Source organism: Leptinotarsa decemlineata, unplaced genomic scaffold (assembly GCF_025532065.1).
Source record: "Leptinotarsa decemlineata unplaced genomic scaffold, Ldec_3_MD MMD2_tig00000008_RagTag_RagTag, whole genome shotgun sequence".
NCBI classification, from domain to species: Eukaryota; Metazoa; Arthropoda; class Insecta; order Coleoptera; family Chrysomelidae; genus Leptinotarsa; species Leptinotarsa decemlineata.
This window is the reverse complement of record NW_027412537.1, coordinates 13,995,294-14,139,472: the sequence shown is the minus strand read 5'-3', so window position 1 is coordinate 14,139,472 and position 144,179 is coordinate 13,995,294. Positions and strand designations below refer to the sequence as shown.

The window sequence follows — 144,179 nt, the reverse complement described above, 5'->3', positions numbered from 1 at the left end:
AATTTCGAACTCTTCATTAAAGATATGATTTTCTTCTAGTAGATGATTTGAAAATGTTGAATTTGTTTTCTTATTTACATAGTTCGTATGATGTTCCTGGATTCGATTCCTAAATGTTCTGCCAGTTTGACCAATATATACCTCGGGGCACGTTCCACACTTTAATTTATTTACTCCTCATTTCTCGAATTTGGATGTCTTGTCTTTATTATTTTTAACTAACTTTCCCAACGTATTAATTGTTCTAGAAGTCCAACTTTTTGCAAACACATTTAGCACTGCACATTTAGCACTGCACCAACTGCGGTTTTTAACCTAGTGAGGTGGATAGTATTATGTAACCAAACGACCTATTTTAGTTTTTTCTTTTTTTGTATTTATTTTATTATACATTATATAACACACCTTATATCAGTCTGTAGCCACGACACAAGCCTAGCTTAGGTGGCTACAGATTGTGTAATATATGGCTATATGATAAGACATTTGAATTGTAAATCGTAATTGAATTGAATTGTAAATCGCACGGAAAACAAATCATGTAACTGAATAATTGATTGACATGAAATTGAATAAATTACTTACTGATTACTCACTTACCCCTTCTTACAGTTGCAAAAAATTGTGATTAGCATTTTATCCGTCTTTTGGGTCTAGCTGGTAACCAAGCCACACTTAAACTTGGTAATATACCAGTAAAAGATGTTGATGAGCAGCCGCTGAGGTTGGAGGAAGACAAGCTAATGTTTTTTGTTTCGAGTATTTTTAACGAAACATGCATATTGAAACTTATCTAAGCACGTAGTTTTTTTAGGAGCTCCATACTTAGAGAGAAGAAAGTGAATTCAGTTTTCAAATTGATTGCTTTCTCTTTTTGTTTGGAAGTTTCACTGTTTTTTTCGTATAAAGATGGAGAAGTATAATACCCAAACCGTTCTCTCTCAAAACTTAATCTATCCTAAAACATTTCTCGCTCAATAATGCAGTGTTATTTGAATGTTTTCTGGTGTTCAAGCTTCTTCAGCTATAACTGTGTCATCTTTGTATAAATCTCCGTCAGTCAATAAAAAACTGAAAAATAATCCTGTATGTATCATATAAATATGAATTTTCCGATATTCAACTTTTTCAAGAGGTCTTTCAATTATCTGGGCTTGCATGATATCGGTTTTAAATGCAACAATTCTGCCGCTACAGTAATTCTTGATTAAATCACGCATTAACCAACAATAAACTTATTAAATCAACCGAAAAACTTTTACCGGAAACTAACAAAATCTCGCATGTTTTCAAACATCTGTCCATCCTGATCGAGGCCCAAAAAACGCGTAAAAAGTGAAATGCAGAATTTAATACATGGTAATACTGGTGTGTAAAAAACTCCAACACGGTTCATCACCTCTGTGCAATAGGACAGTTCATTTATAACGTGGGGTCAGAAAGGTATGTCATTCGGAATAAGCTACAGGTAAATGTTTTCTAGGGATGAATGAGGGTGACATATTGGAAGGTGATTTTGAATATTTTGTATACATCCAGCGTACCAGATGTGCGTTCTGAATCGCTAAAATCAATAAGTTCCATTGGCATTTCTTGTTATTATTGAAATTGGTTAAAAAACATTGAAAGTTCCCAATTTGAAATATATGACGTTGAAATAATTCAATAGTGACAATTCATTAATATTTAAATATTGATAACACCATTCATCGAAAAGTTTAGGAGCTTTTTTGTAGAATCATGTCAGGAATTTGACAGTACCTACAAATGCAGTATAAAATTCTCTCCAGTTCAGAATGGAACAGCTTCATCATAAATTATGAGTATTTTATGAAACTTTCAGTAGTAGGTACTTGTTGTCCGCAAGGGTCTATACTGAGCCCATTAGTTTTTATCTTATATACTGCAGATATGAAATAGAAAACTGTAAAATCCAAACTTTTGCAGATGATATACAGCGATATCTGCAGTTTTCCTACTGCAGAAGAAATCATGAATAATGAATTGAATAAAATCAAGATATCATCAGAAAAACTCAACTTGAAAAATCCAAAGTGTAATATTTCGGTAGTAAAAATGATATGAAACATAATATGAAATCTTGGTTTAGTATTAGATACATACATACTTTTTTATCAGCACATGAAAAATCTTATTGGTAAATCTTTCGCATCTCTGAAACTTATTTATAGTAATCGTCATATTCTCAACTTCAAAATGAAGTGAACGTTGTGTGAATCACTTATCCTGAGTCACTTTGACTATTGTGATTTACTTTATGAACCATGGATAGAATAAAAAAAGTGCAAAATAGCTGTGCAAGACTGATTTTTGGTATCAGAAAATATGAACATATTCCACATGAAATTGTTGAATGCAACTGGCTCAATATGTAAAACAGAAGGCAGCTCCACATGGGTACCTTTACTCACAAACTTTTAAATGATCCTAACCCTCCAGCATCGAGCTATATATTCATTCCTCGATTCAAAATACATTGAAATATCAGGGAGAAATCTACCTTAACCATGCCTTAGCACAAAACTACATTTTTTCAAAGGTGTTTTGCCAACCAAATATACAATACTTTGTTTATTATTTTTATTATTATTATATTCCAGTGGGAAACAGGAACCCCAATTCTTTCCTTTGTGCAGGTGGAAAATAATTAAAAGGTAATAAGTGACATATAATTACAAATATTGAAGATGAAGATTGAAGATGAATAAATTAAGAGAGAATTGATAAACTTACAACCGATAATTGATAGATAATTGAATGCATAGTTACTAGAAATGATTATGAAACGTAGCAGATACATAATCTACATAAATATTGCTTGGGATATTGATAATAACATACCATTATATACATATAAGGTGTTCCGATATTTGACAATTGATAACGGACATCTGTCAAATTAGTTGTCATTCATCAAAATGGTATTCTGGGGCTCGCAAGTACTCGGCCTTTCGCAGACCATAATTTGGCGAATTTTGCGTCGCAATTTGGGCCTGAAGCCGTACGAAATTAAACTGACCCAGGAACTGAAATTAAACGACCATGGACAATGCCATCGATCATTTTTGAGCCAGAGTCACGGAAAATTGGACGTTTAGTAATAATAATAATAATAGGTCTTTATTCCCATAATGATACAATAAATAAACGGGAAAGGCTGAAGATCAGTTGGTTGCACCAAAAGATGCAACCTCTGTTTTTCATCTTAGGCCAAAAAAAAAGAACTATATATACATGTATACACAATACATATACACATATATGTACCCATATACACACATACACATATGTAATGCAAAAAAACGAAAAAAAAATCGGCAGAAAAAATAACAGAAAAAAATATTCAAAACTATTTACGAATTGTTGAATATATAATTGACACAATAGTATATTAGACATAATTACAAACGGTTAGAAAAAAGAAGGTAGTAATGTTACGAACCACCATTCTTATTGACAATGGGTGTAATTAGATTTCGTTTCAATGCTCTTTTGAATTTTTTCAAAGACATCAGTTTAAATTCATCAGAGATTGAGTTGTACACTCGTGCGATCTGGTATGAAAAAGATTTTTTGAATAATTCTGTACGGTGTATGAGGGTGTTAGTCTTCCCCTGTAACGAATGTTGATATTGTGGACATCTGAACGGTATGGCAATTTCTTGTATAAATATTTGGGAGCTTTTTCAGTGATAATTTCATGATATAGACAAGCAGCATGTAATGATTTTACCATATTGAGCCAGTTGGTATCTTTGAGTTTATGAGATATATGTTGGCCACGTTTGATGCCGTGTATTAGACGTAGACAATTGTTTTGACCAACCTAAATTCTAGGTTTATCTTCATAATCAATGCTCGGCCCATAGACTGTGCTTCCAAAATTAAATCTGGATAATACAAGAGATTCACAGAGTATGGTTTTTACTTTTTTGTTGAGACATTGTCTGTTGGTATAAATTTGTTTGATGTTCATATAGGCAATACTGATGCATTTATTGATGTGATGTTTGAATTTCAAGTTTGAATCAAGGATGATACCTAAATTTTTTGCATGTTCAGTCGGTGCAACCACATCCTTGTCTACAGTTAATTGAAAGCCATTCAGTTCTCTCTTAGCCCTCTCTCTCTCCTCCTCTCTTAGTGTGCGCTTCACACAGAGAAGTCGTGGCGGACATTTGAACGATGTTATATTCCACATATAATGGCATCAATAGGTCTTTTTTACGAATAAAAAAAAACTGGTGAAACTAAAGAATCTAGGATTGGTCACTGCTAAAGAAATTGAAATCCAATTTCCTCATGTATACATAAGCTGTTCAAAAGCCTTTTGCTGATGGCATCAGAAGTTACTAACATAGTTACTATGAATGTCTTATACCAGAACTAATGAGAGATTTTATAAGGAAGAGGAGCCAGAAGCAAAAGATGGTATGATAGCATCCGTATCTTTTCCAAAATCAAATGGGTGCCAAAAGCCAACAGATAATACATTAAAGAAGTATCTGTTTTAGAAGTGAGAACGGTGAAACAAGAAGACCGAAAGAGTTCCAAAGTCCAACTCTAATCAAACGAAGGAAAGGGCTGAATCTTGTTATACACTGTGTCCGTGAAGTATGGAATAAATTCATTTTTAGCTAAACAGGTCATTTTAAGAAATAATCCTGAAACACGTCGATTTTTGATGTTAATTTACTGTATCTTAAAATAATAATCTAATATACAGGGTGAATTACGTTCGAGTAATGACGTCACCGTCATTTTTTTAAATGGAACACCCCCATTTTGTCTCAATTTTCGGATTACTCTAGCTGAGCTGATTCCAAAACTGTATCACATGTTGATTCCAATTGGTACAGGGTGGACAAAAATACAGTAGTTGTGTGTATGCTAATAAAGTAACGCGTAACATTCTTTATTGGGTAAATTAACAATATTATCAAAAATACTTATTGTCTAGCGGACAGAATATGCTGGAATACATAACTTTATATTAAATGTTCGAACTGCAGCCCTTGCTGTATTTGACAGTAACCCAAACGGTGTACAAATTCTTGTTGAACCTTGTGTATGGTTTCTTGCGTAATATTGTTTATTTCTGTTCGAATTTTCACTTGTACATCTTCCATATTTGCTGGTTTCGTTTTATAAATAACATTCTTCAGATGGCCCCACAGAAAATAATCCAAATGATTTAAACCTGGTGACCTCGTTGGCCATTCAGTGGGTCCACGTCTACCAATCCACCTGTTCGGAAAAATTTCATCTACGTACCTTGTAACATCTACAGCATAATGTGGAGGTGCACCATCCTGTTGAAACCATTAACTTTCATCAAAACCTCCAGGATTACGTCTGCTGGGAAATAAATTACGTGAAGTAGGTACGAGATACCCCTTTAAAAACTCAAGGTACTTTTCCCGTTTAAATTACCTTCGATAAAGTAGGGTCCAATGATTCGATTTCGTACAATTCCAGCCCATACATTTACCTTTTGAGGGTATTGTGTATGATGCTCACGCATCCAGTGGGGGTTTTCTTTTGCCCAGTATCTACAATTCTGACGGTTAACCTCACCATTTAACGTGAAAGTGGACTCATCAGAAAAAATAATGTTTTGTATCAAGAGAGGGTCTATCATCTATCTCAAGAGAGGGTCCATCATTTCTTCGCAAAATTGGAGTCGACTATCGGGATCATCTTCGTTTAATTCTTGCACAAGTTTGATTTTATAAGGATGCCATTTTTCAAGCTTCAATAGTTTGTGTACCGTTGTTTTGCCAACACCGATTTCGCAACTAACTTTACTAACAGAAGTGTGCGCATCTTCTTCAAAACTCAGTAAAACATCTAATGCTGCATCAGCATTTGCATTTCGTTTCTAGCTTACTGACTGTTGAACGCGTTATAGGTCTTTCTGGATATTTATCATTAAACAAATTGCACACTTCCATCTGAGTTCGCGATCTGTCTCCATACCCAATCATCATAAGTATTTCAATTCTTTGTTTTACAGTTAACTCCATTTCTACTTCCAATTAAATCTAAGCAATCATTCGAATATTCACGAATACCAAAAATATTGTAGTACTAAACTGTCAGTAAACATCAATAAATTACTAAACAAATAATGATATTTCACAAAAAACTAGACGACTATGTTTTGTATAAATGTAGATAAGAAATAATTTCTTTCATATTCTGTCTGCTAGACCACAAGTACCAAACATGTTTGGAAACAGCTCATTTTTATTACTCTAAACATGTAGCAGACTAAGGGGTGTTACATTTAAACCAATTGCCGCTAGACAATAAGTATTTTTGGTAATATTGTTAATTTACCTAATAAAGAATGTTACATGTTACTTTATTAACACACACACAACTACTGTATTTTTGTCCACCCTGTACCAATTGGAATCAACATGTGATACAGTTTTGGAATCAGCTCAGCTAGAGTAATCCGAAAATTGAGACAAAATGGGGGTGTTCCATTTAAAAAAATGACGGTGACGTCATTACTCGAACGTAATTCACCCTGTATATTAGATTATTATTTTAAAATACGGTAAATTAACATCAAAAATCGACGTGTTTCAGGATTATTTCTTAAAATGACCTGTTTAGCTAAAAATGAATTTGTTCCATACTTTACGGACACTGTATGATTGTTGAGGAATCTGATTCTTCAGCAGTCAGTGATAATGCCAATACTACAACAGATCTGGAAACACCACAATATTCAAAAATGGAGAATTCTTGAACAAATATAGATGTAAAACAACTCTTTCTTAAAGATAATACCGGCTTACCAAGTTCTGCACGTTTTCAAACTTACAGATTAGTATATAAGTTGAAAATGTCCTTATAGGACGAAACTGCAGTAACGTTAGTTACAAATAAAAGATGTAAAAAACAGACAGTTTCAATTCTCTTTTCTTCATAATGATTTCCTACCACGGAGTAACGGCTACATCCATCAATTTGAATAGTAAGGCATTTATTTTGAAATTACGTGTTTTTCATTTTGTATTCAAATACTTTTTCATTAAACTATGTTTTCACATCTCTAAGCATATACTGCCTGACTAACCTGAGCTGTTAGTGTATGTTTTTTCAATAATGTCCTAATTATTTGGTATTTACTGAGTAAGTTTGTCTTCTTCATCCATTACCAGTTAATTATAACATTTCAACCCTTAAGGCAAAATAAGACTGCCATTCAATCATATTTAAACTAGCCATGTTAATTAGATCGAACAAAGTATTCCATGTTATTTATTCATGGAGGCGCAGTCAAGTATATGTTAGTTTGATCTGCATGAAATGAGAACTGAAGCTTCTATTTTCATCTCATGTTACTGATCTCTCCAACCAGACTGAATACGGTCCTCTTTCGTCTAGCACGTTCACAATAAAAAGAGTTCCTGCTCCCTCCTGACTGCCAATAGCAATTATTTGCTCCCTTTGAATAATTAAATTTCCAGCGTTCTCGATTCACGACCATCTGTCCAAATCTTCGACGGTCCTTTCGCTCTATGAAAATATAGAATTACAAAAATAGTTTCCCCTATGATTTTCTGAGTGCAGGTCGGTAACCTGTGGAAGCATTGCGTGTTGAAAATCGTCTAGCTCAAAGTCAATCAGATATTTTGACAAGGAAAATGAAGCTCTTGACTTTATTTTTCTCTTCTGAAGAAAAAAAAACCAAATATATCAATGATACTCATTATAAAGTTTTGTAGATCATGTATATAATTAAGTTTACTTAAGATTCAAACTGGTACATAGGAGGTCAAATGATTCAAATTGTTATACAGGTATTTTCATGATGAGCATTAATTAGCCGTTTCTGACAAACTATTCAACGGATCAACCTGAAAATTTCACAGTATGCATAAATCAATATGACCTACACGCCTAAAATATTTCAGACGAAGCGGCGTTGTCGCTTCTACTATAAAGTAGCGGCTTCTTTGATTTTTCAAATGAAACACCCCATATATAATATCATATTATGATTCATTATCACTTTGTCAACGAATTCATATACTATTTCCCTATACCTATCTATTATTGTTTAGAAGATATAAATTAATTTCGATATTTTTTTTACCAAACATGAACTTTTATAAATGTTGATAATCTTGAACTCTCTTGCACTAAAACGATCAAATTTGAAATGATATACTTTTTCACACCATCAGAAAGTAGAGATTTCAACGAACAAAAAAGCACACTGACTTTTTGAAAAGAGCTGATATTTTGACGCGAGAATTTTCGATTGAATATTAGGGTGCTTTTTTGATATTAGGTTAAAAAAGGTGAAAAAAAAATAAACATTTCAAACTGAATAAATAACAGTGGAAATGTTGAATTTTCACCAAATTTCGTATAAATTTTTTTTAAAGAAAAATAAAAAACCAAAAACTTGGTTAATTGAACGCATTTCTGTGGGAATTTCAACGTTGTTATGTTGGATATACAAAATTACCAAAAATTACGTCATTCTCTTCTTAACGTGAACAGCCTATATATTTATACTTTATGAGAATTCCTATGACATGAATGCAATTAAAATTGAATAATTAAACTTTTTAACTGAGTAAAATTTGATGAAATTCTACATAATGCTTAAAAAATAATTTTCGAATTCGAGTTTTTTTCGATTTTTTGCGTTTTCTGAGAACATTTACTATGGTAATGTATATTTTTTACACCATCAGGAAGTAGAGATTCCAACGAACAAAAAGCACACTTTTTGAAAAAAGCTGATATTTTGACGCGAGAATTTTCGATTGAAAATTGGGGTGCTTTTTTGATATTGAGTCAGTGTATTTGGGACATAAAAAGATAAGTTTTCACCAAATTTCCTAGAAAAAATTGTTTGAAAAAGATAAATAAAAAACCAAAAACTTGGTTATTTGAATTTTTCACATAAATTTTGAGGTTATGTGAGAAATTGTGGATACAAAAATTGTAGATCTATTCATTACCTACAACTTTGCTATTTTACTGTTTTCCATAGGACTTGTAGTTTTGCCGGAAATCGAAATTTTACCCTCAAAAACTCACCCTGTCCCACTTACCGAACTCAGATCACGCGTAATTTATTTTTCCTTTCATATTTATCATTTTCCCCTCCTTTTCTGATGGGTTTCATCCTAGTATTATTTGTTTTTTATTTTTTACCATTTTTGAAGGCTTCGGCCCTGGTCTAGTATTATATAAAGCACAATTAAGTGGAATATGAACACGTCCGAGAAAGCTATCGTTTAGTGAAAAACGTGTTGGGTTTTGATGAACTCTATAAAATTCCAACTCCCTTTTTTGATAGACAAAATTATCAAATCCAACAAGTTACTTCCTCCCTTACCGGAAAGCTCAAAAATTTCCAATAAATAATCAAATTATAATTTGATAGCACATGTATGATAATTTTAATTTTTTGAAATGCATATTTTTCATTGTTTTCATAAACATTTCTGGGTAAGTACTGAAAGGGAAAGGGGTTAGCCATCTTTAAATAATTGAATATTGCTGCACCTAAACCAACAACACACATTACAACAGATATATGACCCAGACACGTGACCCAGCGTATGTCGATTCCTAGGACACGTGTCACTTGAGCCAATTGGATAATCATTTAGCCGATATATTCACTATCTTAATTCATAATATATATATATATATATATATATATATATATATATATATATATATATATATATATATATATATATATATATATATATATATATATATATATATATATATATATATATATATATATATATATATATATATATATATATATATATATATTAGAGAAGACAAAACAAACAAACTAAAGGTGAGAGTCTCGCAAAAAATATATATTTCAAATTCCAATCCGAGATTCAGCGCAACTGCTACAAATAATACAATATAATACAATTTATTCACCAAATATACAAATAGAGTTTGAATACAACTGTTGCTAACAGTAAATGGTGGTAAATAAATACGAAGCGCCCAAAAGAAGGTTTTCCTTGTGCATGGGCGAAAGCCTTTTAAGTTCTTGAGCAGGTTGTAGAATTATAGTTTATAGAATATACAATATATACATAGATATTACAAGAAGATTGATAGGTATTAGAAAAAAAACATAGATGTTAATGTTATTTAATATTTGTTGTTATTGTTACATAATTAGTAATGAAAAAGTGTAAAAATAATAATTTCCAAAAGAAACATTTAATTCCCCATATTATTCCTTGTGAGGTCCAGGAATATACAATTAGGTCGACTTTTTTTTCTTAAAAACTAAGCAAAATACGAAAAAAATTCAAGAGACAAAAAAGGCGTATTTCTAATTGCTTGATCCAAAGAAATAATAAAAATTGCACAAAAGTCAGTGGCGTACATTTTTAAGTCAAAAATATTCGTTCAAAAGCCTCTCAAGAAGCCACTGGAGTTAATGAAAAGGATATTTAAGATATTCACGAATAACTTCTATTTTATTTTTATTTTAACACCCTTTAACTTGAGAACGAAGGATTTGGGGACCCATGTTTATATGAATATTTCGTTTTAAAATTACCTAAAAAATCATCTGTTAAATTTATGGTACATACTTAATTAACAGCCTGTATACTTGTATGGTGTATTAAATAATAAACCAAGAACACTTAAACATATCTAGCACGGATACAGTTGTTGAATCTACAGAAATTTGTTTAACTCCTCCTACGCAAAAAGTCGATATAAAAACCAAGGAAATGATTTTAAACGTGTATGAATATGAGACTCAAAAAAATTTAATATTACCCAAAGATGAATTGTAAACAAAGTGGAAAATAAAACTCAAAATTACTAGAGAGAGGCAATAGGGGATCATTTCAATAGAAAAGAAGAGACAATGAACATCAATGAAGTCTGATTACCAGGCGCGCCCAGCGGAGGAGACAAGGGGAATAATGACTTCACCAATAAAAAACCTAAAAAAATAATCATGTGTTTTTACATTGATGAATATTTTATCAAAGTGCCATTATTAGCAGACTGCATTCTCACGTTTTGTTGGTATTTTGAATTGACATGGTTTACATAAATATTCGCTGTCGAAAACTATAATTTGTTTTATTTTTTCGTACGAAAAAAAATTGTTTATTATGAAAACCGTTTGAACAACAACCATCAAAACTGTGTATATTTACAGTAGTCCATATATATGTTTAACGACAGCACTCTACTTGTAATAAATTGATAATATTTACCGCAGTACAAGACAAAACGTCAGGCATAAAAACCTGCAGACCTCGGTCAAAAACCCAGTACATAGCTATCACAGGGTTATCTCCGGCCGCAAAAGTTTACGTTCTTTGATAAATTTCAAATAGTTTTTTAAAAAATCTTATGAAAAGTGAACGTATTGAGTATAACGTGAAGACGTTCTCATCAAAAAGGTGCTGCAGGATTTTCCGAGGTTTTCCTTGCAATTGTAAAGCTATTGGCGCCACCTGCTCAGTTTCATTCACATTTTTGCCATATTTATGTTGTTTTCACAATGTTTATTCCTGAAGACGCAAGTTGGTAGGTGAAACGCGTGTCAAAAAATGTGAAGCCGTTCTGTTGTTTGTGAAGAGTGATTGTTTCGGATTTGAAACTATATATTTTGAAGATCATCTACCTGATTAATTAGATATTTTCCCAAGACAATATATTCTTTCTCAAACTAAAATATATGCCCTCATAATAAATGAAAATATCTACAATTGAAGCCCCTTTGGCCCTTTTGCATACACCCTGCAAGCCGTATTAGTCAGCGGGTCGGTAGACAAATAGTTGAGGTCCAAATCCGTCATAATCCTCGAATATAAGGGTGGATTCGCGATTGTACGGACCCACTGAATTTCTAAATTACGTAATAGATTTACATTACATTAATGGTGTGGTGAATCCAAATGGCATATTTCTATTCAGCTCAGATTTCTGTGAAATCGGGAAAATCCGCTGTAAATTAACACAAGATGACAGCGTGCAATAAATTGCAATGAGTATTTGGAAAACGGCTGCCAAAATAAATGAAGATTGCAATTTATGAGGCAGTGAAAACTATTTTTATGAAGCACACTATAAGAGTATTACTGAAGTTTTGTGTGAAACATAATTTCTCAGAATCAAATTGATACTGATCATTTTATTTATCTACACAATGAGTGAAACGTATAGAAATGAAATTATATTGTCATCAGTATATAATTTTTTAATAAATTGATGGATGTAGCCGTTACTACGTGGTAGGAGATCATAATGAAAAGAGAAATGAAAATTTTTATGTTTTTCACCACTTTCATTTGTAACTAACGTAGTTTATTGTATAAGTTTGAGAATGTCCATATAAGACGAAACTGCAGTAACGTTAGTTAAAAATAAAAGTGGTAAAAAACATAGAAATTTTCATTTGTCTTTTCAATATATTTTTTTCTGTGATTATTTCCTTAAAACTTTCAAATGCTTATTATTGATGGTAGGATCATGTGTGCTCCACGCTAAGAAAAAAACAGTGAACGAACATAACTATACATCAATACTTCGTCACCAGTTATGACCATTTTAAGCAGATTCAGCAATTCCTGAGCGATGCTTATGCAACGGTTTTTTGGACGAATTTCAGCAATTTTGGAACGAACTTTGCTGCCATACGCTTCATGCCCGAAATTTCCGAAACAGTTACAGGGTTATTCACTATAAATTACCCACCCCTTATTATCGTTATTATTGCCTACAGAAAAAAAGTTAAATGTAAAAGTTGTGTGCTTATGACTAAATTTTGATAAAATGCTGTCAAAAATACAGAGGCGTGCAGATTTCAGGGGATACAAATTTTTTAATATTTTTTTCAAATAGGACACCCAGTATATTATTGAATTTTTGGAATGGTCTTTTTTTCCTGATTTCAAAAATATACCATATGTTACCCCTATCTTATACCGTTTTCGAGTTATTAGACGTCGATTAATGGTGAATTCTTGCACGACGTAACTTAGTCTTAACATAATTTAATCATAAACTTAAGATGAAACTATAATTTTTTATGGTAATGTTCATGCACGCGACTTAAGGGCTTAAGAGTGATTTAAGAAAGTCATAAGTTGGCCAACTTTCAATTTTTCGTGCAAATCAGGTTCTGCGACTTCTGCGCATCTTCATTAAATATATTAACGAAGACGAAAAATAAAATTATTATTAGATAGAGGAAGATGGTAAAAAGAACCGCCTTCGTCATAAATTGCCAACTGGAAACGTCGATTTTATTCGAATTATGCTATGAATATCACGAACTCATTAAATAACTCATCGTACAGTTCAGAATTAGGATACACTACCGAATTAAATGCTCGAACGACGAGTGCCGAGATAATAAATACACTTGTGTCTATCTTTATGTTAAGATGTGCATGAACACCCAACAAGTATTTTTAAGGCAGAATTAAGTTCAGTCTAAAGTTAAGACTAACTTACGTCGTGCTTGAATTCACCAAAACCCACTTGGATTAGTTGTTACTGTAAATACCTATCCTATGAAAGTTAATAATTTTCAAGTGAGCTATGGAAATGACAACTATAGTATGTATGTTTAGTGACATTTCTTTAACAGAATAATCAAAATGGTTTACAGTGAGGAAGAAAAAGTTCAAATATATACTTGTTATAGTCTGGTTCACATGTACTCGATTTAGCTCTTTTTGGTGACATTTTGACAAATTGTCAACAAGCCCTCCTTCATCCTCCTCATCCAGAATCTTCATCGGTAATTCATTCACATCTGGTGGTTCTATATAGATGTTTTGAACATCGAGATCATCTCAATCCATTTGCAATGCTTCTTCCAGAGTTAACCCATCTCTAACAACAAAAAGAAACATCATATAAACATGCAGCCTGTGAAGCCTAGCATTGTCATATGGCAATTCTGAGCCTAGGAATCATATAAATATTTAATTAGCGAACTATTTTCGTTAAAAGTGCTATTTGTATGGAATACCCATCATCATTTATTTGGATTTGCATGCTGCTATAGACCATAACAGGAGATTTTGTTGTACTTACATGAGGTTTATATCCATTTTGCTGTCAGCAAATTTATCACTCTAGCTAGAATATTCGATTACACTAAGCAAAAAAGCATGCCAGAGTCATCTACTTCTATTTGGGAATAACGTATGTTTTTTTTCAAAAAAACAGTTTAGATGTCAGAAAGATAAGCATTGCAATATGGCAACGCTAGTCTCTTATGGGTTAAGCTGTTTCAAAGTTCGCCTGACTTTAGTCCGTTCATAATTTGTCGATAGCACAAAATGAGGGCCCAAGTCATAAAACGGTCGTAAAACTCGTAAAATCATAGGCGGAGGTTCCTGAGGTGTTTATTCATTAAATATAAAGCTTCAGTTTATATTCGAAACTTGCCTTGAAAGGGTGAAGTTGTTACGAACGAAAATAATTTTTGGTTTAGTACATTTTTTAATCGCATTTAATTTACGGCTCGTTGGTGTTTCGGCGTCTACGGCAGTAATTAACGTCTCTAATATTTATTTTGCGAATTTTGTGCAGTGCGTGAGTAACTTTTTTTCATATTCCTACAAACATATACGTACCTTTCGTTCCTGCTTGTTTTGTTTGATTGCTTGCGATGGCTTCGTCATCATCATCAACATCATCAAGTTTTACACCGGTACTGTTGCGTACAGTCAGTAAGTCTGTCTATTCACCAAGAGAGAAGACTATTGTTTTGACCGTTCACGATGCTCTGGTTTCTCAGAATCCCACAAACACTGTTCAGAACATAATCAAGAGTTGTGCCAACATGACGGGTGTAGGGGAGTCAACAATATATAGGTTCCTATCAGAAAGAAAAAAAAAGGTATAGCTAACCCAAATACAAACGAATACTTAAAGAGGGGGAGAAAACCTATTGAAATTGATGAATTTGCCAAAAATGGTATTCGAAGGAAAATTCACGAATTTTTTTACAAAAAAGAAATACCCAACTTAAACAAAATTTTACAAGAAGTTAGAGACGACCCGGATTTGCCTCATGTCGGACGAACCAAATTGTGGCAAGTTTTAAAAGAATTAAATTTCCGGTGGGAGAAATCAGACCGAAAATCACTTTTGATTGACCGGGAAGAGATAATATGTTGGAGAAGAAAGTATCTAAGATCTATACGAAAATTTCGAGCTGAAGGAAGGCCAATTTACTATCAGGACGAAACGTGGGTAAACGCAGGTCATACTCTCACAAAAATTTGGACAGATAAAAATATATCAAGCTCCAGGCAAGCCTTTATGGAAGGTTGGTCTACTGGTATTTCCCCACCCTCTGGTAAAGGCAGTAGATTAATAGTTTCTCACATTGGCAGTGAAAAAGGATTTGCTAAGCATGGTTTGTTGGAATTTGAATCCAAAAGCACAAAAGACTATCACGAGGAGATGACAGCTGATGTTTTCGAAGAGTATTTTGAGCAGATGATTGAACATATACCACCAAACTCAATTATAGTATTAGATAATGCACCTTATCATTCACGACTAGTTGAAAGACTTCCAACGACTGCGTGGAAGAAACAGGATATCATTGACTGGCTGCGGAATAAGTCCCTGCCTTACGAAGATGGAATGGTTAAAGCAGAACTTTTAAAAATTGCCCGGCAACACAAATCTAAGTTCAAGAAATACGTAGTTGACAAAATGGCGGAAAGACGAAACATCACAGTCCTTAGACTTCCACCCTACCACTGCGAATTAAATCCAATTGAACTCATTTGGGCACAAATGAAAAGCTATGTGGCTAGAAAAAATACGTCATAAAAAATACAAGCTGTACGTGAATTGTTATATGAGTCTTTACAACATATTACAGAACAAAATTGGCGAGATGCAGTAAGACATGCAATAGAAGAAGAACAAAAAATGTGGGATCTTGACAATATAATTGATGCGACTGTAGAGACACAACCGCTAATTATTAACCTGCAAGACGACTCGGATTCCGAAGATGATCCTGTTTATTTTGAATTTGAATAGTTTTGTAAGTAATCGTAGTTTATATCATTTAAAAATAGGTATTAATTAAATAAATGTATCTTTTACAAATTGCAAGTAACTTATTATTTTTGAATAAAATAAAGAAATTTTTTTAAAATAAAAATACAGTTTACAGTATCTACAGTTTAAGAATATTAATATATTTATTTATTTAAAGTAACTAATGTTTTAATCATATACTCTACGACACTGGTCACTCATTTCCACTCAAAATACCTACATAATCGGATTAAAAGTTTTATAGCTGTATTGTATTTCTTCAGATACAAGGTGGGTTAGTCGAAAACATCTTTAACTGCCAGTTTTAGTTTGGTTTTTGTTATTATATCATATTAGCTGTCCTCTCTGTATTTCAGTTCTCTAATGAGGGTCAAACTTGCAGTGAGCTATCAACAAATTATGAACGGACTATAGAATATTCAATTACACTAAGTAAAAAAGCATGCCAGAGTCATCTACTTCTATTTGGGAATAACGTATGTTTTTTTTCAAAAAAACAGTATAGATGTCAGAAAGATAAGCATTGCAATAGGGCAACGCTAGTCTCTTATGGGTTAAGCTGTTTCAAAGTTCGCTTGACTAGACGTAATCGAAAAGCAATTTCCGGCATTGTGGATTCTAGTGGAGAAAATAGTGAGTGATACCTCTCCCAGAAAATCGATTGTGGAGTGGGACGCAAATTGTTCAGCTACCGAATAATAAATCAAAACTCATTCTCAAAAATTTCAGTTTAAAAAATAATTGAGAGCACATTTTTGATCTTCAACTTAAAGTTCAATATTTTTTGATATTATCGTCTATCTTCGTGTGTTTTATTACTACATGTACTATGTACTTTGAAGCTATTACAATGTAAACCCACTTTACTACCTAAATAAAAGTTAGGCAAACAGTTACTGGAGTACCCGTCGCTAATGTACCAGCAAAATACACACCATTGTAAATTATTTATGCTAAGTAGTCTGATGGATAGAGGCTATTAATCACGACGCGTATCTACATAAAAATAATAGTTCGCAACGCCCTAAAGGGTTTCTTTTTATGCACCCCTTCGGCATTATTCACGGTTTAACCGAACAGAATCCGGTAGTGTATCTCGCGGATATTGTGATGTATGAATGTTAATAATATTTCCAGGCTTTAACGCTCGTTACATCTCTAAGCTTTTAATACTTTAAAGTACATAAACAAAAATTTGACTAGTTGTTCTTGCCGCTGGAATTTTAAGGTATATTATGGGTCTTAGGCACGTAGAATGTATCTGTGATAATGTTTTTTTAACTTTTGGGGAAGCAGTTGTTATCTCTTCATTTCTCCTATTGTATTAATGATCTATTCCCTCAAAATTAGTTTTATTTTTATTACAAATCAATATTATACTTTGAAAGTATAGTTGCCGTGCATCTAGCGCTTTACTCCCTTTATTATAAAATATCTAAAGGATAGGCGTGATTTTTATTATGGATTATTATCAAGATCCACTTTTGGGTGACTTCTAGGTTTTTGAGGAAGTTGTTGGTTACTCCACCCCATGTTAAAATGTCTTATATGTGGTCTAACAAGAGAGTTGTGTAGTATTTCTGATTGCTTCATCAAAGACCTGTTTTAAAAACTTGAACAAGGAAATAAGAGATCTTATTTTTTTATAATATGTTCAATGTGGTGATTATATTTCAGTTCGCCATCTATGAATATGCCAGAGTATTTTATTTTTTCTCTGGATTTTATTTCTATTTTCATATCACAGGTATTAATTTTCAAAGTTCGTACACCGGCAGATTTTTGGAATACTGTGCAAATGATACAAAGAAAATCTTATCTGAATTTGTCGTGTGAGTTTTACTGGCAAATGATTTGATAATATTCGGGAAGTCGTTTTCGACGATGATCACCAAAACTTACTATGTCACCAGATATATCAAGATTGAAAAGATCTTTCAGGTATATATTTGAAATCAGTGGACCAAGTACTGTCCCTTGTGGCACCCCGTATGTTTGTTTTGTAGGTAGTTTTCGAAAATTTCATATGCGGTTCCACAAAATCCAATTTTTTCTACGCATTTCAAGAGTTTCTCGTGACAGACAGTGTTGAATGCCTTAGCTAGGTCGACGAAAGGAAAGGAATGTCTAGTTTGGTTACAACAACAGTCTTCCTTATCATTTATTAGATCAATTGACATTTCTGTTAGTTCTTACTATCGACACGCACTGACTAACCCAATAATTGTTGCTACTTGAAAATAAAGCATATTAAGTTGATACTTTCATGTCCTACAATCTCACTATTTTGTTAAAATTACCTTTAGCATTATATATGTTTCATTATTTGCTTCCCTAATGAATTAAATAACCGTCAGTCGTTATTTCGCTGCTGTGATAATGTTTAACTGCAGCCTATCCAAAATTTTACCAGAATGACATTAATGAAATATTTTCCTTTTCTCCACGAAGTTGTTACAAAGATAATTACCACGAGTTCCTGGAAAATAATCATAAATCCGGTCATTCAGGCTAATGAAAGCGAATGTTTTACTTCCCTTTCGTTAATAAATGTATACGTACGGGTACAAAAAAACTCTTAATCACGGTGGTTGCGCTCAGCCCCCAATAACTTTACCACCTGTGTCGTTCCAGTAAAAGCTCCGGCAAGTTTTATATCTGATGCAACAGACAATGCCTTTAATCTTTTAATCTTGAAACATTACCGATGGACCGTGAAATAATACTACGTAATCGTTTTGTAACGATCGTCATGAGCCAAACACCCTCTTTGTGCCAAAATAATCACGAATGACGATCTCAGAACTGGAATCGTATAATAATTTTTAATGTGTTGAGGTGGGGATGCGCCAATTCAAATGGGATAAATGAGAAAATTTGAATTGATTTTATACTTGGTGAATGTCCAAATTTTTTTCATACAAATTTATTACCTGGAAACATGTTATTTCAAAAGCTCTTGGTAGAATGAAATGTGCCAAGTCACTTGAACACTTTCCCTGAAAGTATCTATAGAAGAGAGAGGAATCCCAAACATTTCTTCGAATCTTTCGGTTCATAATGATTTTTTCAATTTGATCCAAGGGCCACTTTCTGCCCTCAACTATATTTCTAGACTAGGATATTCGCAAAGTGCGTGACCTGAGCAAACTTACGCTTTTTTTGCATTTCAATTATTATTGTGTATTGTGACACTTAACGACATCTAGTGGCGAGTAGTGGTACTATGTACTATCTTTTTCAGCTACTCGCTAGGTGGCATTAGGCGTAATTAAATATTTCGAATTACCACGTTGCTTCGAGAAAGTTCTGGTTCTAGCTAGTGTATTCCGATCACCTCGAGATGGCAGTAATAATTGCATATAAAAAGGCTAGCGGCGCAACTGCGAGTTAGTCTGCGTAGGAAAGGCGAAGCAAGCGAAACTGTCTATTGTGAAATAAAGTAACACCCGTCAATAAAAGTATTTTGATTTGACTTATTGTTTTTTTGTGTGACTTGTTAGTATGGAAAAGAAGCGAAAAATCGACAGTGAATGCAGAACGTTCCAAGAAAAATGGAACTTTCAGTATTTTATGATTGAGTCCAGTAATAAAGCGCTATGTTTAATTTGTAATGAAACCATAGCTGTTCTCAAAGACTATAACATTAAACGACACTATGAATCGAAACATCTTCAAAGTTACTCCAAGTATACAGGAAGTTTGCGGAAGGAAAAATTTGAAGCTTTGTAACGCGGACTCAAATCGCAGCAATCTTTGTTTACCAAAGCGAATACTGAACAAGAGTCTGCAACTCGCGCCTGCTTTCGTGTGGCTCCTGAAATCGGAAAACGTGGCACACCATTCACCGATGGAGAAATGATAAAAGAATGATTGATTGCAGTAGCCGAAGAAATATGCCCCGAAAAGGTAAATTTATTTCAAAGTGTCAGTTTGTCAGCAAATACCGTGGCTCGGAGGGTGCAAGACATCGCAGAAAATATATCATCTCAACTGTCTGACAAAAGTGGACATCATGAGTGATTTTCTCCAGCATTGGATGAGTCAACGGATGTATCAGATACTGCTCAGGTGTTGACTTTTATTCGCGGAGTAGATAAAAGCTATGAAGGGTATGAAGAACTTCTTGATATTGATGGTATTCACGGCACGACAACTGGGGTAGATATTTTTAAGGGAGTTGAAAATGCCATTAATGAAAAGAACATTCGATGGAGAACTTTGAAATCTATAACAACTGATTGCACTTGTGTCAAAGGCTGTAGAAAATGATGGTGGTTCAAAACCATTAGTCTTACATTGTATCATTCATCAACAGTCCTTGTGCGGAAAATGTTTGGATATGTCTGAAGTTCTAAAACCAGTCATATGAGTTGTTAAATTCATCAGATCCACTGGGCTGAATCACCGACAATTCAGCGAGTTTATTCAACAGATTGGAGAAAATTATTTACCATATCATACTGCCGTACGCTGGCTTAGTTGCGGAAAAGTCCTTAAGCGCTTTTTTGAACTTTGAGCAAAAATCGAAATTTTTTTAAATGAGAAGCAGCGCCCTTTTGCCGATTTAAAAAATAGAGAATGGATGTGGATGTTAGCCTTCTATGTCGATTTGACAAATCATATGAACGAACTGAATTTGAGATTGCAAGGAGAAAATCAGCTTCTCCCTGATTTATACACCAATATCAAATCCTTCAGGCAGAAAATGATACTATTTCAATCGCAATTACGTAAAAAATGTTTCACACATTTTGAAACATGTGAAATATTCAGCCACACTACAGAGACTGAATTTCTCGTCAATTTTGCAATCGAAACTTTGAGTGCTTTGAAGATAAATTTTGATACTCGTTTTTCAGATTTTGATGTCATTGCGAATGGAATTAAGCTTTTTCAAAATCCTTTTGATTCTGACATTGAAACCCTGGCTCCGGAATTCCAAATAGAAATTATTGATTTACGGTGCAGTGATATGCTTAAGAACAAATATCAAAATTCATCTTTGTTGGAATTTTATAAGTCTTCCACTGGAACAATTTGATAATTTGCATAAATTTGCTCGTGGGTTGTTTTCTGTTTTTGGTACTACTTACTTGTGTGAGAAAACGTTTTCCAAAATGAAGTACACAAAGAATGTTTACAGATCTCAATTAACCGATGAGCATCTTGAATCTCTTTTGATAATTGGTACAAGTAAAATTGATCCACAACTACAAAGTATTGTCGGTGGAAAATCACAATTATTTAAATCTCATTAGTGTTTTTGTTTTACTGTGATTCATTTCAATTATTTGTTAGTTATTAATATGCTTAAACTTAGATACTTAAATTAAGTTTTCTTTGTCATCATTTCTGTCGTTAAGTTTTACCTTGCAAGTAAATAAAACCGAGTAATTATCATTCTGTTTTTTCTTCTTCAACTTATCACAGCAATAGTAACAACAATTAGGTAATCATTGGCTGTCGCGGGCCAGATTGATGACAGTAAATCATTGGCCCGCGGGCCGTAGTTTGGAGACCCCTGTTCCAGACTATCGAAGTTGCAAATGATGTTCGCGTCTCCAATCACGTGGATGGTTCTCCTCTGGATGGAATCCAGCAGTTTCATGGTATGTTTGGGGGCGGAACTCCATACACGAGAACAATACTCCAAAGAAGGTCTGATCTGAGCTTTATGAAGCTTAAAAAAATGCTGAGGTGTCTACAGTTTTCTGGTTCGGAACAATGTTCCAAGCTTTTGAGAAGCAGCATTTGCAATTCCAGCGACATGATTGTGCCAAGACATATTGGTGTTCCTTTTAACCCCCAACAAACTTATCGAAGCAGAAATTCTGCTATTTTGACTATTTTGTACCTTCTTTTATGAATAATGCTATGAATAATTTTGTGAATATATGTTAGACATTGTAGTGTCTGTTGCATCAATAAATTACTACTACTACTATAACTACCAGGCACCTTTTGTGATGGTTCAGTCTGTTCCAGGATCCTCAAATCCTCATCCTGGATTCAATTCAAATCAATTCAAAATATACTTTATTGTATGAAGAATGAATTATTATTGACTAAGCCTTGTGCGAAATATAAATTACATATAAATGAAATCACAAAAGTATCACAAAAGTAAAATCACTAAAATTAAGTGATAACATGAACTGAAAAGTGACATGTAAATAACAATAACCTAATACAAATGTTCAGGATATAAAAATAAGGATTAAAATAAATCAATTTAAACTAAATTGAATCACATCAATGAAATATCGTAGATATTACAGTTAGTCATACTTAATCAAAATTATCGTCGTAGAATTCTGCTAAGCTATAATAAGGTCTTACAGAAAGCAAGTCGTTCAACTCTTTCCTAAGAGCGCTAATTTATGGTTCTTATAGCTTGAGGAAGGTGATTGAAAATTTTGAGACATAGTCATTATTATAAATTAAGAATAAAAGTGGGCCCAGTACCGAACCTTGTGGGACGCCGCAGGTAATTTTTACCTTCATTTGAGTATGAAGTGGTTTTGACCATCAGCTAAGTATGACTCAAACCACTTAAGACTTATTCCACTTATACCGTATCTACTGAGCTTCCGTAAAAGAATGTTATGATTCACGCAATCAAATGCTTTGGCTGTTACTGTTAGTAGACCAACTCGTGGCTCATTTTCGAGGTTAAATTTCCGGAACCAAATTTCGCAAACCAAAGTTTGCGTTCTTTAACATCATCCTTGCCATAGGCCTGGTTACGTTTTCGGGTTTTTTCGCAGCGCTTTGGTTCAATTTGAATTCATAGAGAAAAATTGGCAAAAAATCGATTAACGACATAAAGCTGAAAGGAGCTAAAAAATTAATTTTGGAAAAAAAACAGCATCAATGTACAGAGTACGAAATTTATGTCATGGAAGAGTTAAATCTACTCATGTCATGATGACTGTACGCAAAGAGATCTTTGTAAAGAATTTATTTTGAACGTCATTCCTTGCTTGTTTGCTTCAGATATTTTCCACAATTTTCATCTTTATCCTGGTATTGAATTCGCAATGGGACATGAGTTAAACAACAAATAAGACTATGGATCTACAAAGTAATTTTTGAGTTGAGTCGTTCACGAAATATTCACGTAAACTGAGCCGTAATAAACATAAAATGGAATTTGATCTGTTCTCATATCCTTTTGGAGAATTGTAATTCATGATTTTCTGTGAAATGAAGTTGGCCTCAACTTAGCTTGAAAAATTCACGTTGATTGCTTGAGAGTATTGAAATAAATAGATTTTTTTCTCGAAAAGAGTTACCTGAATCGTCTTCTTGTGAAACGGAATTAAAATTACCGCAACTGAAGCAATCATTCTCGAGAATATGACTTTTTAGTGAAAATTGGGATGTATTGCAACTCAGTAGAGAAGTTAATGAAAATTTGAACAGTTAACACACGTGAGAAACAAAATCTGTTTCATTGATATTTGCCAGTGATTTTACCATGAAATTTCAACGATGATACTCGTCAAGTATTGATCAAGCTTGCTCTGACAAAATTAGATAGGAAATTGCAGAAATAATTGGTCGATTGAGCAGATTTAATTAAGAACATATCTGTATTTGCATAGGTGTATTTAATAAATGTCAAAATGCGATACAACAAACAATTCTCATATTTGCTGAATACACGTGTATTTGTTTAAAATACACGAGAGCCAAATATTAATAATATGTCCCACGTCTGTCGTATTTGTTCTATTTGAAACAATTATTGACAAATCACTTATAATATTCACTTGTGTCTAGATAAGAAAGATAATCCGTTCACCTGTTTTCATTATTTAATATATTTTTCTTAATGACATAAGCCCGTTTTATTAACAGCTCGATATCCCTGTAATAACAGAGGATTTGCTCAATTTTCTCTATTATAGGAATAATCCCCCGGATTATTCAAAATTGCAATTTGAGTTGTAATTACAGGTCGAATTTTCCTAACTACGATTGAGAAATCATTATCGTTTTGTTATCCTTACGTGATAGGGATTACAAAAGATTTGCTTAGTTCTGCCCCCAGAAGAGTTCTTTGGAGAATTCTGTGGGAATCTGCAAAGGCTTCAGTCAGGTTGGGTTTTGTTTTTGTACTATTTTGAATGTACATACTTTATGTCTCATCAGATTCAATTGTTAGTTACATATTATTCATAATAATCACTATTGTATTTTTTGAAATTGTTTAATTTATATGTGATGGAAATCATTTGAGTATTGAGTCATAATAGCGAAATTATACAAATTCCATTCCATTATTACAACGCGTAACTGATTTTTTTATGTATCCAAACAAGTCAGTAATCTTAAAAATGATAATAATAATAATAATTTCTTTATTTTCACAAATTAGTTTGCACATCAACATTGTGATAATGCAAATAAAAAAGCGAAAAACGTCAGTAAATTCAAGTAGAGAAATTATATAAGAAAATGTATATACATATGAAATGACTAGAATAATTAAATATCTCTGGGTATAGGACATCCACGTCACAAACAATTACTAAAAATAATATAAAGTATAAATATAAAATATATTAAAGTTCCTAATTCTACGTTTGTATAAATAAAAAAGGTGTATATCAAATAAACCGTACACCTTACATGGAAATAATGTTACGGTTGAAACTCCTCACAACAGTGTAGCAGTTTTTTCACAATACGAGTTGCCTAACTTTTTCTCTTGAAACTATGTACATTTCCTGAAATTTTAATGTCGTCGGGAAGTTTGTTATACAGTTGGTATCCCTGTTAGAGATCAGTTCGATGTTGACTGGGTAGAAGTAAGTGGCCATTTCGTGTCAAATGGATATGTGAGGGTCTGTTGGGCCAATTTTTTTTTATTACGGTATACATATGTACATGCCTCAAGTATGTATATTCCTGCAACTGTTGATATTTTTAAATCTCCCCTAAATCCTAACTAAGCAATGATCCTTACTGCATACTTCTGTATCATGAACACTCGATCCACAGAGGAGCTTGTGCCCCAGTTCAGTATCCCATACCTGAGGTGGGAATTAAAATTCGCATAATAAAGCGTAAGTAGAATCTCTTAACTGCAGTGAGTGGAGAGATACCTGAGAGAATAACAGCAATTTCTGAGCTTTTCACACAAATTATCTACTTGTGGCTTCCATTGCAAGTTGTTATCAAAGGTAACTTCTAACAATTTAGTTGTTGTTGTGGGATCCAAATATAATTCGGTAACATGGTATAGACTCACCTCATGGTGTTGTCGTGGTACCATGAATTTCAACATACTGGTTTTTGTTTTATTCATTATCAAGTTGTTTTTTTCACACCAAGTGAAAACTCTACTAAAAGTGCTTTCAGCTATATTTAGAACAGTGTTTAGGTCATCTTCAATAACCAGTATATTCGTGTCATCAGCGTAACATATACAGTGAGTGGCAAAATTTCCATTTAGATACACTAATAGATCGTTTGCAAATACTACATACAGAAAAGGTCCCGAAATGGATCCCTGAGGCACACCACCAGCAATGTGTTTTTCAGAACTATTTTTCACTATTTGTCTCCTATTTTTAAGATAGGAGGTCAATAAATTGAGTTGCAGTCCTCTCACCCCATATCTCGAGAGTTTTTCCAGCAAGAGGCTGTGATTAACACAATCAAACGCACGTGAACAATCAATGAACAATCCTAGCACATTTTTTTTGTCCAAGACCGTATCATTCAAAATATTCATTCTGGGAGAGAACCATAAATGTAATTTGATCACGGTGAGGATTTAAACATCATCACTGTAAAATTACAAGTTTTGGTTTCATATCAATCTCAGTCTCCTCGCATAAATCTGTAGAAATAAAACGAAATGGAAGAGTCTATAAATCCGAAATCCTTCCCACAGACGTGGGAATTCCGCAGGGGAGCATTGCCGGCCCTCTTCTGTTCGTTATTTATTTGAATCTAAACCTGAACCAACGTCAGTTCAAAACTATCTTCGCAGATGACACAAGTCTGTTATCACTTGGTGAAACATTCTCAGAGATGATGGTAAATAGTACAGATATATTCAATAAAACTAAGGACTGGTTCAATAAAAATCAACTTGTACTAAATGAATCGAAGACATATATGATTTTGTTTAGAATAAACCAAGACAACATTGATTATCCAGTTAGGATGGACCTTCAAAACTCTTCTTTTGAACTGTCCGACAACACCAAATTTTTAGGAATCCACATAGACGAGAACATGAATTGGACTTCTCATATTGATAACCTCGCAAACAAACTAAGTGGAATGTCGTACGGAATTAGAGTTACATCAAAATATCTCCACAACGAGGCTCGATACGAAATTATTTTTTGGGGTAGCAATCGAAATATCGAAAAAATCTTCATAGTTCAAAAAAGAGTAATAAGAGGAATCAACAACTCAAATTATAACCAAACTTGCAGAACAGTATTCAAATCCACCAATATAATGACAATTTACGCGATTTATATCTATGAATGCCTAATGTTCATTTATAAAAATTCACACGTCTTCACTGAAAATATACCTGCTCATAAGTATCCCACTAGAACAAATGAATAAATGTATCCCCTTCATAGACTAACAGTAACTGAAAAAAGCGCCCACTATATGTCAATCATGCTTTTCAACCATCTTCCTAACAGATTGAAACTCACTAAGAAAATTGGAGCTTTCAAAAGAGAACTAAAAAAACTTCTCATAGACTTAGAGCCCTATGATTTGAACGCATATGTCACTGGAACATTCATTTAAAAATATTTATAACAAAAAAATCTGTACCTTCTTGTTTGACGCCATTTCATTCTATGTTACCGACCTTTTGCAATAAAAGTTTGTAATGTACTCTTAAATGAAGCTGTTCATTATTATTATTATCAAACTCCAAAAATTGAACGATTACTACTGTTTAACCACTTACCAGCCCGAATTGAAGAAATTATAGTGCTTAACAAATTCAAAAAAGCAGTCAAAATGCTACTTGTTGATAGGGCCTATTATTCAGTTCAGGAGTATCTTGACGATTCACTTGAATCTTAACTTTTATTTCTATGTCTTGTTATTTCCAGCTGAATATCTCAGTGTATTTCACATTTTCAGCTTATGTTTATTGTATTTTGTTTGAATTGTGTATGTTTTTTTATGTAGATTTTTTTATCTTACATATTGTTTATGACTTTGTCTACAAGATGTAGTTCTTCAGACAATAAAGTATATTTGATTGATTGATTAACTACCTTTTTTGGATATTTTTACCTTCCACATTTTGACAAATTAAAGTTGACCTGCTACACGCTTCATGGCCAACATTTCCATAAAATTGCAAGACATTAGCCATCCGATGTGCCGATATCCTCAGCAACTTTTCTTATAGTAATTCTGCATAACAATTTTTATCACTTTCTCAACATTTTCATCGGTTGTTGATGTGCCGGGGCATGCAAAGCGAGAATCGTAATTCAAATCTTGTCGTCCTCCTGTGAAAAACTTGTACAGAGTGGACCAAATTGGACACTTCCAAAGGAAAACTTCTGTTTTCAACCTATTTACATGAAAACTGATGGCTGTGATCGGGTGTAAAATTTTATGACAAAGTTAATGGTGAAATATTTCACAGGAAAAAGTTACAGCAAGTTTTCGAAAATGCGCATTTTTCGAAGAATTTGCTGTAACTCAGAAACGATGATACATATCGATATACAGTTTTCACCATTGAGTTTGTCATAAAATTTTACTCTCAGACACAGCCATCAGTTTTCATCCATGTAGTTTGAAACCAGGAGATTCCCTTTAAAAGTGTCCAATTTGGCTCACTCTGTACAAACAAATCATTTGCACTCCTTCACATGAAATGATTCATAAACAGTCTTGTAAATATCACCTTTATGCAGATGACTTTTAAATATATTTATCTTTCAAATCTTCAGATATAGGTCAAGCAGTAACCGATATAAATATTGATCTAAATACGATTTCAAAAGTGTCCACTGACCGTATGTTGAAAATCAATCCAAACAAATCAGTAGCTATTATTTTTGGAAGTGATTTCGGAAGAAGTAAAAAACTAGATACAGCTTGACTCTGAGACTCTGAGATACAATTTAGACCGTATTAAAAAAATTTGGGGTTGATTTTAGATCATAAACTAAGATTTCATGAACATGTAACCTACAAACTTAAAATTGCTTATTCATCATTGAAACTCATATATCCCCATAGACAATATTTGGATGTACCTAGATGTCAAGAAATTGCTATGTGATTCATTAGTTTTATCTCCTTTCAACCACTGTGACGCTGTTTATCATTCATGTTTAGACAAGAACGACAAGTGTCGCATACAAAAAGTTCAAAACTCTTGCATACAGTTAATATTTGGTATTAGAAGAAGGTCCAGAATTTCGCACAAATCAGCAGATTTGAAGTGGTTGAAAATGTTTAATCATAGACGTTTTCATGCAACATGCATATTCTTCAAAATAATCAAATATAGGAATCCTCCCTACTTATATGAACATTTGTCTTATAGAACAGATGTCCATAACCTGAATTTGCGTAAAAAGACAGTGCTTAACATTCCTGTACATAAAAAGGAAATATTTAAGTGATCTTTTTCCTATAATATCCCCTCCACAATAAATTATCTCCATAAATGGAAAAACAATTGTTTTAACATGTCAGAAACTGTTTTAAAAAGTACGTTTAGCATCTGTTCAGCATTCAGAATAACTAGATCCGCGGCGAGAATCCTGAAAAAGGTTTTAGCTATTCATATATCTCTATATGTATATATTACCTCCTCTGTTCTTTTTTTCTTTCTTCTTTTCTTCTCTTCAAGCCACAATAGCATTTTCAGCATTGGTGGAAGAACAGATGCGAATGCAAATTCGCGATATGAACCAACAGCCATTTGCACATCAAATACAAAGTGTATTTATTTTTCTATCTTCTGTATTTTTTTTTGTTGTTATTTTATAACTTTGATGGGCAATAAATTTATTATTTGCCTAAAAAGTCATAAAATTCATCTCATCTGTTTCTACTGTCCATTGAGTATATCTTCTCCTTCTTGAACAACGCACGTACCGCCATCTACTTGACGAATCAGGAATCATCCCGAGCCTCACGAGTAGAAAACTATTCGCCGTCCAATGCGAGCTCGTTTATTGATTTTTGAATTCCTGTCTCCGGCACAATTATATGGTTAGTGTATATACAAAGAATATATTACTATGTGGTTGTGAAAGATGAACTGAAAAATGCCTTCGCTTGCAGAAAGTGGACTTCAGCCGAATGAAGAAAAACCACACACCCTGTTTGTTGCCCCCGGGGTTAACTTCTCATGGCCAGGTCTAGACAGAAATACTTCATATATCATACCATCAGGTAAATATTTTTCTTCAAAGTTGAATATTGCTTGATTTTGAATACAGGGTGATGAGGTACCACAACTGACAAGGACGTTTGATATTGAGACTTTTCATAATACAGCGTAATAGTCAGCAGTTTTTTGAGTGAAACAAATATCACATTTTTTAATAATCAAACCCTGAGTTGAAAAAACAATTCATTTTTGGGAACAATCGATGCAAATATCGAATGAAAATGTTGTCCAATAGAGAAAACGAATCTATACGAATTCTTAAAAACTAAGATTTTTTTCTGTGAATGAAATTTTAGTTAGAACCTCCTTAGGAAACCGTGACTATTTCTCCAAAAAAATTCCATTACATTACATATTTTTCGCAAATATACATCCAGCTCCACCTCTTATGGCATCATTATAAAATTCACCAATGACCATAATCTCAAGCCTAATAAACCTAATCAAATAACGAATAGGAGATATATAGAATACCAAAATTCCTTCATTTTTCTACATAAGGATCAGTTCCCTTGAAAATTCTGATACGCTACTGAATATCGAATACATCAAAAGAGTGCAAACCCCAAAAGCAAATTTCTCGTTTTAGCTGCGTCTACTTGTCCGTAATATACATATTGATATCTGGTTTTTAGTGAAAATTATTTTTCACCATAAAATTCATCAAATGGAGTTGGAAACCAAGGGGTTACAGTAGACATTTCAATTGACACTGCCATCTATGTTAGGACCAAGAAATTGAATCTGGAATTTTGAAATTGAGAAGCATTTGTCAGTGTCAACGGTTAGATTAATACTCGTTTTTGATACCTTTTTTTTGAAACCTCATATACTATATTTCAGATAACCACAAGTAAATATCCACTATGGTTTTGTTAGATTTGTATTGGATTGAAAACTGAGGGTCATATCATTCATAGAATTGGCCCCAGGAAGGAACCCTGTGCCATATCGGCAAAACCGTCAAATAATGGAGACAAAAATTATTGCCATCGGTATTGATGAGGCTTCAAAATAGTCATTTTGTGAAATTTTTTTAAGACATCATAGACGGCGATTTGTTTCAATCACGGCACCTCAATGTTCATGGCTCAATTTCAAATTATCACGGAAGACCCCATAACAAAATGACAAATTTACTAAGCATAATAATGGTTTGATGAGTTTGTGAAAAACCTTCTTTAAAGGAAAATGTGGGATCCCATCAGTACTGTTGAACTTAATATTTCGAAAAATTTTCATTAAGATACCCATGAGTTATTGGACATTCTCTCCCATTGGTCGTATGACACTGTTGGGGAACTATTGGTTCCACTTAGAACAGTCCAAGACTAAGACTTTGAACTCAGTTTCAATTACATTCGCAATTTCCCAGTTTTCCATTCAAATTGTATACTGGTTTTTGTCTTCTAGGAACATGGTGGCCTTGGTGTGACTATTGGAAAGATCCTCAGCATATTCTGTACCAACTGGCGAACTTTTGCTTTGTCCTTGCTTATTCTTCAACATGCTCGAAGAGAGGAGTTCTTTTTATGCACTGCTGGTTGATATTTGGTAATTCAGTTGCTTGCTGTTATTCGGAATGATACCGCTGGTGTTTTCCAGGTCTCTTATTGTTCTCCACGTGGGCATGGAACATCATTTGCGCACCCGACGTCTTCACGTGGAATTTTGCATTCATGTTGATGAACATGGCTCAGGTTTTCCACATACTGTATCAACTTAGACCTGTTAAGTTCGATCCTGAGCTAGAAGAGGCATATCACACGCTTTTCGAACCTTTTAAAGTTAGTGACACATACGTAAATCATTCATTGAGACAAAAATGCAATAATCTACATACAGTGCAAAGTTTCAAGCCAAAGTTTCACAATTATTGCTTCACCCTGTACAATTATTATTTATACCATTGGATAGCATTGTTATAGTATTTTCAATGATGTATCAGAAGTAGGGGTTTGTAATTTAAACTTTTTGAGTTTTGGTGGTTGGGGCCTAGGGGGTTGATGGGGGTGAGTTCTCTTTTATGTCACTTTAGTTCCCCCTCACTATCCTAGAACAGGTTTCAAGAATTTTTCGATATCAGCTTTCTTTCGTGAGATATAGCCCATTGTAAGTTTTAAAATTGACACACTGTATGTATGTATATGAAATAGATAACTTCCAAATACGTTTTGATATAGATATGTCTCCCAAATTTGAATGGATATCTTTTGACAGGTGTGTTTTCCAGATTTCCAGGTTACAATTCAAAAGAATGGTCAGCTCAGATTTCGCCCAGATAATGTCACTACATGCTGGTGAGGCTTATGCTGTTCAAAATTTAACGAGAACGGATAGACTAGGACTTCTTTTATCAGGAAAGGTAGGATACTCACAAATGCGAAATAAAAAGTTGCTAACTTGTTAGTTCAGATGCAAAAATGACTTTCAAAAAAGTACTAATTAGGCGATTATGGTATTACAATGGCTAACTCAAACCAGGTGATTCTTTTTTCTAGTCTATATAAAAAATTAAAATTGGAGATGGTTTCTCGGAGACGAAACGTCAGACTCAAAATCGGTGAACGCCATTTTGTATAGCTTGAAACGTTGCAATGAGAAAGTGTTTTTCTATCTTCAATATATCCTTAAATAACCCCAGAAAAAACAGTGTCATAACCTTCAAATACTTCTTCTTGTCGTTCTTCTTCTTGGTCTTCTTCTTCTTCTTGGTCTTCTTCTTCTTCTTGGTCTTCTTCTTCTTCTTGATGTTCATCCTGGGTGTAGGTAACCTGCGTCAAGAGTGATGTCGCATGTTTCCTCGTTGGTATCAAATGAATCCTCCACTATTGGTGATTCAGCATTAGAACATGACTGGCCTTGACAATGTGTACATGCCAGAGAACACAACAGTTCAACTTTTTTACAGCCACATTTAGTGCTGCATCCCTTTTTACAGTTGCAAAAAATTGTATTCAGCAGTTTTTCCGACGCAGGTGGGAGTAAAGTTTAAATAGGTTCTTATGCATTGTCGACCAACTTCCAACCACAGTCTTTTGGGTCTAGCTGATAATATACCCGGAAAAGCTGTTGATGAGCAGCAACTGAGGTTGGAGGAAGACAAGCTAATTGCTTTTTAGTGTTTTTTACGAAACATGCATATCGATACTTATCTAAGCAGGTGGTTTTTTTTCGGAGCATTGTACAAAGAAAGAAGAAACTGAAACCCGTTGGTGATAATTTCTTGTTGAGTCGAATCACTTTTTTTGAAAACTTCATCACATTGAACTAAATCTTGTTTTTCAAACATTCTAAAGACTATTGCTTTACCCCTCCTGTAAATAGCAGACGTCGTATCACAGCCAGTTATTGCGTGTAAAAATAGTACATGATTTTGACTCTTTGCAAAAGTAGATAAACTTTTTGACGAATATATTTCGATTTGACTTTGAGCTTTTCCTGGCTTTAGAAAGAAAACAGTTTTTTCAGGTGGAGTTTGAGCAGTAAGAAGTAAGAGTGAGTCTACATCTTCACCAAGGCTCAAGCTAGCGTACAAATCAAGGGACTGGATTTCATTCTACCTGATATTCTTATATTTATACCTATGTATACCAATAGAAAAATATTTTTACTCAAATTACAACTTCAGAGATGTAATTATATACGTGGCATACTTATGCATATAATGACGATTACAACTTTTTGACTCGGCGTATCTCAGAAACGGTGGCTCTAAGAAAAAAAAGTATTGACACACTTTTTGTAGAGAATTTCATGATCTACAATTTTTACCTGAAATTATATTACGATAAAACTCACCGTTGAAAATCGCGAAAAACCTATTTTTTTCGAGATTTTTGACCTTTGACCTCGAATAAATTTTTTCCAGGCATCGCAATCATTCGGAATTTCAAAATATCACTTTTAGCTATGTTTTGCAGTACGCATTTGTAGCTTGTTGTAAATTTATGTACCTTCACTCTTATTTTTTAGTCTAATTTGACCGGACTACAACTATCTGCTCTTAATATTTCTTTCTCCAGCCTGGTGGTCTAAATACTACCCGTTAGTATCATCTAACCACACCGGTAGGTAATACTAACAGTAAATAGGCCACTCGGTTATAAAAAATTAACATAGTAGTAAAATTTAGTCATAATGATCTCCTGATGGTTTTACAATATATTTTTCCACTTGAAAATTTCGAATAACATGAATTAAACAGTCTACAAAATTCATCCACCTCATTGAGCAATCATTACCATTCATGACAAATGACAGCTACAGATGAATGATGAGATTTTAGTATACAAATTTGCAATGACCTTCATCAACAACTCCATCAAGATATAGATCTTTGATTAAGTGTTTGTTCGAAAATGGAAGAATGGAATGTGCTTTGTAATCAAGATACTTGCAGATTAACATGTAGATAACGTGGCTAATTTCCTCCATCATGCAAGTTAGGGTTAGAGCTCCCATCAAGCCAAATATTAAATGTAGGACGTTCAACGAAAAACGTGAGAGTTTATTTGCGAACTATCCCAGAAATGTGAGGACTGCGTTAATTAGACGACTTAGAACTGTCCATAAAGCGCCAATTTTCACGTGATATAGTAATTAAAATATTATCAAACTAGAGTATTGAAGAAGAAAGTAATACAAATCATGAAATTTCAGTGGCAAACTAGTAATTACATAAATCATTGGTTGAGATCGATTATTTCAAAATGTTGTACGGTCTCCTGTGAACTCATTTCGATACAGTTTTGACATTGTTTAAATATATCTATAAATTTTCTTTCTCAGTATTTCCTCAATATATTGAAGGAAAACATCAATTATTTCATCATTTCTTGAAATTAAATAACAAAAACTTGAAATTTTTTAGTGTTGATATAATAATAATAATAATGGGTCTTTATTCCCAGAATGATACAATAAAAAAATTTGAAATATGGCTCCAAGATGTAAGTGATGAATCATTTTGGCTAGATACAAGAAAAAGTAAAATATTTGATGTTTCTTTTGAATAAATCTTATTTCAAAATATCCCTGTTATCAGTCATACAAATAGTATAGTATTCTACTCGCCAAAAATGGTCATTACTCGCTCGCCTTCTTTTCACGTCGACAAACTTCATTCTAACGGGTAATGGTCATATTTCTTGAATGATATAGTTCGATTATATTTGTAAGTTTATTTCCCTATCGGGTAAGATTATAATCAGAAATTAATTTTTCCAGGTGAACGTCTTATCTGATAATCAGTTTTTGCATCCTATTTTACCTTGTGAATTTCTAGATTCACCGGAATTTGAATCTAGTAGAAATACTATAGATGATAAATTCAAGGTGAGTAATCAAACATCAAAGGCAATCATAAATATGATTTTTGAATCAAGTATGTGTTATAACATTTTTCACTTTACTAAAGCAATTAGCAATGCACCTAGTTGAAGACTACTACGTGGACTGTGCAAATATATGGTAAATATTCGAATTTGGCGGGCTCTATAATTTCGATTAGCGATTTTTCTATGTTGGTACTGCTGTCTCGAATATATGGAAGATCACTTTGACTTTCTTTTTGAAGATGATCACTTGGTGATCGAAACACGTGTCGAGGTGTTAAAAAAACGGTTTGGTGTTTGGAAAAAACTCCAGTAATATCAATTCATTGTTCCTAATTTTTCATAATTCTTCATTATGATATTGAGTGAAATTTTGAGACAGTTGGCTGCCCTGAAGACCCATTTACATCACAAAACTAGTTGCGAACGAGTTGGCCATTCGCAATCGGCCATTACTATTGGTTGATTCGATCGCTTCAATGGTCCTAATTTTTATATAATTGTGTATAAATATACAGCGTGTCCGCAAAGTATGGAATAAATTCGATATTTCCAAAAACAAAGGTCGGTTCACAAAAAACTGAAACACATCGATTTTCAATTTTAATATTCTACATTTTACAACAAAATTTCATTATACAGGGTGATTCATATTAATGTAATGACGTCATTGGTAATTTTTTTTTAAAGCAACACCCTGTGTTTGGTGTCAGTTTTAGATAATCTGTAAGGAGCTGATTCTGAAAATGTATGATACTGGGGGTCTAACGGACAGAATTTGAAAGATGATGGCTAGAAAATAAATTTTATACAATGGGTAAGTCTTCCAGTAATAAATACATGACTTTATTTTAAATGTTCGAACTGTAGTCCTTGCTGTAGTTGACAGTAACCGTGCTAACAATATTAGGCGGCTGTTTTTTTTTGTTATTGTGAAATGTCATTATTTCGATTGACGTTCAGTAACTGTTGAATAGGACAGACGTTGTTGTATTAATTCGTGAATTTTCTGTAGTATTGCTTCGAATTAATTTGAAGTAGTAATGCATTTAATTGTAAAGCAAAGAATTGAAATACCTATGATGATTGGTTATGGAGACAGATCGCAAACTCAGATGGAAGTGTGTAACTTATTTAATAAAAAATATTCAGAAAGACGCATAACGCAGTCAGCGTTAAGTAAGATTGAAAAGAAATTTCATAAAACTGGTACAATTGAAATTGCTCGCAAATCAGGTCGTCCCTCTATAAATGATGATACAAAACTAGATGTTCTACTTGCTTTTGAAGAAGATGTGCACACTTCTATTCGTAAGGTTAGTAGTGATTTCGATGTCAGTAAAACAACTGTACATATACAAAGTATTAAAATTGGAAAAATGGCATCCCTTTAAAATCGAACTTCTACAGGAATTAAACGAGGATGATCCAGATAGAAGAATATAATTTCGTGAAACCTTGATGAATAAGTGTCACCGAGACCGTCTCCTCGTAAAAAATATATTTTTTTCTGATGAAGCCACTTTTACATTAAATGGTGGTCTCAACCGTCAGAATTGTAGGTACTGGGCCAAAGAAAACCCTCACTGAATATGTGAGCACCCTCAAAAGGTAAATGTATGGACTGATATTGTAAGAAACAGAATCATCGGACCCTACTTTTTTTACGGTACTTTAGACGGGCCAACATACCCTCAGTTTTTAAGAGGAAATCTTGTACCAAATAGAATTGTTATATACCATGAAGAATACAAAATCTTATCTGAACAACAACATGGCTTTAGAAAAGCTAGATCGGTTGAAACAGCTATTGCTAGTAAATTTGAGTTCATTTACAATAACATTGATAAGGGAAAGTATGTAGTCTCAATCTTATTTGATCTGGCGAAAGCCTTTGATTCAGTAAGAAATGAAATTATGATCAGTAGATTGTACAACATTGGTATCAGAGGATTCTTACTTGAATGGATTGAGTCATTCTTATCTGACAGAAAAATGGTTGTGACTCTGAATAACACTGCATCACATATTCAAGATATTATGCTTGGTGTACCACAAGGTTCAATATTAGGACCGCTGCTGTTTTCAATCTATATATATGATCTCCCGAAATATATCAAACATGGTTACACGTAATGTTCGCAGATGACACTACCATATCCGTGTCTGGTAACACAATAGATGAGTTAGAATTCAATATAAACTCAGTCATGGACGTTATGATTTCTTGGTGTGACAGAAACCAGCTGAAACTGAATGCAAATAAAATAATTCACTTGGGTTCTCCTTGAGAACGATATTGAATCTCAAAAACGTCCAACTATCTGATACAGCCAAACTCCTAGGTATTTACTTAGATAAAACCTTGTCTTGGGACACATTGTCTTACACACATTGATCATGTGTGTAAAAAATTGAACCAGGCAATATTTGCCATACGCCAGCTCAAAGAGTTGCTTGACTTAAATGGTATCAAGATGGTCTATTATTCTTTGGCCTATTCTCACATTGCTCAAAATATACTAATGTGGGGGCGCAAGACGTGTATTCATTCTACAAAAAAGAATTATATTTGACATTACACCGAGATCTAGCTGTAGAGCTTTATTTTCAAAATATAAAATATTTACTTTACCCTGTATCTATATTTATAAAGCTCTGCTCCATGTGAGATACAACATGGTTCAATTCAATCACGAGTCAGTCACTCATAATTATGCAACACGAACTAAGCACTTGACCATCCCAAAACACAAAACTTCAACATGCAAGGAATCTCTTAGGTATAACGGTATCATACTTACTCGTGTTAGGAATCACACGTTAAAAGGTAAGACCTCGTTAATCCTTAGCTCGCACAAGTTTCGACTTCTGAGGGTTGTCGTTCGTAGGGGTACGACGGCTGGTTAACGGAAAAATAGATTTTAAACAGAAACAGAATTCATTGCCACAGGATGTCAAGAACCTACACTTAGTAAGTTTCAAGAACCATATCAAAGAATTATTGACGAACGGGGGTTATTATAGCTTAGATGAGTTCTTGTAAAGGGATGTCTTGATATAACTTGTTCTCACTGCTTCTCTTTCCTATTTTTATGTTGAACCTTTTATTTGTATATGATTATATTATGTGGTTTTATAATATTTTGTCTCTGATTTTAAAATTTGCCTCAGTATGTCACTTGTAGTGTTTTGTATTGTGCCTGCTCCTGCTCCTCTACATTATGCTGCTGATGTTCGGAGGTATCTCGACCAAATGTTTACGAACCAATGGATTGGTAGACGTGGATATATTGAATGGCTAGCGAGGTCGCCAGACTCAAATCCGTTGGATAACTTTATGTGGCCCATCTGAAAAATATTGTTTATAAAAGGAAACCAGCAAATATTCAAGAATTAAATAGGAGAATTCGAACAGAAATAAACAATATTTCTCAAGAAACCATAAAAGAGGTTCAACAAGAATTTATTCAACGTTTAAATACAGCAAGGACTACTGTTCGAACATTTGAAATGAAGTCATTTACTTATTACTTGAATATTCATTAGAAAAAAAATTTAAAATAATTAATTAATTTCTACTTTTATTAGATGTCAATAAAATTTATCGTCATCACATTAATATGGAGCAGCCTGTATAATGAAATGTAAAATGTAGAATATTGAAATTAAAGATTGACGTGTTTCAGGTTTTTGTGAAACGACCTTTGGTTTTGATAATATCGAATTTATTTGCGCACACACTGTATATACATAACATGTAATAGTTCTAGTCATAATTGCTCAGTTACAATTTAGTTTATTTCTGTTTGTTCTGTTGGTTGCATAATATGCTAGGCTTGCTACAAACTAGATGTTCGTTCAATGATTGAAAAAATGTCTCTGAACTGAAAATGAACGGAAATTTTTGAAGTTGAATGTCTTAACAGAAATGCATCTCATACAGTTTCAACGTTTCAAAATTTTGTATCTCAACTCCTCAACAAATTTCAGGTATCGATAGTGGCAGCAAGCACATGCAGATACCTGTACTGGCAGAGGAATTCTTTGGAATATCTTTTCGTTAAAGACACCTACATCGCCACAGTACTCACAACGATCATAGCGAGAGATATAGCGACAAAGTTGTACGCTATGAATAACAAGATCGTCACGGCCAAAGGGTCTCATCTGGATATCAGACTGCCCAGTATAACTTCATCTTTGACATTTGGCGGGGAGTACAAGTCTCCTATAAGGTGTAAAAAAGCGAATGGCGGTAAGTTTCTGTAAATTTTTCAGTCACAAAGAGCAATCTCACCATTGTGTACATACAGTACAGAAAAAACTTAAAACACTGAATAAGATTATCATATACATAGGCAATTTTTCATTGATCTCAACACTATCTATGGAAATGATTATGATTTTTAAAAAGAGAATAGGTTCAGAACTCATTGTTTGGTAATTGGACGTTGTAATGTTTTTTTATTTCGGAAAAAGCGCTTCAGTCTCTTAGGCTTATTAGTGGCGGATCTATAATACTATGCGGGTTTTTTATATCACGTGTAGCAAATTAATATGTTTTGATAAAGTCGCAAGAACAGGTATGTGACAATATCTTAAAGCTCTGGTTGTACTATGATTTGAATGCCCAATGATATTACTATGACTACAAGAGCTAGGTATGTTATAAAGACGATTGGTGATCATAGATCTTGGTGTATTTTTTGTTTCAAATATATTTCATACATCAACTTTTCCTGCTCCTGAAATGTAAGGTACAGAGCTGGTTGTTTTGGGTCCTGGTTTTCAGTTTCTAGTCTAGCCTCTCATTTCAATCAATCAATCAATATGCTATTGTCGGAAGATTAGTATCTTATTGACAAAGTCGTGTAAAAAATGTCAAATGAATGTCATAAAATATAAAAAATACAAACATAGCAATTTCACAAATAAAACATACATGATATCAAAAATATAGACATAACAATTTCACAAATCAAACATTAAGAAGACAGATGAGGTTAGGTGAACATTATAGGTTATTATGGTATACTTCATGGATCGAATAATAAGCTTCTTTAATTAAAAGATCCCTAACTGTACTTCGGAACTTTTTGATATCTGTGCTGTTTTTTATAATAGTGGGAAGGTGATTATATACTTTAATCTGTCTGTCTTCACTCAGAATGCTGAGTGAAGGTGAATTTTGGAATAGGTATGTAAAGCATATGGTTCTGTCTGGTGTTGTGACAATTTGTTTCGAGAGTGTACATGCTAGTTTTATTTTTATGAATTGAGCATACTGTTTCCATTATGTATAAATAGGTGACAGTTAATATTTTGTGGCTGATGAATAAAGGCTTGCAGTGATCTCTCGGCTTAGACTTTGTAAGGTATCTCAAAGACCTCTTCTATAGCTTGAATATCATATTCTGTAACTGTAAACTACAATGGCCCCAGAAAGCTATTCCATAGTGAATATGATATCACTCTATTAGCATAACATCCACTAGATACTTTTTTACTCAGATGGGATACATAATATTTAAAATTTAATTTATTGTCTATGTGAATGCCTAGGAATTTAGTGTGCTGTTTGTTTTCTATATCTAGTCTAGTCTCTAAATTCAATCTCTTGTCTAAATTTTACTGTCATTTGTGGTCATTGTTTATTCAACAAAAGTTCAAATCATATGCAACATATATCCGGAATTTTTCAGTTAGGAAAAACTCCGATTCCCATTCCAAACCCACTTTGAGTCACTAATTTTGATAACTTCAATATGTTTTTACTTTCAGGCGTTGGTTTATGTTCAGACTCGTTCTCCAACGAATCCATCAGACACAAATTCAGAGAAAACGGAAACGCCTCCCAAAATTGTTATTTGGGAGAAATGGAACCGCTAACGGAATTACCTTCAACAGACGATTTGACATCAAATGACGTGGAAAGTTGGCTGGAAACGAGTTCCAAATACCACAGCTGTGAAATTGTGGACATGGATTGACTATCCATGAGTGTGAGTACCAGATGAAAAATTAAATATGTGTATCAATTGAAATATGAAACTGGGGTGGAGCGGTCACTCATTACTCCGATTATCCAGTGAATCCCACTCTCCCCCACTTGCAATTTTTAGTCCAGTTGTTTTAGTCTTTCAATAACTTCAGTTTGTGCAACTTATTTTTTTCTCGATACTTCATATATGAATTGTTGAATATAGAATGTTGTAATTTATATTAAATATATTGGACAATGAGCACTATTTTCGGTAGCCAGGCGTTTCGACGTGGGTGCTTTGTTCACTCACTCAAATTGACTGCAATGTTGGTCGGTGGTTCAAGCCGATTTTCACTTGCTATCGTCCAACCCGATTTTCACTTGCTATCGTCCAACTCGTGTTAGTAATCACACGTTAGAAGGTAAGACCTCGTTAATCCTTAGCTCCCACAAGTTTCGACTTCTGACGGTTGTCGTTCGTGGGGGACGAGAGCTGGTTAACGGAAAAACAGATGTTAAACAGATTTTTTTATAATTGCATTATGTTTCCAAGATGCATACAATTTTAAAAATAGCTAACTTGCCAAATTCTCGATAAAATCCAAAAATGATTATTCAGCCTACTTTGACGGTGCATTGATGAAAAAAATTCGAACTAAAACAAAATTTTGATGTAAATACAAAAGAAACGGCGACATTCACGTTTTTCATGAATTCAACCGCCTTTGGGCAGAAATCAAAAGAGCCATTAGAAAAGCTTATTAAAAATTCATTCGCGTTGCTACGTGGTGTCGAAAGAATAATCTATCTCTCAACATATCCAAATGTAATACAATGTCTTACTCACTGAAAACGAACTTGAATTTTCACAACTACGTCATAAACAATCAAGTTCTGGAGCGTCCTGACACACTCACTGATCTAGGTTGTTTTTCACTCCTTTTTTATATTTGAGAATTATGTATGTCTTTTTATCTATATTTGGTGAATAAACATTATTACTATTATTATTATTATAAGATAGTCTTATTCCAAATTGAGTCATTCCTGCCAAAAATTATTGTGAATAACTTCTGGCGGGAATCACAGATTTTGAATGAGATTGGTCACAACAAAACACACCTATAACGCCGATGACACGGCTCTCCTCTCGTCTTCCATGGGTCGATCGTCTATATGCAACGTGCATTGGGCGACCTCGAGCGCTGGTACCTCGAGTGGAAGATCCGAGTGCACCCGGAAAAAACTCAGGCAATAAGCATGGGAAGAACGATATCTTCTCCGGCTATGAAAGTGAGAATCTCTGGAAGGGAGATTGACTGGCAGACGCGGGTCAAGTACCTCGGTCTTCTTATAGACCGTTGGCTCACCTGGAACCCGCACCTGTTAAGCGTGAAGGCAAAGATCCAGGATCGTGTGGCAAGCCTGTACCCTTTGATTAATAGAAAATCCAAGCTAAGCCTAAAAAATAAAATCACGATCTATAACACGATGTTCAAGTCTGTCATCATGTACGCTTCAGGTGTTTGGGGACAAACGGCTCCGATTAACATCTCCATCTTGGAGACCTTACAAAATGAAATTCTACGGATGATTGTGAATGCTCCGTGGTTCGTGCGGAATGAAGCCATCCTCAGAGATTTGAAGCTGCCTTCCATTCAGCAGTCCATTCAGTCGAGGAATCGGCGAGTTTTAGGTTGCGCTGTAACTCAGACATTCATACCGCGAAGGGCGGTATGGATAGCTGAGGACTTTCATGCCACCATCACAAATCAGTCATGACCCATTCGTCCCTCTGACGAAAATCAGCCCAAAGGGTAAGGGAGCAAGGCTCCAGCCTGACTTAAACGACGATGACCATCGACACACCTATAGTCATAATTGGCATAAATAATGGACAGAGTAGTGGATCTAGAGTTACTTCGTGTTGCATCTCAAACGCTACAGATTTCAAATCTGAACAGAATCCGAGTAAAGAGCATAATTGGGAGATTTCGCTTGTTGTTACTCTGATCCTGAAGATTTTGAGAAAATTTATTACGCCACACAGTTTCTACACACATGTCTTTCAAATTATTGGAGCCAACTGGATTCACCTGATTTCTTATTTCTTTTCTCTTTTTCTCTGTGACTAGTTTTCATTACCTTCACTTTGTATCGGTAAAGGATCAAACCAAACTCTAATATTTTCGTCCTTTTTTCAGGAAGATCTGTGACTCCACAAAAAAACTACTGTGCTAAACAAAAACATCTTTTTTTGATACTCTGTATATAACTATTATTTGTTTCATTTTCTCCTATATTATTATAGTATTTCAAATGATATATTATTACATTTTATTCCTTGTTGTTATCGAATAAACCTAATAAACATCTGCAATGTTTCAAGTAATTTTCTTTCACATCCTCAGTCACATTCCAATTCTCAACTATTCTGTGGCAATAAAGCTGTGGATTGTACACTTTTATGATAAATCAATATCAATTTTCCTCTGTGTCAACAATATATTAGAAATCTCGTCATATGTAGGAAACATCAATGTTTTTATTGGCTGACATGAGGATACAACGTATAGTTGGAAAAGTGTGTTTGTTCTTAGCAAGAAGCACAAATATATTCGGGAATTGAGTGGTTGAAACTTGAGATTTGTTGACTGAAATCTCATTATTTTTCATAAGAGTGTTATTAATGTAAATATGCTTACGTAACACTTCTTTTATAGTTCATAGAAAACTAGGTCAGTAGTCCAGTAGTCTTTCGCGAGTTTTTAATTTGTATACATAGTAATAGTTATACAATTTTCACAGTATGAATTTTATTTTGAAGATAAACAATCTTACGGAACATTATCTGCATGTAATTCCAACGGTAAGGCAGCGCATACCAGAGAGCAAGATTTTCTCCGATATACTTATCGTTATATTATGACCAAAATTACGCAAAACCTTTGTAAATTGTAGCTTATATGTTATTCTGATGTATACGCTCTATTTATGTAAAGTTTCATCAAAATCCGTTCAGTCGTTTAGGCGTGTAAGAGCCACAAACAAACATACATATATCAATCCTTACAAATTTTCACATTCATATCAGTACAGATAGATAGATAACTACTTTACTCTGGACACTCTGTATATGATACAGGACAATCGTTCTTCAAGGGAACATGCAAAAGAGAATGAACAAAGAAAACCTTGACTTTCCCTCGGCAATATTTACTTTGCAAAATGAAATCAATAAATCAAAAAAGTAACGGGTGATATTGACGTATCATTAAGAATGAGTCATCATTCATTTTCAATTACAGAAAAAACTTCAGGTCAATAGACCTTTTCTGATTGAGCTTTCAATTAATTTTCTAGTTTGTTTATACTTGGAAAAGTAGAGGTAATTGAAAACTAATGGATTTCTTGGAAATACTGGTAGACAAAGGATATGTCGGTGGAAGGCTAAGCTTAAAAAATATTCAGTGATTATTTGTTGTCGGAAACAAATTTTGAAATAGGTTTTCACAACTATTATGAAACTTCCCTACAATACAGACAGAATGCAAACTTAATACGAATATAAAAGAAAATTGAATAAATTGATCAAACTAGCAAAATAAATGTTCATTTTCTAATATAACATAAATATAAATATAAACACAAATAGATAACACTAGGAACTTACCAAAAAATTGTGGCGAATAGTTAACAAAAAAAAAAACAGAAAATAAAATTGATGACGTCAAAAATGAAAACAACGAACTATTGATTTCTGACGAATCAAAATGCTTTCAACAAATATTTTTGTGGAGTTGGAGAATCGCTCGCCAATAAAATACCAAAAACGTCACGAAGACGAAATAGAACAAGGTTTTATCAAACTTTTTTTCTTGACCCAGTAGACGAGAAAGAAATATTAACAATAATTCACGAACTAGATTCCAAGAAAACTCCAGAAGTAGATGGAATAAGCACAAAAGTGATCCAAGAATTCTCAAACGAAATTCTGTCACTTCTTACCCACATTATGAATAACATAATTATACTAGCAAATGTCCGAGTGGTTTCAAGAAAGCCGTAATCACACCAATCTACAAAAATATAGATGAAACATTATTATCGAATTACAGACCTATATCAGTAATTACCTCTCTTGCAAAAATATTCGAAAAAGCACTTAAGAACAGAATAAATGAATTGAAGGGGTTATATTTTTAGGAGTGATTAATTTTTAGGAAAGAAAGTTTTTGGCTTTCTACTACTCCATCTTGATACAAAAAAAAGGATGAATTAATGAATGTCATTACGATGTCATCGATGACATAAGCAGATCAAGCTTATTCCGTGTATAATGTTATCCAATTTGGTACTGAAGAGCCTTAGGGCAAGTGTCTTAAGGCGAAACATCGATGTATACCAGTGAGGATGACAGTGTTCCATGTAAGTTCAATTTGTTACCATTCATTTGTAGAAGTAGAACTCATGTGAATGATATCTGATTTTTATTCCACAACAAATGTTTGAAATACAAACTGAGTAGAGAAAAATATCTTATGTATAATTCAGTGTTTATATAGAAGTATTTGTTTCGAAAGGATTTTTTTCTTTCGTGTAATTCAATGTTTATATGAAAGTAGCTGTTTCAGGAGGACTTTCAGTTTGTGTCTGAAAGTTACTTCTTTGCATCATCTACACATCCATGTATAGAGTTACTTATTTTCAAATTGATTACTTCCTCCCTTTTTTTTTGGAAGATTCCCTCATCCTTTTTTTTTGTATCAAGATGGAGTAGTAGAGAGCCAGAAACTTTCTTTCCTAAAAAGAATAAATGACTTTTTGAACCAACATAAAATAATATCTGATAAGCAATTTGGCTTTCGAGAGAAAATGACAACAAACGATGCAATTGCCTAACTAACCAAAGAAGTATCCACGTCCTTAGATAAGAGTCAGCCCAATTTGTGCGTGTTCCTGGATTTGGCCAAGGCTTTTGACACGGTTAGCCATGATCAGTTGTTACAAACTTTGGACGATATAGTATTACGAGGAGAACCGAACAAACTACTCACTAGTTACCTTTCTGATAGAAGACAATGTACTGAGTGAAGAAGGGGTAATCACCTACGTCGTACCCCAAGGTACAGTTTTAGGACCGATACTCTTCTCCATTTATATAAATGACTTATCATTGTCAAACATGTCAACAGGAAGCATTATCAGCTTCGCCGACGACACTGTTATCCTCTATACAGATCAAACATGGGAAACATTGAAAAACAAAGTAGAAGCGGATCTGAAAATCATATTCAGTTGTTTAGTCAAAAAATATCAACTGTCAATTTTGAAAAAACATTTTTCATTCCATTTGCCAATAATAAAAGTACACTACCCAATTTTGATAATTTGAAAGTAGAACATAACGGAAATGTGGAAGTAATACATTCGCGAAACGACATAAAGTACTCAGGAGTAACAATAGATGAACACCTATGCTGGGATCTTCACATAACGAATATAACGAAGACTAAGATGCTCATTATATAGATTCAGAAAATTAAAAAACATATTTGACATCACTTACCTCGTTCAGTCAAGGCTACAATACGTCATTCTCAGCTGGGGTGGTTCAGTTAAAACTCATTTGAAGCAGTTGGATGTCCTCCAAAAAAGAATTTTAAAAATAATCTATGGCAGAAAAACAACTACTCCTCCAATATACTATTCCAAGAAACAGGTATACTCGACTTTAGACAACTGTTTATGCATCAAATAATCATATACATTTTGATAAACGGGTTTTAACTTGGTGACAGAGTTGTGAGCACCTCGTTCAGTGTTGAAAATTGAAAACCGAGTTCACCGGCTCCATCTAATACCATTCTGTCATGTAGATACTCCAAACTCAAAAGTCCACGGCCTTCCTGTTGTCAGTGGAACGGACGATTTGGGTTGCAAACTCCCATGGAGGTACATCATTGCTCTGGTCTTTACGTCGAGTTGATACAGCTCCTCCCGAGTCCACTTCACTACTCCAAACGAGTAAAATAAGATTGGAATGGCAAGTATACTCGTAGCAGAAACTTTATTCTTCCCCGACAGTTCCGATTACCAGATCTGTCAGAGTTTGTGCTCATACTTGCCGCGGAGACAGTTCTTTACTGCTTTTTCCTCATTAGAGTGGCGTTGTTCCACCCTAAGTGAGTATACGTCTCTCCGGCATCCACATGATGCAGGATGCTTCCATCTACGAATTGCACATCCTCTCCTCAGTCCCTGCATCGTCCTCTTTTGAAATGGACCGTTACACATTTGTCAATCCCGAATTCCATACCGATAGTATGTGTGTACTCTTTCACCACCCTCAAGGACTGATAACAATTCTTTTGAAGAGGGCTGGGGGAATCACCCTGGTATACACCTCTTCTGAAAGTCGAGTCCCCCAAGGCATCAGAGCAAATGCAAGCTAATGTCATGTTGTATCCAGGTCATAGAGAGGTTACGCTTATACTGTATCGAGTCCTGTGTCACACTTCTATCGATGAGCAGGTTCTCTTTGCATCCAGCGACTCCTCTCTTCGACCCTCTCTGCTCATATAACCGTTCGAACACTCGATCAACTGCGGTGAGTATTCATGTGTATAAGATGCTTGTAAACAACTTATAACACGAATTTAAGCTTGTTATCTATCTGTAGTTCGTAGGATTCGGCAAATCTCCGCTTTTCGGAATGAGAACGGTCCGCCCCTTGACAAACCAATCCGGAATCGGCTGCTCTCCGTCCAGCCATGAGTTGAAAACTCTGGCCAGATGGCGGTGGGTACTTGGTAGTTTTTTCAACCAATAAGTGTTCAGCCCATCTGGGCCTAGCGCAACAAAGTTCGTGGAACCCACGAAGGCTCTTCGAACGTCATCCGGGGTTATCGGGTTGCGCAGTTTATTGAGCTCAGGCTGTCGAAGCTCTCTGTTGAAAGCTTCGAACTGCGCTAGGGCTGGAGTGTCTAAGTTCAGTGACTGCGGGTGTTCATAGATATCCTTCCAGAAGGATTCCACCTGATCAGCAGTCGGCGTATTATCCACAACACGTGGAGGCTCCTGGAATAAGCGAGAAGGTTTCTCGTGGAACCTTATGTTTTCCGAGATACTAGCATTTGTATCCTATCAAGGCAGTGGTGTTTGGTGGTCAGCAGTATGCCTGGACTCAAGGTTTGATGGATGCGTCGTAGTTTGGCGGCTATTCGCCGCACTGCGGGCGTGAAAGGCCAGTTGGCCGCCCCTTAATCTGTCACACAATGGATACGAGACGCACGTTGTCTTGCCAATGAGGAATGTTCCTCCTGACGAAAATCAAGTAGTTTTCATGAAAGAGCTCTAAAACAACGCATTTTAAACTTATCATTTCAACCTTTTTCTTTAAAAATTATTTAAATACTCAAAAAAGAGCAATGAAATAATGCGTTCAACATTTAAAGGGATTCGTTTCTATTTCACAATTTGGCAACATCGGTTCTAGCTAATAAAGGATAATGAATATTTCAGAGGCGTGCTGTTTTGTTTACTTATGTTCCGAGTTCCGAGACATTCTGTGACATATGACATTTTGTGCACTTAACCTATCTTCCTCTATATAAATAAATAACAAAACAACTGTTGTTTATGTGGCTTGTGGAGGTGGTATTGAACTATAATTTATATTTTGCCTTAATTGTTGATTTATAAAGATAATTTTCCTTTTTTAAAGGAGAATTTCTAGGTACGTATAAATTATTTCAACTTGATATATTATATGCAAGGTAAAATCTTTTTAGGAGTGGCAGGTAAAGTTCTAGGCGCTGTTGCCATTATGTGAATTAGAAACAAATCTTTTTAATAATTAAAACCCAACATTTGAAACATCAATTTGAATACTTTTCGAAGTGAATTTGAAAAACTTATGAATTGAACTCAACTTTATTTTGTTCAAACTTGTATTTACTGTAATAGCCCAAATCGAGGAACATTCCCCATTATACTACTATTATTATCATTATTTGTTGCTCGTTGTCACAATAATGACTCTAATGCATACTGTCTTAGCAAATAGTTCTATTCAATCAATTTTTCTCAATGTAGATAGCCTTTATTGTAAAAACTCCAGTATTTAAAAAATTCGTTAGAAAATCAGCCAGAATGTTTTCAAGTAAGTACATATAGAACAAAAAACCTGTATTAACTTACGTCTCTATTCTTTCTACTTATGACAAACCGTGAGTTGCATGATACTTCGTTTAAAAATAGATTGGAAGCATTTTCTCTAATCACTTCTTCAATTGTTTCGCTCAAGTCGGCCTTGCTCTATCAAAATATGCAAATGCTCACTTTCGCAATCTTTATCGAATTGGAAATCACGGAAAATTTGCGTGCAACTGCATTGATAAATTACGGGGTAATATCTATTTTTACGTTCCAAGGGTGAAGGTTAGAGTGATCTAGGAAATGTTGTATTTCATCAGTTCGGACTTCCATTGTCTAATATAATATAAATTGATTTGAAATCCCTGAAAGAATCTGTAGGAAAATTGAAAAGATTAACCAAGAAATAACAATTTTATTAAACAAAAAACTAAAATTACAAAGAAATAACATACAAGCAACAACCAAAAAAATAAGAAATTGAAATATTGATACAAGCTAAAAATTAAAAAAGTAAAAATTATTAAATAAAAAATGAAAAATAAAAATTAACAGATTCCAAACCAAATTACGTCACGACGTTTCGATTGTTAGTATCCACAATCGTCTTCGGGTGATAACTGGACTTATTCATCCGAGATCTGACTATTTATAGGTCATTCCCTCTGTCCGCTTCATTGGTTTTAGCGGGAGATGACCGTTTGGCGGGAGTTGGTTGTTTTCCGCTTGATTAGAGGTTTCCATATGTTACGTATCTCTACGCTAGCTTGACTCAATGCGTTGTTGGACAACATATACGCGGCTTCCTTGAATTTTCTCCTAAATCAGTGTTCCTCTTTGAGGATGATTTCAGCTTGAGCCCACTTGATGTTATGTTGATGAGTCCAAACACGCTCTGTTATTCCGGATTTGCTGGTTTCTCTCCGCTGTGTTTGTTTCTTGTGCTCAACAATGCGATGGTTTGATGGTTCTGGTTTTCGTGAGGCTGCTACGGATAGTGTTCCCAGATCTGAAGCAGATTCTGATGTTATACTTGGACCTAATCCTTCTTATCCTTTCCGACAATCCTCTGAGGTAGGGACGTACAAGTACTGGTTATGACGGCTTCTCTTCCTTGTGGAGCTCCTGCTGTCTTCTAGATGAAGCCTGTTCTACCATCAGTCTGGAGTAACCATTCCGTTGAAGGTCATTTTTGATGATGCCTAGTTCCTTTTCGAGACCTTCCTTTGTATTACATAGCCCAAAAGCATGTTCTAATAGAGTCTTGATGATTCCTCTCTTAGTCGGTTGAAGGTGGTTGGATTTCTGGTTCATATACTGTCCTGTTCACAATTTGTGCTGAAAAAATTTGAACACAAAAAGTTATAGCAAACATCAAGGTCTACAATTTTTCTGTAAGAGTAATTTTTTAATATTATTGTTTATATTAATTATAATAATTCGTTATTATTATTATGATAAACATTGTGAAATTATAAAACAACGGTTTAATTTAAATTTTTTCCTGAAATATTTAAAAAAATGATCATTTATTTTTTTATTTTTTTCTTCCACAAAAGTAATTTGTTCTTTAACATTTGGCGGAGAATAATTTCTTGCGTTCGCAATATTCTGTGTTTTTTCTGAATCTAAATATTCAGTGCAATATTTCAATTTGTTGTTATTCCTAAAAACACTTTTCGAGCTGAATCCGCATATGCTGAATGTTTCCTTTTCAAAATTTACATTGATATTTTTTGTTGAATGATCTATTTTCAGAAGGTGTGAAAGAAAGCTACCATCACCATGGAAAAACTATCTGAAAATACTAAAAACGGAAAACTTGTATTCAAAAAAACATTTTTTTACACTTTCTGTCAAAGTTTTTCAATGACGAAATCGTTGCTAATTTCGAAAAAGAACTGTTTCCAGGACTTTAATATTTTGACGGGGTATATATCAGGTTCAACATCAAAATAAAATCTTATATATCATTAATGAAAAAGTAGTTTTTTAGTATGCGAAAAGGAAAATTTTATTAAAAATTCGTGTGAAATAAATAATTTTTGTGGCATAATATTGAAGATAAAAATTTTTCCCGAAAAAATTAATTTATATTGGAAAAAAGTTCCTACTGAAGTTGTATATTTTTTTATTGCCTACCTACAATTTTTTTTCTGATTGATTCGGCCGTTACTTGATGAAGATCCATAGTAATTTCATAAACTACAACTTGATGACGTCTACTTTCGGTGGAAATTGTTAAAAACCCTTTTCTATCTCCAAAAATTCAATCTTTTTCATCACTCCTAATTGGGTTATACTTATGATAACAATATTTTCCATCCTGTCTGATAATTATTATCATTATCTGTTTAAAATCTGTATTTCCGTTAATCAGCTGTCGCCCCCATACGAACGACAACTTTCAGAAGTTGAGAAACTTGTGCGAGCTAAGGACTAACGAGGTCTTACCTTTTAACGTGTGATTCCTAACACAAATAAATAACATTTATGAATTTCTATAACTTTATCTCCAACAGGCTTCTAATTGGTCTTTAATTATATTGCCTATACAGACAATGCTTAAATATCTTTTATCCTTACCTATATGGATAATTTTCAGTAGATTATTAGATTTATTGCGACCGGTTTTTTGAAACAAAGTGAGCAGTGAGCAGTGAGGTAGTCTTCACTCCAAAATAGTTAGAAGGTTTGTTTGAAAGTGAACTTTCTTTGATCAGATCTCAACATTGTCCAAGTGACTCAACAGCAAAAGTAAGTTTCTGCTCTCAGCAACCTCATCTACATCCTATCGAAGAATCCGAACTCTTCAATAAATCACAAATTCTTTTTAGGATCAACCTGCTAAATACACTTTCCTCTATGCTTTCGGACTGCAATATACTGTTACCGGACATTTCTATTTGCTTCACATAGCAAATTGTATATCAAAGTTTTAATTTCATTCACACCAATCCTGGTAACAGTTTCCTCGGGTTGATGCCTCCACAGAATTATTTCGATAGCCATTTCTAGCGTGACCAAAGCATTTACAAAAGTTTAGAAGCTCGTCAAACTTTGGTTGAACAATTTTAACTCGTTGTTTGCTCGAGAGTGACTGAAATTGAAAACTTCCATTAGTGGGTTGTGTTACATTCTATAATTTCTGAAAATATATTATTCCATTTGTGCATTACGATGTCTGAACAAAACGGTTTTAACTTGAAGAGTACTGATTTCAATAACGTAATTTCTATACATATTATTTAGTGATATAACTGAATAAGTATGAAACATCTAACGAAGTGATTCCTCATCGAAAAAAAGATAAGATCTTTCATATAAAGAAATTTCATTAGAGCATCCCTTGTTAAGATACAGCCCCTTAAAGGGGGTACATAAAATTTGTATAACAATTTTTTTCACAAGCACTAAAAAAGTTACAATATTGAAATTAACCTGACGTTTTGTACTACCAAAAATACACTTAGCGAGAAATTTTTTTGGTTTACCCCATGGTTGTATGGGGTGGAAAACGCAACTCCTAAAATTTATTTCCAATGTAACTTTTTGTCTTATCATTTCTTTACCATTTAAAAATTTATTTCCAATAGCCTGTTTCATTCTAAACAAAAAATGTCTCTTGGGTTTTTTGTCCAAGTTCGCAGCAAAAAATTATTTTAGGAACAACTACAGAGATACATCGTTATAAATGCGAAAATACGAAACTATTCTATGTAGTAGGTCGCTATTAGCGATAGTGACAATTAAATTGATATGACGCTGTCAATTTGTGAATTTTCGAAATTGAATTAATACTAATTATGTGTTGCTGTTCTGCTCTTAATTTGTTACTTTAATAATTCACTTGTTATTAAAATGGCATACACAAATGAGGAAATGGCTGATATGCATTACGTTTACGGTCTGTCGCAGGGGAATGGGTTAGAAGCTTCTAGAAGATATGCTGAAATGTATCCTCAACGGCAGCATCCTTCACATAGAATATTTGCTCGACTTCATCAACGATTACGAGAATATGGTTCATTCGACCAAAGAACGCAGGATTGTGGTCGCCATCGAGAAGTACGAACACCACAGCTTGAGGAAGCAGTACTTAATTTGATTGAAGAACAACCTACTACCAGTAGGTACTAGAAAGATTGCTTTCCAGCTAAATGTTGATCATATGACGGTATTTCGAATTTTGAAGGAACAACTCTTATACCCTTACCATCTGCAACGAGTACAGGCACTGTTACCGCGAGACTTTCCGAACCGTTTTGAATTTTGCAATTGGATGCTGGAAATGATTAGAAGAAATTGTGACTTTCTGAAGACGATAGAATTCACAGACGAATGTAGTTTTTCTCGGGACAAGATTATTAATTTTCATAATTACCACATGTGGGCTGATGAAAACCCTCACGCTATTGTCGAAACTAAGCATTAATAACAGTTTTCTCTTAACGTGTGGCTCGGAGTTATTGGGGATGATTTATTTGGGCCTCATTTTCTACCTCCTCGATTAAATGGTGAGGCATACATTCAATTTTTAAGAGAAGTGCATCTAGTACTGCTGGAGGAAGTTCCTTTGGGCGTCAGAAGGGATATGTTTTTTATGCATGATGGGGTTCCCGTTCATTTTAGTCAAGTAGCACGTCAGCATTTAACTGAAACATATGCAAATCAGTGGATAGGTCGAGGAGGACCACAGAACTGGCCCGCTCGATCCCCGAATCTCAATCCTCTCGATTTCTCTATTTGGGGCCATTTATAGCATTTGGTTTATCGTACTTCTATTCGCGATATAGAGGACTTAAGAAACCGCATCATCGATGCGTGCAGGGTAATCAGAGAGGTTCCAGGAATATATGAGTGAATACGTGGCTCAATGCGCCGACGTCTAGACGCATGCGTAATGTCTGAAGGTAGACATATTGAACATTTACTATGATTTCTACAAGTTGTGTGTTTTGTTATTAATAAATTAGTTTTGTTTATTACCCTTTAATCGTTTAATGCAGGTACTAACTACAAAATAACAATAAATCCAGTTCGAATTTATGACAATATATTTCTGTAGTTGTTCGTAAAATAAGTTTTTGCTGCGAACTGGTTTATTTTGGGCAAAAAACTCAAGAGACATTTTTTGTTTAGAATAAAACAGGCTATCGGAAATAAATTTTTGAATGGTAAACAAATAATAAGACAAAAAGTTACAGTGGAAATAAATTTTAGGGGTTGCGTTTTCCTCCCCTTACAACCATGGAGTAAACCAAATAATGGATAAGAGTCTTTTTGGTAGTACAAAACGTCAGGTTAATTTCAATATTGTAACTTTTTCAGTGCTTGTGAAAAAAATTGTTATACAAATTCTATGTACCCCCTTTAAGGGGCTGTGTCTTAACAAGGGATGCTCCAATGAAGTTTCTTTATATGAAAGATCCTATCTTTTTTTCGATGAGAAATCACCTCCTTAAATGTTTTACACTTATTCAGTTACACCCTGTAGAATGTAACATAAGATACAACATAATGAAGGAATAAAAATCCACTAATCAAAAAAAATCATTACGATCCCAGATGCTGACCCCACCTAACCGTAGAAACCTTATCCCCTCTAGGGAGATGTAATTTAGATCAGATTGTACCGGCTGAGCCTGTAGAACAGCAAGGAAGTCACGTTCCCAGGGGCTGCAGCAAGTATTCTTCTTGCATGTTCTTGCATGTCGCTTATCGATGTACTGGCAAAGTAGATCCTTCTGGTTACATACCCTTTATGATTCGGTCCTACTACCTTATACTTATAACTTATGTATTTCCATATCAGAGTCAACGAGAGGTTTCTCATCTTCAGTGTAACATTTAACCAACTCCATGAACTGCAACACTTCATCACTGAGTCCGTTCAATAGAAAATCTAGAAACTCTTTCGCATCTTGCTGTCTACCCATGATCCAGTCTGTCTATTCGACTGAATGGGATGCACGAATTGACGATAACTGCTTGGTTATTCTTAGCATTTTTATCCATTCTCCTATCTTTCATCCTAATGTTGGAAGGTAAGTAATCACATTTCCTTACAAATATTGATTGATTGTGATTGTGAATGTAAATAGAAACTCGCCCATCCTGTAACAGTCAGGATTCACAAACTGGTCGAATCTTCTGAAGTGCTTGAAGGAACACATGGGTAGATTGTTGTTGGTCAAAAGCACTATGTCGGAACTGTTGGCGGATTCAGACGAAACCTCAGCTTTGTCAGATTTGAATAGACTTGCCAACTACTTTGCTACAGAAGTAGGGTTCGTTACTTCAACTCCGTTGACATTAGTTCTTTTGGGGACTGTACGGGTTCAGCCGGAGGACTCAGTTAAGTCTCATTTCGCATCCCCTTCCTCTCTTTTGTCAAAGCTTGATCGTTTTTTCAAGTTGTTGCGATAGTTCATTTTTTCTTATATTCACTCTATCTGAAGATGATGAACTATAATGATTGTCAGGGTCCAGGAAAAATTAATCCAAAGATTCAGAAGATGGTACCAAACTCAAAAAAGGAAATGCATTGCCTCTCCGAATGGATATACTGATTATTTGAATCAAGGGGATGAAGTTGCTCTGGGGTCATTAGTTTCTTGGGTGATACGAACACCAATTTCTTTGGTGAATGTTTCTGCCTGGGACCGAAGGAACCAAACGTTTCTATACCAATAGGATAAAAAGTATAGTTGTCCTTCAAACAAGAATAGTTTGTTTACTTCAAATCTATTGCTGCTGAACTAATGGAAACGGAGGTTGATGATAGATGAGACGGGGCTAAAAAGTCGACAAAGGTGAAATACCAAACCAATAGTTTGTCTCGCTGCCAAGGAATAAATGATAAGCCGCCGAGGCGTTTATTATCATCTCTCACGGTGCCGACTGTTTCTAAAATGGAAGGCACTCTGGCAGAAGCTAGAACTCTTTATGCCTCGAGAAACGACCTGCGCCAAATTTACAGCTCAATCCATTAATACCTTTGTAGTCAACTACAACTCCACATCTACATACTGAACACAGATACTGGAGCCCTAACGAAAACCAACGGCTATCCTTGATGACTCTTTATCGAATAGTGTACCGGGGGATGCAACAGAAATGGCATTCCACCACGCAGAAGCAAATTTTGATAAAACTGCTTCAAGACGCGTCTTTTCCTAAACAGTTGAAGCATAATCCAGCAGTGAATCATAGGTAAGTTTAATAAGCGGAAGGTCCTAAGTTTGTTGTACTTCTTTTTCTTCCTTTGATATAAAGAAACCAGTTCTGGTGTTCTGCAGAAGCTCAGCTTCTTGAAGAGTTTGATCGAAGGGAAAATATGAAGGAAGAATGTATTCTGTGATATGAACAACGCTATAAGTAGGAGAAATAAAAGCGGGAGAGAGGGAGGGAAGTCGGTCTTGCATCTACTGATATAATTTACTTCTTATTCTTTGGAGACGCAACATTTTTGGTTATCGAAGAAAATGCTAATGCAGGGACCGTTTTCGCGGTTTTTGGTTTTGTTGCTTTCGGCTTTTTTGTTGGCTCTTTGTTTGTTTTTTGTTTTACTAGCAGATGTCGCGAAGAAAGCGATGTAGATGAACTTGTCCTTAGCGAGAATATGGTTCATTCGACCAAAGAACGCAGGATTGTGGTCGCCATCGAGAAGTACGAACACCACAGCTTGAGGAAGCAGTACTTAATTTGATTGAAGAACAACCTACTACCAGTACTAGAAAGATTGCTTTCCAGCTAAATGTTGACCATATGACGGTATTTCGAATTTTAAAGGAACAACTCTTATACCCTTACCATCTGCAACGAGTACAGGCACTGTTACCGCGAGACTTTCCGAACCGTCTTGAATTTTGCAATTGGATGCTGGTTTTTGGTTTTGTTGCTTTCGGCTTTTTTGTTGGCTCTTTGTTTGTTTTTTGTTTTACTAGCAGAAGTCGCGAAGAAAGCGATGTAGATGAACTTGTCCTTAGCTAGTACCATTAATGAAACCTTCTGGGTCGAAATAGCGCTGCTCGGTGTTGGATCGCCAGTCCATCTAGCTGCGTTACAGAGAAAGCAATAGTGAGAGACAGAGGTAGGATGATTTTCCTTCAGCTTTGCAACGGACTACCTTGGGCAGGAGAGTCTTGGAGGAAGTTCTGTGAGAGTGTCTCTGATTTACCTCGCAGCGCAAGAATTCACAAGATTCTCTCTAGAGAGCCGACTGCTGAAATTGGGTCGCTTAAACGACCCGATGGAACATTTACGAACTCTAGTAAAGAAACGTTAGAGCTTCTGATAGAAAACCACTTTCCTGGAAATCTGACTCTTGATAACAACAGACTGCCCATCTTCGAAGGCGCCAAAAAAGAACGACTGGGACGTCACAAGAAAGGTTATCACAGCACCGGTATTTGAATGGGCTATCAAGTCTTTTCAGCTCTTCAAATCTCCCGGAGAGGATGGTATATTTCCAGCTCTTCTTCAAAACGGACTGGAAATAATTTTACCTATTTTCACAAAATTGTATAGAGCTAGTCTGGCGTGGAACTATATACCACCCAGTTGGTTGGTAGCAAGGGTGGTATATATACCTGAAGTGGGCCGGAGAGACCCACACCCCAAATCGGTACGACCAATCAGCCTCACATCCTTCCTGCTGAAAGGACTTGAGAGGATACTGGACGGACATATCTGGAGGGTAGCATTACATGCATCCCCACTGAATAACCACCAGTATGCTTATCAAACCGGCAAATCAACAGATTCAGCATTAAACAACCTCGTTGAGAAAATTTCCCAATCCCTTGACAACAAGGAGATTCCGGTCGCTGTATTTCTTGAAATTGAAGGAGCATTTGACAATGCACTACCTAAATCTATAGGACTGTCTCTAGCTAGGAAGGGTATAGAATCGACCATAACTGGCTGGGTCTATGCCATGCTAGTAAACAGAACTGCAACTACGACTCTTCAAGGCGAGGCAATCAGGTTCGGGGTCACCAGGGGCTGCCCTCAAGGTGGGGTACTATTTCCCCTTCTGTGGTCGCTCCTGGTGGATAGTCTGCTTGATGCCCTCGACAGAAGAAAAGTTGATCTGCAAGCTTATGCAGATGACCTTGTCATCCTGGCAAGGTCCACGTCGGGAAGGGTAGCTTCTAATATCCTCCAAAGCGCGTTGGACGTTGTTCACAGTTGGTGCCTGAGGGAGCAGATGTCTGTCAACCCCAGTAAAACTGTGTTAATCCCCTTCACCAAGAGAAGGAAATTGGATGATCTAACGCCACTTTCCCTCAATGGTTTGGTCATTCCATTTGGAACGGAGGTGAAATATTTTGGCATTGTCCTTGATAAAAGACTCACCTGGAACGCTCACTTGAAAAAAGTTTTACACAAAGCCAGACTGTCTCTATGGACATGTCGAAGGATTTGTGGTAAAACTTGGGGTTTAGGTCCCAAACAAATCCATTGGATTTATGTGATGATTGTCAGACCACTGATCACGTATGGTGCAATTGCTTGGTGGCCGAAGGCTTTACAGAAAACGGCCCAAGCGAAGTTCTCTGGCTCACAGAGACAGGCTTGTCTGGCTATCAGTGGTGCCATTAGTACCACACCATCAGCGGCCATGGATATCCTTCTAGACCTACCTCCTCTCCACAATTTTCTGGAAAGAAAGGCTAGATGGACTGCATACAGACTTGTGCACATTGCCAATTGCACAAATCAGTTTAATGCAGAGTGCAACAGACTGTTGGTTGACATTGAAAGTCACAGCATTCTGGAAATGACCTCTGACTTGCCTCCAACTGTCAACTACGAACTGCCTTATAAAGTACTATTCCCGAGTAGAGAGGACTGGATCCTGCGGGAGAAGGGAATATTAGGAGCAGATAGTTGTTGGTTCACAGATGGATCAAAAACACCTTCCGGTTCTGGTGCAGGTGGTTTCAGTCGCAGACCCAGGACAGAGTTATCTACCTGCCTAGGAACTTATGCGACTGTATTTCAAGCGGTAATTTACGCTATTGAATTGTGTGCGGAGAGATTGGATAAATCCAACCTCACTCACAAGTCAATAAAAATATTCTCGAACAGTCAAGCGGCGTTGGAAACTCTTGGCTCCCACCGAGCAACATCTAAATTGGTAGCAAATTGCCAAAAAAGACTCTCCTCGATAGGAAGACTAAACAGATTGTCTCTGATCTGGATTCCTGACCATACTGGCCTGGAAGGCAATGAAGCTGCTGACTCTCTTGCGAAGAAGGGTGCTGCCAGCGGCTTCATTGGACCAGAACCTGTCATTGGCATCGCTTTGGGCTTTGCCAAACAAACACTTAACGCCTGGATGGCAAGAAGAGTTATGGACTTCTGGCAGAATCTTCCAGGATTGGCTCACTCCAAGGCGTTTATTCACCCTTCGAAGATTGATTCCAAACAGTTGTTGGACTACAGTAGGGATGAACTACGATGTCTAACAGGCCTTCTTACAGGTCACTGTCATTTGAATTATCACATGCAGAGACTTGGACTGTCGGAAGATAGTGTGTGTCGCCTCTGTCTGGAAAATGATGAAACTGCAGAGCATATACTTTGTGCCTGCCCCGCAGGGGACCGAATCAGGTTCTTTGAGTGGAAGACCACTCACCATACAAACTAATCGGCTTCGTTAAGAAGCTGGGTTTATTTGGCCGAGTGTGAATAGGTGTGAGCTACAATAAACCCTTTCGGGTTGCGGTGGAGGGTCGAATAGACCCACTCACTTTAGTCCTACCCACCTACCTATCTTGGGGAGCCTTTTTCATCTTTGGTACTCGCAGATTGGGTGTTGTGTCGAACCCATAGATAATAATAATAATAATAAAAACATTTTATTTTCCACTCGACAATATACATTGTATGGGATTCGTCAGATAAACAGAAATCATTTTACCTAATAAAATACATTAAGAAATGGATGAATATAAATTATTTTCATCTGTCAGTTCCGGACAAAAAGTAATCCACAGAATAAATACACTTCTTTACGAGCATATCTTTTAATCTATTTTTAAAAACATTCAAGGTAGGGGATTCGGTAATATAGTTCGGTAACTTATTGAAGAGCTGTGGCCCTACGATATTGGGAGAATTGCATCCTAATTTATATTTATTATATGGTATATATATATATATATATATATATATATATATATATATATATATATATATATATATATATATATCGTAGACGTGTGTTGCTCATCTAGGACAGTACGTAGGTTCTTAAGCATGTACACCAGTGTATTCAACTTATTAGAAACATATATGCAGTGATTTCTGAAATTCAGACTTTCATCAAGATACATTCCTAGGAATTTAACTGTCTCATCTTGCTTAATACAGCTGCCCTGAATACAAATGTTGATAGTTGTGAAATCTGATGAATCTCGTTTTAGTGCTATTCAGAAATGAAAAGTTCTCACTGAACATCTGCTAGCATTATTCAAAATACTATTACATTTGAATTCAAGAACATTATCTAATTTTTCATATATCAAAATTGAAGTGTCGTCCGCATAAAAGGATATCGCATCTGCAGAGATACACCCAATTTCATTCAGATATAATATAAAGAGAACAGGTCCCAATATGGACCCTTGCGGTACCCCATGACGCTCTACTGAATGGTCACGATAGAAAATACTGACATATTGCTTCCTGTTTTTCAAGAAAGTGTCTATCCAATTTAAAGGTCCTTCGCATATACCGTAATTGGGTAACTTAGCAAATAAGGATGAATGTTTAACGCAGTCGAATGCCCTGCTCAGATCGCAAAAAACTCCAACAGGGCACTCGCCTGCCTCAATATATTTCACAATATCGTGATAAAATGAATTCATGGCCGTAATTTTCGATTTATGGTTTATAAATCCATGTTGATTCTGATCCAGAATATTATTTACTTCCAAGAAAGCACTCACTCTATTCAAAAAGGCATATTCAAAGATTTTTGACAGGGACATAGGAACTGTAATTGGTCGGTAATTAGACATTTCACTACTGTCTTTGTTTTTATAGAGAGGTGTAACTTTACCAACCTTCAAACTGTCAGGGAATATTCCTGAGCAAAATGAGAGATTGACCAAGAAGGTAATTGGTTTTATGATATATTCTAAAATTCTTTTTAGAAGAAAACTGGGAACTCCATCGGAGCCTGAGGATTGTTTATTTTTCAGCTTACTTATAAGTAAATCAAATAATTCCTCTTCAGTATATGGACACAACAGAAACTTAGGTTTGGTAATATTTTTCACGTCTACCTCTTTATTTGTTTGCTTAGTAAGATGTGGTAAACCATTTAAAATTTCTTGAGGAATTGTTTTCAAATAATTATTAAACTTATCAGCAATCACGTATGGATCCGTTACACAATCGTTATTAACTTTGATTTCTAAATTTTGACATTTTCATAGGGAAAAATGTAACCGCCTTCACTATTTGGTTATAATTTTTTTTTTAAATTCAATGAAACATAACTAATTTCGAGAAAGTGAAACCAATCTATTTTTCCAAATCAGAAAATAGTCTGATAATCTCTCAATTACAACGCAAAACCCCGCCATTTCAAGCGAAACTACGCAACTCCACTACAAATCTGTTGTATAAGTTGTTTATCCTGACTAGTGAGAAAAAAAACACTCAAATCGAAAGTCCGACGCTCCCACGGAGAGAAAAAAAACAACAACTTGGTTCTGGCCGTCCATGTGCGGAATATCGATTCTCCCTGAACATAATGGGGTAGTTGACCAAGTGAAACAGAACGGGGGGAAATCAATGAAAAGCCGCCGAAAACGCTCTGGGAGGCAGTAGAATGGGGCGTGTCGTGGGTGAAGCATCGCACGCCTATGAATTTTCACGTAAATATCGCATCTGGAAACGGTGGTAGTTCTTCGAGAGGTCCGGAGCCTTTGGAGATGGTGAGATTCTGCGAGATTGTGTTCGGCATCGACAACCACAAGACGTAGTGATGGATTTTTGAACGAAAATGATTCAGGTTAGTCGCACTTGTTATGGATAGGATTATGGAAAGGATAGGATTGGTTTGACAATAACTTCACAAACATTGGTTTTTTGAAAGTGCAAAATTGATTCAGACTTCGACTTTTTCGCCTTTGCCAACGTGCAAAATCGAGAGCTACTGTGAAACTCCAAGTGGGGAGCCCTCCTTGCCATATGTTTATATAAAGGTATTTTATCTTAAAGTCATTGTTTACATTCGACATATTCTATGCTTTTCATTATCATCATTATCAGTAAGTTTCTGTGTTGGAAATTGAAAAACTCCATTTCAAAGAAATGGAATTGAAAGTAGTATATGAAAACTCCCTGGATTGCAATAGTTTATGTATCTATAGTGATATCTGTAGAATATAATTAACATCTCATTTACTACCTTATACCTAAATTTCAAGTGGTATACCAATAGAAACATATTCTACCTGAGCATCAATTTGTTCTTCACATACAAGGGTAGAGAATGTCTGGATGATTGTTATTTTTTTATTTGGTTCTTTGTCCAGTCATTTTAGGTCGATTAAGGCCTGTATTTCGGAAAGTTGACATACCCAGCTGTAAATTTGTTTAAACTTCATATTTTGGCATCATAAAAGTATTCTCGGAATTCACATATGATGCGACAGCCGCAACTTCAAAAATTGGGGGTCAAAAGTCAAAAAAAAAACGACTTTTTGCACGTTTTTTGCCAATATCTCGTTTACAATAGGTTTTGTGATAATTGTATTCATTATCAATATTGTAAAGAATTAAATTCTCTACAACTTTTGTATCAAACATTTTTTCATACGTTGAATCGTTTCTGAGATAGAGGGCAGCGCGAACGCAGATTAAATATTATTTGAAATCAACTGATTGTCCTGATCGAAATCAGCTCATTTAAGGTTTATAAATTATTACTTAGTAAATAATTATATCTTCAATATGAATTAAGTCCGTATCCAACATCGCTATTTCATAATGATGATATGAGGAAAACCACGAAATCGTCACTGTATGACAATATGTCACCTATCAACTTTAATATCGATGAAAATAATGCAACGTTCATTATTGATTTTATGTTTAGTAAAGCAAATAGCAAAAATAAAGAAAAGCTGATTACTATGCTTATTAAAAATTTTGAACCTGTTGACATCAACATTAAACAGGCCAGAGATGATGCGGATGTTCTCATTATTGAGACAGCTATTGAATAATCTAAACGTCTATGAATAGCAATAATAGTTGATGAAGATATTGATCTACTTGTGATTTTAATTGGGCGTACACTATCTCTTGAACAAGATATTTTCTTCAAAGAAGTTGGCAAAGCAAATGTGAAAACGGAAATCTACTCCTCTAAGAGTTTCGACAAATTATCAAGTTCTAAAAACACATTTTGTTCCTTCACGATTTAAGCGGCTGTGATGCGACTTCAGCGCTCTTTGAAAAAGGAAAAGAAAACGTTTTTAAGAACATTCGAAAAACTATCTAATTTGGATGAACTTGCCGGAAAACTGCCCGGTTCAAAGATTATTTGATAGTGGATTGCAAACTTTATTAGCTGTTTATAATGCTCCAAAGTCTGTAGATACTATCGATCATCTTCGTTATGCACAATATGCCAAGCTAACAATATGCCAAGCTAACCTGTGCGGTTATCAAATATCCCACCAACAAATGGAGCAGCTCATCAACATTTTAATCGTGTTTATTACCAAGTTCAAACTTGGTTAGGAAGTGATTTGAAACCCCAGGAATGGGGTTAGACAATGCGTAACGGATTGCTAGAAACTATCATGACCATTTTACCACCTGCTCAATACGATATTCTGTAACTGCAAAAGTGGTTGTGGTTCAAGATGTGGATGCAGGAAAGCTAGGTTGCAATGCTCTTCAGCTTGTGGCCAGTGTAATGGGCAAGCTTGTCTTAATGCTGTACCATATGAGACCGATGTTAACGATCCAGAAATCGTGGAAGAATTGGAAACGAATCTAGGTGAAGATGGCAGAAGATGATAACGCCCTTGAATTTTTACAACTGCGAGAAGATGACGACGATGAAGAAGAAAAAAATTGAAATTATACTTCATTATCCATTCAATTATTTTATCTGTTTTTTTAATTTTGACATTCACAAATGTATCAAATGAGTTTTAATAAAAATATTATTTAATTTTTTTTCTTTTCTATTCATTTTTATTCATTGAAGAATAATTAATATAGATTAAATTCAAATTATATTATAATATATATTTTTCCCTCTACAAATTTATAACTACACGGGCAGGTAATTGTTATTAAATAAATTGATACTTAATTGAAAATAAATAATTAATGAAAAAAATATTTGAATATAATGTATTCGTTAATAAAAAATGAAAATTATTTATAATTATTCATTAAGTAATAATGTATAAACCTTAAATGAGCTGATTTCGATCGGAACAACCAGTTGATTTCAAATAATATTTAATCTGCGCTCTATCTCAGAAACGATTCAACGTATGAAAAAATGATTGAAACAAAAGTTGTAGAGAATTTAATTCTCAAATTGACCCCCAATTTTTGAAGTTGCGGCCGTCGAATTTTGAGAATACTTTTATGATGCCAAAATACAAAGTTTATACAAATTTACAGCTGGGCAAACCCCCTAAAATGACTGGTCCATTTAGCAAGTATAGAATTAATTTAAAAAAATGAACTTTGAAAATCTAAATCTTGATGAAGTTTTCCGGATGACAAAAAATCACTGAAATAAATAGTTTTGTAAAAAACATTACATAATTAAATTTTACAGCTGCTCACACTGCTCAGTTGATTAAATACAAACCGAAAACCACTCGTGTTCATAAAATAATTTAAATTTATTTCGAAAAGTGTTCACACATTTAAAAGCACTCATGGTGATTCATCCAATTTGTTCATTACATTAGTTGTATTATATAAGTATTGTATTTTAATCAAAAGGAAGCTCTTTTGGAGGGATTTTTTTTTTGGGAATTCTATTTCTTCATCTTCATACAAAAGATGTGGCGTACTTTTAAAGAAAGAAAGAAAACAAAAGGTGACTTTAGTGTAAATCAATATTCATATAAAGGTAGTTTTGAAAGAACATTTTCTCTCGTGCAAATCAATGTTGTTTCCAGGTTGTATGTAAAAGAGACGTCTTTCTGAAACGTCTTGTTGAAAGCTAATAACTCCAACCAACATAATATCATGAAGGCTATTTATTTACCATTCTAACATCAAAAAATACTAACAAACTCATAGTACCACCACTGATCCCAATAAAGATACCAAAGAGTGTATTCGTCATTAATTAACAAATACAATGGAGAAATACCTATAATTTATAGTGAAATTAAAACAATCCAGAACAATTCTTCAATCGCCCTCTTTTTATTTTGATTAGAGAAAACATAACCTTCTATGGTCGCAAGTCACTGTGAGTTGTTGAAATCACAATGAATCTATTATGTCTGTAGATAATTTATTATTGTCAACAATTTCGATTTTTGAAATTATTAACAATATTCAGGAAAATATGGGATGACCCCCCGCTCAGAGGGTTGAAGTTCTTGTAGTGGTTTTCGGGTCAAAACTAGTCCTCCTCACAAACAAAGTAGGGTTTTGTAATTTTGGTCATATGGGAAAAGCTCTTCAATATAATTGCTTAATATCGAGTCATTCTCCCGGAGACTTTAACCCTCTTTAATGTTTATGTATAAACTGGTAGAAATCTTCTAAAGGAGTCTCGAGAGAGATTACCAAATTATTTCGAGCTCGATCAGGGAATTGAATACTAAAATGAGAGCGGAAATTCTAAATGGAGAACAAAATAAAAAGTATACCTTCAAAACAACAAGAGAGAGTAATTATTAGTACAAACCGAGTGCTACCAAACTATCTGCTAAGATTTTCATAGCATACTCTTGAGGTTAGGTTAGGTTAGGTTAGAGGTTAAAATAAAATTTCTGGCTGACTTCCCACTTTTATATATCTATTTCCTTAGAGGAAATTGCTAAGCGTATTTTGTCAGCAAGATTATGCAGAAAAAATGTTGAGAAAAAAGAGAATTAATTCGGAATTGGAAATTATCTACATATGTTAAAGTGAGTTCAGTGACTGAGTTATTCGTGAATGGAGTATTTTGTCGACCCATAGATGGCGGTGTCTTTATGAGGAGATATATCATTGGTTTTTGTATCTAAGGCCAGTCCTTAAAGGAGACAAATGCATTCGTATTCCAGTTTAGCACTACTGATGAGACCTATGACGGGACGAAACTGCGCTGTCTGAGACTGGATCACAAATGCTCTGTTTATAGACTCTGGTTTCAGCTAGTTTGTTGAGATTATTTTTTGGGGGCACTAAACGTCACGTGGTAGCTTCGCGGACGGCGATCTTTTACTGTGAATTCGATTGGACTGCGACCATGTGCAATGAATTCACATGTAATGCAAAATGACTCAAAAAAGGTCATTGTTCATAGAAAAACATAATAATTCAATGTGAAACGTTCACATAAAAATAGAGGTTAACACCGTGAACGAATATATAGTCATTTCCGATATATTTGCAAGTATTCATTGAACAATACTCAAATTAAAATAATATTGTTGATTTTTCTATACTTCATTCCCTTTGCAAAAATGTCATCATTCATTGTCATGATCTCACAATGAAATACGATGATTTTTACACTATAAACTTGCGTATCAACTAGAAATCTTTCTCCCGAAACTCAGTAGGCTATTACTGAAATACCTAGGTGTCAATTTGTTGATTTGGTTTTATGAATCGCTTCGTGAAGAGAAAATCTATTTGAAAAGTTGTTTGTTTTTTAACATGAATAATTTACTTCATATGAAACGGAGCATTGTTGATTTTTCAGGTGAATCTCTATTATTTTCCCAGAAATAACATCGTTTCAGGGAAGTTTATGTAATTGATATATTTTCAATATGAACTGCAAAACTAATTCAGAAACGCTAACAATTACAAAGCGATTTGTGTATATAGTCAATTCATTGCGATTTTCATTTATTTCTAGGAAGGTATCAATTGTCTTTCCAAAAACTGCATTGTTAATCTATTCGCATATGTTTTTGAACAGGTGTATGAACAATATGTGCATCGTGGTGGATGCTATGCTACAAAGAACATCTAGATACAATAGGATATAATCTTACAAACGACTCATTTTCAATACTTATAAAATTATATAAAACAGGATTTTCGTATTTTCTCATTTTCAGACTTGTAGATTGTCTAAACGTTCTTCTGAATCATTAACAGGGAAACAATAGGTGTTTGTTTGGTTTGTGGCCCTATTAGGGTTCTTCCATTGAAACACCACCCACTCAATTACTTTGAAATACAAAAATTCACAATCGTTATTAACCTTTTTTTATTTTCATTCCGCATTTTTGGAAACTCGTATCTCCTTTATAGAAGACGAAAAGCATTCTCTGTTTCCAAAACCCCAACGTGTGTTTCACTATGAAATATATCCCTTAAGAGTGGCTAATACAATGAAATGTATATTTCATGTTTGTCTGAGAAAGCCTGAGAGAAATAGTGAAACACTTGTTCAGATTTTGTAAACTGTTATATGAAAATTCCACAATGACCTGTCATTTAAAACACTCTTTCGCCCTGGTATTGCATGAGAGAATTCAATTTTGGATTCATAACATCCAGCACATTAATAAAGTGTAAATGGAACATGTATGTAATCAATTTAATTATTTCCACCGCTACTCATTTTAAAAATTGTTGGAGTGGTTAAATTAATTACCTACATACAAATGTTATTCCATTATCATATCCTATAGTCCTCAGGAAGATACGACTAGAAAAAATTATGAATGAACTCCTAATTCAAAGCTTCGATACCCAAGTTATTCCCCAGTACCTTCGAAACTGAGGTCAAGATTTGGAGAACTGACAAGCACTTGCTCTTGATGAGATGTTGCAGGAAAAACAGTTAGGGTCTCTTAGTAGACATCAATCTCCTCTGTAGACTTGGGGTTCTTTGGTATCTCGAAGGTTTTGTTGGTGGCATCCTTTCAAAACGGATGCACATATCTCAGGGTGTAGTCGTCATTTAAGAGGACTCTTACCTCCACCAATGAAACCTTATCCGGCAGGGGTATTCTAATACCCCACGCTGTAGGACGAAGGCAACAAAACACGTTACCTTATAATAAGTAAAGTGTACCTATCAGCATACCTTTAACGATTTATTTTTGCGCTGAGTGTCGTTTTTTGTTTCAGTGAACCATAATGGAAACAACTGTGATTTTATCAAGGACTTATTCGTCGAGAATCGTTCCCTTCAAAACGAACTTCCGAAGTCCCAGGCTAAAACTGAGACACAAGTCGAACATGAACCTGAACTTCAGCCACACGCTATCAAAAATCGGGGCCCCAAACTACAACTTCTCCCAACCACTCGACGCGAATGTCACGTACTGGAACCAAACTGACTTCTTTCACAATTCGACCAACAGTTCCGAGTTCGAGTATGACTACCAGGTGCTGAACAGTACCGTAGAAGATGAATCGTGGACCTCCTGCAAGGAATGGACCCCTGCGCAACACACTCTGTTTCAAACCGCCAATTTCTTCTTCGCTGCTGCCTTTCTCGTTCCGGGAAGCTTTAAACAAAGTGTTCTCTTAGTTAGGTGAGATCTGTGTTATTATTATACAGGTTGTTCCAAATTATGTCGGAACCATTACCAACTCCGTTGTTATTGATGATACGAATTCGGTTAAATGGGCAAACTAGTAGCATTTTTATTGGCCTTCGCGATGCTGAAAACAAAAAAATTGATAGTCGCGTTTTCAAAATATTGCATAAAATGACAATGACATCATATCACCCTTCTTCCTGAAGTTGAAAATGAGCGAGTTATGTGGAAATATTTATGTCTTTCACTAGTACAAAAATTTTCTTTGGTTAATTTGGAACACTCTGTATACATTTATATATGACCGTGTCTGCCATGAGAGTTGGCAAGTAGTCATCGATGATTATCTTTCGGATACCTTCACCATCAACGCTGATGTTTTCCAGGGATCCTTTATCACCCCCAACTATTTTTCATATCGTTGATTTTAAAACTAACGAAAACAAAATCAGGGCTGGTGATCCGTAGTCGAATGGAACCTCAAGTACCAAACGTTTGGCTTGCTACTACGGCACACATCATTAGTGGTATGCACCTTGACTGGAAGAACGAAAAATTGTTGGGGTTCGTGAATCAAGCGGACCGAACTACTGTACTTTTATTTTCGTAGAAGAACTGTTTCGTGTATGTTAATATATGAAAATAGGAAACTGACTTCAATATAAAGTTATACACACTTACAAACAACAACTTCAACTATTGTCACTATCCAGTAATTTGACAACTACAAACTATTCAATATTAGACATTATATACAGTGTCACAAATAATGAATTAATAATTCAAAGCTCCCACTAATTCAGTATTTGAGAACAAATAAAACTCAGTTCATGATGATAAATTGTTTTCCATTCCCATCAGGTAACGACATCTTTCAAATATCCCCCTTGTTAGCGCTTTTGTGAACAGATCGGCTACTTGGTCGTGAGTGTTGATATTCACTGGATCGATGTCACCATTTTCATATTCATCACGTACAAAATGAAAACGTATGTCAATATGCTTGGTGCGTCTATGAAATTCTGGATTGCGTATTAGTCGAATGGCACATTGGTTGTCAATATGTATTACTGTAGGACGACATATCACTTCTCCGATATCATGAAGTAATTGTTGTATCCAGATAACTTCTTTTGTGGCTTCTGACGCAGAAACATACTCTGCTTCGGTTGTCGATAAACTTATACTATGTTGTTTTCTACTTGCCCAACTCACATCTCCTCCACAAATTTTGAAAATATATCCTGTATTGGACTTTCTAGTATCGACATCGTTAGCAAAATCAGAATCTGAATAACCTGTCAGTTGATTGTCACTTGAACTGTCATATTTGATTCCATAATTTTGACTTTCCTTCAAATACCTGAATATGAAATGACAATTTCATTTCATTCAAAATAATTTCAATGGCGAATTTGTTCTTTGAAATAATTAGTCCATCGTCTACAAAAAGTATCAATAGAACTCTTGCCTGCTCCACTGTAGTTTGGTATACACATCTGTCTGCATAACTTGGACGAAAACCAAATTTTTTTAGAAAATTGTCAAATTTTCTATTCCAACATCGTGGAGATTGTTTCAACCCATAAAGTGATTTCTTCAGAAAACATACATTATTTGATGAAGCATTGATTCCGCTTGGTATGTGCTTGTAGATTTCATCTTATAATTATCCATTTAGAAAAACAGATTTGACATCGAACTGCATCGTATCACATTTATGTTTGACAGCAATAGCTAATAAGATGCGAGCTGAATCGTACCTTGTGGTGGGTGAGAAAATTTCATTATAGTCGGCTCCTTGCTTTTGTGCGAAACCTTCAGCACATAATCTGGCTTTGTAACGAGATATAGTTCCATCGGGGTGTCTTTTAACTTTAAAAACCCATTTTGAACCAATTGCTTCTTTATTGGATGGTAATTCAGTTAACTTCCAGGTGTCATTCTTTTCTAAAGCATCTAATTCCTCTTTGATGACATCTCTCCAGCGGTGTGACTCTGCATTGCATGGCTTCTTCGTACGTGTTTGGAACATCTATGTCGACGTAGTTCAGCTCAAAATCTTCAAGATTTTGGGGAAGTCTTTTAGTTCTAACTGGACGTTGAGTTGAAGTTTCTTGTTCAATATTTTCAAAATCTAAATTCCCACTTTCACAAACTTCTGGCAAACGAGTCACATCGTCATCGTTTTTCATGAAAATTGGAATCATATTTTCTTGGTGCACAAAACCTTTGACACTTTTATTGAAAATGACATTTCTAGAAACAGTTATTTTTTTGCTTACAGGGTCGAATAGTCTATGATTAGTGAAGTTATGCCTTCATATCCGACAAAAGTACCTGTTGGGGTTCGTAAAAGAACTTTATCGTGTATGTTAATACATGAAAATAGGAAACTGACTTTAATATAAAGTTATTCACACTGACAATCAACAACTTCAACTATTGTAACTATCCAGTAAATTGACAACTACAAACTATTCAATATCAGACATTATATACAGTGTCACAAATAATGAAACAATAATTCAACAAAAATATATCTCGAAATCTCAGCCACGACTGACTTTGAATGGACAAGCTTCAATTTTTCGCATGATTCCGGATTTTCTTTCACAAAACCCATTAGACTCATGGCCGTATTAGTTGTACAACTCTTTTACGAGGCAGACAGTCTGGAATCAAACACGCCCAAGCATTTTCAACACCAATAAAAGTTAATTAACATCAAAGTTGATAGAGAAAGTCTGCCTACTTTCACACGCTGACACAGATCGATATCTGCGAACGGGGAACTAATTGAAGTTTACGATAACCAACTTGCTCTAAATTTCTATTCATCCACGCCTACCTGTAAAGTATTTTCTAGAAACTGGAGCGGGTAATACAATTACTGTGCAGAACGTGTCACAAATAAGTCAATTAGAAATAAGTTGGTTGCGATTCCAGCAAATTTGAACATTACATTTCATTGTGGGTTAGAAAAGGAAACGTCTGAATTTGACGAAATAGAAAATAATGATATGTATATGACCTATATGATGATGATAAGTTTGTTCATCGGAACTCTCGAAAAATCACAAAGATTTCACTCTCTCTCTCTCTCTCTCTCTCTCTTTCTTTTGGAATAGTGGGCTAGACTTGGGGGGGGGGGAGCAGCAGCAACTCCACAGAAGCTTCCATTTCATTGATTTACCTTCTCCAATAACAACATCCAATAACATCATCAGGCAATAAACTCGCCCACGTTTGCAAGACCTCTAAGACATAATGCAAAAGTCACCTGAAGAGGTGACTATTGCTGATGCCCACAAGCTGGTTCCCAACGAAGGGGTGATAGAATTCGTGTCTTACAGACGAGGCGGAAGAAAGAACATTAGATCTCCGAGCCGCAGCAGATACCGTTCACGCCGTTGATCCAAGTCTCGCAGCGGAAGCCGCTCCGAATCCCGTTCTAGCTCCAGATCTAGGTCACAGAAAGAGTCCCAGCTCCAGATCCGAAGAAAAAAAGGCTCAATGAATCCGTTATTGCCCAAAAAATCTTCAAAAAAAATCAATTCGGATTCCAGGCTAAAAAAGAACACCCAAGATGCAATTTTTTCCTTCTTGTATGAGGTATTTTCAGATATAACTGCCGGAGATGTAGCTTCAGCAGTGTTTTGTGACCTAAAAAAGGCTTTTGACTGTGTAGACCACAAAATACTTTTGCGGAAACTACATGATTCACTGTGTATAAACATTTCTGAAAAAATTACCTTATTTGCAGACGGCACCACCATTTTATGGCATAGTAAAACTGTTAAAGATCCGAATAATAAGATAATCAGAGACATAAATGTAATCAAGTCTTAGTGCGACTCGAATCTTCTCTTTTTTAATATAAGAAAAACAAAGATAGTAACTCTCAAATGTAGTCTAGAAGATATGCCTCTAGAAAATGAGAATATTGAAAATAAAGATTGCACACAATGTTTAGGCCTTTATATTGACAGTAAATTGAAGTTTGAAGCACAAGTCAACCAATTGAAGAATAAAATCTCCCCAGGGTGCTATGCAATGAGAATTATTTCAAGGGAACTTGGTACTGCCACGGCTATGAACGCATATTATGCATTAATTGAATCTCAACTGAGATATGCCATTCTTTTCTGGGGGGTATGTAACTCTAGTATGCTAGATTCAGTACTTAAACTGCAAAAGATAGCCATTAGATCTGTGTTCAAACTAGGACCGCGCAATTCATGTAGGCAGTTATTTGCAGAGAAAAATATATTGACAGTTGTGGCTCTCGTTGTGATGGAAACTGCGTGTCTTATACACAAACATAGGTCAAAATTTGAATATATTTCTTCGTGACATAGCACTCTCTTAAAATCTAAAAATAATTTTGAATTACCATTGCCTTCTTCATCCCTAGTAAAGGACTCCATTTTCTATAACGGTGTTAAAATGTATAACCACTTACCGTCTCATTTTAGAAATAGCCACGATAGTATTGACAGCTTTAGAAAATACACAAAAAACTTCTCTCGAGCAGACCCTATTATAGTTTGCAAGAATTTTACAATGACAACTTCCAGTGAAATTGTGAACTGTCATCTGTAATTTATTGCGGGTACTGTATAGCATACTCGATTAGACTGTTAAATTATGAGTCGTAAAATTGACAAAATGTTCAAATAACATTTTATGATTGATATTTTATTTATTCATTGACACTTATTCTATTGAATAAAATTTGTAAATAAATGCATATGTTTATATACTGCTTGTTTATATAACAATTTTATTTTTATTTTATTTTATTTATATTTTACATAATTGTATGTATTTTGCCTAAATTTTATTTCTGTATGTGTATGTAAGTGTCTTGTCAACAAAACAAGAGTTTTTTCGACAATGAAGTATATTTTGATTTGATTTGAGAAACTGAGAGGCCAGCTTGCTTTCAGTTCAGACGTTTTCGAAAGAAGTACGTTGTGGGTGTGAACACTAAAAATATTTAGATTTATTTTTTGTCTTCATCGTTATGAATCATTCTGATTTGAATGAATTTATTTGATTCATAACATGAAGGCCCCTGGATATTTGACAGGATGCAATTTCATCCCTATATTGTTGTAACCCCTAAATGTAATCATTAAATGAGTGTTCAATACTTATTTATTTGTGTCAAAGCTATTTTTCGGGATTAGTCTAACGCACACTGTGACAGGACGACATAGGACGGGAACATGACGGGACGTGTCCTTAGAGAGGAGCATGGCATCTGCCTAGCCCGCCCTGTTCCCGTCCTGCATTTGCCTGTTCGTTGCCTGCCTTAGTACGCCCCTCCCCCCCAGAAGAAACTATAGAAAGACAAAATAAATTTCACGTTATGTTCCCGTCCTATGGCCATGAGAGCTTGTGTTCTTTGGTAATTCTAAAATGTTATTTTTCTTACACATTTAAATATGATTTTGCCCATTAATGTAATTTCTTAACGTCTTTCAACCCCTTCGTGAACTTTGTTCCAGGGCCCTATTATCAATCGGATATTTTTTTCTCACGATATGGGGAGGAGTGGAAGTGTGCGCTCCAGATATCCTATTGTGGAATATGGCAATCGTGGTTCTGAATGCAGGACACACCGCTCTGTTGACGTGGAAGTTTCTACCGCCTACGTTGACCTTGGATTTGACAGAATTGTATCTCAAGGTAAGAATATATATTTATGATATACTGTTGTCCGGTTGAACCGCGTCTGTAATTTTCACCGTTTCGACTTTTCGGCTCCTGCTTTGGAGCCATTTTCAAGAATCACTTAGATTTGTACTTACACCACTCGAGGACGAGGGCGTAATGTTCCTTGTCCCCAAGTCTCGTTACTAGCTCTATGTTTGCTGTGTTCCACTCTAAGTTCGCACTGGTCACTCTATTCGGAGCCCATTATTATATTGTTGTAGCAGGTATCTGGTTTGCCTTACCGGGTACCTGTGTTATCTTCATGTGTTGCGTGACAACAATGTTCTCCATGTTTGTGGTAGTCTCTGCGAATCAGATGATGCTGGATCTAATTTGCGAACAGCTAGTTCATGTTCATAGGCTCTATTGGAAATTCTTCTATTGGTCTGGCCGATGTGAGTTCTGGGACAGTTTGAACATGGTATTTCGTATATGCCCTGTGCTTCATTGCGTATCGTGTCCTTGAGTGTTCTTAACAGAGTGGAGATTTGGTTGTTGACTGTGAATACTATCTTTACGTTATGTTTCTTCAGAATTCGGCTCACTTTGTCAGTAACTCCATGGATGTAAGGGAGAAAAGCTTTTGTCTGGTTGGTCTGTTCCTCGAGTAACTCGTGGGGTGGGTTTTGTGTTTGCTGTCGTTGGATGGATAGTCGTTTTGGTGAAGGGCGGCTGTTAGTTCGTATAGTTCCCTGGATCCATTGTGGTTGTCAGTGAGTCTTATAGAACGATGTATGAGGGAATTCAGAACAGAATTCAGCTGGGTAGGATGATGATTAGACTTGGCATTGAGGTATCGGTTAGTATGGGTAGGTTTTCGGTAGACCGTATGTGAGAAGGAGTTGAACTTTGTGATGAGAACGTCCAGGAAAAGGTGTGAGTTATTATTTTCAACTTCCAATGTGAACTTTAGGTCGGGGTGTGAGGATTTGATGTGGTTCAGGAATGCATGAAGATCTTTGGATCCATGGGGCCATATAATGAAGACGTCATCCACGTATCGGAGCCACCACGTGGGTTTGAGATGAGACGTGTCAATGGCTCTGGTTTCGAAGTCCTCCATGTAGAGGTTTGCCACTGCCTGAAGGTATTACTTCAACTTTCAGCGCGGCATTAGCTGGGTTAGTTGTTGTTTATCCGTTGGGTATCTGCCACACGTACCTACAAAGTAGTAGGTCTGCATGAGAGGAAAGGGGCAACCTTTGGCATGTTATAATGCATCTCTCCGGAATATTAATTATTACATAAAATGTATATATATATATATATATATATATATATATATATATATATATATATATATGATGTGTTGTTTTTCCGGGTGTTCATCCGTTGTGTACTAATCGATAGTCGACGTTTCGCCATCATCTCAGATGGCATTATCAAGACGAGTTACTGCTTCGCTTCGAGAGGTGTAACTGTAACCTCTCGAAGCGAAGCAGTAACTCGTCTTAATAATGCCATCTGAGATGATGGCGAAACGTCGACTATCGATTAGTACACAACGGATGAACACCCGGAAAAACAACACATCATATTCTACCATCCGTGAAAACCTACATTGTAATATATATATATATATATATATATATATATATATATATATATATATATATATATATATATATGAATAATGTTCCGGAGAGGTGCATGTGACATGCTTTCATGGATTTGTGTAATTTGAACTGTTGTTCTGATAAGAAATTACTAAAACATATATAATTTAAAATTTGTGAGGTGATAATAATAGTCTGAATAATTTCAAGAAATCATCAGAGATGTTATAATAGTTTTTGTGAAAATGATCATTTTCCACAATTCTGTTTTGAATGGCCTCTACGGTCACCAGATTTGTCGCTACTTTATGGTCACGGGTGGTCATCAGTTTGACAAAGCTGAACAAACTGAAATTCAATATGTTTTATTTCAATTCAAACCTTTGAAATGTTCAAAAATTGCATTTTTCAAATTCTATATTTAACTATATCAATGACACAGCAATCGATAATCTTTGCGTATTATTTTATAAGTACGATTTGGAATTTTGTTATAGGTGTTCAAACCGTTCCGAGTTAGCAAAAAGCACTTCAAGGAATTGGTTCGAGAAGCTGTGGTAATGAATTTGGAAGAAGGCGACATTTATGCCGTGGAAGATGTCAGTCCAGCTGACGAAAGATTGTCGATTTTGCTCAAAGGAAGGTAAAGATAAAACATCCAATATAAAAACAGTAAGATCGACATTTATTCATCAAAAATGTGTTCTTTGAAACGTGTTCTACTAGTTTCACCAACATAATTTTCACAACAGCTATGAATGAAATATGATAATTGGGGTTATTTTCTAGGTTAAGAGTAACCTGTGATGACACCCATCTGCACTTCATCAATATGCATCAGTTTGTTGACTCTCCTGAGTGGGAAGCCAATCATGAACAATCAGATGACGTTTTTCAAGTGACAATCACCGCTGAAGAAGACAGTGTTTATTTGTGCTGGCCTCGAATGAAGCTGGAAAGAGTGTTGAGACACAGACCAATGCTCAAAGTTGTGTTGGATGCAATCATAGGTAAGAATGTCTAAGAAATAGAAAGAACACTGTAAGGTAGTAGCCAGAGGGTTACAGGGGGGGTTCCCAACTCTGTGAAAATGTTTTGTACCTGGTTGTCATTTCTTAGACGAGAATATAAACTGAATTCTTAATAAATATCCCAAATGTGTGTTCATGTAGACTATCGAATATGATTTATGGATATTTCATTCTTTTGACGTTAGTCAAAATAACTGTATCTGTTTTTCATTTTCAGTGGTGGATTTTGAGAAAGGAAAGGTTTACTTACCGAAAAGGTAACGATCTAAAACAAACCAAGTATAAAAATATGATCATTTTTTTCATTAATAATTCAATTTCATCTAACTCAACCTAACTTAACCTAATTGCGCCGAGCACTTTGTCTTTTCTGATTGTCTCCACTAGTGCTGTTCTTGATCAAAAAGTGTGTAACAGATTATGTACAAAAAAGTACCCAACATTTGTCAGAAAATTGTAGCTTTTGAATGCGACGTACACAAAGCGAGGCATTTCGTGTCGACAGGTTGGCAACATTAGCTGATTTGTCCTCAAAAGTTATAGTATTAAAACTGACAGAAGACGTCAGCTGTCAATGTTGATGCGTCAACTCAGGGTACATAGTCAATTCTGGTGCGTGAAATGTCAGTTTCAATTTTCTCAAAATAAAATTAAAGGGTTAAAAACATACTCTGCTAATTTCAAATGCCAAAAAGAGATAGCAGCAGCGGGTAGTGTAACTTACACCACTTCGTTAGCAGGTTGGAGAGGAGCCTGCTGCCAAATATAAGATAAAAAATCCTTATAATAAGGGTGGAATTTGCGGTATCCCCTGGATGTGTTTCACACCACACCATTCTCACCATGTTTCCTCTTCGCAGGAATTCACCTCTGTCCTAGCAATACGGGTCAGTTGTGGAGGGTCCCTTCCTCTTACTCCAGGAACCAAGTGTTAGGTCTACCAGGTGGTTAGCCCTGTAGACCCATGGCCGGCACCGGCCATGGCTTTCGGTCCGGTCGGGTCTTGCACCAGTTTCTGCTTAATTATTATCAATTTCCATCGAAGAGTAAGTTGGTTGGGCCATATCCCTGAAGCTCCAACACAATCAAGCAGACCCACCGGCATTGTCAACCAATGACCACTCCCCACACCGTGGGGTAAGTGATCATTGGGTCCAAACATCATGTGTTCTAAGCAGACGCAATGAGCTAAGAATGACAGCATTCTGAATTTGTCCGGTCGAAATTTCTGCCTTCCTGCGGCAAGCCGGCATGATCTTTAAGAGTAGAGAAAGCTTGATTCCACCAAGAACTCCAATAATCAGTACAACCATTTTAACATAGATAGAGTCTGCGAAGTTCAGAGAGAAAATCTCGGTACTTATCCCTTTTTCCTCCCTTACGGACTACAATCACCTCTCCACATTATCATTATTAATAAAAGTTCCAAATTATTTATTCAAGGAGATTTTCAAATGGGAAATATCTAATAACGACAATATTTTTCAGGAAAAGATATAACACAAAAACTATATGCCCTAAACGAGCACCTGAGTGGGCTAAGCGAAGAGAGAGAAAGGGGAAAGAGAAATAAATTGTGGGCCAAAACACATAGTCGAAGCATGTCTTTGGATGCCGTGAACACGGGAAATACGGGGTTGGTGCGGTCTTCAGCTTACAGAACGTTAAAGAACACAGACCGTGAGTATACCTAATTTTAGTCTGAGAGTTCGTGAGAAAAGGAACTTCAAAAGTATTACATAACTGTTTGAATTGTATTATAATATACTAGTACTATGTTGCTGTATCGCTGCCGTTCCAATGTTTTGACAGAATCAGATTCAACAAACTTAGGCGTGCGTAGCGTTATAGAACAGTGCTTTCAAAAAAAATTGTTCTACAGCGCCATCTAGTGGCGAGTTATAAAAAAATTGATAGCCTAAAAACCTTCTCTATGAAAAATCACTTGCACATGTCAAGTTTCATCACGATTGGTTGAGCGATGTAGAAGTTTTTCACTTATCAACCAACCAACATCCATTTTTATATACACACATCGGAAAAGTCTAAGGATATTTTTATAACATACTAAATATCATAAAAATAAATGCATAAGGTCGTTTAATTTCGATTAAATTGGTACACTCGACCACCCTGTAAATTTCTATGGGTTGAACAAAGCCTGCAAAAACGGTAACTAATCTTTTATCAAGTTTTTTACAAACTGTAAGTTTTGGGCTAAAATGAATAATCTGAAAGTGTCGAGTTTGTACATTCTATGCAGTTCTTGCTCAGCAATTAAACTGGAAATATTGTGCTTTAACATGGAACGCCATCACTTACCATTGGTTGAGATGAATAGAGCTGTAGGGCTTTTTCAAGGTGGCATGCGACAAAATGATGTAGCTCTTCGTTTGGGGGTCTCCCAAAGTGTTATCAGTCGATTGTGGTGGCGTTTCCGTGAAACTGGCAGTCCAGCCGAACAACATCCAAGGCGAGGACACGCTACAACTGCAGTTCAAGACCGATTTTTGGTCGTGATACTGTCAGAAATCGACTGCATGAAGCAGATCTCCACAACAGAAGGCCACTTAGATGTCCACCTTTGTCGAGAGGCAATCGCGGTAGAAGATTAGAGTGGTGTCAAGAACATCAAAACTGGGATGCAAATGATTGGGCCACAGTTTTGTTCACAGACGAATCCAGATTTGGATTCCATCCAGATTCTTATCGAGTAAGACTGTGGAGACGACCTGGAAATAATGAACGTTTGAGACACGTCCAGGAAGTCCACACAGAGGTGGTACAGTAATGCTATGGGGCGGAATCATGATCGGCGGCAGAACCGATCTCGTTTTTCCAAATTGCTCCCTCACAGCTCGACAGTACCTCGACACCATTCTTCTACCTATCGTCCGTCCGTTTGCTAGTGCTGTTGGTGAAAACTTCCACCTAATGCACGATAATGCTCGTCCACATGTCGCGCGTCTAGTGACTGACTGGCTCACCAACGAAGGAGTTGATGTATTGCCATGGCCAGCACAATCACCGGACCTGAATCCCATCGAGCATGTGTGGGACATGCTTTAACGAAGAATAACTCCGCATATTGAGAGAGCTTTCAATCGCTGAATGGGCAAATGTACCTCAACAAGACATTGACAATCTCATTTTGTCGATGCACAATAGATGTAGGGCCGTAATAAACCAGCGTGGAGGCCATACTTTGTACTGATTCCAATTTGTTTTGTATTATGATTTTTTTTTCAGGGTGCCAAAGAAGAGCCATGATTTTTTTTAGTTTTGCTTATATGCGCACTCAGTATTTTTGACCATTCAATAAATTTTGTTGTAAGTTACATTCGTTTAATAATCACCCTTCAACTTTTTTTCCCTAAAGCGATCTAAAAAAAAATTATTGCCATTTTTAAAAATATCCCTAGACTTTTCCGATGTGTGTATATGATTATCAGTATTAGTGTTAGTGCTATCTCCAAATATAAATGATCGTGTACATCTTCTCTTACGATGGTGCCATTTGTAGGATGGTCAGAAAACTCAAACCTTGCTTCTTCAAGAAAATAAGATTCTCCAATGCAATCTATTGCAAAACCAAATTTCTATTTGGACCGCTGAATAGAAAACCCCCTTCTGTCTTACTCTGTAGCTCTCACTACAGAGAAACTAGATGAAACAGGCATGTCATCTCTTTTTATGAAGACGCTCTCTATAGGACTGAAAACAGAACTTCCGTGTATTCTGTCAGTTTTCAGTCCAATAATGCATTCGTGTTTCAATTTACCACCACTGACTGTTCGCAACAGCGCTACCTAGTGTTTGATCGCGAACCCTTTGCTTTTGAGCTCCGATTACAAGTTTCCATACAGTAAAAGCTGCAGAGAGAGAAAGAAAGTGATTTCTCATTCGGTGCTCATTGTCGAGACATAGCTTGCCATTTATCTAAAACTACTTCTTGCAAGCTATGTTGATGTTTTTATATGTATCCAGACGAAATAATCAGGGTCATTAAATTCCCCATTAAATTACGTAGTAGTGCGAACAATAGGCAATTAGAAATGGGACCTTTACGATCGTTCATATACAGGGTGTAACATAAGTACGTCAAAATGTTCAAGTGACGTATTCCTGAGACAATGGGGAATGTTCCTCCTGACGAAAATTAAGTAATTTTCATAAAAGAGCTCTAAAACAACGCATTTCAACTTATCACTTCAACCTCTTTCTTGAAAAAATTATTTAAATACCCAAAAAAGAAGAATGAAATAATGCATTTAAAGGGATTCGTTTCTATTTCACCATTTGGCAACATCGGTTATAGCTAATAAAAGACAATGAATCTGTTACCTGTATGAGACAAATAAAGATGACATATTTCAGAGGCGTGCTGTTCTGTTTACTTATGTAATAACCCAAATTGAGGAACATTCCCCATTGTAAGAAAAAAGTCTATATAAATTTGTGTCCGGAAAAGCTTCGTTTCGAAGATACAGGGTATCGAAATTGATTTTTTTGTTCAAAAAAAAGATTTGCACGAAATTCGGTAATCGGGGTTTTTTGATATGGGAAATCATAATTTCGTATTAATTTTTATGTCACACCTAGAGGGCGCTGCGTACTTTGTCATTATGTATTTTAAAATCCCCTAACTTTCGAGATATAAAATGTTGAAATTTTTCCAAACAGTTGGTTTTTGTCATAAACGAATATTTTTTCGATAAACATTCTATAGAAAAAAGTTGCTTAATTTGACGAGATCCACCACATACTTAGTTTTTTATAATGTTCTCAGCAACTTCACTTAGCGTCCTAGGAGCTAAATAGGTATATATATATATATATATATATATATATATATATATATATATATATATATATATATATATAAAATTGTACATATTTCGAAAACGATCACCTCCAGCGTTAGGAAGGGTGTGGGAACTAGGTTTTTTATAAAAAGTACCTAAAGTTTACTGTCAAAAAAGTTAGGGCAATTTGACATAAATAATGACAGCGTACGCAGCGCTTTCTAGATGTTACATGGAAATTAATACAAAATTATAATTTCCCACGTCAAGAAAATCCCGGGTACCGAATTTCGTGCGAATAACTTATTTTTTGCAAAAGTCATTTTCAAAAAAACGAACAAACTGATCAATTTCAACACCCTGTTTCTCCGAAACGAAGCATTTCCGGACACATATTTATATAGACTTTTTTTTAAATTTTCTCAGGAATACGTCACTTGAATATTTTAACGAACTCATGTTACACCCTGTATATCATTCCACATTTTTTTATTTTCAACCTTTCATCTAAAAACTTGTTTTCATGTACCAGTCTCAACAATTTCAATCATTCCTCACTTATTCTGAGGCCGTTCTCAATGACATTTTGAGCTTCACCGGACTTCTTTTGTCTTTAAAATCGAATAAGTACAGTCCGCTCAGTTTGTCCAGCATATTTTTCATTGCAATTCTCACAGATTATTTCGTAAATACTAGACTTTCGCGTTGTTGAAGTGTACGAGCAGTTTTGAAAGCCACTTTCATATTCAATTCTCCAAAAATTCAAACCAATCCAATTGGTGAATTTTGGTTCGTATGGAAACTATAAATTTTCAAATTTTTACTTGTTTGTCAGAAACTCACCCAATCACATTTACCCGTAGGAGGCTCCCTGGGTAAACTGGAAGCCCAGTGCTGGGTGCCGCTAGTGGCGAAACAGTTTCCCGTCAAGTCACCGTTCAACCCTCAGAATTCCTCAACGAGTCTTCGAATACCGGAAGTGCATGCTAGCACCCCTCAAAGGAGTCGTTCGCTGAGGAGAGAAGTCAAATTCGAAACGAGCAGGAAGTGAATGTTTTTGATATTAAGTGTTTATATGTCTGATCGTTAAATGTATCTGTTGCCGACAGACAGGTTGATAATTTTGTTTAAATATTCTAAATATTTACCGTACAGTTTTTACATAAATGATCCAGGACTGTTGAATTTTTGGTGATGATAGAACCACAGCCTGTTGAATGTTTTTATACTGAAGCACAACCCCTAAAATGTCCGATCAAATACAAGTAGAGATTTTTCATTCGGAGGCACAGTTAGCAAATGTTTTTTTATATCTGTGGAACTATGAGTATGTAAAAATGAGTTATTACCCTTCTCATTTATTATAAAATTTTCTAAGAAAAAAAGATCTTTTGCTTTTTTTTCTCGAAAGTCGCCGTTTTTCAAAACCATTAAAAAAATTGTTGAAATAGAACTTTAATGATTTTGTTAGTGACGGTTTCAAGTATATTTAACTCAATCTGAGTTATTTCAAATCTCAATACCGTGTGTCAATTTTAAAACTTACAATGGGCTATATCTCACGAACGAAAGCTGATATCGAAAAATGCTTGAAACCGTTTCTAGGATAGTAAGGGGAAACTAAAGTGACATAAAAGAGAACTCACCCCCGTTAACCCCCTAGGCCCGACCCATCAAAACACAAAAAGTTTAAATTCCAAACCCCTACTTGTGATGCATCATTGAAAATGCTATGAAAAATGCTATCCAATGGTATAAATAATAATTGTGCAGGGTGAACCAATAATTGTGAAACTTTGGCTTAAATGGAATATTTAATAAGGTTCTTGTTGAACTGCAAATTTATCAAAAATGTCAGTTGAGTAAATGTTCGAAATGGGTTCCATTGTTTTGTTAACAATGATACAGAACTGCACGAACTTTACCAAATGTTGCGCGACATGCTTGCGTAATTCTTCCTTGCAATTCCCCAAGTGACGCAGGTTGACTTTTATAAACAACTGACTTTAGGTGACCCCACAGAAAAATGTCAGGTGGCGCCAAGTCTGGTGACTTCGGTGGCCACCCAATGGGACCTCTCCTTCCAATCCATTTATTCGGATAATTAGTATCCAACCAGTGCGTAACTGGAGCTGCATAGTGAGGAGGTGCTCCATCTTATTGGAAGTGCCGCAAATATTCGTCTACAGCTAGGTTGCCTTGGTACTCCCTTTGGTTCTCTAATTCATGCACAATTAAAGGTTCGATGGTGTTTTCCAGCATATCGAGATAAATGTCCCCACTTAAATTGCCTGGTATGAACAAGAGACCAATTATAGCATCCCTTAATATTCCTGCCCAAACATTCAGTTTTTCAGGATATTGAGTGTGACCTTCTCTGAATCGATGCGGGTTCACATCACTCCAGTACCGACAGTTTTGTTTATTTACATTCAGCCATTCAGCATAAAAGTACATTCATCACTGAAACAAATATTTTTTAACATTCTCGGTTCAACGCGAATTCTTTCAATTCGTCGGTCTGGATCATCATCGCCTAGTTCTTGAAGAAATTGTATTTTGTACAGGCGAAACTTATGTAATTTCAACACCTTTCTAACCGACTCATGTGAAAGTCCTATTACTGCAGATACTTGACATGTTGATGCAGTAGGCTCCATCGCAAAATTTCCAAAGACCTCAATTTGGGTTGCTTCATTCAGAAATATCGAGGCATTCCTTTTTTTATTTTGAACTGATCCCGTTTCTCTAAAGTTTTCAACTAAGTCGCAAACGTACAGACTTATATTTTTGTCCGGATGCCTTTCATGAAATATTTGAGCTGTTTTTAGATAACACTCTGGTTCTGGGAGGCAAATATGAAAATTATCTCCACGCGCTCTGGTATACTGTAAACCACCGTGACAACTACAGCTGAATGACAGTACAGATTCGTACAAATGATGAAAACTAATGGCATTTAAAAGTCTCAAACAAACCAAAAATTATTGACTCTGACAGAAAACAGATCTTTCCAACTTATTTTGCAAAAACGGCAAATTAAGTTTTTATTTAACAAAAAAAAGTATCGACGGACACTTATCTTTTAAAATAATAGTCCGGGATGTAGCATTACAAATAAAAAAGTCATTGTAAGCCGGCTGATATTAAAGTTCGTGCTTACTTTGACAATAGGCTGTATAATTGTTTACAAAACAACGAAACCCACTTTGAACATTTACTTAATTGACATTTTTAATAAATTTGTAGTTCAACAAAAACTTCATTAAATATTCCATTTAAGCGAAAGTTTTACAATTATTGCTTCACCCTGTACAATCATCATTTATACCATTGGATAGCATTTTTATAGTCTTTTCAATGATGTATCACAAGTAGGGGTTTGCAATTTAAACTTTTTGAGTTTTGGTGGGTGGGGTCTAGGGGGTTGATGAGGGTGAGTTCTCTTTCATGTCACTTTAGTTCCCCCTCACTATCCTAGAAACTGTTTCAAGCATTTTTCGATATCAGCTTTCGTTCGTGAGATATAGCCCATTGTACGTTTTAAAATTGACACACTGTATATTGTCTTCGAATTGAACTTCAGATTGCTCCCAAATCCACCGTATTCGCCAGATTTGGCTCTCAGCGACTACTGGCTGTTCGTAGACCTCAACAAAATGCTCACCGGTAGGAAACTCCGCTCGAATGAAGAGGTTAACTGAAACTGAGACATATTTTTAGGCAAAAGATAAAAAGTTCTACAAAAGTTCTACAAAAGCGTTTTTTTTTCTTAGGCCCGGGACTGTTCACACCATGTGTTATATAAAGTCGTATGACAACAGCTTCTCGTATATTTTTTTATAATATATACTGTATTTGGATTCTGTCAACTTGCAGAGCAAAAATATTGGAAATACGTTTATTATCAACTTGTCTGTTTTTTGACACTTTGTACATATTCGCAATTGTCAAACCGTTAATAAGATAATATAAATTTTCTACCCTTCGACCACAAAAAGTGCTATACAATGTTTATCAAAATATATATAAATATACATATGAATGACTGATGTTAACGTATGCATCGAGAATATATTTCATTTATCATCCAGTATAAATAACTATTAGTCAAAATGTTTTCTTCTGAACTATTTATTGCTTAATATGTTATCTATTAACATTGAGGAAAACATTTTGAAAGATAGATATAAGAAAGTATAGTTGAGGTTTTTTTTTACAATAGAAAGTATTTATGATCATTAGAAAAGAATACGAAATAAAATATATCTGTTCTGGTTTTTGAATGAAACAAGCTATAAATTATAAAAAATGCTTACTACTGCAGAAAATTTCCTACATTCTCTTCCTTTTTCGCTAAAAAGGCGAAAACAAAATCTGGCTTCCTCCTCATAGTTGTTTTTTGAATTAACACCCAGATAGACCCAAAGCAACTTGGCGCCAATTACAAGGCGGTTATAAATCAGTGGTAATAGGTCTTTTCATCACAATTTTTTTGTGCGCATGCGTCAGTATCAGCCATCTTTTTCGTACTGTTTTCTGTAAACAACCATTTTAAAGAGCCCGCAACTCATGTTTTGAAAATTAAAATATAAATTGAAGTTTATTAATTGTAATAAAAGTAAAAAAAAGTACCTACTAAGTCAAAATAACCAGAAAAAAATTTTTATACTCCATTATAATTATGTTATCTGTACGAAAAGGAACAACAAAACGGTGTTGTTATGGAGTATGTAAAAGTGATACATGATAGAAATCATTCAAAACCAACACATACTATTTTATAAATTTTCCAAAGCCTTGTCTTGAATGTCGCAAAAAAAAATCAAATCATCAAGCAAATTACATATTAAATCATGTGCAAAATGTGAATTATGGGTGAAAAAATGTGGCAGGAGTGACCGAGGCTTTAAATCCATTGATGATGTTACCAAGGATACTTATATTTGCTCACTACATTGCATTGGAGAAAGTGGTCCAACTGAACAAAACCCTGATCCTTTAAGCTATCAGGAATTACAACATATGTACATTATCCCGTATTGCATTTTTGACTGTAAATTTCATATATATTATGTTATAATAAATATTTCCCTTTATTAAAAATTACTAAACATATTCAATTCAGTATTTACATATTTGTCTAATCAATAATGTCATATATGTACAGCCTCAAAATATTAATTGCTCGATTCATTTATTAGTTCCATAAGTAATCCTCTTGTCAACTGAAATACAGTTTCAATTACACCAAATAAATTATTAACATTATAATTACAAACAAGTGAAGCACCATCAATGGTTTTTTCAAATAATTTATTTGTTTGTAGAGATAATATTTCTTGCCCAGCCATTGTTGATTAAAACAGTACGAATGTTTTGATTTACCGCCATTTCAATATGACGGCTACGCTTGCGCTCGTCTTATGATGAAAAGGCCTATTCAGCATGAAGGGTAGTTTATAAATTTTGGTTTTCGACAAAAAATACCCGAAAACATTTTTCAAGGTGTACTATATATAGGACAATGGGCATAAGCTTTACTATGAATATTTTGGAACAGCTAGTAACTATTTATTATGGTGTGAAGGCTTTTACGACCGGTGTCTAACAAATTCTCCGATCTTTCCGGATTTATATTTATTTATTAGCCGTGGTCTGCAGTTTTCATATCTGACATTTCGTCTGCAATTGCGGCAGACGTAATCGAAGTGATCTACCTAAAAGTTGCCGCTATGGCCAAATAGAAAAACTGGCAGTTGCAGAACACACTCTCTCAGAGACACTGCCTTCGAAAACACGCAAGTTCTTAATGAAAGCAATTTCAACCGTAAGGAAGAGAGGTAAGACATCAACAAGACATGGATACCGGCACTTCATAACACACAGATTCTCCACTAATTGAAGAAGGGTTGGACAAATCAAGTATAAGAGCAATCAGTCGTCCTATACCTAGTATAAACGCACCATTTTCAATTTGCGCATCGCAGCAAAATAGATCACTTCGACCATTGCCGTATCGTCTTTGATAATGTATGCCGTAGTAGCAGACGAAACGTCAGGTGTAAAAACCTGCAGATCACAGATAATAAATCCGGAAACATCAAACAATTTGTTAGTAACTATTCAGAATGGTATGTTGTGAAACATCTAACATGCAAACCAATGTCACACTTTTGACACCTGGTGTAATTTTGTTTTGTGGCAAGAACCCAATATAGTTTGCTTTTCTTGGGGCATGACTAAATAGTCCATTCGATCAAATCGCAACTCTAAGCACATATTTTTGGAACAATGTCCTCTCTGGTGAATAAATTCATTTTTATTTTGGGTGACTATAAAGTGTTGGATACACTTCCTCTGAAGTTCAGCCAATTGCCCTGTCTACGCCATGGGTAACTGAAGGGAAGTACCACTTTTTACACCGTACAAATGTGCGATATAAATTCATGTTTTGATCTGAACGATAAACTCTGTCCATACTTCCATTATACATTTTTGCGACATGAGGTTGATCGACTTGAATGAACCTTTTTGTAGTATCTTCAAACAATATGTAATGGATTAACTACAACGAGTGCATTGTAGTATTTTCATTGTTCCACTCAAAGAATGTCATAGGTTCCACGTGAAGTTTTTTTTAGCACTTTTGGGTTACGAAAAATACTGTTTGAAATACGGTTTTCACGCATTGTTCCCTTACCATATTGCTTCTTCTGGGTAAGATGTTCTAGTAAGAAGAAATTATCGAAATACAGATGAAATTTCAAATTTTTCCATTTTGACTGAATAGTATAAGCATATTCAAGTACCACCGAAGTTCCAACACCCAACTCGTTATATATTCTGCTGATATTTCTTGCAGCACCTTGATAGGGCTCAAGCTATCCATGACGAATGGTTCCGTCCTATAATAACTTGACACCACATCTGATAGGCATGTCTTCCCTTTGAGGAAACCATGGCTTCATCAGTGCCGAAGTCCTCTTCGATGAAAGCATGCTCAAGAAAATTCTCCTTTAGATATGTGAAAAGAGGCCCGACTTTGGCAAACTTGTCCGTTCCAAATACATTCTCCTTCTGGGAAGTGAAACTTAGCCACTCAAAGAAGGACTCCAATGAAACATTTCACTTCGCTAATTTCGGCTCGCATGGATCTATTTGTCTGAGATGCACGTCGACTTTTTTCTTCGGTGAGTTTAACAAGAATTGTTTCTTCAAAGAAAAGTGGTAACAATTGTGAAGGGGTATATACGGTCACTTTATCCCTTTCGGGCTTTTCAAAATATCTCTATTACTCTGAATGTTGCTCACATATCTATTCATAAACTTTTTCATTTTTTTTCTATCCTTTGATGTTTGTTTTCCCTGATTCCTTTCATTTTCGACAATGGTATTTCATTGTGATGTGCAGATGACATCTCTCATAGATGTTATTTTCCTCTCCAGAATCTTCATTGATGATATTAACATAAGCATTACTGGGCGATAACATGGTTATCATCTTCTATAATTACCAAAGCTGCATGCAGAGAAAATCCCCTAAAACAAATTATAGTATAAAATGTGTTCATTGTCCTGCATATATGCACATGCGTAGAACAAAACTACCAACATAAAATGAATGTTCAAATGTATGGTAAATATTATATACTTCCTTAAAAAAATGTGAATGAAATCTAAAATTGATTACTCACCTTGTGAAAGTATTACCGTAATCAGTAATTACAAGAGTTCCACAAATGTTTATTTTTGGAAACCTCAAATTATTCCTTACTGATAACGTCAAGCACGTAAGACAAACGTAAACTAACGGAAGGAAATCAATATTGGATGTAGGACATCTGGGTTAAATCACACTCATGCTTGATGTATACTGTTTATTATAAGTACTCCTCTTTCATAATGTGTGTGGATTTGACCAAAATTTCCAATCATGGCATTTCAAAATTCACTGGAATTACCGATCTTCAGCATATCCTTTGAAAAATGTGATAGAAAGTGTTTCCGAAAATATAATTTCATCTTGAAAAATGAGAATTGAAACTTGCTATGTTTTAATTACACATATATCATTTTTCGTGGTGATCTTGAACCGCACGTAGTAACGGCTAAATCCATCAATTTAAAACAATTTCATCTCTTTTACATAGTACTTAAGCCAGCATACTTCTCATTATTTTTCGTAAATATTTTCACAAACTTGCCTTCCAGACAGAAATTTGAATAGAATTGACTCGAAAAAAGATTATCTTATGGATCACAATTGAATGAAAATAATGGAATTTGACAAAAGCGAGGACCTGTTGAATAGGTATATAGGTTATTCTTGAGATATGAATGAGTTTCTTTCTGTGCATGAAATTCTAAGGAAATGTCAATGCTATTATGCGCTAATGTATATATTAACATCAATGTTGGTATTGTTTATAAGTGTATATATAAGTATTATATTTATATTTGTATGTTTATATTTGTCGTATTTGTAATACATATAAGTATAATAAAAACATTTCCAATAAAATATATTTGTCATCTATGGTGTGTTGCACTATTTTTAATGAAATATTTCATTACCTGCATTTCGTACGGTTCAAAGAGAAAGAAGAAAACAGAGTAATAGTATTTGCTCACATTATTTTAGTATGCTAGATGACCTTGTACCTTGTATTTTTTGTCTTTTCGCCTACGCACTGTTGACGATCAAAAACTATCAAATTATTCGATATCAAATTCAAATTATCTAAAATTCTCCAACCCAATTCGAAATTCCTCCAACCAGTACCAATTTGAACTATTGGCCATTGAAAAGGTGGTAACACTGAATGTAAACGCCACGCCACGACCGTTGTCTTAATGCCCGTATGCACCGTGTACACTTAATCGGGATTAAAGGTTTAATCTAGATAAATGCTTTAATTTACCATGCACCGTACTAAAAGTCGGGCTTAAGCTTTCGAAAATCTAATCCTTCGTTTTTCATGGATTAAACTTGGATTAGTCTGTAGAAACGATTTTTCTAACCTAAAAATAAAAGTGTTCATATTATTTTGCGTTCTTTCTCTTACAAAAAACTCAATTATTTATAAAGTAATAATGGAAATCGAAGATCAGTTGTTTGTGGATGATGACCATGATATATTGGACATAATTAATTTTGGTTTTCCAAGAAGACAGTGGGAAAGTAGTGAATACTTTGATACCATGGACAACCTTTCTTTTTTCAGAAGATTTAGATTGCAAAAACCTACTATCCTGTCATCATGTAGAAGAAGAAATTGAGTATGACAATGATCAGTAAGTAGATATCTATCTACATACTGTAGTATTTATCAGTACCTACCTAAAATATTAAATAAAATTATACTCATAAAAACAACAGTTTAACACCAATGAATCAACTCTTGACAACCTTAAGAATATATGCATGCGGAGGACACCAGCTGGCCATAGGAGACTTTATTGGAGCCCATCAATCCACAATTTCAAGGATTGTCCATCGAGTTACTAATGCCATTGCCAGGTCAAGACCCTTATTTGTAACAATACCCAATGACAATGAAAGACTTCGTGTAGCGACAGACTTTTATAACATAGCTCGGTTTCCTCGGGTCATTGGCTGATGGGATGGAACACATATTAGAATGCAGTCTCCAGGTAACAGATTGAAAATGTGTTATAACTGGATAACAGTGTATGTTTGTAGGAGGTGAGCAGGCTGAAGCATTTCGCAACAGAAAAGCCTTCTTTTCTATTAACACCCAGGTAATCTGTGATGCCAAATTAAAAATACGAGACATTGTTGCAAGGTGGCCGGGATCGAGTCATGATCTTACTATATTTAATAATAGTAGGATAAGAGCTCAATTTGAAAATAATGAATTTCAAAACTCTATCTTACTAGGTAAGTACTAAAGTATATAGTCATTAGTAGTTATCATTTGTTTTAATTATGTTAGCAAGAATGTAGGCCACATCTATTAAGTTTTTTAATATAAATTTAAAGGTTGTTTGGTTTAACAATTTGTTAGAAATTTTATAATAACACATCTGTTTTATTACATTTTTGTAAAAATACACCCTGTATTTTTTTAGTTTGATTACATTATTTGATTTTTTTTAGGTGATAGTGGCTATGCCAATAAAGACTATCTATTAACACCGCTTTCACATCCAGACAATGAGGCAGAACACCTTTATAATGAGGCCCATATACGCACCAGAAATTCTGTAGAACGTGCCATCGGAGTTTGGAAAAGGCGCTTTCCTATACTTGCATATGGTTTGAGGTACAAACCTGAATTTGCAAGCAATATAATAATAGCAACTGCAGTTTTGCAAAATATTGCAATTAAAAATAATGAACCAGTTCCCCCACCACCAGAAAATATTAATGAAGATGAGCTCAACTACCTCATAGAACTGGGAAATATTGAGGATTTACGTAACGACCATGAAGAAAATAGAGCTAATGTGAGGCAGCACCTAATAAATAACCATTTTGCAAACCTGTAACGTTGTTATAAAATAAAGACATTTTTTAAATATTATTTTATAATTGAGTATGAAAAATATGTTTATAAGACAGTGTAAGTACATTCAGAAGAAAAAAATGTGTAACCTGCAGAAAAAAAAACAAACTAAACCAAAAAAAAAATGAGTGTACCTACATACATATCTTTACACAAGCATACAGGTGTCCCATAATTTCAGGCTCAAACTTAATCATTTAGTTGTGGTGTAAGGTGTAAATACAGTGGTTAATCTTGAACCTATAATTTTTTCACACCACAAAAAAACAATCCTAACAAAAAACATAAATTTTAAATTGTAATAATTTTTGAAAAAAAATCTTATTTATCATCATGTGTAAGCAATGATTTTTTTTAACTAATTTCAAACTGCAAAAGTTCCAGTTTTAATTGCTTTTTTTTGTATCTAATCTTAAATTTTCTTCTTGCAATTTTAACATCCTTAATTTATACTGCTGCTCTTGCTTTGCATAATTCTGTGATTCTACAATTTGTTCTAATTGCTTTTCAACTAATGCTAGCCTCTTATCTAGTAAGATATTGTACTTTTCAGCTATATCTGAAGATGTCAGAGCTCTTATACCTCCTATTGGTCGCCTTCGATTGAATGGTTTTGCCTTTGGGGTACTGCTATTCTTAGTCGATACTGAGGTTGATAAGGATGTCTGAACTTTTTCAGTTTCTTTTGACTGGCAAGAGGGAGATACCATCAATTTTTGGTTCACTGGTTTTTGTAATATACCAGGCGGGCATTTTCTATATGTCTTTGCTGCCCTGTTTTCCTCTTCTTTATTCAATTCTTCTAGACCCTAAAAATGCAAATAAAGATAAGATCCTGTTTAGTAGTAATAAAGGCTCGAATAAAGGACATAAGCAAGTACTATGATAAAAAAATCTCGAAACTCACATTATTCTCAGAATCAGTTTCTTCAATTAAAGAACCAGTAGCAGGATCAAACTCGTAAATTTGGGTATCACATTCTGTTTTTCGCTTTTTTTCTGAAGGTTCCAATATTCCTGAATTGTCAGAGTCAAATTCTGAATAAAATCCTGATACAGTATGTTCATTAAGCATGCTGATTAAAATAGTGTCTGCTGCATCCAACTTCGGATCAGGTGGTGGTGGTCCACCTTCTGTTATATATGTACTTTTCTTAAGATCAGCAAACTTCTTACGTAATTCTTTTTTTTTATTCGCATACAACCGTTTAAGTTGTTCACTACTTCTGTAGCATATGATGGAAGCCTGGCTATTAAATTCATTTTCAATTTTTGTCCATATCTTATTTTTATCATCAATTGATGTTCTGTTTGTTTGTTTGTCTTCAAGTACTTTTTGGTACTTTTTACAAATATTCATTAAGCATACCTTTTCGCCAGTAGAAAAATTAGGAATACGATTCCTTTCATTTCCTCTTTCCATATTTACAATACAAATGACAGTATTTTTAGTAAATTGATGGATGTAGCCGTTACTACGTGGTAGGAGATCATAATGAAAAGAGAAATGAAAATTTCTATGTTTTTTACCACTTTTATTTGTAAAAGTGGTAAAAAACATAAAAATTTTCATTTCTCTTTTCATTACGACAGTATTTTTAATAACTATGTTGTTGAACAATACAAAAAACGAGGTTATAATTTCACTTTACTTCCTTTTGACACTAGCTTTGCTATAATATGCAATGTTGCCAAAATGTTAATCCGGATTACCTAAACCATCCGCGGTGCATTAGTATTTAATCTAAAAGACGTAATTTAGATTAACTAATCGCGATTAAATTTAAATACGGTGCATACGAGCATAAGTCTTCTCAAAATGTGGATGACAGGAAAAAAGAATTATTTTCTCTAGTAGGAATTCCAGTTTTAATTTTGTGTGAAAACATTTTGATGAAGAGGCAAAGAAACACTGCTGTTTTTACCGATTCGCTTTTGTTTTGTTGAAAACTGTTGACGTCAGAAATGAGATTGACCCAACATGTAAATAGATGGTGCTAAAATTGAAATCTGTCACGCGTATTTTGTTCGGATCTTCAATTTATGGACCGAATTAAAAAAAACTTTCACATAAAATCACTCTACTCCCGAATGTAAACAACATTGAAAATTAAAGTGCCAACTTGACATTGTCTAGAAGTGTATTTTGAGGTGTAATTGGCACCTCTGTGAATGGAAGGAAGAGAAGGAAGCGCAGTAAAAATAAAGTTAAAAAAAGAAGAGAATGAAAAAACTAAGGGTGGCAGCATTGTTTCGAGCAAGACAGCTCTGCCTCCGTACTGACGAAGCTTCAGTTCACTATGGACAGAAGGAGCCATAGAGACTAGAGAGAAAGAGAGAGAGAGAGAGTGTGAGTGAGGTTAGAGGAGTTTATTATTTATTATAGTTATTATTTTCTTAACAAAATGTTTTCGAAAAGAGGAAAATTCAGAAACAAACGAGGTACAAACTATCAGAGACCCAATTATCAAAAGAGACCCAGTTATCAGAAAAGAATATACCGACATTGCGAGCAATTACTAGAAGCAGAAGTGGGTATAACCGAATTCATCAACGAACTTGAGGGCTTCAGTGGTGTTATCAAAGCGAGATTTTCAGATTTCCAAGTGCACGAGATCAACTTACAAGGCGAAGTTGCAAAACTAACTGACATCTCGATCCCAAAAGAGTTTTCACAGAAAATAATGAAGACTGACTTCAGAGAGGTGCAGCAGAGTCCTAACGAATACATCCCCCAAGAGAAATGGGAAGCTATTAAAAATGTAGCACAAACGCCGGATAGTGAACCGGTACTTTTAGATGTTGAAGCCTTGAGCAAAGAAACCAGGAAAGAACTCCATTGTTGCATTAAGAATCATTTCGGTAGAAAAGTCGTCTCTTCCACTGTGCAAAAAGATGGAAAACCTTTTGTCGAGATCAGGAAATATAATAAAGACAGTAAGTAATAGTACCTAATCAATTATCCTTTTTTAATAATCCTCCAAAAACATGATTTGAGAAGTATTTTTTTCGTCATGTCTCGTAATTATGGGTTTTGCAATGTATGTCAAAATGGCCTGAGTGATTGATAATGAATTATATTGATTCATAGACATAGATTGCTAACACAGTAAGTAGTTTGTTTATCTCGAAGGTTTCTGTGCAGGAATCTCTTGTGTTCATTGGGGGATGGGGAGAGGTAAGTTTTCGTTAGTTTCTCGTTATTTGGTGAGTATTATGGCTTGATCGAGTGCGCTTAGTATCGGAGAGTCACCTTACTCATTTATTGATTGATACATATCATTGTACATCTCACTGTCCCAATCAATGTAAAATGCAACCCTCGCTAATTTCAAAAGGAAACTGAAAAAACATCTCTTGGAAAATACTTACTATGATTCATCTGAACTACCTACTGCTGTTTGGTAATTTAAATTGTAATTTACATTTATGTTATATATAGGTACCCACTTATACAATACTAGCTGTTGATTGACTGACACTTATATTAACGTACAGCCAAAACTAATGAACTTAATATCTTGAAATATGCAGGTAGGTTCTTTGTATAGCGTAAATAAGCATCAAGAAAGGGAATCAGGAATTTCCACTCCCCAAGTGGGAAAAGTAAAGGTTTGAAGATTGCATTGAATTTCGTCAGTTTTGAAGTTGGAAACCTGAACTTTTGGGTTGATAAAAAAATATTGTAACTAATTGTTTGAAATGGTCTGTCACGAAACTTAATGTGGCAAACCAAATTCTATGCGGGCAACAACTAGTGTGACCATAAAAGGTTTAAAATTCGGAACTTACTCCAAATGCTGTTGATTTCTTTCTTGGGCTGCAACCCAAACGTCATCATGCAAAAAAGGTGAATTGGAAGGAGGAGGAAATGCCTTTTATTTCGGGAGAGAGAAAATTTCCCAATCAATTCCAACTAATCAGTTTGAAATCTGTTTTCCGTTAATCAGCTGTCACCCCCGTACCAACAACAACTCTCAGAAGTTGAGAAACTTGTGCGAGCTAAGGACTAACGAGTTCTTACCTTTTAACGTGTGATCCCTAACCACACACTATGTGGTTTTTGTGGTTAGTTGATGTGAATCTTCAAGTATCCTAATATTTTTCAGATCCACATGATACACAGCGGCAGTGGCCTCTAGGGGTAGACGAGTATGTTCATTTCGTTGTTTACAAAGAAAAACTTGACACCATGGAGGCTTGTATGAAGATCGGCAGTGCCATGAAAATGCCCCCCTCTAAAATTGATCATGCAGGTACCAAAGACCGAAGAGCCATCACAACTCAATGGTTCAGTATCCATAAAGTAGAACCGTGGAGGTTACTGGCGAAAACAAGAAAGTATCCACAAATGAAATTTGGAAATTTCACGTTCAAAAAAGAACCTCTGCGGCTGGGTCAGTTGAAAGGAAATGTCTTTGACATTGCTTTGAGGAATGTTACTGCCACAGATGAAAATATCGCTCATTCTTTGAACGCATTGAAGGAAAATGGTTTTATAAATTACTTCGGTCTTCAGAGATTCGGAAATGATAAAGAGGTGCCTACCTTCCAAGTTGGGATAAAACTTTTGCAGGGAAAATGGAAGGAAGTAAGTCAAGCTCTGTAGGCATTTGATCTGTTTTTAATAATCTTTGTTTACTTCTCTAGGCTGTCCAACTGATATTAAAACCAAAAGCCTCGGATGACCCTGGATCACCTCAGGCAGACATAGTCATGGCAAAAAAGATCTATACCGAAACTGGAGATGCGAAAAAAGCATATGAGGTTGCTGAAAGGAATAAAGCCTCCGCTGTAGAGTTTAAACTCCTGGAAGGGTTATCGAAAAATAATGAAAATGATTATGTAAATGCTTTGGAGAAAGTAAGTTAATATGATTTATAAAATGTTCTGCAAAAATAACTTGCACTGTCACGAATTTAAATTGAACAATGAATACAAATGAATTCAAAACAATCAATCATTATGCTTCCTTCCATAAGTCTGGAGACGTATTCGATTCTATTGATAGATTATAGATATAAAAGAATAGGTTGCTTTAGCCACGTTCTACATCCTTTAACAACATATGGTGGTATTTTATCACTTTCTGCAAATTTTTTTGGCTCAAGTTCCTTTAAAGCTTCAAAGTAATTGCTGTCGGTTACTTCATTGATTGTGAGACGACTTTCAACATCACCATCGCCTGGTCATTACTGTAGACTGATTGAAAATATTTGCCAAAAGAATCTGCAGACTCACTTTCTTTCACTTGGGAGCCATGTAGCATGAGGGGAAAGAATTATTTGTTTTTTTGTTGCTTTTCGTATATGACCAGAAGTGTTTTGAATCACTTGGTTACTGTTTCATTGCTATTGGTGAAGTGCCTACAAAAACTTCACACTGGTCTATTTTCCATATAGATAAACACCAAACAACTTGGCACATTCCGTCGCAGATACATTAGCGCTTTAGGAAAATGCAGTTGTTTGTATTTCTTTCTTAGTTCAACACCAAATTATTTGAATTGAAGGGGTTGTATTTTTAGGAGTGATTAATTTTTGGGAAAGAAAGTTTTTGGCTTTCTACTACTCCATCTTGATACAAAAAAAAAGGATGAGGGAAGTAACTCTATACATGGATGTGTAGATCATGCAAAGAAGTAACTTTCAGACACAAACTGAAAGAAAGTCCTCCTGAAACAGCTACTTTCATATAAACATTGAATTATACGAAAGCAAAAAAATTCTTTTGAAACAAATACTTCTATATGAACACTGAATTATACAGAAGATACTTTTCTCTACTCAGTTTGTATTTCAAACATTCGTTGTTGAATAAAAATCAGATATGATTCACTTGAGTTCTACTTTAACTGAATGATAACAAATTGCACTTACATAGAACACTGTCATCCTCACTGGTATACATCGATGTTTCGTCTTAAGACACTTGCCCCAAGGCTCTTCAGTACCAAATTGGATAACATTATAGAAAATACACACACTTCATTCATGAATTACGATTTTTTGATGTCATGGAATAAGCTTGATCTGCTTATATCATCGATGACATAGTAATGACATTTATTCACCTATCTGATTTAATCTTAGCAAAGAGGAATCTTTTTTGAATTGAAGGGGTTATATTTTTAGGAGTGACATTAAAAAATCGTAATTCATGAATGAAGTGTGTGTATTTTCTATAATGTTATCCAATTTGGTACTGAAGAGCCTTGGGGCAAGTGTCCTAAGGCGAAACATCGGTGTATACCTGTGAGGATGACAGTGTTCTATGTAAGTGCAATTTGTTACCATTCATTCAAAGTAGAACTCATGTGAATGATATCTGATTTTTATTCAACAACGAATGTTTGAAATACAAACTGAGTAGAGAAAAGTATCTTCTGTATAATTCAGTGTTCATATAGAAGTATTTGTTTCGAAAGAGTTTTTTCTTTTATAATTCAATGTTAATATGAAAGTCGCTGTTTCAAGAGGACTTTCTTTCAGTTTGTGTCTGAAAGTTACTTCTTTGCATGATCTACACATCCATGTATAGAGTTACTTATTTTCAAATTGATTACTTCCTTCCTTTCTTTGGAAGATTTCCTCATCCTTTTTTTTGTATCAAGATGGAGTAGTAGAAAGTCAAAAACTTTCTTTCCCAAACATCAAATTATTATTCCTTAACCAAATATCTGCTCTCTCTTGGACTTTTTTATATCTATTTTTCGCTTTGTGGCAAAGTTGCGAGAATTTATAATGGTTGTGCCATCTGCAAAAGCAATGCAACCATACAGATTCATATATTTATGTAAAGAGGTTATTTAGATATGTTGTAAATAAGAGAAGGCCCATTACTGAGTCTTGAGGTACCCCACACTCGATTATTTTTCATTCTGATAAATTGTTACACAGGCAAATGCTTCATTCAATATGCTTACTCGAATATGTTACTATATCATATCACGTACAAGCAGTCTGAACTGCCTCTTTGATATTTCTGTTCATTTGTTCTCTTGTATGTGTTATTTCGTTTGTAATATTTATTGACTTATACAAATAAACATTATTCTAGTCGCCCACAGCAGCTGCTTTATGTTTTTCCTCCTCAAAATCTTAGATCTAGCAAGAATTATGTACAGAAAGAACAGAATCTGGGCTGTTAAACTGTTGTTGAAAGGAACTTCAGTATCAAACGTTCTGTCTGCTACTTTAGTCTCAGCAATGACTGAATGAATCATCTGCCATAGTAGCAGACGAAAGGTTTGGTACTACAACTTGTTTTTGACACCGATGAATGCTTTTTTCAATGTTTACATCAACATCCCATCTTCAAATTTTCTCTTTTCAAATCTCTCCTTTCCAGATACCCAGATCGATGAGACTTCTTTATCTTCACTCATTCCAAAGTTTCATTTGGAACAAGATGGTGTCTATGAGACTGAAGTTGTACGGGATGAAACCTGTAGAAGGAGATTTGGTGTTTGTGACGGACCTGCAAGAAGAAAGTTCAGGAGAATCTGTGTTGGCAGCTGCTAAAGATGAGGACTCAGAAGTTGAAGGTGAGAGAGATAGATACGTTTAATGTCATATGAAATACGTCGGATGTTTAAAAAAAGGTGAACTTTAAAATTTCGCGTGCTACATACATTTGATTAGGGTTTTTTTTTTATGGTGATACACCCTTCTCGAATATATGTTTACAGTTTCAGCTATTTGGCACGTTTAGTTTGTTGGTGAGAGACAAGAAAGTTAGAAGTGTTTTGCATGAAAGTCAATTTTCTGCTGATATATCCGGATATAATCCAACGTCGTTCGTGGTATTAGCCAGTGGAGTAGTTGTTTTCTTATAGGCGTAAGTCCATTCAACCTACTGTGTAGGTGTCTCCGAAACGGGCTTGAACATTTACAGTTCATTTCTTTAGATGTATATTTTATATTTTAACTTTGTAACCATGATGTTATTCATGAACAATAAAGTACTTTCTCTCTCTTCTCTCTCTCTCTATTTGTTTACTGCCTGTCTTCAAGCATAGCCCATTGACTAATAAGAAAGTTTTTCTTTCTTATTCAGAGGAATCGGGCAAATTTCGGATATGCAGTTGGTGAGTACCTCGTCCACTAGATGGAGTGACATTTTTGATGTTCACTCCAACTTTAAACGAGGAATGAAATACTCTGAAAGAAGTTCAATTTTCAATTATGGAATATCATTGACTTTAGGTCAATGATGGTCACCATCTTGCACTGACGAGTGGCTAAGGAGCTCGAAACCGGTCTGCAAGTGTGCCGGTTCCAAAATTGGGGGTCGACTCTTTCAGTTGTATTGCCAATTGCACATGCAGGAAATTTTTTGTGAAGATTCCTGCACTGACGCCTGTCGGATATAATCCAACGCCGTTCGTGGTATTAGCCAGTGGAGTAGTTGTTTTCTGATAGGTGTCTGTTCATTCAACCTACTGTGTAGGTATATCCGAGATGGGCTTGAACATTCAAAGTTCATTTCTTTAGATGTGCAAGTGTATTGAAATTGATGAATAAATAAATATTTTTTGAGAAAAATTAAAATTCACCTTATTTTTTTAACATACCAAAGGACAATAAACATTCCAATCTAATTTGACTGTTTATAAAACAATAATCCTACCACACTTATCAAAGTGTGGTAGGTAATCATACTGTGCTACTTTGATATCATTACTAGAAGGTAATTCTATCTCTACTCTACAAAAATTACAAAACAGAGGAATGCTCTTGTTATTAAAATGCCATAAATATACTCCTATATTATAAATGATTAATATTCTGAATTGGATGACAGTAAAAGATATATTACAATATTTTTCTATGATATTCATATTCAAAATAATCACTGGAAAAGCACCACATTACTTCAATGAGTTTATTACATCAGATACACAAATACGATACAAGAGGAAGAGATGACTTGGTTGTCACACGAACTAACCTTGCAAGAACAATGAATTCCATTTTTCACAGAGGACTCTTGGACTATAACAAGCTTCCTAATGAAATTAAACAAAGTAACACCCTTCAACTCTTCAAACGCTCCTTATCTCAATATCTACCTGCACAATACTATTCCGATTGAGTTGTTCATCATTCTTCTCTCTATTAATATCTTCATCATCTACTACTGCTATGTTTTACCCAATATATTCCATTATATAGGGTCTTATATATTTCACTTTTTCTGTAATTCTGTTTAATAACTGATATATTTGTATAATATTTATGTATAAAATAAAAATAATTCTTTTTTTTCTTTATATTTAATATATAACATTATTCTCTCTTCATTCAAAACTTTTTCCATGATATTTTATATATATATACCTTACTTTTAATTTTATATTTGCAACACTATTTTTACATTTTATATATAAAACACTATTTTTTCTATATTTTATATACTTTAGACTTCATATTTGAATTTTATATCAAAAGCACTATTTATTACTGATACTCTTTCCATGATATTTTATATATACAACATTATCCTTAATTTTATATTTTATTTTGAATTTTATTTTTAAAACAATATTTTCATACTTTAAACACTTTATAATTCATATTTCAATCTCATATTTTCTTTTAATTTTCCTGATATGATTTCGAGATTCTGGATCTACGTAGACAATTTCACTGTAGTCAAGGTCCGCCTTTTGGTATTTTGTCTACTTTGACTAGATCTCCTATTAGGCTAATTAAATGTATAGCTATAGCTATTACTTTTGTAAAGTTTTACACCCACTACCAAGGCTTGCCTTGTTGGGTAGTATGTATTTATTTACCATTGAATGTCTTCTTTTATTGTACCTTTTTTTTAATGTAATGGAAATAAATATTATTAATATCATTATTATTATAATGATTTTTTTTGACTCAACTAAATATATTTTGTAGCTAATGAAGGCGTCAAGTGTAAAACGGAGGTTAAAGTTTTAACGGCAACTGACATTTCAAATTACACAGTTTATGACGTGGTTCTACCCTTGCCCGGCTATGATGTAGTGTACCCTGAGAACTTGAAGCAGTATTATAAAGAAGCCTTGGAGGAACATGAACTGACTTTGGAGATGACAAAACAAAAAGTCAGGTGAGGTATTTATTCAAGTTTGAATGAACCATTAGTGGGTATAAGTTTAGTAAATGGCTTAACCTACAAAAATTTAACTATGTGTTATAAAAAAGCTGAAAAAAACTTTTTGGTACAAAATCAATAACGGTTCTGTGCTTTCCATACTTTTCGTACACATATTATATAATTTTAAATCAGTTTTGAACTTTCATTGAGTCTTTGGAGAATTTTTAAGAAAAGTCAATAAAATCACAGTATGGACGTACTGTGATTTAACATTTGAATGGGACATGATATCAATTGACGTAAAAAGCTATAATTTTCAGTGGTTTTCGGTAAGCAATTAGATATGTAGATACTAGAATAGTTAACTTTCTAAGGTTAATATATTGTACAAAAATTGGGGGTTACCCGTTGAATAAATAAATAATTCATTTGATAGATATTTCAATTCTCCATCTAACCGTTTTCTATTTTTGGAAATCGGATCAGCCTTTCCTGAGTAAGTATCAGTTTTCTATTTGTTTCAAGGTATCATGATTTTTAAAAAATGTATTCAAAACTAACCCCAATTTATTTCAATAAATGTTTGAAATGTTCACCATTCACTGCCTGACAATAATGAAGTTTGTTTACATTTTAGACATTATGGAATGTTTCGAAGGAAATTCATTAGGAACACCTCTTATTCTAAACATGGCTCTGGAATAGAACTGTGGTTGTGTAACTCATACTTCAGATATCACGAATCCCAACAAACAAATATGAGGGCTTCATATAAGGGGATCTATCGGATAATTTTATGAGACATTTGCCTTTCCACTGGTTTGGATAATGGTGATCTAACCACTTTCAAACCAGCCTGTCGTAATAAAGAGGTGCTTCATCTTGCTGAAACTTAACATCAGTTGAGAACTAATTTGGGTTTATCAATTATCGAAACCGTTTTACAAGCAAAAGTGGTCCCTTAGAAGAGCCCACTAGATCACCTGACGTGACACCTCTAGATGTTTTTGAGGAGGAACGTGACATCTGTAGTTCAGAACTCGAATATCGAAAAAAAAGTGCTTGCATTACAATTTACTAGGGACATTTCATAATGTAAGAAATAAATTTGTTAACAAACTTCATTATTGTAAGGGAGTGAATGGTAAACATTTTGAGGATTTATTGGGATAAACTAGAGTGAGTTTTGAATACTTTTGTTAGTTTGTAGATTTTAAAAATGGAGAACGAAACTGTTGATTACTTGAATAGATAATTGAAATACGTATCAAACGAGGCACAACAAAATCCCTTTTTTATTGAAAAAAAGCACCAAAGTTAACTTTATATAAATTTTGTCCAACAACTGCCCGGGGGAGGGGGCAATTTATGTCTGGACTGTATAAAGCTTCTAGTTAAATATAATCAGGAACGTCCCCATGAATAAGAAAATCCTAGACCTGTTTTAACTCTATATTTAACTTGTAATACTCTTTTTTCACACCTATTTATAGTATTTGTGTTGATTATACTGATTCGTTGCCTTTTCTATGAAGGAGTTGATGAAAAACTGATGATGATATTTGAAACGAACGTTTTTCTTCTCGGTTCAAAAATCTCTTGAACAGAATATAGTGGTATCACTAACTTCTGTGGTTACAGATCGTACAATCTGTCAGGCGACTACAGGAAAATCTTGGGAAGAGCGAAAGACTTATCATGGAAAATAATGAAATACGATGACCCTACTGAAGACTTGATCAGGTCAGATTTCCAAGAACTGCAAGGAAAACCAGAACCTGTCAGCATTGAGGGTGAGTACAATCTGCAAATTTTAGGAATCAATCACAGTTGATTTGTTTGATAAGGAAAATGCACTTTGAAAGTCGAAATATTGAAATCAAACCAACTTCAGGTCATCAGCAAATAATAAAAATGTGCTGCAAAAAATTTTCTATCTGTACAGTGTTTCTGAATCTTATGGTTCTTTGTCTACCTCAACTGGTGTTGAAAGTTTCAAAGAAAAATGCTCGTAAAAAAATGGTTCTTATCGAGTCTCTGGACTGACACTATTGCAATTTTTTATCATTACTCTTCAAAATTTGATCAAAGATTCGTTCCCACTTGAAAAAAAAGTTGCCAAAAAAAATTGGTTCAGAATTAAATGGTATAATGATTCTTTGAAATTCATCAGTGAACAGTTACAAACTATCAAAATAATATATGAAGTATCAAGAAGTCAAGGGTGATACCCGTGCTCATACAAACATGAAGGAAAAATGTAAAACCTTACCTTACGGTAACGCCATCTATGTGATAACAGAGAACCCACTCCTCGACTATCAAAGATATACGAGGCTTCCCAAAGCGGTCAGTTGCAAAGCAAAGCTGCCGTGAAAGACACAGAATGAATCTCATCGGAGGTAGATGTTGAAGCTTTGCAACTGCTGTTTATCTTTGATATCTGAGAATTGCGTTCAGTGTCAATCCCATAGATGGCGTCTTCGTAAGAGGAGACGTCATTGACTTTGTTTCCTCAGACTTGTTCTTTGAGGACAATGGCGGGTGAGAGTCTCGTTTATCTTTGATATTCGAGGATTGAGTTCTCTGTCAATCCCATAGATGGCGTCTTTGTAAGAGGAGATGTCTTTGCCCTTGTTGACTCAGGCTATTCTTTAAGACAGTCAGGTCCAGCGATGAATTGATTCAACTGTAAACACTGAAATTTAAAATATTCAGGTTTCCAACTGGATAACATTTTGCCATATGATGATCATTTCAGATATATATTGTACAACCTATTATCGAAATATTTACTGTTAGTTAAATTATTGGCAATAAAATTATTGCGAAATTGTGAATTGTGAAATACCAAAGACATTCACAATAACTCAATGTTTCGTGCTCTCTTTTTGAAAGTGTAGAGTTTCAAATGTTTGGGTGTTTGTTGGTTTGAAGCAAAGAATACAAAGCCCATAGAAGCTCATGTACGATTTTAGTGTATCCTGACGTTTATAGTACCTAACCTGACCACCAGAGGGGGTGGCCTCACGATGTCGGTATTTAATGTGGTTACCAACAGAATTGATATGATTTGGCCGGCTGAATGTCAGCGACTGCTACAAAATTTTGTTGGTAACGACAATAAATACCGACATCGTACTACCACCGCTCTCTGGTGGTTGATTGAAAAGTACAGTTGACAGAAATCAATGCACAATAAACAAAGAAAATGTCAATTATAAAAGTAAATGTAGAAACATATCAATGTAAATAACTACATGTAACCATATTTTAAAAGTCAGTCCAAATAATATGTAACCACATTATAAGTCAGTCAAAATAATATAAATAACACAATAACAGTGATAAACATCCATAAGTAATAAAAGTAACATATAAATATAAGTGTAACTAGTTATAGACTATAAAAAAGCCAATAAAATATAATCAACACACAATTTCTCAAGTATTTCTCAAGTATTGAAAGTAAACACTTTAACCAGATGTGTTAAAGCTCAAGATCTCAGGTTAATTGATTGGCGAATTCTTGAATTTTTTATTTTTATTTTTTTTTATTTATTTATTTGCCACTGAGGTACAGTATGTACATATGGTATGTCAATAACTTAAAATTAATATATATATATAGAACATAATAACAGTGTGATACGAATAAAATAGGTAGGTATTTCATTTATCATATATGTGTATATACATATATGCATATATACACACATACACACACCCACATATATAAACATACACACATACATACACATATATAGACAAGACACGTATATAAATTCCTTAGTAAAAATATGGAACAGGCGTCGAAGATAACACTAAATAATAGTAAGAGGAAAAAAAAATTAGTAAAATCATTGCTCAACAGAAATCATCTTCCAGGAATTCATCACAACTATAGTAACATTTTTGCAGCAGCAATTGCTTTACTCTACCATGAAACACTTTATCAGAGGTAATTTGTTTGATCTGCTCTGGTAATTTATTATACAGATTTATGGCATTATACAAAGGGGACTTTTTATATTTCGTTGACTTATGACTTGGAATACGCAAAACATCACCATGATGTGTGTTGTAACTGTGCACCGTTGCGTTTGTTTCTAGTTCATGGATGTTAGATCTAGCAAATCCTATACATTTAAGAATGTATATGGAGGGAGCCGGTAATAATTTTTCCCTAACGAATACTGGTTTACAGCTGTCTCGGTGTTCAATGCTGAAAATTAGTCTAACAATGCGCTTTTGTGCTACGAATACTCTGATGAATTCATTACTGCAACCCCATGCTATGATATTGAGGGATATATGTGAATATGCCATAGCAAAATAGATTTCTAGTAGACCTGCCGTGTCCATGCATGATTTCATTTGCCTTAAAGCAAAGAATGTCTTGTTTAATTTGTTGCAGACATCTTTTATTTGCAGATCCCATGATAAGCTTTCATCCAAGTAAGTTCCTAAAAATTTTATTTCGCTACTAATCTTTATTTCGTCAATAGTTTGTAGGTCATCTGGAACATTATTTTTCCTATTATAGAAATTTACTATTACAGTTTTTGTGGAGTTTAATATTAATCTGTTTCGCTGACACCAGGAGCTAAAACTATCGATTATGCATTTTACCTTACTAAGCAGTACATCAATATTTCCCCCTGTAACTGTGATAGTGGTATCATCCGCAAACATGGTAAGGTGGCAATCTTTCAGATATTCTGACAAATCATTTGCATACAACAAAAAAAGCAATGGTCCAAGCACTGACCCCTGTGGCACTCCAAGCTTAACGTCGTTGCACCTTGATCTAACATTTTCACATTTTACAGTCATGGTACGCCCTTTGAGGTAAGATTCAATCCATTGTAACAAGTTATTCGGGAACCTAAGTTGGGTCAGTTTTGCAACTAGAAATTCAGGAGACACTGTGTCAAACGCTTTTGTTAGATCAAAAAATAAAGACATTACAAAATTATTCGAATCCACTTCTTTGTAGATATAATTCAGTAAGTGATATGTTGCAGTTTCAATTGATTTACTCTTTCTGAATCCATGTTGATCTTTGCACAGTATATTATTTTCTGCCAAATAATGCGTAATCCTATTTGCGACTATTTTTTCAAATAATTTAGACAGTGAGCAGAGAATGGTGTAACAAGTCCTTTGAAGTAGCATTTTTTTCAGCTGACTTTTGAACACATAAATATTTGGGGAATTCTTAAGAGCTATTGGAAGCATATTGTATAATTTACACCCACTGTACTCTACGCTTTTTTCATACAAAAAAGTTCTAGGAACGTTTGGTATGATTAGATCTTTCGAACGAGTATTGTGGTTATGATTTAGAAGAGAGGACTGAAAATTGGATTTATTTTTGAAAACGTATGCACTAGCCTCTAGTATGTAGGTGCTTTGTATTCATATGTTATTTGGTATATTGGATAAGGAATATACAGTGTGTAACAACGAAAACTTAACAGAGCCGTTTTTTAATATAAAAAGTAAGATTTTTAAAAAAAGCTCGGACACGTCAATTTCTAATTAAAGGGAGACACCTTTCAGACTAATCAGATTTTTTGTAGTACGCACCCCTTCGGAGGGGTGCGTCCGACGACCCTTATATAGGTCTTTCTAATACCTCTACAACTCTGTTAAAAGAAAACTTTTGTAACGATTAGTTTTCGAGTTAATTTGAAGTTAAAATTGCCATGTTAATAATACATTAGACAGTTCACTCGATAACTTGTATGCCTAAATAAAAAAAATTTTGAGCAGTTCTTCTTATTAGTTTTTTGTTAAATAAAATCTCTTTTTTAAAATCAATACCCACTCCTCTTCTTCCAGTTTTCATTAGTACATCGTTCGATTGTTTTGTTTAAACGGGTCGTGTATTGTTATTTGTTTAAAAATGCCTTACACTACTGCTGAAAGGGTTTCAGTTATTGCTTTATTTTTTGGCAACCACCAAAATGCTAATAGAACATCAATTTTATTTAACGAGCAAAACCCTGGTAAACACCAGCAGAAATCACGTTCTGGATTTGGTCACAAAATTCAGGGAGACAGTTTCGGTTTTAAATAAGAAAAAAATGTTCAGATAGTGATTGGTCAAGTCATCGCCAATCCCAGGTTAAGTACCAGAGGTTTATCAGCAATGGCCGGAGTAAGCCATATGAGCGCATGGAGAATCCTTAAAAACCACAAATTCCAACCTCACAAAATTAAACTTGTTCATGAACTCAATGAGGATGATTTTGACCGAAAACAGGAGTTTTGTGAGGGCATGAGTGAGAGATTAATGCAAAATCCCGAGCTGCTTTATAACTGTTTTTCGGACGAAAGCTCATTTTATTTAAATGGTTGCGTGAACCGTCACAATTGCCGTTATTGGTCGGATGAAAACCCAAGACAATACGCAGAAATACATACCCAACATCCCCAAAAGTTGAATGTCTGGGCCGGAATATTAGGCAATCATATTATAGGTCCATTTTTCTTTGATGGAAATTTAACAGGTGATTATTATTTACAACATTTCGAAGAGGCAATACAACCTCGTATAGTTGAAATAATTGAACAGGATCCAAGATGACAAGATGAATTTATCCATTTTCAACAAGACAGTGACCCACCCCCATTATGTCCAGCAGGTTCGAAATTTTTTGAATAATAATTTTGAAGGACAATGGATTGGCAGAAGAGGTCCAATTGAATGGCCAGCACGATCACCAGATTTAACACCACTGGACTACTTTTTGTGGGGAAAATTCGAACAAAATCTTTATTATTGCATGGAGCAAAATGGCGCACATTTTGAACATTTACTCTAAATTTCCTATGTGTGTGCTTTAAAAACAATTATTGGGATTTATTAACCGTAAAACAGTTTTTTAAACTTTTCTGTGTCATCAGCAGTCAAGGAAATCAGCAGGTTATATTCGTTGTGTAGGTAAGTTTTTAGTATGATTCACTTTTTTATCAGAAGCAAAAAATATCCACGTCAAAAGACAACCTTCATAAGGAGGTGCCCCTCAATTGACCTAAAATGTAAGGGTGGTAACCAACCCCATCCCCCGAAAAAATCTCCTCGTAATAAACAAATAATTCTTACTTTTTTACGAAATCAAATGGACACGTATTAGCAGGTTGTCATAAAAAGCAAAAATTTATTTTTGTTCTGAAAGTTCTGAACGTAAATTGTATCTTAAAAACAATCTGATTTATTTTAAAAAGAGTTGAAGTCAATAAAAATACCTTTAAATCTTCAAATTATCTCGAAAACTAATCGTTACAAAAAAATTTTTTTAGCAAAGTTGTAAAGGTATTCGAAAGATCTTCAAAACAAGGTGCCACTCGACCTACTTTCCCTATCTAAATAAGGGTCGTCGGACGCATCCCTCCGAGGGGGTGCGTACTACAAAAAATCTGATTAGTCTGAAAGGCGTCCCCCCTTAATTATATATATTTTACTCATTTATGTTAGTATACCTATTCTGTGACCTGCCATTTGTACTGAGTGTATTTAATATGGTTAATAAATACTATTATTATTATTACTACTACTACTACTACTACTACTACTACTACTACTACTACTACTACTACTACAACTAAAGATTATAAATAAGGAGTTAGTCAGTACATTTTCAGTATCCTGACATCACAATTACCTGTTTCGTGAAGGTAGTGCAAGCGTATTGTGGAAATATTACGACGAATTTTTCTTCTTACTGTTTTTTTGGGGTATATAACCTTCCACAATCTTTTTAGTTGTCGGAAAAAATATTTTTTCTGTTTTAAAAACCTGACTTTCGCCTCAAATTGTAAATAATTGAAATATGTCAAAAGAAGTAGACCTATTCACAATTTGAGGCGAAAGTTTTAAAGTGAAATTCAGTTTTTAAAAACGGAAAAAAAAAATTTTTTTGAAACGTCTGCCACCAAAGGAAGATTATGGAAGGTTATATACCCGAAAAAACCGCCCCCCCCCCCCCCAAAAAAAAATGGTTTTCAATGTATATAAGAAGTTTTTCATTTCACAATTTAATATCTTCCCAATAACTACATATTTATTCGTTTTCAAGGTGGGAAGTACAAGGCGTTAGTGTTGGAGTTCAGTTTAAATTCCTCTTCATATGCAACGATGGTGCTACGGGAATTCTTGAAATGCGAAACTTCGAGCTTCGCACACTCTCAGATGAACGACTACCATGAAGAAAAGAAGCATAGTAAAGTCGTTGCAGATAGTGTTGACACTAATGAAGGGGAACGTAACGAAGGAGACGTAGAGTGCGAAATTGCTCCTTCGAATAGTCTTTTGGCGAATCCCAAGAAGTACGAGGAATTCAAAAACAGTATTTTCAACAGCATTACTCCGTCGCTGAAGCGGCCTAATGCAGAGACTGAGGTTGAAGAAGCCAGCAAGAAGGCGAAGAATGATGATGAGGGAATCAAGACGCAGGCATCTCTGATATAAATTGTTTTTATGTTTTGTTTTTGTTGAGTTAACGAATATATGACATAATTTTTATATAATAAATTTGTGTACTCGTTGTATATTCATTTTTATTGAGGGTTTGTATTAGATTGGAAAGCATTACAACGAAATTTAAAAAAATCACTATTATTTGAGGGATTTGTTGCACAAGGAGTCAAGTTGAGAAATATCCAAGAAGTTATAGCATTCATAGGGATATTAACAAAATTCATGAATACATTAAATTCACTATTGAAATAGAAGCAGACAACTCAATTAATTTCTTGGACTTAACAATTAGTAGAGTGAACAATAAACATGGTTTTTCAATTCATCACAATTCGTCCTATAGGTATGTACACACATTGGAAAAGTCTAGGGATATTTTTAAAAATGGCAATTTTTTTTTAGATCTCTTTAGGGAAAAAAAGTTGATGGGTGATTATTAAACGAATGAAACTTACAACAAAATTTATTAAATGGTCAAAAATACTGAGTGCGCATATAAGCAAAACTAAAAAAAAATATGGCTCTTCTTTGGCACCCCGAAAAAAAATCATAATACTAAAAAAATTGGAATCAGTACAAAGTGTGGCCTCCACGCTGGTTTATTACGGCCCTACATCTATCGTGCATCGACAAAATGAGATTGTCAATGTCTTGTTGAGGTACATTTGCCCATTCAGCAATTAAAAGCTCTCTCAATTGTAACGTTGTGTGAATGTTCCCCATATGCGGAGTAATTCTTCGTTGAAGCATGTCCCACACATGCTCGATGGGATTCAGGTCCGGTGATTGTGCTGGACATGGCAATACATCAACTCCTTCGTTGGTGAGCCAGTCAGTCACTAGACGCGCGACATGTGGACGAGCATTATCGTGCATTAGGTGGAAGTTTTCACCAACAGCACCAGCAAACGGACGGACGATAGGTAGAATAATGGTGTCGAGGTACTGTCGAGCTGTGAGGGAGCGATTTGGAAAAACGAGATCGGTTCTGCCGCCGATCATGATTCCGCCCCATAGCATTACTGTACCACCTCTATATGTGTGGACTTCCTGAACGTGTCTCAAACGTTCATTATTTCCAGGTCGTCTCCACAGTCTTACTCGACGAGAATCTGGATGAAATCCAAATCTGGATTCGTCTGTAAACAAAACTGTGGCCCAATCATTTGCATCCCAGTTTTGATGTTCTTGACACCACTCTAATCTTCTACCGCGATTGCCTCTCGACAAAGGTGGACATCTAAGTGGCCTTCTGTTGTGGAGATCTGCTTCATGCAGTCGATTTCTGACAGTATCACGACCAATGGTTACCTGGTGCGTCTGCTGCAACACGTTAACCAACTCAGGTGCTGTGATTGTCGGTTGTCTTCTTGCGGTTAAGGCCAAAAATCGGTCTTGAACTGGAGTTGTAGCGCGTCCTCGCCCTGGATGTTGTTCGGCTGGACTGCCAGTTTCACGGAAACGCCGCCACAATCGACTGATAACACTTTGGGAGACCCCCCAACGAAGAGCATGCCACCTTGAAGAAGCCCTACAGCTCTATTCATCTCAGCCAATGGTAAGTGATGGCGTTCCATGTTAAAGCACAATATTTCCAGTTTAATTGCTGAGCAAGAACTGCATAGAATGTACAAACTCGACACTTTCAGATTATTCATTTTAGCCGAAAACCTACAGTTTGTAAAAAACTTGATAAAAGATTAGTTACCGTTTTTGCAGGCTTTGTTCAACCCATAGAAATCTACAGGGTGCATGCATTTATTTTTATGATATTTAGTATGTTATAAAAATATCCCTAGACTTTTCCTATGTGTGTATATTTCTATACATTATGATTCTACACATCAACACAAAGTAGCAGCTTATAATAGCATGATCCACAGATAAGTCAATGTTTCTCTTTCAATAAAGAACTTAATATCACCAAACAAATTGCAGTAAACAATGGGTTCAAAGCCGAATTAATAAACAAAATACTTACCAAGAAGGTCTACGCAAAAGCGATTTGAGACGTTTTTTTTTTGACAGGTAGATAATCAAAATTATAGAGCTTTAACGTGTTTTGGACAAACAACGGAAAAAGTGGCTTCATTTTTGAGGAAACGAGATATTAAAATTGCATATAGAACAAATAATACGTTGGGAAGGTTAGTTGAAAATAATAAAGATAAAACATCCAAATTTGAGAAATCAAGAGTATATAAATTAAAGTGTGGAACGTGCCCTAAGGTATATAGTGGTCAAACTGCCAGAACACTCAGGAATTGAATTCGGTAACATCATACGAGCTTTGTAGATGAGAAAACAAATTTAACATATTCAAATCATCTTTTTGAAGAAAATCATATCTTTAACGAAAAGTTCGAAATTTTACATATAGAAAATGAAGGTTTGAAACTGAATCATTTGAGACCAATGAAAATTAATAAACTTGAAAATTCAAACATTCTAATGAATAAATCTAAAGAAATGAACTTTAAATGTTCAAGCCAGTCTCGATATACCTACACATTAGGTTGAATGGTCTGACGCCTATCAGAAAACAACTACCCCCCTGGCTAATACCACGAAAGGCGTTGGATTATATCCGACGGGCGTCAGTGCAGAAATCTTCACAAAAAATTTCCTGCATATGCAATTGGCAATACAACTGAAAGAGTCGACCTTCAATTTTGGAACGGGCACACTTGCAGATCGGTTTCGAGCTTCTTAGCCACTCGTCAGTGGTAGATAGTGACCATCATCGACCTAAAGTCAATGATATTCCACAATCAAGCATATCCCTCTGACTAATAAAAAAGTTTTTCTTTCTTATTCAGAGGAATCGGGCAAATTACGGATATGCAGTTGGTTAGTACCTCGTCCACTAGATGGAGTGACATTTTGTGATGTTCGCTCCAACTTAGGAAGAGGAATGAAATACTCTGAAAGAATTCCGATTTTTAATTCCACTGAGTTACAGGCTCTAAGGCTGGTCAAAAACACCATCCGCGAGTTGAACACAAATAAAAAAGTACATATTGTCCTATTAGACATCTCGAAGGCCTTCGACCGTGTTTGGCACGCATAAATTGAACGCTTTCGACCTACCTCGGGGCCTCGTCTCGTGGATCGGGTCCTTCCTGAAAGACAGGACATTTCAAGTTAGAGTAGAGGGATCTCTGTCTGACAACAGAGAGATCCTTGCTGGAGTGCCACAGGGGGCCGTGCTCTCTCCGACGTTGTACTCACTTTACACCAGTTACCTTCCGAGGCCCGAGCGTGTGAAGATATCTCTTTACGCCGATGACACGGCGCTCCTCTCCATCTTCCATGGGTCGGGAGTTCGGTGTCGTCTAAATGCAACGTGCATTGGACGACCTCGAGCGCTGGTACCTTGATTGGAAGATCCGAGTGAACCCGGATAAGACTCAGGCAATAACCATGGGAAGACTGAAATCTTCTCCGGCCAGAAAAGTGAGAACCTCTGGAAGGGAGATTAACTGGCAAGCGCGGGTAAAGTACCTCGGCCTTCTAATAGACCGTAGGCTCACTTGAAACCCGCACATAATGTGCGTCAAATCTAAGATCGAGGGTCGGATAGCACGTCTGTACCCTCTGATAAACAGAAAATCAAAAATGAGTCTAAATAACAAAATTACCATCTACAATACGATGTTCAAGTCTGTCATCATTTATGCTTCAGGCGTCTGGGACAAGCGGCTCCGTCCAACATTTCCATTCTGGAAAGGTTACAAAACAAGCTAATAAGGATGATTATGAATGCTCCTTGGTTAGTGCGGAATGAAGCCATCCGCAGAGATTCGCAGCTGCCTTCCATTCGGCAGTCCATCCAGTCGAGAAATCAAAGAGTTTTTGATGGTGCAGAAACTCATGAAAACCCATTAGTCAGGGAAGCTATGGATTATATTATAGACGACCCCACCCGATATAGAAGGCCCCGACACTCTGTCCAATGAGGCCCCTATATCTTCCGATGAAAGATGAACAACGTTTTCATCCAATTCACCCCAGCCAGGCAGGGGTACACCGTGACATTCATACCGCCATACCATTTAACACCCATATCAGTTATGACCCGTTTGTCCTTCTGGCAAACATCAGTTCAAAGGGTAAGGGAGCCAGGCTCCAACCTGACTAAATTGAAGATGGATTTCGAGATTTTCAATTATGGAATATCATTGACTTTAGGTCGATGATGGTCACTATCTTGCACTGACGAGTGGCTAATGAGCCCGAAACCGGTCTGCAAGTGTGCCCGTTTCAAAATTGAAGGTCGACTCTTTTAGTTGTATTGCCAATTCCATATGCAGGAAATTTTCTGTGAAGATTCCTGTACTGACGCCTGTCGGATATAATCCAACGCCCTTCGTGGTATTAGCCAGGGGAGTAGTTGTTTTCTGATAGGAGTCATTCCATTGAACATACTGTGTAGGTATATCGAGACTGGCTTGAACGTTTAAAGTTCATTTCTTTAGATTTGTTTATTGCCAGTCTTCAAGCATTAGCCCACTGACTAATAAGATTCTAATGAATGACCAACTGGATTTGAATAGATCACCATCATTGAACTTGTTTTCTTAAAAACCGAGAAAGAATTGTTATTGATGTCGATGTGTGATGTCGGAGGTAGTCTCAATTATGGTTACCAAGAGAGTAGAGTTTACATTTACTGACCCTTGAGGCAGACCAAATATACGCGGGCTTAATGCACAGATAAATGCACACTTTAATTATGAAATTTAAAAATATAATTAACTTACTGATGACTTGATAGTGTGTCGTAGTGTGATTTTGCTTTCTTTGCAGGAGGCTTTTCACTTTCTAAATTATCACTGTCAGACATATTTTATTTTTAGTTATTTAAAAAAATATTTATTTAGTAAAACACGGTTTATGTATACTGTAGTAAACACAACTGTATACACTATAGGTATCTGAGCTCAGTGGGCAGAGACTCGTACGTGGTGAGGGATGAACGTTTCGAGATTCAATTTTGAAACATTTATTTTCTTATTGCTTTGAATGATCATGATGGACCACCATAGGAACTCCAGCGCCAGCCTAGGGATATCCCAATCATCCAGCGCGGAGGCGCTAAAAATTCACACATAGACAAATTCAATGGGAAAGAAGAATCTCTGGAGTTCAGTCCAATATAGAACTCAATCCCTGATAGAAGAAAGACTGCACACAGAGCCCCGTCTAGTTCTGTAGTGTAGGTAGGGTGAGTGTGGGCCGACATCACTTAGGTCACATGTGACCCATTGTACATCCTCCCTAGGAATTGGTCTCCTAGGTCATTGTCCATCCTGGCCTTTCCAGGAAGGTCGACAGGTCACTAGGAGGACACACCTCTATGCAGGATGTTCATACATCCTGCATAGGATGTTCATACATCATAGATACATATACATACAGATACATCATACATCCTGCATAGAGGTGTGCATGTATGTATGTGTGGATCTATGAACATCCTGCACATCTCTATGCAGGATGTTCATGGATGTATGAACATTCTGCACACCTCTATGCAGGATGTTCATACATCCTGCATAGAGGTGTGTCCACTAGCCCCATATTATGGATGCGTTTCCTTAGTTGACAGTGGCCAGTCAGAAATCATACTGTTTTTTTCTGGTCATTGCCAGATATTTCTTCGGCGCCAGCTTCCCAAGGTCGCCCTGGGTGATCCTGGCAAGACTGCATCCTTTGATTTCATCCCATCTCTTTAGGGATTGAGCATGTGTGTGACGTTTGGCTAGCTCCGTAATTGTCGAAGTCATCAGGCCGTAGATGTAACTGTGTCCTAAAATTCTTAGTCCAGCCGCTTCCTTGGCTGAAAAGTCGGCAATGCGATTATCTTCACCCCTGTCATGCCCTTTAACCTACCTCAGGATAATGTTATTATCTACCGAGGCTGTGGCTAAATCTTGGTGGCACTCTAGTACTAGCTCTGAGTAACACGTTGTCTGTTCAAGGTTAATAAGGCTTGTCTGCTATTGGTGCAGATTGTTATGTTTTTGTCAGAAATTCCTTTCTTGGTTATTTCTGTTGTGGCGATTGAGATACCAGCCAGTTCTTTTTGAACCACGCTGGTATTTTTTCCCCTTCCACACTTAATCTTTAGGCTTAGTGATCTGGAGTAAACTCCACATCCTGAACCTTTTTTGGTTTTTGAGCCGTCCGTATATATGCGTATTGTATTTGTAGCATCTGACTCTGTGGTCTCATTTGTATTTTCTAGGGTTTATTAAATACAAACCTGGGTTCAATTGCATCACTGGCTGCCTGTAGCAGAGGTTGCGCAGTTACCGCTTCTCGCTATAGGCTTAGCCTCAACTGACTCATTCCTATTTCGAAGCTCACACCAGCCACACCACACCAGCTCACATGGCCAGTAACGCAACCTCGTTAACGTACAGGTTCAGAGGGGTCCCTGCGCCTCGTCTAGATATTTCTACCACTAACACTGCCGATTGTGTTGCCGCTGCCTCCATCATTTCATTTGCTCTCGAAATCGGAGATGGAAACACTTCTGGAAAATCCAACTGAGTGAACTAGCGAAACGCCAGGAAGAAAGTTATTAACACGACAGTCTTAAATCCAAAAAGCTTACTATGAGAGCAAAGGCATGACTGCAAATGTATGATTGGATCCATTTGATGTATATTGACAAAAGTATATGTGATTTGAAAATAGCTAATGGCTTGGATACGCGCATAAGAACTTTGAAGTTTTTCATCCTAAAATCTCAGTTACTTTTTTGCCTCTTATAGAAATACTGTGAACAGGTTCAGAACTTACTGCAATTTTCATGCGTAAATGTTTGAAGGACTTTTCCTTGATCATTTCAAATTCAAATGATTCTTAGATGTGATGTGAGATAGTGGGCAAATTTGCCTACCAGATATCTGCTTGTTGCGCTGGATAAAGAAATGGCAGGATCACTCATGGTGCTCACCTATGGTATGTGTATCCGTGTCGAAAGAATATAGGACTCTGAGCCTAACGGAAGTTTCGAGAAAAACCGGGCGAAATACCTACTCACGGTAATATAACGCTCTACCATGATGGACCTCCTCAAGGTAGCTTTTCGTGGTACTCTCCAAGGACCCCAGAGTAACTTTAGTATCCGACTCTGTGTCTACAAAGGAGATACCTTAACCAAACGAGCCCAATTCCTCTCTATAACGATCGACAGCAAGAACTTACCAGTTCTCCAAGTCTTGTTAATAAACCAAGAAGGATAGTTGCCTCTTCAAAAGCAGGAAGTCTTATGAATCTGCTCTGCACCAAATTCGTGAGCAGCAGAAGTATAATCTGCACCAGAAGAGAAAAATGAATGCTCCTTGCGCAGGTCTGCAAACTATCATGCTCAGATGATTCATGCAAAGCGGAATTTAATGAATACCTAGTCAGGTATAGCTGACTTACAGATGCCCTTGTATGGGAAAGGTTACCGCAGTCATTGAAGTGGGCACCCTGAACCAAAAGGTTCAGTGTTGTACATTTCGGCTTAGATAGCTACAAATCGGCTGACAGGATCAGGAGAGTTACTACCATGCAGCCATGGTAAAGCATCTTTCTGAAATACGCTATAGAAGAAGTACTTCTCAAGTCACACATTTATTTTTCTCGGCCGTTACTTGATGAAGATCCATAGTAATTTCACAAACTACACCTAACGATTTGTTCTTCACAAACTTTATTTTTGAAAATATCACGTTTTCCTATCACAGTTACTTTTTTGTAGTGAATAACATAGTAAAAGTTCATTCTTCACTCTTATTTTCATATACCCCATGTGGCGTAATAAAAGTGGAGATTGGTCCTTCCTACCTAGAATACTTGACAGAAGCTCAACCTCATGTTCGTTTTAGATAGTTTTGGGACACATGGTATATGTCAACATATCCAAATTGGCACTTTTGTGAAAAATCAGGTCGTCATATTTCGTTTTGTATTGTCTTTTCGTTACTGTTTCCAAGGAATCTTGCAAACAGATTGTGCTAGTTTGTCAGTTACGAAAGTTTTTGAAGAAGTTTTTACCAAATTCAACCAGAAAAAAAGGATTCGTTCAATATGGTGAGTTACTTTATGATATCTCCAAATTACTGTCATTTGTGATGAATGTAACAATCTGATGCGTGATTCCTTAAAAAAATATTGGGTTTCTTGTTTCAATATTCTTTTGTATCCTGTTCTGAGTAATGATCCCCATTATTTTTAAAAGAGGGATATACCCAGATGGACAAGTCGAGACAATAATTTAAACCTTCAACCGAACATCAAAATGTAGGAAAAATATTTCTTTTTTAAAGTAATACCTGATAATGAAATATTATTCTGTTGTCGTTTGAAGTATAAAACAACTTCGGATAAATTTGAAAATATTCAATTCAAAACGGCGATATTAGTGAAGATCAAACAGTATCAGTATTTTTCATGTCTTCAGAATCACCCTTTCTAGAATGTAAGAGGAATAAACAGAAATTTGAGTTGATTTTTTTTTGACAATTCATGACGTTAATCAAACTAAAATTTTCGTTTTCTTTTTCAGACCATCAAGGTTAGTAAATTATTTTGGATTGGTTTATTAACAGTTTTTCTGCTGCTAGAAAGTGTTAGTGAAGCTGCTTCTACAGCGGCAGCAGCAGCAGCAGCGGCAGCAGCACCAGCTGTCGTGGCCACCACTGCTGGAGCAGTTAGTGATTTTGTGATGGAGTTTTCGATGATCAACTTTCTCTTCATATTGTTGCCGTCGTTAGCCCTTATGATGTTGGCAAACACATCATAGACTGTTTTGAAAACATTTTGGCGTTCGATGATAATTGAAATATTGTATATTTATTCTAAATAAAGATTGTAATTCCTTCCTACATTTCATTGATGTAATTTTTTGTGCAAAATGTTGAAATAAGTCTCAGCTTTCATACTGAAGTAGAAAAGATACATTTCTAGGAGTACTATGAAAGTAACAACGAATGTTTGTCCGATAGTTTCTTGAATACTCCAAGAACAATAATAATTATATTTGCGATAGATAGCATACATTTGGTAAGTCGAAAATTAATTAAATGAAATTTAAAAAACATACGTCATTTATGAGATAAAAAAAGTGAAATTGAAATCACTATACATAGAATAAAACTAAAGTCGCTTCCCGCTGTCCCTATGTATGCTAAGATCTTTAAAACTACGCAATGCATTTTGATGCGGGTTTTTTTAATTGATGATTATTATTGTTCGATTGCAAAAAACCTTAGTGAAAATATAGTGGTACCTTACGATCCTTTATTAAATCTTGAAGATGTCCGAATTGAGGATAATCTAACTTTGTACGACAAGAGTATTAGTGAATTAGTAGACATTTTGAGGAATATAAAGAATAAAAATGCAACTGGTTATGATGGAATCTCCATAAAAATTATTCGAAATCTTCCAATTGAGGCACTGCAAACGCGCGATCTCTCTCATTCCAACTATAGCCAAAGTTCTCGAAAAACTGGTGAAAATACATCTGATGGTTTTCCTACAAGACCACAATATCTTGAGTAAAACCCAGTTTGATTTTCAAAGCAAAAATACGCACTATACCATCTTTTCATTTCTTTATGATATTTATTCAAAGTTCAATTCTGGTAATGTAGCAGCTGCGGTCTTTTGTGATCATTCTAAGGCGTTTGATTGCGTAGATCATAAGATCTTGCTAAGTAAAAATCTCCAATAGGGCTGCAGATCAATGGCAGTCAAATGGTTTGAATCTCACCTTTCAGAAAGGAATCAAATGGTAAGATCAACAGGACTTTCGGAAAAAAAAGGAGAAATTTTGTGTGGTATTCCACAGGGATCAGTTTTGGGACCCATCTTATCCTTATTATATCTACTGATATGCAAAAAATCAAGGAGTGGTGACATGTTAATTTGCTATTCTTCAATATCACTAAAACAAACATTTTATCATTCAGATGTGCTCTTGATGACCTGTCATTTGGTGATAACTTAGTGAGACTTAATCTAAATTTCTAGGTATTCACATTGACAATAAGCTCAAATTTATTGAACATATCAAATAACTTAAAAGTAAAATTTGTTCTGAATGTTATGCGGTGAGAGTAACTTCAATTCATTTGGGAATAAAAACTGCCAGAACGGTGTTTTGGTTTGAAGTAACTTAAACACAAAACATGTTATCAAATATTGGACTCTGTACCTCACATTCAGCTCCTTCATTTTTAACAAAAATGGTGTAATATGTTCACCATATGGTATACAGCATACGAATCGCATGCAAACATTTTGTATACGTTGTAACTTTTGTTTGTTATATATTGCGGCAAAAAATTGTAATACACCGAACAGCAATACTAGATATGGGGGTAAATAAGAGTTTTAACTAACCTGAGTTTCATTTCTTCTGATAATTGATACTTGAATTTATATAGCGATTTGAGTTTGAATAATGATACTTTGAAAATATTTGTCACAGGTTCATAGAAAGACAAAGAGCTATATATGGTTACGCCAAGATTTTTAGCACTGTCTACCCAGTCAATAATAATAATAATAATAATAATAATAATAATAATAATGTTTATTCACAGATATATCATTATATACATTTGATAGAGAATTTAGTTGAACAAACAGACAATATCACAAAAGTCACAGAAGTGACTTGGGTGTGATAACATAAATATTACAGATAATAACATTATAAATAACACATAAATAATAATAATTGAAATATTACATTTTCACAATGACATTGAAATATCTCAATCATGAAATAAAATGTATTGAAATATCTATTAATCTGTTTTTAATAATCAAATTTGATGGAGAAGGTGTAATTAGATCCAAACTGAAACTTTTACAAAAGAATCAACAGTCGAACAGGACGAATGAAACCGGGGTACATAGGTACAATGTCTGCGTTATCGAGAGTGAGCCTAAAGTTGCACTTAGTTTCTACTATTTGTCTTTGAGACCCTATGCATAATGCCAAAGTTTTATTTGGATTGAATTTCAGTTCACGATTCTCCGAGGATAGGAATGTTTTGTGCAAATCTGTGTTTATATTGGCCACGCAAATTTCTGTATCGGTGTTATGAGAAGAAAAATATAACTGTTTATCATCTGCGTATAGATATACTTGTCAATGTGATAAGAAAGTGGGGTAATCAAAAATAAACACTGAAAACATCAAGGGTCATAAAATACTTCCCTGCGGTACACCTGAGATTGTTTCTGTTAGGAATGACCATGACTAATTATTCAGTTTGACCCTCTGTGATCGGCCGGTGAGATAGCTGGTCATCTATTTGAGAGAAATGTCATCGACTCCTATGCACTTGATCTTGCTGATGAGTAAATCGAAATCAACTAAATCGAAAGCTTTAACTTTGATCAAGCAGTACTGAAATGGTGACTTCTGATTGATCTCTGAATCTCGCAAGATCGTCGATTACTTTCAAGAGGGCAGTCTGTGCTCCGTGTTTTTTTGCGGAACCCAGACTGCTCGTACGGGAGTATCCGATTTTCTTCAAGAAAAACTCTTACTTAACGGGAAACATTTTTCTCGAATATTTCAGAAAATAAGTGCAGAATGCTGATAGGGCGTAGTTCACTGAACGTTGTAGGTGCATTCTTTTTCGGAATTGGAATTATATCAGCAACCTTCCAAACATCTGAAAAAATATCCTGTCTGAAGGACTCGTTGAAAATATGTTTAACTTCATCAATACAGTGTGGTATCACCAAAGAAATGATCTTGATATTTATATTGTCAATACCTAAAGCATTAGATTTTATTTCTTTAATACCTAGCAGTTAAAATGTCATCATCACATACAGGGTGTTCCTTAAACACATGCTAATATTTAAGGAGGTAATTCTTAGACCCATTTTAAGGAAAAAACGTCCTATGGACGTATGTCCTAAACGCCTTCACTTTTGAGATACAGGGTGGCAAAGTTTTCAAAAAGAATCAGTTTTTCAATAATAACTGAGATAATTTTGTAGACATCTTTGGCATATTTGGTACATATGTTCCATGCCTCAAGGCGCATTTTCTGATGTACAATTTTCTTGATTTTCTCTGCCAGTAGCGTACGTACGAGTTTTGAAATGTATATTTTTGGCGAAAAAATACTACGCCACTGTTTTATCTTGAATTAAAAATTAGTTTTAAAATCTCCATACATTTTTGAGCACATTTGATTTGCTGGGTTTTCTTTGTCTGACGTATGGTTTTCGCTCAAAAAATTAAAAATCGCTTTACTTAAGGATAAATTCCTTAAAAATCTGATGCGGTATCGTGCATCGACTGAAAGCAAACTAATAGATCAGATTTGTTGCAAAATAATTGAGGATCTGAAAGGTATTTGTTTGTTGTCAGATGCACTGTTCTCAATTAAAATTATGTCATAACGCAGAACCGGTTAATAATTTTTGAAAACATAAATTTAGTTATCCTGGAATAAATGACGTGTAGCAGAATTTATTTACTGCACCTGTTGGAAATATGGGAAATATGGAGTTTGTCGATATGTGATTTCTTTTAAAGATTAAAAGCAGAAAAAACAGCGTACCCACCATAGCAATAAAAAACGAATTCTCTGTAGGTATGTACAAACGTCAGTAGCTAATATTGATGTTGGTTTAAAGTAAGGTGTTGGTGTTAAAAACTGTCACAGTGCGTTTTGATTGATTTTGAAGTGTTATTGAAGTTATTTTGGTAGTCCGCTGTTTTTCTGAATATCAGTAAATATGGTAAATTATACGAATGCGGAAATGGCGCAAATGCATTACGTATATGGCCTTGCCGATGGTAATGCAACAGAAGCCAGGCGCATTTATCAGGAAAGATATCCTAATCGTGCCTTACCAGATAGCCGAACCTTTTCAAATATTCATCGTCGACTTGGGGAAACTGGTAGTTTCAAGAAAGGGACTCCAGAAGGTAGACCTCGTGTAGTAAGAACTCCCGAAATTGAGGAAGCGGTGCTGCAAGAAATTGAGGAACATCCTGAGACGAGTACGAGGAAGATCGCTAGAACTCTGGATATTTGTCATCAAATTGTTTGGCGTATTTTGGTTGATTTTTTGTTATACCCATACCATATTTCAAGAGTGCAGGCATTACTCCCCAGAGATTTTCCACAGCGTGTGAACTTCAGTCAGTGGTATCTATAAAGTATTGCACTAAATCCGCAGTTTGAGACACAAATTTTGTTCACAGACGAAGCAAATTTTTCTCGGAATGACATTCAAAATTTCCATAACAATCATTTGTGGGCTAAAGAAAATCCCCATGCAATAACCGAAACCCATTTCCAACACCAATTTTCGGTTAATGTATGGGCAGGAATTATAGGTGATCATCTAATAGGCCCATTTTTTCTGCCAGGACGCCTTGATGGTCGTTCTTATTTACACTTTCTCGAAGAAGACTTACCTGGGTTATTGGAAGATGTGCCACTTGCGTTAAGGAATCGAATATGGTACATGCACGATGGCGCCCCTGCTCATTTCAGTGTAATTGTCCGAAACCATTTAAATACAGTTTATCCTAATCGTTGGATAGGTCGCGGAGGACCTCAGCAATGGCCAGCAAGATCCCCCGATCTCAACAGTTTAGATTTTTTTTATGGGGTCACCTTAAAACTCTTGTGTATAAAACTCCCGTTAATACTTTAGAAGATTTAAGAGAGCGAATAGTTGCCTCGTGTGAAACTATACGAAATACGCCGGGAATATTTGAACGGGTGCGTAATTCCATGCGTAGAAGGGCGGAAGCATGCATACTAAGTGCAGGTGGCCACTTCCAACAATTTTTATAATCAGTTTTGGTATTATTACTAATTAACAAATTTGTGCTATTCGTTTAGACTTTGCAGATTTTTTGCAGATTATGTTTTCAAATATTATTAGGGAATTGGTAATGCGTTATGAAGCAATTTTCAGATTCTCATTCATTTTAGAATTGATCTAATTTCTTAATTTGCTTTCTGTCGATTTTTATTTTTTTGAGTGATAATCATGCGTGGGACAAAGAAATACCAGGAGATCAAATTTTCTCAAAAATAAATGAGGATTTTAAAAATGATTTTATTTTGAGAAGAAAGCATTGGCGTAGTACTTTTTCCCCAAAAATATTCAATGCGAAACCCGTAGTGATGCCACTGTTTGAAAAAATACAAATTTGTGTACATCAGAAAATGCGCCTTGAGGCATGGAACATATGTATCAAATATGCCAAAGATGTCTACAAAATTATCTCAGTTATTATTAAAAAACTGATTATTTTTGAAAACTTTGCCACTCTGTATCTCAAAAGTTAAGGCGTTTAGGACATACGTCCATAGGAAGTTTTATTCTTAAAATGGTTCTAAGAATTACCTCCTTAAATATTAGCATGCGTTTAAGGAACACCCTGTATATCGGTGAGGGAAAAGTTCATAGGAGCGTTCAATTTATTATTACTGTAGATAAAGAGTGTTATTATTTACTATTGAATGTCCAGCCACGTTTAAAAATAGTCATTGATTTCTTCAGGTCTACGTAGTTCAATTGGCAGGCTTTTGGTTTGCGAGGATGATTTTGTAGTAACACCCCAATCTGCAAGATTTCTACATGTCATTCTTGAATTGTTTTTATTTTTGTTCAAAACGAATTGTATATGTGCTGTTTTTTCACGTTTTACTGCGACAATGACGTAGTTGCGTAAGGTTATCATAGTACTGTCTAGCTGCTGCTGTCTTTTCTCTAAGATATTTGGCATGAGCTCTTTCACGGGTTTTCATCATCAATTTGATATTATAAGTTGTATACGGGGATGCTTTATGTTTTCTGTTTACAGTGCAAATTTGAACATGTTTGTCAAAAAGCATAATGCACTTTTTGCACATGCACATGCTTATACGTAGTCGATTATTTGATTTGACCTTGCAAAATTTTATCTCTATCGTAAATTGTTCTAATATTTTCAAAGTATGCTGGACGGAAACCAGAAATGATGTCGACAGCAACACCTCAAGAGCGATCGAGCATCCAAACAACCGCCGAGCGGACCCAAATCTCACGAAAGCTCCGATCATCCCCTACTAGGACGCCCGTCAAATCTGCTCTCTCGCCAGATCGAAGACGCGAGTGGGAAATTGAGAAAAACAGCTTTCGCGATCCGCGTACGCCCTTCGCGTCGATCGTTGATCCTCGGCAGCGTTCGGGCGAGCTTTGCCATTGGCCGGAAAGCACGACAGATGTAGAGCGCGGCACGACCACGAAAGCTCGAAAAATACGAGACTTCAGTTGATTTCAACGTGCGTGACAGTGGTGTGTGTGTGCAAACATTTTTTTATTTACACATGGTCAGTGGGATTTTCTTTTGTCTCGCCGGATTCGCGGGAGTATGGTTTGGAAAATTTTTGGTCAGTGGCAGTGGTTGTTTTTGGCCCCAGGGGGCGGGAAACAGTGAGTTCTTGGAGATGTTAAAGAATGATTCAAGTGCAATTGGTTTATTGCGGATTTTCGTATGATCCCCGATCCATTTTTTATTTTGGAAAACATCGCAGAAAGATTATGTAATTGTTTTCCTCGGAGGCTTCATTATACAAGAGAGGTTCTTTAAATAATAATTCAAACTTTTCAGGGTTTCGCAAACAAAAGCTGTTAAAATAAAGAGAGGGAAATGTAAATTTTTGTTTGAGAACAGAACAGAACATTTTTTTGCGGTTGCCGCTAAAATGACGAACTAGAAATATAGTTAATATCTGAAACCAAAAAAATAACCCAGGATTTCATTTGATTCTGGTAAATTTTCCAATTTCACCGCTAAAAATGAAATTATTTTTGTCGGACAGGACGTATAAAGTGAGTTAGTATTATTAGTTTTGAAGACGTTAACATTGATTGAAGTGTGATTGGTTTCTCACGAGTTCTCATGTTGAAAAACAACTACTTTCCTGGTAAACATTTCGGCAACGTAATGGTTGGTTTTTAAAATGTTATCTGTATGATAACACTGAATGTTATTGTTATTTTTGCTGGGATTACTAGAAAGTTAGTTTTTACAAAGCAAGTGGCAATTCTATCGAGGAAAAATTCAAGGTTTTCCAATCACTAAGTCCTTTAGAAAACAGCGGGAAAGGTGCATTTTCGTCCAATGACGAAAAATATTAGCACTACGTGCTTTTATATTCGATGAAGCGAACACATTTTTGTTTGTTGTAGGTACATTTGAAAGTAGAGTTTTCTCTTATTATTGTTTGGCATTTCATGTGATAAACGCTCAAAAATTGAAATATGTATACCTAATCAAAATTTGAAAATGGATGAAAATTAGGGATAAACGTTCAAAAATTGAAATATGTATACCTAATCAAAATTTGAAAATGGATGAAATTTAGGATATACTGAACACGTATGAGTATTTAATTGTTTATTCATTGAAAAATTGACTTCTTTTTTGATTATGGTTAACTCTATAAATAGTATCGATAAAATATCTATTAAATTTTTTGGACCTCATAAGAAATTAAAAGATTTTGAATAGTTTTAAGATCTGTTTGGATTTCGTTCAACAGAAAGAACATAAATATGAATGTCAATTGTAAATGATTAGAAATAATTACGAAATTCATCAATACAACTTCAATAACATCAATGCTAACTTGAAGTTGAACAGTTAAGTATCCAGAGTGACCGGGTAATTACAAAACATTGAGTTCAGTTTGACAATATAAATCTTTCAGTAAGAGTTTCTTTTCTGGTTCAAACTTTTAATCTTCTGACAAGCACATTATTTTTTGGATAAATTGAACTTTGTCATCTGCATTTGAACCTTGAAAAATAATATTTATTTGATACATACAGAGAATTCAGAAAGCACAAGTCAATTCCTTTAAATTCCCATATTTGAAGAAAGCAACTTAGAGTGCCTTGTTTTTTGATGAATTTGGTATACTTAGTATAGGTAATACATAAACAGTACCTTTGATTTTTCAACTCTTTAGATTTTGATTGAGACATCAGTTATCTGGTGTCTTTAATTGCACACGCATTTATCCACATTGAATTTCGTTTGCTTTTTGTATATTACTCATCCCCGTTCCACCAATTCCTAATTCACTGATAAACTTTTTTTTTTCACATGATTTTTCATTAGATAATGTGATATTAGTATTCACTCAAGATGTTACTAGTAAAAAAAGACTCATTTCATCCAATACTTTGTATTTTTTACACGAAAAAACTTTCGATTCTGTTCTCTCTGGAAGTTGAAGACTTACAAGGACTCTCTAAATCTATTTTTTATAATAATTAACCCATTCAATGAGATCAGTTACCTTCACTTATGTCTCTGATATCGTTATTTTCCACACAATACAAACAACAAATCATCTTCATGTATGGATGAAAAGCTATTTAAATTGTTTATTCTAAGATGTAAGTTTTCAATACTTCTTAAACAATTAGCGCTTGTCTTTTACTCTTCTGACAGTTTTCAAGAAGAAGATATAGAAAATTTTCATTAATATTCTATCTGAAAGCGATTGGCATTTTCCCAATGCACTAGATGAATTAGTCACGAAAAAAAAATAGCCATTTCATATTAACTACTGTGTATACCTGGCGAATATTTGAAAAACTCGTGTCTTTTAAAACTTTCTGTTATCACAAAAACACAAACAGCGGTAATTCTGCGGTTGATTTGTTGAGTTTGCCTTCAAAATATATTGGACAAAGCAAACGCGATGGCCAAGTTCGTTACAAGAAACACAGATCACATATTCAATTTAGAGTATTAGTGAAAATTCAGTGTGTCTCTGTCAAATTTGCGTCGTAGTAAAGTTTCATTTCTCAGAATTTCGTCTGCTACTGCGGTGAGCGCGTTTACTGCGAGAACGTGCAAGATTGTTCGATGGATCGTTCGTTACTTTTAGAGACTCTATCGATGCCATTTTGAGGAATTTCTCTTCTAGAAGGCTGGGAAACTTTTGTAATAATGTCGAATTTATTTCAGGTTTCCTAAATAGGCTGTATATATATTTCTGTATATTTTCATTACTGCCACTGGATTATTAATGCGGTTCATCCCTCATACGATACAAATCTCCAGAGAATACGATTCAGCTGTATCAGCTCCAAAAACCGCCCCTAAATTCCTTCTTTGCCAAAAATCTAAAATTGAAATCTCGCCAACGAACTCTCATGGAATTCCTTCTCCTAGGTATGAAATAACAAAGAAAAACACGAATATCCTGCCAATTTGGGAAGCCTGTGTCCTGGATCAAGGAGCATGCGCCACATTCGTCCTTTCCTTATTCATAATCGGTGTGAAGTTGGGCTGGAGATCATTTTCGACTTCCTCCAACCCACATTCAAGACGAAACTGTCATCCTCGAGATTAGAATTCAATAAAAGATCAAATTGAAATGGTCGGGGGGGTTTTTCTCATTTCCTTGGAAGTCTGATTGGAAAAATATCGGGATGAAACGTTACGTTGACGTGAATATTACTTCAAATTGCGGTGGATGGAATTGCCTTCATCTCTTGAGCCCTTCATGTGGCCTACCTTTCACCCCCCTCCTTTGTAGTGTTATCTTCTGCGAGAGATGAGATGCTTCAATCAACCGGAATTGAAATCGAATTTTATCGCAAACTCTCTCTGAGTTTGTTTTCGCCAATCTAGTAATTCTGGGGATTTGTGGAATACTTAAATTTAAGCGGTGAAAGGAAACGGGGATTTAAAGGGTTGAAAAATCGGTCTGCAATTTCAAAGTACCGAAAAATCAATGGCAATCATCCATTTGAAATTAGTTTTTAGATTGAATTGGTTATTTTTTGTTTGTTCCAAGTGTTTTACCTTCGCCAATCCTGACTCCTCATCTTATTCAACACTGTTTCCTACTTTACAGAAAAAGTACTTTCCAAAAGTAATCGATAAAGTCTACAAATCGTCGGAAAAAGTAATTCAGAAAAAAATAAATTTAGTTTAAAAAACTAAAAAACACGCTTTTAAACTTTTTAGTTTGAAAGCGTGTTTTTTAGTGTTTTAAACTACATTAATTTTTCATTTCTTTAGTTTAGTATGCTGTAAAAGCGTGTTATTTAGTCTTTTTAAACTATGTTTATTTTATCTGAACTTTGGGATCAATAATAAAAAAATACTTTTTTCTTATAAAGAAATATATGTACCCGCGAATAGATCAAGATAAATATGAAATGAAAAGGAGTTACAAAAAACAAACAAACTGACAAACAAACATACATACATACATACAGGTGAAGTTAATAAAAGCGTGTTAAAAATGGTTGGACATCTAATACAACACAAACAACTATCAAAATCTGTCTCCCAATTCTGGCAAAAGTCATGTAAATTCAACCGTTCTTAAAGACAAGCATGAGTGTAAGTAAACATGGACATATCCACATAAGCATTATTCAATTTGGATAAGTAAGGTTTGGCCCAGACAACAATTATCTAATGCTACGGGGGCAGCCTGAAAAGTTTTAAACGTAAACGCAACGTGAATAAAGTAGTACTCCTAAAAAACATACTGAATTTCGTTGTTCATCTCTTGACAGTTACTCACAGAAGTTTCAGCCATTTTGGACGCGCAGTATGAGTTGATATGAGTGTCTTCATGAAAATGACAAAATCGAGTATCAAACTGTCATTAAATATTTGTTTTCGAAAGGCACGCCTACGCAAATCAAAGACGAGTTGGATTCTGTGTATGGGAACTCTCCATCAGCATTTATCACAGTGAAATTTTGGGCATCTGAGACGATGAAAGTTCGGAACGTCCAAAAACTGCAACTATCGATGAAAACATCGTCCAAATTCGCCAAATGGTGCTACACGACCGCCGAATTTAAGTGAGGGAGATGGCAGAGGTTATGAATATGTCAAGAGAACGTGTTTGTCATATATGAAATCAACATTTAGGCATGAAAAAGCTGTCCGTGCGCTGGATGCCGCGGTTGCTCACGTTGGACTAAAAACGTGTTCGAATGAATACTGTTGGCGCAGTTTAGGCGCAATTAATCCGAGTTTTGGCGCCTACCAATTACTGTAGATGAAACTTGGATATGCCATTATAAGCCCGAAACAAAAATATTCAGTCCAAACAGTGGACTGTGAAGGGGGAATCAGCTCCAAAAAAGCAAAAACTGTTATTTTGGCAGGAAAAAGTGATGGCGACTGTTTTTTGGGATAGTCATGGTGTTAATAATAATAAAAAATGTTCGTTTCAACAACAAATAAACAAAATTAATATACGAAATCAATTACATGGGCCTGCATTTATATGTTTTTCCACAAAATGAAATCAAACAAGTCAGGGACACTAGAGGGTTTTCCAGACATTGAGTTACAGTATTACAGTATAGACAGTATATCAGTATGAACAGTATCTCAGTATAAACAGTATATCAGTACAAAGTATAATAGTCAACATGCAGGCTCTATAACTGCAGCCTATATAAATATTGTAATAAAATAATGAGTAAGAAAAAATATGTAACCGACAGAATAGTTGGAATACGCAAAAGCAGTGAATGAAGTAGAGCTGATAATACGTATAAAATGTATGTATATGTATAAAATGATATATTATGAACTTAGTGCAATGAAGGGAAGTATCAAACAGATGAAATAAGATAAAAAAATGAGAGCATTCAATATAATTTTAAAAGCGGATCCAGTACTCGCGTTTCTTGAAACAGATCATTTATGTGATACTTATTATCTTCAAAAAGGAGAAACCATCACAGGTGCTTAATACGCATCATTACTTGACAAGTTGAAGGCAGAACTTGCGAAAAACGACCACATTTGCAAAAAAAATCCTGTTTCACCAAGATACCGCATCGTCTCACACCACAGCGGTTGCCATGGCGAAAATCTACGAATTAAGGTTTGAACTGCGTGACAACCCGCCTTACTCACCTGATCTAGCCCCAAGCGACTTCTTTTCGCCAAATGAAGAGGCAATCATCTTCGTGAACAATTATTCTGCAGAGAAAAACGCCGGGTACTATTTGGAGGCATTGCTGGGAGAAGCGTGAAAAAAATCTAAAAAACTGTTTTGTATCTTTGTTAGGCCGGAAACTTTTCATACCTCCCTCGTATATCTTCTTTATTTGAAGTGTCAGGGCCCTATGTGGTACTGTATAAGTTTTATATATGCAATTCGATTGAAGAGTATGAAGAAGTCTTTCTAGTTTTAGTGAGTTTCCTGAAGGTGGTAACTTGGTTGGCGAAACGCGCGTTGAAACACATTGTTTCAGCTCTGGTGTGAAAATGTGTTTTCCATCAGATTCCCAGTGAGTCAGACATTATTAAAATTTCAGTTTAAAAACAAACCGAAGGCATTTTTCAAATCGTTAGGATAGATGTAACGGTTACGACAACCGTTGCTTTATTTTCAATCCTTTCATTGTTTCTTCCATTAATAATCTTGATTTTTGTGTATATTTTGTATTATATTGGTAAATGTAAGTTTTTTCATGAAATACTCTGTTTGGACAATATTTTTTATACTGTTTTCCTTCTGTAAGAATTGAATTGCATCAGCGTTTAGCGTATCACCGATATTTGTTCTAATTTGTTCTAATTTGTTCTTTTACTGTATTCAAATGTATCTAGTTATACAGAGTGTTTATTAAACATGCGGCAAAAGTTTAAGGGGCCATTCCTTGGACTATTTTTAGGATATTTTGTCCTTTGATGATTTTTGATAGGGCATTTTCTTTCGAATATACGGAGCGAAAAAAAAATAATTCGACAATTTATTACCAAAAATTACATGTAATGTTTCTTAATCTACAAGAACATCGACTTTGGAACTCTTTTAAACACCAGGATCGTTTCTGATTGTGTTACCCCAAGCAAATTGAATGTCTGCAGCTGTTTGTAGTAATCGGAATGTTGTTGATAGATACCGACGGAATTGTTAGATTTTTTATTACTTGGTAGGTCCGCTATACTTTTATTTCGGCTAAGTTAATAATTTCAAAATTACCAAAATTGTTATTGTTGAATTTCTTCTTTGTCCCGTATCTTCGAAACAAAGCGCCTTATCAAATCATCAAAAGACAAAATATCCTTAGGAATAGTCCCTTAATTTTTTGTCGCATGTCTAATAAACACCCTGAACCATGATTCATTATTGTGTTTTTATTGCAGTTTCCTGCTAAAAATATGATGATATTGAAGGATGAATGAATCTTAGATTTTTTTAGTTTCAGTAAATCATATTTTGCTCTCATGGTTCAAATAGGTAAAAAAGAAAAATATACTAAAGTTACGTACCTAATTATGTTTAACATAAGTAATAAAAAAGTTGTAATATTTTTGTTAATTACCAACTGATTTTGAAAAACATATTTTTTCCATTTAATAATGTCGCCAAAAATCGGAGGCTTCCTCCAAAAAAAATTATATGTGAAACCTCCAATTAAAAACGAAAAACCCTGTCCACCGCGAAATCTGGACACTGAAAAAAACCAACGCATTTTCCAAGACGGACCTACCAAGAATCAACCATCCCAACGCTTAGTTTCCACGTCTCAAATCAGCAAACACGGGCAGAAGGAAATGTTTTTAAACTATTGATTTTTCTTGATTGTGAATCATGCCAGAGTAACGACGCCTAACAGTACAGTCAGCGCTGAAAATTTCGCATGACGGGAGTGAAATTCTCCAGCTTTGCATGGTTGCCAGATCTAAGACTCCATAAACAACTGAAAAAAAAACTACGTCGTTTTTGATATTTGAAATACTTTTGACCTAAATATTTCGTTTTAGAATGGCATAGTAATTTGATATTGGCTGAAAAGTTGAACTCACACTACAGTATTGTTGAGTTGTTGGAAATCGCAATGATAATATACGGGGTGGTCAAAACATTCTGTTCAAGAAAATATCTTCAAGAAAACAGCATTAACTGAGTTTTACAATGTAAGGGCGTTTATATCAATTTCAAAAATATATCAGACCAGTAAATGATAACCTTAATATATATACGAATTCAGCTGTTCATTTAAAGTAAACAAAAATACACTGAAGCACGTGTTTAGTTTTGTTAACTGTTATGTGAAAATATCAACGTTGAGTTGTTCAATACTTTCAAAATATCATCTTCTTAGCCAAGCAATAGATTGATAGATATTCAACCTAACATACACATAGAAAAACACAATAAGTGGAGCTCATTTTGAAAAATATTATTACTTGAGATTATGATACTTGTGATGCACTATTTGGAACCTTTGGTACAGTAATGAATATTGGTGGAGTTTGATCCCAACACCAAACCGTTATTTCAACACCTCAACACGTGTTTCGATCACCAAGTGATCATCTTCAAGAGGAAGATTGAACTCAATTTAGTCGTCCTTCCACAATCTGAAAAGCTCGATAAAAAACGCTTGATTTCCTTCACAAAAAATGACTTTTGGTCAATACTATTATTGATCCGCACTTTGGATAACTTCTAGTCGAACAACAATAAAATTGTTCGAAACTCTACCTTTATCTGTCTGAAAATTTCACTAACCAATCAACTACCCACTGCTCCTCATTGCTCCTGATAACAAAATTAGGGTAACAATGATTGGCACAAAGCCCAAAAGAAAAAGGGACGAGGTTTATTCAACAATTATTATTCACTTTTCTTTATTTAGAAAACCTCTGCTACAAGTGAAATCTACTAGTATTTTTCTGATTCTAAGTTTATTTTTTCATATTCATGTAAATTTCACATCCTACAAAACGGGGTTAATAAGTTAATTTTCTGAAATCTGAAAATGATTTAGTGGAATTTCAAAATATCACTTGTGGGCGTATCAGAAATAATTTCAAACATCTGTGAGTCGGTAAATACAATAATCAATCTAAATCTGTCAAAATATACTATTTACATATAAATTATTATTTAATAAACTGTTGAATAAATCTCCTTTTTTCAAACAAGGTTGTTACTTGCCGAAAATAGACTATTGTTGATATTAGTTCTCTGATATGATAAGGAAAATGATTGTACATTCAAATAACACTTTTAGTACCGAATCTCATAGGAATGGCTGGTTACAACTTTAATTCACTAGTTTGGCGAATATAACATTCATCACGTATTATATTAATACATTTATGATTAGTAAAGAGAGATTCAAACAAGGTTATGTCAAAATATACTGCTCTTTTTACAAACAGTGATTTTTTTTAGCAAAAAGTTAACACTTTGAGACTGCAAACTTTTACATTCCAAAATGAATTTCTTTTTTCTAATAATCTCTTGTATGACGTGTCTCACTCACAAAAATCATATAGTTTTTTTCCATTACTGAAAGAATGGAAATGAAACATTCGTTATATATTACTCATAAATCTAAGTTCTGCTGAAAATGCCGTCGACTTGGCAACGCATTCGACCGTGACCTAACGGCGACGAGGAAATGCGTTGCGTTACGCACTGGTTGGGCATGCGCGTTGGTCCTTTCGCCAAAAAGCTTTTTCGTGACGTGTGCATGCGCTTTTCGATGCGTCACCGCTCTCCGTATACAAACAAAGCTTTGTTTTCTTTATTTTTCCTCGGCTTCGCTTGCCGTAAACGATGAAAGATGATGCCGTTTATGTTCGGAAGTTTCATTCATATGATGGTCTTAAAAAGCCGAAGTTTGCGGAAAATGATTGGGAAAACGGGGTAGTAAGCAGCGCTGGCTATATATTTTATGTTTTGTTTTATAACGATGAAAAGGTTAACGAGACACATGTATTATAGACAATCAAATGCGTTTACTTACTATTTTTATTTGACAAGATTTTTGATAGATTATAGTAAGTCATTCATACTTTCAATTTTACAACAAGAAATCGGGAATTCAAGATGAGAGAGGCTCGATGGCTCGTTTATCAGACCATTCAAATGTATATTTTATTAAAAATTTTTTACAATCAAGTTTCTCAGAATTATACGAACTTCTGAGAAAACTCTGACATTTTTATATTTCTAATAAACACTTCCCTCATCACTAAAGTAATTTTTTATTCAATATCCATCAGAAATGACGATGTTCGCCACATATTGTTCACAGATTCTTGAGACAGTTTATACATTCTCTTGACTTTCTCAGCAGGAACCCAGCAGGAACACCGCAGCTATATGCGGTGAAAACTAAGATTTGGTCTGCCTCTTTCAAAAGTATTTTCTTCTCATTATTTTTCATTCAAATGTACATCATATAATATCTCATATATCCATCATCCTATGAAACGAAACAGGGGCATTACTTAAGCCAAATGACATCTTGAAATAACAAAGAGGCCGAAGTCGTGAAATTTGTTTGGTCGTGATGAGAAAGATTTACTGAGATTTGATTATATTCGGAGCTAAAATATAGATTAGACATGTTAAGTGTTGTTAGCAACATGAAAAAGGTCACCAATCACTGCTGCAATGTTAGAATCTTTGGTGAAAACTAGGATTTGGACTGCCTCTTTCAAGAGTATTTTCTTCTCAAAATTTTTCATTCAGATGTACATTATACAGTATCTCATATATTCTTCATCCTATGAAACGTAGCAGGGGCATTACATAAACCAAATGACATCTTGAAATAACAAAGAGACCGAAGCCATGAAATTTGTTCGGTCGTGATGAGAAAGATTTACTGAGATTCAATTATATTCGGAGCTAAAATATAAATTAGACAAGTTGAGTGTTTTTAGCAGCATGAGAAAGATCACCAATCATGGCTGCAATGTTAGAATCTTAAGTGAAAACTAGAATTTGGTCTGCCTCTTTCAAGAGTAATTTCTTCTTATTATGTTTCATTCAGATGTACATTATATGTGTATCTTATATATCCATCATCCTATGAAACGTAGCAGGGGCATTACTTAAGCCAAATGGCATCTTGAAATAACATGAAGGCCGAAGTCATGAAGTTTGTTTGGTCATGATGAGAAAGATTTACTGAAATTCAATTATATTCGGAGCTAAAATATAGATGAGACATGTTAAGTGTTGTTAGCAGCATAAAAAAGGTCACGAATCATTGCTGCAATGTTAGAATCATTCAGTTTTTCAATGTGATGAGTTTAATATATTTGTTACCTATCCATACAAAGAAGTAACATTACTATTATTCTATGGAAAACACTCTCAACACCAGAACAAAAATTACGGTCTCTCGACGCTAACTTTGAGGCTGACAACTTATGGAATTAGACAAAAAGACTGAATAACTCTAACGGGACTTTACAGGAGGTATTGCTTTTATAAAAATGGCCGATCAGAAAGGGAGAGTCGTTTCGGCTGCGGCAGCATTTTCTTTGCTGATGTCGAATTGTGCTCTATGGAAGGCTTGAACGAATGGCTGCTTACAACTTTAATTGCATACAACTGTAATATCAAGAAATTGCCTTCAGAAAACTGATCAACTTCTCCCTAAGGTCTCAGCATTCTGAGATTCGAAGCGTTATGCAGAATAGATTAGATTAGATTTTTTATTGGTCAAGTTATTACACCTTAGTGCTATGACAAGTCAATAATGGCACCTTTCTAAGAATTCTGAAAGAGTCATTAGATAATTAGTTTATTTTTGATGTAACAATTGCACTTTCCTACTGTATAAATGGATTCTCCATAGATCTCAAGCTGATATATTCAGTAATGTATCAGTAAAAGTTGTGAAATCAATTTAATATTAATTATGTATGATTGACATAATGTTTTTTAATTAGAAGATATAAGAGGTTTCTTATAATTTTTTAATAAATAATACAATTCCAGTTCGTTGCAAAAATCGGTTGCACTTTAAAATGCCGGCGTTGGCCATTTTTTGATAATAGTTTTTGTTTCACAATGATATCAATTAAAATGATGACCAAAAATTTTCCATTCTACTTTCTTCTGAAATATTTATTTAAAAATTTTGCACTCATAAATATTTTCACCATTTTAAACTGAAATGTTTTCTTTTTCAGATATTATTTTTATAAGAGATAATGTACAAAGGATAACGCTATTTTTATACGAAACATAACAGTACAAATACAACAGAGTACAAAGCATCACCAAACTCAGCGAAATTCAGGATAACCACAATGACAATAACGGCTACCAATCTTCTGTGAACCCGACCCAGCTCCAACCCTCCGTACCGCAAAAGAAATCTGACGAAAAAAATGATTTTCAGTTGACGATGCGTACCTTACACCATGAGTGAAACTCTAAGCCAGGACCCGGACGGGTTAGGGGTCGCGTACACGACCCTGGCGCCGTCTTATCCGGCTCCTGGAACTCCCAGTTCTACAGTGCAGGACGCACCTTCGGGGGCGAACCTTCCTCCTTTCTCGACTTTCTCCTCGGACATGGACTCCGGAGGAGCTTTCAGTTCGGTCTCCGACAGACTTTTCAGTGATACTCGGCTCCTAGACATATCAAACTGGGACTATTACACGGAGGCGCGGTTGCTGGATAGGGGGGACAACTCCCTGTCCATCATCACCTCCCAGCCCCAGTACCGGCCGTGGGAATCGAAGCCGATCGACGCGTCGACATCTTCGTATGCGGCCACCACCCCCGTGAACACCTTCGCTGACGCTTTCGCCCAGCAGAACGGCGCTTCGAAGCTGCCGTCCTTCCAGTCACAGTTCCAGAGCTTCAACGAGCCGGTAACCACCAGTGAGACGACGCTGACGACGCTCACCAACTTGACGCCCGTGTCGCCCAACCCTGCTAGTCCACAAAGCTTAACCCCCTTGAACTCTAATTTCCACACCCTAAGTGCTGTTAACGTCAACCCGCGTAGCTATCCCCTGGTGCCGGCGCCCATCCAGGCTCGGGAGATCCCCTCCATCCAGCAGCAGTTCCTCGACGAGAGGCATATCCAACTGTACTCGCATCCTCCGGCGAACATCACCCTAAACAATGCACTGCATCCCACGTTCCTCAACAGCCAGAACGGAGCCATCATCCAGAACAACCAGCTAATCTCTTCACCGACGGTGGTGACGGTGATCAAGTCCGAACCGGACCTCAAGCTCACCACGCTGCATCAGGATCAGATCAAGATCCAAAACTTACACCCTACGCAGTTCCAGAACCCCATGACGCAGATCCAGAACAGTGACGGGGCCATCTACAACGGCATCGAGAAAAAGATCAACGGAAACATGACTTCTCCGACGCGGAACGATTTCCGGAAGAAGGAGAGAAGGAAAATACGCACTTCTAGTCTGGAAAGCTCATTGGACAGTGACGGGGCTTCGAGCAACATGGAAATCGGGTCGGAAAACTCGGGGCAAGTGGCCGCGGTTTCGAGCACGGCGGGCTTCAAGGCCCACCAGATGCACGTGAATAGTTCCGTGGACATGGATACGGACATCAGTGGCGGTAGCGTGGACAAGCAGGTGAAGAAGAAGAGGAAACGATGCGGCGAATGCATCGGGTGCCAGCGAAAGGACAACTGCGGGGACTGCGCACCCTGCAGGAACGACAAGAGTCACCAAATCTGCAAGCAGAGGAGGTGCGAGAAACTCACCGAAAAAAAGGTTAGTGGATTTTTTGTATGCTTTTGATTCTCATAAGCACATTTCTGTGAAACTAACATTTATATCTGTCAACCTATAAGAACTGGTGCCCATTTTGGTATTTTTTGTATTATCATTTATTGTAGAAACTATAAGTACCTCTATCTTTCAATAAAAAATGAATTCGGTCTAAGAGAAAATCAGATTTTATTTAGAGAAAATGCTCTTATTTGAAACAAGATAAAATGCATGTTCAAAACAAGAGATGGGCAAATTTGAATCAACGTGGAGGATTTTTCAGTTTAAATTAATATTCACTCGCAGAGCTGTGCAAAGTTCATGTGTGAAAAATTACGGAACATTGTTATAATTTTCGCAAAATGAAGGCAAAATCAAGAGTTGCCGTCAAAGTTCAACACTTTCTCTTCGGTGCTACGTATACAACGCGGTACTTACTGATATAGCGGAGTTTTATCCAATTATAATACTTACCCATAAAAATATCTTTCAACTGTGCAAGACCCCAGTCTTGTAAAATCTTTTCCATTATGGTAGATACAAAATAATCGGAAAGAAATTGCACTGCCTACAGACACATAAAATACTTCCTCCTCAAAAACGCAACACACCAACATCACTTTCCAACACATACTGGCGCGTACGCGATGCTTACAACGAAATTCCCCGCTCACCTCTCACTTAAGATGGTCATAGAAAGACCAGAGCACCACAGGTTTTTTCAAACTGAAATGAATGAAATACTTCTTTAAAAGAAACCCTGTTCATTCGATACAAAATTTCTCTTATTTTCAGTCGATCATGATATAGTTTTGTATGTAGATTCACAAAACGAATTGAGTTATTTGAAGGAATACAGTATTAAATACAAACGAACACTATGTATTCAGATCGAGTTGATATTGCTCTTCATTTGAAACAGTTTATTTTTCCCTTCAAATATATGATATTATATTTTCTTGATTCAAAATAGTTCATCTTCGCAATGATCAAACGAATGATGTCGTTGAAAGGCCAAGAAATTTGAATTATTTGTTGAAAAAAGTGTGATTTTCTGGTGGAACATGGTGATGTTGGCATAAAGTAATAGTTTTTCCAATAGAGATAAAAATTTCAAAGCAACCTATGATCTTCTTTTAAAGAAATACTTTTTAATGTGCATAAGCTTAACAAGTAAGCCATTTTCAATATCTTTTGTTTCTTTATATGCCGTTAATATTTCATTATTCCGAATGTCCAACTTGACGTATGTTTTCCTCTTTTTTAACCGTTCACCAATATACCACCGCTATAACAGCTCACTAATATACCAAACTCTAAATAATTCATTCGCAAATAAATTCTAGGTACTTCCAAAGTCTTTCAAACATTGAAACTCATGCCCTTCCAAAGACTATAGTGAAAAGTAATCCCGGTATCAAAAATCGTCAATTTATTCGTCGGATTTATTCCGGCTACTCCCATTCAAATCTGAGACCGGAGCAAGCGAAAGCTTTGTCAATCGTAGGTATAAATTTTGCTGGCCTCGTATTACACACGCATACACACATACGCATTTGCTGGGGAATAATTGGGACGGTCCATGTGTGGAATTTAAGGGATGTAGGGTGACTGCAAGCACACGCACGATTCGCAGTGTTTCAGGGATGGAAGTAGAAATGGCGATTGGCTGATTGGGATGATTCTGATTTCAACATTCAGTTTTATTATGATACATTGGCTCAACTTGAAAATATTATACTTGACGTTTGGCTAAACCTGCGTCAGTTATGATTTCATAAAAAGTTTAAAACATCAGTTGAACATGTAAATGAGGCATTTAAAGACGTAATAATTACAGAGCAAATGAAAGTAGTTTGGGAGGAAGGGTATCATTGACAATAATAAACTCCAAAACGAAAATATTTCGGAATTTTTGTTATTGAGAGAAATCATATGAAACGTCAAATAGTCTGAATTGATATTTCATTATCATTGTGACTATAATAATAATAATTATTTATCAACCATTGTTGCTACACTATATATGCTGATAGATGATTACATATTCAATTGTATCTTCATGGGTTGGAAAGTTCCGGGCCTAAAAAAAAAGCGTTTTTTTTTTGTTCAAAATTAGCTTTATTATTCAACGTAATCTCTATCTAGAGTCACACAATCATTCCAGCGCCGTTTTAATATTCTAATATCACTTTTGTGGAACGATTCATCTTTTGCCCCAAAATAGGCCTCAGTTTCAGCATTCGAGCAAAATTTCTTACCGACGAGCATTTTTTGAGATCTGCGAACAGCCAATAGTCGCTGGGACTTAAATCTGGCGAATACAGTGGACGTGGGAGCAATTCGAAGTTCAATTCATGTAGGTTTCTAATATTTTGTCGGGTATTTTCCATTCACTGAAGTTGTTAGAAACTTATATCCAACAAGTAAAGAGACCTGAAGAATATTAAGAGGTATTAACAGATGTAAGGTACAACAAAATAAAAATTATTAATTTTAATTACTAAAAATATATAGAAAATTATTATAAGAAGTCTATTCGATAGTTTTCCAATATTTTTTATTCACTGAAGTTGGTAGAAACATTTATTTTACAAGTGAAATAGATATATGTTCAGATGAAATCAAAATTACTGATGATAGTTGGGATAAATAGTAAGAAAAACGTAATTTGAAGACTTTATTATAATTACATGACGTTCTTTATTTACTAAGGTAGGTTGAAGAGTAGTTGAATATCATTTATAGCCCTGGATGTTTTCCCTAATAAATATTAGAGACGAGGACACACAATACATATTTTTCTAGTTGGCTATGACTTTGACAGTTACTTTTATAATAATTATCATTCTAGTTTTCGGCAATATGGCAAAAATAGTGCACGCAGCTTGTATAATTTGTATATATTTTAGTGAAAGTGCTCATTTTTTTAGTGAAAACTAAACGTCATTGTTTTCGAAAACAAAAAAAGGTTGCTAGGCAACACATTACGGTATCAGGTACCGTAATGTTCGGTTCACCGATTGCAAATGAGTGAAGGGTAAATTGATTTAATAGATAGAAGGAAATACAAGGTATTTTATTTTCATTCGGTAACGCTTGAAATTGATTTTCAGCAGATATTTCCTATTTTCTCAACAAAATTGAAAAATAGAAGCAGTTTACAAATTACTTTCGCTGCAAGGACTAGTTTCATAGTTTCACCAACATTTCTTTTTTTTTTCTACAAAATAATAGTTACAAAGATTTTCATCGCAGACGATTTATCTTTCGTTAGATATACACACGGTATTGAAAATAATACCCAATCTTGGACCAGGGCAGCGTAAAGAAAAATCAGGCGGGAAGGGAATCCAAATTTTCCCAACCCCAACCCCAATTTTCGAAAAAGTGAAAGCCGAGGGATTAGTTACTACTATAATATATTATACTTAGCTTAGCTATCCAAAGATTGGCTGAATGGTTATGCCCGTTAGAGTAATTATAAAAATAATAATGGGAATTATTCTACTTTGGACCAATATCCTTGGTCTTTCACGATATTCACCATGTATAGGAATATTCAATACAAGAAAGGAAACAACACTTAAATAATATTGTGCTTATTGTTTTCTACTATTATTTTCTCTATCTCACGGCCCGAAATTTCCCAACTTTTCCAAGTCGAAAAAACAGCGAAAAGTTGGGAATTTTGTAAAATTGACACTTCAAAATTTGTGGACTGTTCAGGACCGTTCTCTTACTTGGGAGAAGGTAATTTTTTTTTAAGTTTTCAAACAACTCTGAATTCCAAGTTATGTATGTTGGGAAATCCCAACCTTCTTCTGGTTCTTTCCCTTTTCTTATCACCTCTCCCTTTCTTTTCTCTCATTCTAATTTTTTTCATGTTTATTCACTTTTTAATTTTTTTTTTATCTTCACGGCCCAACATTTCCCAAGTCGAAAAAGCAGGGGGGGACATTCCCCCCATCCCTCCCATGGCGATGGCCTTGCTTTGGACCCAACACTCTTCATCAAGAAAATTCATGTATGGAAGTTGTTCAAAAGTAGAATTCAAAATTATCCAAAGAGAATATCCAGATTATTTATCATAGACATCACCACAAATATTTTTACATATTAGCGAGATGTGGATTGTCAGCCTAAAGGATTTTTTCAAGGAAAAAAGGAAAAATTTTGAGTTGATGATTGAATTTCGTTTCATATATATATTCATTATAAAAATATTTTATTGCCTATTCACCGGAAATATCATGTAAGAATATTGAAAAATATTCAATTAAATTAGATCATCAAAATTAATCTTCTAAAGATAGTTCCTGATCTAAATACCTTATCTGTAAAATTTTCGGTTTATGATTGAATAATTGAATAGAACTGGCCTGAAAATCCATATTAAATCTAATTAATACAGTTTTTTAATTGATTTTCACTATGAGTATCATACTTTGAAATACGGAACAGTTGTCCCGCAAGAGGGCGCCGAAATGAAAAGTTATAGTTTATCGTTATGAAACTACATTATCAATAGTGTGTCACACTTAGTAGGTACTTTTTCTAATCAAATTGTAATGGGCACCAAGAGGCGGAGAAGGAGATATGACAGTTGAGGTCATGATGTCCTCCT

The 144,179-nt window shown here is 35.1% G+C and overlaps 5 protein-coding genes and 2 long non-coding RNA genes across 11 annotated transcripts in view; 5 read left to right on the top strand and 2 right to left on the bottom strand.

Annotated features, from left to right (window-relative positions):
• Positions 1 to 29,332: 29,332 nt before the first annotated feature.
• LOC111512937 (popeye domain-containing protein 3) lies at positions 29,333 to 43,231 on the top strand. Its single transcript, XM_074171124.1, has 8 exons — positions 29,333 to 29,538; positions 30,950 to 31,090; positions 31,142 to 31,323; positions 31,770 to 31,901; positions 34,766 to 34,873; positions 38,866 to 39,130; positions 40,657 to 40,877; positions 43,063 to 43,231. The coding sequence occupies exons 1-7, from the start codon at positions 29,412 to 29,414 to the stop codon at positions 40,863 to 40,865; spliced, it is 1,164 nt and encodes a 387-aa protein (XP_074027225.1). The 5' UTR covers positions 29,333 to 29,411; the 3' UTR covers positions 40,866 to 40,877; positions 43,063 to 43,231.
• Positions 43,232 to 61,868: 18,637 nt separating this feature from the next.
• LOC111508643 (popeye domain-containing protein 1-B) lies at positions 61,869 to 83,320 on the top strand. Its single transcript, XM_074171123.1, has 7 exons — positions 61,869 to 62,051; positions 68,336 to 68,745; positions 74,268 to 74,448; positions 76,529 to 76,674; positions 76,821 to 77,041; positions 78,551 to 78,742; positions 82,731 to 83,320. The coding sequence occupies exons 2-7, from the start codon at positions 68,345 to 68,347 to the stop codon at positions 82,916 to 82,918; spliced, it is 1,329 nt and encodes a 442-aa protein (XP_074027224.1). The 5' UTR covers positions 61,869 to 62,051; positions 68,336 to 68,344; the 3' UTR covers positions 82,919 to 83,320.
• Positions 83,321 to 90,729: 7,409 nt separating this feature from the next.
• Positions 90,730 to 94,206, bottom strand: LOC141480734 (uncharacterized). Of its 2 annotated transcripts, XM_074171122.1 has the most exons (3): positions 93,307 to 94,202; positions 92,983 to 93,208; positions 90,730 to 90,891 (listed from the first exon to the last, which is right to left on the bottom strand). In XM_074171122.1, the coding sequence occupies exons 1-3, from the start codon at positions 93,982 to 93,984 to the stop codon at positions 90,887 to 90,889; spliced, it is 909 nt and encodes a 302-aa protein (XP_074027223.1). In that variant the 5' UTR covers positions 93,985 to 94,202; the 3' UTR covers positions 90,730 to 90,886. The 2 variants fall into 2 exon arrangements, with proteins under 2 accessions (XP_074027223.1, XP_074027222.1); XM_074171121.1 differs by lacking the exon at positions 90,730 to 90,891 and having other exon boundaries at positions 92,771 to 93,208; positions 93,307 to 94,206.
• Positions 94,207 to 94,508: 302 nt separating this feature from the next.
• On the top strand, positions 94,509 to 111,050 carry Pus7 (Pseudouridine synthase 7). 2 transcript variants are annotated; one of them, XM_023164220.2, is made up of 8 exons: positions 94,782 to 94,930; positions 94,998 to 95,336; positions 96,509 to 96,990; positions 97,050 to 97,262; positions 99,750 to 99,945; positions 102,311 to 102,503; positions 104,133 to 104,284; positions 110,579 to 111,050. In XM_023164220.2, the coding sequence occupies exons 2-8, from the start codon at positions 95,084 to 95,086 to the stop codon at positions 110,968 to 110,970; spliced, it is 1,881 nt and encodes a 626-aa protein (XP_023019988.2). In that variant the 5' UTR covers positions 94,782 to 94,930; positions 94,998 to 95,083; the 3' UTR covers positions 110,971 to 111,050. The 2 variants fall into 2 exon arrangements, with proteins under 2 accessions (XP_023019987.2, XP_023019988.2); XM_023164219.2 differs by having other exon boundaries at positions 94,509 to 95,336.
• A 7,706-nt stretch (positions 111,051 to 118,756) lies between these two features.
• LOC111508645 (uncharacterized) lies at positions 118,757 to 119,866 on the top strand. The gene is made up of 2 exons (XR_002722545.2): positions 118,757 to 119,070; positions 119,546 to 119,866. It is a non-coding gene; the product is annotated as an uncharacterized lncRNA (long non-coding RNA).
• A 6,405-nt stretch (positions 119,867 to 126,271) lies between these two features.
• Positions 126,272 to 144,179, top strand: part of Tet (Ten-Eleven Translocation (TET) family protein) — a 108,104-nt gene continuing 90,196 nt past the window's right edge. For all 3 annotated transcript variants that reach the window (XM_074171119.1, XM_074171118.1, XM_074171117.1), the window contains exons 1-2: positions 126,272 to 126,356; positions 137,987 to 139,555. In XM_074171119.1, the coding sequence (XP_074027220.1) occupies positions 138,221 to 139,555 (1,335 nt within the window). In that variant the 5' untranslated portion in view covers positions 126,272 to 126,356; positions 137,987 to 138,220. The remainder of the gene's footprint in view (positions 126,357 to 137,986; positions 139,556 to 144,179) is intronic.
• The window catches only part of LOC111508646 (uncharacterized), a 10,446-nt gene continuing 7,914 nt past the window's right edge, over positions 141,648 to 144,179 (bottom strand). The window contains exon 4 of the long non-coding RNA XR_012464525.1: positions 141,648 to 141,988. This is a non-coding gene — a long non-coding RNA (uncharacterized lncRNA). The remainder of the gene's footprint in view (positions 141,989 to 144,179) is intronic.

Bases quoted from the DNA above. Each gene is read 5' to 3' on its own strand.
- LOC111512937 (XM_074171124.1), top strand. From the start codon at position 29,412: ATGCCTTCGCTTGCAGAAAGTGGACTTCAGCCGAATGAAGAAAAACCA. The intron at 34,874-38,865 runs GTGAGTAATCAA...AACAAATTTCAG, and splicing joins CTATAGATGATAAATTCAAG to GTATCGATAGTGGCAGCAAG. The intron at 39,131-40,656 runs GTAAGTTTCTGT...TTTTACTTTCAG, and splicing joins GTGTAAAAAAGCGAATGGCG to GCGTTGGTTTATGTTCAGAC.
- LOC111508643 (XM_074171123.1), top strand. From the start codon at position 68,345: ATGGAAACAACTGTGATTTTATCAAGGACTTATTCGTCGAGAATCGTT. The intron at 68,746-74,267 runs GTGAGATCTGTG...ACTTTGTTCCAG, and splicing joins CAAAGTGTTCTCTTAGTTAG to GGCCCTATTATCAATCGGAT. The intron at 78,743-82,730 runs GTGAGTATACCT...ATTTACCCGTAG, and splicing joins AACGTTAAAGAACACAGACC to GAGGCTCCCTGGGTAAACTG.
- LOC141480734 (XM_074171121.1), bottom strand. From the start codon at position 93,984: ATGAAAAGAGAAATGAAAATTTTTATGTTTTTTACCACTTTTACAAAT. The intron at 93,209-93,306 runs GTGAGTTTCGAG...TTGCATTTTTAG, and splicing joins AAACTGATTCTGAGAATAAT to GGTCTAGAAGAATTGAATAA.
- Pus7 (XM_023164219.2), top strand. From the start codon at position 94,805: ATGTTTTCGAAAAGAGGAAAATTCAGAAACAAACGAGGTACAAACTAT. The intron at 97,263-99,749 runs GTAAGTTAATAT...TCTCCTTTCCAG, and splicing joins ATGTAAATGCTTTGGAGAAA to ATACCCAGATCGATGAGACT. The intron at 99,946-102,310 runs GTGAGAGAGATA...TATATTTTGTAG, and splicing joins TGAGGACTCAGAAGTTGAAG to CTAATGAAGGCGTCAAGTGT.